Source organism: Rhea pennata, chromosome 15 (assembly GCF_028389875.1).
Source record: "Rhea pennata isolate bPtePen1 chromosome 15, bPtePen1.pri, whole genome shotgun sequence".
In the NCBI taxonomy this organism is placed as follows: Eukaryota; Metazoa; Chordata; class Aves; order Rheiformes; family Rheidae; genus Rhea; species Rhea pennata.
This window is the reverse complement of record NC_084677.1, coordinates 4,049,648-4,193,826: the sequence shown is the minus strand read 5'-3', so window position 1 is coordinate 4,193,826 and position 144,179 is coordinate 4,049,648. Positions and strand designations below refer to the sequence as shown.

Here is a 144,179-nt window from a genome sequence, read left to right as displayed (position 1 = left end):
TAACGCAAGTGTCTGACAGGACACAGGAGGATACTTTTATTAGGCATCAAAATCAGCTTCTGTTTTCCCTCGTGTCATATTCCAGAGCCGAGTTCAATGTTTTGGGGCTGATTTTACCTCTGAGAAGTAGAACTGTCATGTCTGGAGTAGATGTCATGTTAGAATTATGCACACACATAGGCAAAGGAATTCCTCTCTGCCAGCAGACTTCATCTAACAGACTAATTGAATATTTCTCTCTGGATAAAAGGGAATTACATGCCATGATGTACTGAAAAAAAGTAGTTTTGTTTAATCGGTCTGATATTTTTAAAACTCATTACTTTTTTGCAATCCAGTGAGCAAATCTATTTGCATAACTAGGTTTTGCATGCAAATCAGATAAGGAATTTTACTAAGTAGATGATTTGTACAGTATAGCCCCTAGGTCTCTTGCAGAACCGCTTTGATGAGGGAATGTTTCTTTAATTATGTTGAAGGCCGATTAGCCCATTACAGCTACATTGTTTTGTGGATTGCATATAATTTTGCTGTTTCTAAAAGCTTCCCTGCCATAATTCTGAAGAAAATGCAAACAGCAAGCAGACACTTGAGACACATTAGGCAAGAGATGAAGATGCTTTAGCAAATTCAATTTAGGCTGCAACATTAAAGTTATTTTGTTGAATAAAACATAATGCAATAATGAGCCTGTGTATGTCAACTCTGTGGAGAAGATAATAGCTGGAGAGCTAGCTTTCCTTTCCTCTTTTCTAGGCCCTTCTTTTCTTCGACTCATTAGAGTGAGAGATAATGCTACAGACAGAAGCCTTTTCCAGTATATGCTTTATTTCAGCTTAAGTATATTTCCTACAGTTGTATTTCACAACTGAATAAAGTATTAAAGGGATTAATTTATGTGAGCTTCACAGCACCACTAATGAGACATAACACACTGTACATTTTTTTACCTGTTTATGCCTGCTGCTAGGGATAGCATCGTATATAGCTCACTATAGATCACTTGGCAATATTTGCTATCTTTCTTAGAGAAGGAATATTTACAAAGTTATGCAATTAAAAGGAAAATGAAGTCTCACAATTGCACTCTGCACAGTTTCTCTCACCGCAGCTTCTAGCGCCCTTCTACTCCCCTAAAGCCAGGCACCCCAAACGCAACAATGTCAGGAGCATGTGTCCCAGGAAAGGATTTGACATGACTTGGAATTTGGAGTCTGGTTTCTTCCCTCCTTTTGGAGGGGTTCACATCTAAATTACATATAAATAGATCTTTTGTGTCTGCACGAATAATCATTGTTACCAGAAACGAGAGAAAGATGAAAAGTTAGGTTTTTATAAAGAAAACTAGCAAGGCTATTTATTGTTGCAGCTGTCATCAGAACTGGTTTAACTTCCTTACAGAGTTAACATAGAACTTCAGCCATCAGCTTTTCTTCCTTTAAGAGGTATCAGAACATCTATAATATGATGTTTTTAAGTAGACAAGTGACTTCTAACACTAGTGTCTGCACTGCTTTCTGGTTATTTCTGTCTTTGGACTTTGATAGACTTAACTGGTGCACAAAGAATAACCATCTGCTCTGATGAGCAAAACCCTCAGCTTCCCAAAACTCACTGGATTCTGTGATTGCAGTATACTAGCAGCATTTCAGCTTAAGGAAAATGCTTTCATTTATTCCTGGAGCCATCATTTTCTATGGAAAAGAAAAGTAATTAATCAAAATCTCAGCCATTCATCATGTAGGGCTGCCACAACTTGCAAAGTCAAGTTTTAATGGTTTGGCACCATTTTATTTATATTTCATTGAATGAAGAATAGCTAAGAAGAACAGCCAAGCTTATACATCACTATGTATGTGAAGCAAAGGAAAAAACAAGAATGAAGTGTTTCATAATGACAAAGCAGCAACAGGAGCTAAAAAGCATTGCTTAGGGGAAAGAAAACGAGGGAGACGAGGAACCTTTTTTGCTTGAACTTAGAAGTCCAGAAATCCTGTGCCTTTGAAAAAATAAAAGCCCCTGCATCTGCAGGATAACAACAGTTCAGTCTGAAAGATGGTGGGCACACCAGGGGCCTCCAGGCTCCCTGTTCATGGCAAAGTTGAGCATCCTTTCAACTTTATGGGGAAAGCTGGTGAACCTGGTTGTACTGATGATACGGACAGTATTTTTTTTTTTTTTTTTTTTTTTTTGACAAACAGTAGGATCGTCAAACATTCAGACATATCTCCACACTCTTGTAAAAGGTGTCCAGAGACTCCAGGGAAGCAGCAATTACAGCAGGGCTCTGGATCTAATCACGGCTGTCCTCACAGCCTTGGTTGTTCTCATCTCTAGTTCTCCTGGTCTCCTTCCAAGCTTCATTTCCTTATCATTGTAGTCTGCAGAGTTTAACTTAGAGAAAGATTGGAATCATGCAAAATCCAGGTTACTAAGAGCAGCTTTATAAAACCTTGGTGGGGTATTAGGAAAGGGATGATTATCACTGTCTGAGAACAACCCTGGACTTCTTTTAATTAAAAGAATGAAGATAAAGCACAAGGAACCATTTGTACTAGTGAGCAAATGTTGTAGGAATTACAAATAATAGCATACATATCACTGGTAAAGAAATAAGTGAATCTACATTCTCTCTCTGTCCCTTACTGCTCAGTCCATAATGAAAAGCAGATCTTGCTAGATTGTAGAGATGGACAGAAAGTATCCATTCTAAGACACTACATTTTCAAAGGGGGAAGAGAAGAGGGAAGAGTTTCAAGAACAGATGTTCCATCACAAGGAGGTTAAGTGTAGGTTAAGTGTACAACTACCGTGTATGTTATCAGCTGCACCATGCTCGTTACCTCAACTGGTAGCAGACATAGTTTAGCAACTGCATAATAAAGGAGGAGGTTCCAGGTATTGGCATTTTCCAATGTTTTTTTTTTCCTGCTTTCTGCCATTTTTCTTTCTCCAGCTCTTCCTTTGATTGACCTGTTCAGAAAATCCTCCTTGTCTTGTTGACATGCAGAACACCAAATCTGTGTCTTTGTTATGCACACAATGGCTACAACAGTCTTAAATTGCATTGGACATGAAGATGGCTCAGTAACTGCAGGACAGAGCATTCACACAATCCCTGATTATTCCTGTGTGACTTGTTAGTTGTGTCATGTCTAAACTCGCTTTATTGTTGTAGCCCCACATCAAGGATTATGGCTTGCCCTTTGGTGGCAAGTGCTATAGTGGAGAGATGCAACTTGCTTTCCAGATTTCACATGTTTTGTGAACCATTTAACGCAGATACAGAATACATACCTAGACTGTGCAAAGGATTGCAGGGAATGTTATATGCATTTCATACACTTGCTATATTGTTCCTTCAGTAATAGTGTACAACTCCATCCTTTCACTTTCTATGGACGTTTTAAAGAAGCAGAAACTATACTTCTGGGTGGAAAAGCCAGAATAAGCAGCCAAATTGTGTGCACAGGTCATATCTGCTATACACAGCATCACAGGTTAAGGAGCAACTCCAACTAGTTTGCCTGCCTTTTATGAACTGTGATTTAAGCCAAGTGTTCACCATTAAGTTCCACTAAAATCTAAGCTGCGATTTATTAAACATCAGAGCTAGCTCTGATTCAATGAACTTCAGTTTTAGATCATTAGCATAAAAGAAAAGAACCACTTATGCAATATAGCCAGAAATCTAACTGAAGTGGGACTTATAGTCTAAAATCTGCTAAAGTACGTTCAAAATTACCCTGTTCACATCCAAGTGATTAAGAGTTTCATTCTAGGCTTAAGTTATGACCACACTGGCTCTTAGAAGTTATATAGAAGTAAAAAATAGGAACAAAGCGTACCAACCACACTGAGTAAGGCTGGATGGAACACCTTGATCATTTATAGGCCCACTACAAGATGTGGAAAGTTAAACAGTGGCAATAACATGGTCTTCTATGGTCCAGTAGTAACCACCTCTGCTATCAGTATTAACAAACTCATAGCGCAGGAAAAGTGTGCTCCTACAAGAGGCAACTTCAGAGTAATTATTCCTAATTCTCCCATGTAAACTAGTTCTCAGAAGCCCTTGATCCACAATTGAACTTAGGCACCTAGATCCCTTTTATATGCCCAATTTCCCATGGAAAATAATCCTCAGATGTATTAACAAATTCACACACTAACAGTAAATGGAAATAGGTAAACACATAATGCACAATATAAATTCATAATCTACCACAGAAGCACAGAGGTGTCCCCCTGTTCCTGTCATTGTTTCCATTGCAGCAGCTCCCCACCAACAAGCAGCTGGGGGAACTGCTTTTGCTGATGCTTCCTGCTGCTACACAAGCTGTTGTTAGCAAATGATTAGCCCAAATAGCATATTTAAACACAATGTGAGCATAATTCCAACACCACATCTTCACTCCCATCCCATCCCACACCTGCACTGCTCAGCAAGAAGCTCATACACTAATCCCTACAACTTCCCATCGGTTCTTTTCATATCTGCAATTTCATCCCTCTACACAAGATATCTGTATTGTAGCTAAACAAAAATGGCTATGGGTTGGCACAGTTTCTCACTCCTTTGGGACTGGAGGAGCATCCCAGAGAGATGCAGGCAGCTGATCATTCCTCAATCATTACAGCAACACTACTGAGGTGCAGTACCCTGCTAAACACCAACACGCCTGAGCATTCCAGTCAGGACTTCAGTCAGCTAAATCTTTTTTCCCCCCTAGTATGAGCTGAAGTAATTAAGGTTATAATAATTACTCTTTAAGAACAGGCCTATGAGCTTTGCCAGCCCCAATACCTAGAGAGCCATCTAAAGAGCCTCAGATCTGCTCACTCCTGCACCCAGGTGAGTCCCACTGATAGCCAAATTCTGTGTAGAATATATAACGTAGAGGTTTTGCTCCTTAGCATACATCACACGCATTTACAGCCCACAAAATCTGTAGATCTGCAAACAGAACTAAAATCTGCTACAGATTGATGGACTAGATATATTTAATATTGACCTACTTTTAATACTGACCCAAGAAACTCTGCTGGGCAAGTATTTAATTCTATTGCCGAGATCAATCCCTTTCTTAAGGATTAACAGGAAATTGGACAAGAAACTCAGGATGCAATCCAACACTCAGTAATAGAAATCAGTGAGTGTCTTTCCAATAGCTTTGATAGGAAATGGTTCAGTCCTTAAATATGTCCCACCCCCAGAGGGAATAAACATAGTTTCCATGAAACTGTTTTTATTAATAAAAGATAATCGGGACAGTGTTACAAATCACAAAAGGGCATAGATTATGTTTTTATGATAAATAATGCAATTCCTCAATCTCATTTTTTCCTGTTTTCCTGTTCTGGGAATTGTCTACAAACTTGTTTGCAGAGCTCTTCAATTTAAAGTACTTACACATTCTTTCATTGCTCATTTCTTGCTCTCAAGTTGATTGAAAATGCAGCAATTACAATGAAGCATACGATTTGTAATACCCATCTCTAAGCATATGCAAATAACTTGTGTAATTTATCAATTAGCTGATACCTCTTATACAATTAAAGAGCTCAGCAAGAATTCTGAATAGCATACTCAGCTGTAATAGCCACAATTGGCCCTGTGATGAATTGTTATTTCATTTGTTCCATCAGGGAAAAGGAACAATACAGAAGATACAACTTGTGCATTGCACACTGCATAGGTAAGTAAGTCAGAGCTGTAGCGCTGGAAGATGTGCAGACTGGAAATAATTTCCTGAAGTCCACTGTTGCACATCAGACAGTGCACAGCGCTGAACCTAGACCTCTCACATCCTAAGTGACCACAAACTTCCATCTCTTGCCCCAAGAAAGTTTTTGACGTAGAAGTTCACCAGAAACGTGCTTTTCTCATGAAAACATTCATCTTTCACGCATCACCATTCTCCTCCCCCCAAAAAACTGATCAGTAAAATCTCTAGCTACAGTTCCCAGCCAGCTCACTGCAAAAGCTGCCTGGCAGCTAGCAAGATCCACTTTCACATACTTGCAGACTGCTGTTATAATCCATCTTGTTCTTCTAAAGATCACTTCTTTCAGTATTCCTTCAACGACCACATTTTGTAGATCACCAGTTATTCTTCAGTGCTCTGCTTAGGAGGCTCTCCAATTAGTCCAATCCTTTTGTGGAAGTGAGGTAACCAAAACTGAATGAGTAATTTCTCAAGCTTACTATTGCTGAGTAAAATGCAACTGCAGGAGACCTCCATTTTTGCACCCTGGGATGCAAAAAAAAAAAATATTTTTTTGCAATAACATTATACTGCTAATTTGTGCTGAGCTTGTGGCTGCTTGCAATCTTTCTGACAAACAGCCAAGTAATCAATTGTTCTCCAACCTCTAACTGTGCAGCTGATTATTGCTATCAAACAGTGCCTTTTATCTTATACTGGTCCTTGCTTCATTTTATCCCTTTTTCAAACCATTTTACCAGTACTCAAGATAGTTTTGAGTTCCAGTTCTGCTCTCCAAAGCCTTTGCAACTGTACTCATCTTGTCCGGGCCCTGGGTTCCAACATTTAGACCAGGCATAGAACTAGTACTGAAGCAAGGCTGTTTGAGTGCCCATCCTTCTGATGAAAGAAATACAGGCTGGAATCTGCACTAATAAGACCAACATACTGGGATACTTTTTTCATAACCCTCACAAATTCACCTTCTCTTTTCCTTAATGAATTCTCTCAACTGAAAATGCATCTTTTAAGCAGTGGCATCACCATGGGTCATTAATTCAAGCCAGTGTATACTTCACTGTTTCCACCCCCAACACACAATATATTTCAAGTTCTCTAGTTTTTGACAGTAGCAAGAGACTTAAATTCGTGTAAGATTTACATATCTAATATTTGAATACAAAAAAAAAAAAACCAAAACAAACCAGCAAGCAAAAAAACCTTGCGCTCAGAAGGAATCAATCACTTTTATGAAAGTTGAAAATGGCCTGCAATTGGGCAAATAGTATTAAACAGCAACGGTTTTTGTACGAAGGAAACCTTCAAACTAGAGGGATCTGGTGGTTGTTAGTATTCTATGGTGATGTGCAGGACTTGGCAGAATATAAAGAATTTTTGAAGACTGATTATGCATTCTTTTTATTGGTGCCATGTTTGTAATATTTGTTTGTCCCCAGCTGGTGCCACAGTAGGCAATATAAAAAGATGTATGAATAATTTATAAAAGAACTCAGTAGTCAAAGAACATTGCTCTGATGATGTAGTGTGCATGAAGGCTTTGGATAATGGATTACAGTGGAAGACATTAAAAGCATACATTTTGGTTTGTGTTTTTATCTACATTTCTCGAAGTCTGGACACTTCAGACTGCTAAAGCTGCAAAGAGGATTTCTCTTTTCCAAATGGAAGCATCTTTAAAAAAAAATCTGTAGAATCTCCAAGTCTTTAGAGCAATGAACCTTATAAGTAAAGATTTTATAATATATTGCCTTAGCAGGTTCACTTGTATATCACCTGAGGCCTTATGCTACTTTCATAAAGATGATATGAATTTTGTTTGTAAGTCAATATAATCTGTAGATTGATGATAATTCATAATGCAGCAGGATGGAGTCTCTTCATCTTTCTCTCAGCCTCTCACAGGCTATCCAACTGATTTTAAGAGGGATAAGATATCATGATGGTTTCAGTTCTGCATCTTCACATGGAGTTTCACAGAACCAAGTGCTGCTGCCACTCTAAATAGTAGAAATAAGGGATTTCTCTTTTGGACCATTGACTGCAATGGAACTACTATTTGAGCTGAAAAATTCAGCAGCATATTAAAAGAATGTTTTATTGCAGTAAACTGGATCAAAGTTTCCACACTGCTTCAAGCCTGCTCTCATTTGCCCACACACCAAAGCCCCTACATGAACTCAGCTGGGTGCCCTACTGAAGGCCCAAATCCAGGAGAATATTTCCTGCTCAAATTGCTAGTAGCCTGAGGGGTGGGAAGGGGAAAACATAGCATAATTTAGCAGTGGGGATTGCATTTTAAGAACACACCTCATTTCCCATAACTGAAGAACATGCATTTAAAAAAGTAAATGGCAATATGACACCTGTTATTTGGCACTCATCTATCACTAATATTGTACAGAAACACTATGTGAATGCAGTTTCTAAAAATATAGCAGCATACAAACTACTAGTTAAGTACCTGACACTATGCTGTTTCCTTTCAGTATGGGCCTGATATGCAAAGCAGTCCAAGTCTCTCAATTGCAGATCAGGCAGGGTGAATTGTTGTTGCACCACTGAGAGTTTTCCTCACCTCTTTAGATCTCTTCCTAGCATTCAATTCCTGACATGAAGCAACTATTGTATCTTCTCATGCAAATACTGAATGCTTGAAACAACTATTCCCCCTCCCCCCAACTAACATGGAGCAAAATCATCCATGCAATTTCAGTCCACACATCCCCTGTTTCAATGGGGATTGTCATTTCCAGTGCAGGGGATCCTCTCAAAATAAAAATCACAAAATGATGCCAGAGAAAATTGAGACAGTTTGATTTCCACTAGCAGTAAATAAATATAACTTTGAAGTCTTTCCTTTGCAGGGACCATGCTCCAAGCCCTCCAGTTCTACATGAAACGCTCACATCCTCCAGAGGAACTGGATTTTTGTTCAACCACTGCTAGGTAATTTTGTTTCAGCACTCTCCTTTTATTTCCATTCACTGGATCAGAACCATCAGGTACTCTCAAAGAGCTACCATTGCTTGCAAGAGCATGCTTTGCCACCATTTACCTCCCCCTCCCACATCCCATAGTTATCTTTTTAGCTCATATCCCATGCTTAACACAGAGGAAGCTTTCTATATTGTTCTAAGATATCTTGATTTAGTATTTGCAAATGATTGCCCTCCTTCCTAGAGAGAAACATATGGAAAGTAACAAATCTGTGAAACACTAATTCCTAGGGAATGTACTCACCCTTCTCCTAAATGAAGGGTCCAGCCATTCTGGAAAGATGCCAACATCTGCTTTCCCCTGCTCCAGACCCACCAGTCACAAGTTTACTTATTGTATGGAATGATATCCATTTCTGTTATTTCACATGCCAAATATGTAGATGTAGAGAGAACTTATACAAAAAGTACTGTTTTCAACGCACTGAAGAAATTATTTAACATTGGCTCGTGCATCCAGAAGTTGAGCTCCTACAGCGCTCCACTATATCTAAGCCAGAGATAGATCACATATTATGAATCTGCCCCTAGGCAGCTTCAGTATATTTGGTATGTATTTCTTCCAAGATTTCAAGTGGATCTTGAAGATTATACCCTAAGCATTTTTATATTGGGACTCCTTCTCATCTTCCATGTGTGCTCAAGCTTAGAATAAAGACTATACGCTAATTTGCCTATATTTCCATCACTTCCTTCCTCTAAATAGGACAGCGTCTGATCTACTGTTGTTGCTACTGCCAGCCAGCAGGCAAGAAGCCCCTTTTCCATTTCAAACAGTAAGAGCTGCAGGCCTTCTGAGATACATTAAGATGACCAGACAAATCTTAAAAATTTAGACTTTTTATCCAGTCCAAATTTATTGCAGAGGATGTCAAAAGATTTCTGTGCCAGCACTGTCTTTTACCCTCACAGGAGAAAATATGATCCTTTCATTAATGATTCAAAGTGGTTAAGGTTATTTTGAAATAGATCAATGATCTGTGAAAACTGATACTTTGGCCCTTAAAAATCTAAGCTTTGCTCAAAGTTAAGTTAAGGTTGCTTAACTTTTCTTCCATTCAAATATTAGGGAAATTAGCAGGCTCCTTGAACAGGAGCATGAGACAGAACTATATTTTAAGTTTTATTAAGGTCAGTTCCACTAACTTGAAGATAATAATTCAATATATATTGCCTACGCTCATTCGCTTTCTCTTGCACATTTGTAATAATGAGAAATCATGAAGTTTATGCTAATGGTATATTAGCTGTTTCCAAAGTCTAAGCTTGTAGCATAGTGATCTAACAGAGGTGAGCCACCTCATCCACAGCAGTAGCTTACCTCAAAACTATTTGTGCTGCTTCCACCTTATCCTCCCTCTTTCACTTCTCTGCCCATCTCTAATACCTGTGTGGTGTCTTGCCCTAAGCAAGGACTGTGGACAGATGTTACCGGACAGCAGAGAGCCAACATAATTGGAACAGAAGCTTACCCAGGAGACCTGCTGTGTACTGGCAAGGACAGGAGGCATCAGAGCACTGAGCTGAACTCCAGCTACCATCATATGGCAGATAGCTTGGACAAAGCTATTTACTCAGGCAGAGGTCAGAGAAGCTACACAATCTTCTCAAGCTTCACCTCAAGTCTAGCAAAATGCCATCCTCGGAATCACAGAGCCCTAGTAGCTGAAGTCAAAGAACAGCAACAGCAGAGAATCCAAGCCAATATTTTTTGATTGATACTATTAACTAGAGACTAGGGAGCCATTTTAAAGGGAGGATTTGGCAGGATCTTCAGCAGCAGCACCACATTCTGGAACAGAAACCTCTCATAAGGGAAACACTTCATGAGCTCAATAGCCTGTACATTGCAATGACCAAAAGAGAAGTATATGAACCTATGTAACAGTCTAAAATATGAAATGTATATCTGAGCTGATCTGGTAGAATTAATGGACTTACTTGTATCTTTTTAAAACTGCATAGAATACAATTTTTGAATACTGGCAGCATCCTTTAATGGTCTAAATAACTATACTTCTTATATAATTATTTATCCTTATTATGTATATTTTTATAAAAGTACTTTGATTACATTTTTATAAATGGATTTTGAATTATAAAGAAAAGACTTTCATTTTTATTGGATTTTCAGATTCAGCATTTCCTTACCTCTTGGGCTATAAATAAAAATATTGAAGAAACAAGAGTACACTTCAAACAAAAGTTATTTGAAGGTTTCCTTATTAACTTTATATCAATGATATCCCCTCCCTTTGTTAAAACTACAATATAGAGACCATCCTTTCTACAATATTGAAATTATTGTGGAATACTTTAGTAAGGTCAAAATAGAAGGGTGTTCTCTCTATGTGTTTAGATACTGAAGTGCAAGCACTGTTGCTGAGTTCATTTCCTAAGCATCTGTGAGCAGCTTCAAGAAGTAGGGAGCCTATTTTGTCATAGAAGGAAGTTGTAAACATTTACAAAACAAGGATGGATTCCAGACTGTGGATTTTAATACATAGTTCTTATTTTCCTAAGATCAGTCTAGAGTAATGCAACATTCAGAGCCAAAACAGCAGTTTTACACACGCAGTTAGAAACTGCTCTGTAGCTTGCTGATCGATATGGAGGGATTTGCGGCCAGTTTCTTTGAGATTCTCCCTCACTTCATTTGGTGCTTTTCTGCCACCTTCCTCTCCAATTCTTTGTCTTTCTGCACCCTTCTCTGCCCAAAGTTTCAGGAGACTGAAGATACTCACTACATCACCAACCATGATTCATCCTTTCCTGGGAGGTCCAAAATAGCACTTCTTTTGAAACCTGAACAAAGAATCTCACTTGCACCCCAGACTGTGCAATCAGTGAAAAGGCGAGAAAAGAGAGGATGTTCTAAATACAAGTGTTCTAGTAAGCAAGACTTTTTCCAGCCAGTAGAGAAAATTTATGGCCATCCTCACAACTACTGCTGTACAGAAGGCAGGAGACAAGGGAAGTTTGATACAGTAGTGTTACAGATGCTGCAGAGGCTGTGGACAATGCTGCTTCAGTTAAGCCTCAAATTGAGGCAGGCTCCCAAAGCTAACTTACTCTAAGAACTCTTGCCCCTAGAACTTTCCAGGGGCAGGAACGGGAAGAACAAAGCATACTTGAAAGACACTTGAACTTCTTTCTCTGTGTTAGGGCTATCTCATCCCAGAGCATCAGGCAACTCTCAGCAGGCCCATGACGTGCCACAGTATCCAAAGCAGCACACAAGCCTAGAAGCACATGATGAATCTTTCTGCCAGAAAGGGAGGCCTTTTTAAAGTAGTTTAGGGCACCAATTCTTATTTTGCACTTAGCTCTGCATCACACCAGTCAGAATTCTTCCAGACAGCATTATCCTACACACAACTCTACACAAACTGCTAGAATCATCCAAAAATCCATGGTGATGCTTCATCTTGGTCTTTTGTGCCTCTTCTGTGGACAAAGAACAGTCCTTCTGCCATTCTGCCTGACATTGATGTATAAACAGCTCTATTTCAGCTGAAGCTGAGGGCTGATGTTGACAGATACTTGAAAGCAGTTTCAAACACTGGACTCATTTGGGCACAAAAGGCATGAAACTTTTACAGCTGCTTACAACCATTGCCATGCATTTCTCATAAATGCATAAGCTTATTAGATTTGATGCTAGGCAGATCTTTACTCATCCTTGCCAGTTTACATTCTCCTTAAGCCATTAGCCCAACTAATTTTTCAATATATAAATCTATTCAACAGTAACTTAGGATTCTGACTACTCTGCTTGTAGTTGGCTTGATGTTTTCGTTCTCTACCTTCAAAAAAACAGTATTAGTCGAAGAGTAGTCCTCGTGGCTTGCAGAGGTTACCAATCTCCCCTCCAAACAGGACATTCTGTGAGTGCTATCACAGTGACAAAGAAGATGCATGCAGCAAAGAAAATACACGAGAAGAAAGCCATTTTTACTAGACTCAGAGTCAATACAGATATTTCAGGTGTGAGTGCCAGTCAATGATTTCTATGACTATTTTTTCCAAAGTGCTTCATGGTTACTGTTTTTAGAGCACTTTATAGTCATAAATCAAATGTCTTGATACTATTTGCTAAATCAGTCAATGAACAGCAGGGATTACCTGCATTCAGTTTGTATTTATTTGAAATTCAAGTTCCATTGCTCAATTTGAGTGGATGCACAGCAGCTGGGGAAGACAGGGGACAAGAATGTCTTGCTCTTAGATTCAGCATTTCCATGAATGTGAGCCCTCAAGCTTGCCAAATAGAATATAGCCAAGTGACATGAATGTAAATCATTATCTCTTAATACCTTCAAAAAATTAGACCAATATTCACATGGAATTGATGTCAGTATTCACCATCTTACACTTTCAATTGATAGACATTCATGTAGGTCCATATCTATCCCCTGCAACTTTTCACACCATATTCCTTTATGCATTGTAAATCAGGGGAGAACATCTGGATATTATATAGCATTTGATTTATTTTAATCCAAGGGAAAAGACTGATGGAACCTACTAAATAAGATTCATCTTCCTAGCAACCCGCAGCATATACAACTGTAGGTTCCTAAAGGATGTTTTACCTTACTACTTGCATACAGCTTTCAAGTCTTGAACATCTGTGTCACCCCAGTCTATGGAAGCTGCAGAGGTGATCAGCAATATTCAAGAACAGAACACAAACGAAGTAAATATTCAACATATTCTTCCATATGAAGAGAATGAAAGTTATGCCAGATAGCACAATTGTGACCAATGGTAAATATTTCCTTTTCCCCTCACTTTTCTATCTTAAATGCAAATACAATTCTATTCTAGAAAAAATTCTTATGTTCTCATTCCTTAGTCTTGGTGACAGGCTAAACCACAAGCATTTTCAGGATTTGCTTCCATACTCTTCTGCCAACATCTGACCCTTAAACAAGAATTTAGACAGCAATAATAGATGGCATCTTAGAGACCTACAAGCATTAATAAAAAAAAAAAAAAAAAAGAGAGAGAGAGAGAGAGAGACGGACATCCATATGCATACTCCTGCATCTGCCCAGAGTATTCAGTATGAGTGATCTTATGCTCTTGCACAGGCACTCTTTATTCTTAATCTACTGTATAAAATTTCAATCTGATTCTCTACCTCCAAAGTCCTCACCTATGTAGTCTCAGTATACAGTATATATTGTGCATCATCTCTAAGTGTATATCATCTTTCAGCATCTCACAATTAGAGAAACAAACCTATCTTCATGAGCATGCTTTGCCACTGTATAAGGCATTCAAGTACTATAGCATTATGCACACTGAAAGACTTGAAAAGTTATAATTAGGGATCTCTATTTCTTCAGTTACAAACTAATCTCACATGCAAAAAAAAGTTCTCCCTAGATCAACTCCACTGCAACTCCAGTGAATTTGCCCTAGTATAAAGAAAGAGAGGAGGCAAGGTCATGTTTTAGAAAACTACAGTAATTGGAAGAGGAGATTAACTTCAGAGAAATAAGCATGTCATCCCCTTGTTAATGTCCTGAGAAATAATCAGATTCAAAAAGGAGACAAGTAAGAAGAGAAACTTAAGAGTTGTCCCTTAGCTGAATGCTTTTCTGTATCTTCTGAGCATCAGGAGGCTTTTAATACTGCAACCTGGCTCTTACACCTGCATAAATACTTCAAAATACTTTTACTTAAGTCCCATTAACTCAATTTCTTAAAAATCCTTCTTGATTCCATTCCTTCAAGTCAATATTTTCTTTCCTTATTTCCTTACTGCTGTAAAATCCGTAAGGATGGATTCATGAAAGGCAACCACTGTATACACACCACAAAACTCAAGCTTCTGCTCACACCAGGGAAAGCTAGCACCTTCTGCATTAACTGTAGCTCTGCTTTGTCTTTTGTAAGACTTGTTCACTGTGCTTGGGGTTCTTGGAGCAGTTTGAATGGTTTAAACATTCATCTGACCCAAATATCTTCCCCCCCCCCAACAGGAGAGTATTTACTATCACTAGAATAGATTAGGCTTGTGCCCTGTTGATCTAAACTTCCTTTTTGGTAAGCACCATTCTATTCCTGGAGCTTTGGAGGCCTGCCAAGCTACCAGTCTTAAAATTAGTAACTTACCTGTATTTCTACAATAAAACAATGATGGTATGAAGTCTATCAGAACTCACTGCTATTTATCTTATGCAGAGGCTGTAATATGACCCCAGTCTCACTGTAATGTGAAAGAGAATGATCTGTAATGGAACAAATAGAAATGCTGGCAGTGTCTTTACCCAAAGATGATACTTCAGATGTAAACTATGATAAAATTCTCTCTTCAAGCTCAATTAGTAATTAAATGGTTTGCTTGCAGTGCCCCTTTAGTCTTCTAGAATGGGATGTGGAAGCGAAGAGCTATTTCTATGCTGGCTCCAATCCTAGAGCATAAACCTCCTGTGTCGACTTCCATACAAGAAGTTCTACGCAAGAACAGAAGAGCTGCCAGTGAAGCTCTCTGGGCTTTGTTTTTAACAATTGACCAAACGGCCTTATGTCAGTAGTAAATGCTGACACTTAAGTATGCTAACTAGCCTGTTCCTGCCAGACTTATAATCACAATTGAAGTAGATCTCAGAGTACTCTCAGTATAAAGTATACTTGTTATAGACAGAGACCAGCACTGGGGAGCTGTCATCACATCACATGCACCACAAAGAAACCACAGGTTCTAGGAAGTTTTTAGGTAGCAAGTGTATTGCTGAGATTAAAAAAAAATAATTGTACCTTGAATTCAGCTATTAGTAGATGCAGCATCCCAGCACAAGCAAGGCGTGTATGATACTGACTCACTTGTGGCTGCAGGGGAGGCAGTAATCCTACTGTGTGAAGGTCCTGGCTCTTCCCCAGGACACCAGGACTCCTCAGCCCCCACGGGCAGCCCAGTGGAAGTTGCTCCCCTGGTGAACCGGAGGCAAGGCTTCCCATTCACAGCACTAGATGGGATGAAGGTGCCTCATTAAAGTCTCTTGCAGCTGCCTGCAACAATCCCGGTACCTTATAAAAATCATTTGGGGAACCTTTACATTAAAAGGCAACAATAATTCTTTCAGAAAGAGAGGAACAGGGAAACATATTTAGACATTGCCAACACCTGTAACATGGATATCTTTATATTGGCTACATAAAGATAACTTACATCTTTATTATAGCTTTTCTGTCCTGGAAACCTCCTTCCCTCCAACCAACAAAAAAGCATTCTGTTGACACAGCTTTGGGCTGATTTTGCCTTACTGGAAGCTAACCTCCAAGAGTTACTTATGAGGGAAGTCAAGCTAGGAACCAGTTGCAGCTGGGTTAAATCCAGGGCTTTGTAGAAAGCCTTGTTAGCTATTAAAGCATTGCAACACATTTTTACTGTTTAAGCACAAACACAGGTTATCAGTTGCCAAAACCTAAAAATCAGTTACTGTGTTGTGTTACTAAATTCCGCAGTGCTTATTTAAATTCACTGTTTACTGAAAATAACAACAATTGATGCATTGGGGGACCACCTGGTAAATTTTAAATACTTTACATAAGTAATAGTGTTACTCATTATAATGCCAACACATTATTCAACAACTGATTAGTAATTTACTTGCAATCTATTATATTTAAAACAGATTACTTTTATCATGCAGCAGAATCCAGAGACTAGAAGTTTAAGGTTCCTCAGGTTGTTTCCCTACTCTGTCATGGATTCATCACACTAACTGAAGTCTGCAGTCAGCACTGCTTCTCATGCTACCAAATCATTCAGTTTATTCTGTCCTCTGTTTCCCCATACAGAGTATGTGCTTTCATTTATCTGCTCCACAAGGAGACCTCATGCTGGTTTATGAAGCACTTCATGGTCTTTAAGACCAACACACATGAAAAAATCTTGTTATATCAGAACAGAAAAATAGTGATAAACTGAGTTTCTAAAGGTTAGTTTTCTTTTGTAAAAAGAACCCTCTTCAGCTGAGAAACTCTGACCCAGTACTGAGGAATGGGACTTTTCCTGTCAATGTATACACTACCCTGCACCATCTGTACTTTAAATACCTGCTCTGCCAACAAAGAATGGATGTAAAATACCTAAAAACTATCACAGAAGCACAGAAATTGCTAAAATAGTTGTCAGTCTAAGCCTGTGTTATGATCCAACACTTCAACACCAGTGGCTTCAGACAAAAGTGCAATAAGCTACTCTTCAGGAAAGTTTCTTTCCAAAAAAATTGTTCTTTTAGATCTGGCTTAGGCTCTGGGACAGATATTTCTTCTATGGCTGTCTCAAGATCTTGAGCATAAATCTGAAAAGTATTCTCTTTCAAATAATCACTATCATTGAGTGAAGAACCACCTATTTCAACACACAGGTCCACGCTTAGTGCTATGTGACATTCTCTGTACTGTGTACTCTATATCTATGACTTTCTCAAATTAAAAAAAAAAAACCCAACAACTCTAGTACAGCCTTTCTTTAAGTGTAAGATACCCCTCCGTGATCTTTTTCACCTCTGTCGCAGGCTATAGTCACTGGTCCATCATCAGTAAGAGCAATGAACATTTTAGTAATAAAAACTGAGATAGCAAAGTGATTGAACAACAGTAAGGATAAGTTATGCCATGATACTAAGAAAATCCTGTCAAGGAAATGATGTGTGAATGGAAAGTTCAGATGTAGTAGCATATATTTTCTCCCCCCAATGAATCAAGTAGAAATAAGAAGCTATCACCACAGAGTTTTGGACAAAAGCTATCAAAAGTATCAAGCCTGATATTATCATTTTGTCAATTACAATTTTCAAGATTTAGCTGAATAGGCAAGACCATAGAGGTGAAAAGGAGAGCACTGCTGCATATTAGCAGGCAACAGCAAGAAACAGCATGCCTAGCCTTCTACTTAACCTCAGTATGAAGTTTTCTGCTTTATATAAATGAGGTACTGATTAGCACCTCAAACATTTTTTCCCTTTTAGTAGCCTGAAATAAAGTGGTCTCTCTCATAATCCACAAACATGCACAACTCTTCGGGGAATATCTGTGCTAGAGGACGATTTGGCTAGCAGGGTCTCTGAAACATCTCTCTGTTCACGTAATTGATCTCTAGCTTCTAGGACAGGCACCTGTAGGATAGGTATTATTAGCAGATCAGCTTCTCAGCCCCTTCAGTTCATCACTTCCCCTCTTCCCCCCACCCTCTTTTACTTGCAGGTATCACTATGGTTATGGAGGGCTGTGTAGTGTGAGAAGCTGTTCCCACATCTGAACCTGCTAGTTACACATAGGTTACTAGATGAGCTTTGGATGGTAGTACCATGCAAGTACCCAGAAAATGCTACTTCCTTCCCAGATACCAGTAGTTGATGTGGGCTGTCATGTTAAATCTTTTCCAGAAGCTCTGCTTCAGCACAAAAATGGAGGGAAGTAACATCTGAGAAGAGGCTTTGCAAAATGGAAGGCATCTACTCAAATACAACTGTATTTCAAGCATTACAGATGAATAAATTGCTTTTTCTAGACTCAGATTGAAGTGGAAAGCTTCCATTATCCAAATGGAAAAGTGATTGAGGATAATGGAACTTTTCCACTAACGGCATTGGGCTCAAGATCAGACTCCTCTCGACTATTGTCCCACTGAAGTGCTTCCTATTATCTGTCTCACCCTCTTAAAGCCTGTCCTCACATGCTGTTCCAGTGGGCTTTTAGCTGTTCTTGAAGCATAACCACACTGTTTCGGCTGTTGTGTCACAAGTTAGTCTTTGAAAAGTTGCATATTAATAATGAACACTACTGTGCTGTAGTAACAGCTACCACCACCAATACAAAGTCATAAAATAGCTCTGAAAGGCTTCATTATTTGTTTTGAGAAAAGGTTTAGAGATAAGCACAATCAATAGAGTTTGTGCTAGAAAAATACTCCCCAAAAAATCAATTCTATTGACGCACTGAAGCAAAAATACTTTTTCCTTCATTGAGTTGGTCCAAATGTTGAAGAGGTTTGAAATATCAACAAAACTGCAGACAGAAAAATGAAAGAATTGGGTTTTGTTAGTATCTGCACTGAATCAGTCAGTTTGCTGATTTTGAAACAACTATACCATCAACTAGTAGTTTGCTTGATTTGACTCATTCTTCTGTTCCTGTAAATGCAATTTTTTTTTTTTTTTTTTTTTTTTTAACACCAACTTCCTCTGCTGGAGCAGATGTACTACCATAGCACACAAGCTCAGTCACAGAAAAGCCCCATTAAGTAGTCAGGATATAGGTAGTTTTATTACAGTAGCTGGAGTGAAAGTTGTCATGGTCCAGGAATCACTTTTCCAATCTGCTGCGCTTTGCAGAATAATTGATTTGAACATCAGGCAATTTCTACTTTAATTTTCTTAGACTTCTAATGCAGTAGGCAAAATGCTTTAACTGCTTTTGACATCAGCAAAGTTATGCTGGGATGATGCTTAGCCAACTTATTTTGTTGTTGCATTGTCAGAAATGCAGAACACAGGGACTGGCATGCTGAGATCCAAGGTAGTTCAAACCCAGCCGCTATCACTAGAAACCTCCAAAGAGGTGCGAGACCCCAAAAGCATATCTGCAGGTCGGTGTGCTCTGCCTATATGGTTCTACCTATACATCTATTGTTCAAGAGACAGAAGAGACACTTATCATTTACAAGCCTCGTTCATACCCCTGGAATCAGTCACCAGACTTGCTTTGTTACTAACTAATTTTAGGTGAGTAACATCAAGTGTGTTAATGGGCAGCAGACCACTCTCACCCCTTGGGCCCTCTTGGAAAGTTTCATCTGTTTAGACACTTCTCAGGCCCTTAAGAAGTTTCTCTCCACAGACAATTGTTTAAGCAGCTTGGAAATGCCCCAAACCACCTGCTAAACACTGAGCAAGTATCAGCTAGGAGCCAGCTAGCTCCAAATTCAGTCAGCTCTGTTCAAGCAAACAACAGAGCACTTTCAGGCACCAGAATGACCAAGCCAGCACACTCTGCAAGTCATGGAAGAAGGGTTGAATTTTTTTTTTTTTTTTGGGGGGGGGGGAAGAAAATAAAACAGCTACCAAGAAAGAACCATGACACTGCTCCTAGCAAATCTAGTTAAAGCTGCAGCAGATGGTTCTTATGAACCTAGCTAGACATGGAGAGGAGGGAGGGAAAAAACCGTCAATTACACTCTTCCAAAAGCAGCTCATTGTTATAGAAAAATCCTGGAAGTTAATCAGGATCAAAAAATTGGCAAGGGAAGAGTGCAATGAAAAGTGTGGTATCACTGGCAAATGGAAAAACAAAAAATACTGGCATCTCATTTCTCACAACATATGCCCTATTCAAATGAAACTGTAGAAAACCAATAAAGTTGCATCTTTGAGCAGCAGATAATAAAAAAGAATAATTTTTTTGAAAAGAAAAAGGAAATCTGGCCCAGTTTTTCTCTTTTAAATCTTAGAGCCACATGGATGTATAAGCAGTTACAAGCAAGCATGACTCCCTGAAAACTCATCCGCTGGTAGCACAAGGTAAGGACTGTTAACAGGACAGGTCAAACAATTTATGCAGAGCACACACATGAACTTTGCTCTTCGTGCCACTGGCACAGTCACTAATAACCCCTGGACAGTGACAGCTAATGAACAATTAATGCATAAGCAAACCTGAGCTGCCTAGGACTAGCATGAGCCAATAGTATGCAATTCATATGTTCCATCAGCATAGCTGTGCACAGATAAAACCCACACATACCAATTTCGCAGAGGTGCTGAGAGGTGCTTACAGGAGTAGAAAGATACAATTTTGAAAACAAAATCATTCCATTTTTGAAAACCCAGAGATTTGCTGTTCAAGCCCCTCAGCAACAAGTAAATAGGATTATCTTTGTTTTTGCCACCATGGCAGCTCAGACTGAAAGAAAACAAGCAGCCAACGACAAGAAATCAGTCACAGACTTCAAATGCTGGAACACTGTCAAGGAACCTGCTTTGAGTCCTCGGCATTTCATAGCATCGCTTTGAATGCGATGAAGAGCAAAGGTGGGTCTCTGGCATTTTAAAATTTACCAACAATTTGTTAATCACCCACACGTTCTCACAGTTAAAATTAATAGTAGAATCAAGAATCAAGCTTCCAAATAGGAAAAGCTTATCTGACACAGACTGGAGTACAACTGTCCCACCTTCCACTTGCCCAAGGCTACTGACACACACTAGGGAATTTTTCTGAGCATGCCATCCTCTGGCAAGAGTTGAAGGCTCGCTTACACACAAGCAGAGGACACAACCTACGCTATTTTTCATGTGGTCCAAAGGACAGTTCTTCAGCAAAACACTGCTAGGCTAACCTTTTGCTGTCTACCAACTGATTAACCTACTGGTTCATACCAATATGCTCCTGTTGGCATTTTTGCCACAGATAGTTCCCCATGGCTCTAGACACAGTAAGAGAGGTAAGAGAGCAAGATATGATAATGCAACTCAAGCCTGGGTTTTGCTGATGTCAAATAATCTGAAAACCAGTGTTCACAAAACTAGCTGTGGCTATTCCACTCTTTTGTAATATCCTGCTCACTACAAACGAGTCTAGAGTGGATGGTTTTTATCCCCGTTACAGAGAGTCCGTAGATTTTGTAAGGCACAGTATTTGTTTCAGAAGTCACCCACTCTTTTGTCTTCAGCCATTAATTTTTAATGATTTGTCTGCCCTTTTAGATGATTGGGTTCTCACTTATATGCTTCGTGCTACGATTCAAGCTTCCTTGGCTCTGCCGCTTTGACTATACTCTTTCTAAGAGAAGAGGCTTGTTGCCCACAGATCATCGTATCCCAGCACTGTGAAAGGCTGAAGGAAAACAGTGGAACATACTATTGATTCTTCATAACTGACTTGATGCTCTGGACTGGTTCAGATGGTTGAAATATTCTCATTTACAATGAGGATGAAATGAGTGACCAGCGGTGTCTGTTGATTTGAGATTGTGAGTTACCAAGTCCCACACCCCAGAGGAATCCACAGTGGCTGAATGTTCATATAGCAAGAGACCTCCAATGCCTCGCTCCTGTGCGAGAGCTTCACTTTAACAAAGTTATATAAGCTTAGGCTGTTTTACACTATCAGAGTAAGGATGCATTTCTACCGCTCCATCTGCGGAATATATTTCATTTAGCTTGAAATAAGTCATACAAATTTCCTGCAGTACACCTTAGTGCTATTTCCCTTTTAATAAGGGTAAATCCCTTCTAAGCAAGATAATGACAACAGTGAAAAGCTTTTCCCTTGTATGAACAGTATTTCTCAGATCTTTACATTTTAACCATTATTTCAAGAATGCAAAGCTCATACTGACAGCTGCATCATATATCCTAAAACCTATGAAAATGGAGGGCTTAAAGAGGCACTTGACAGCTTATCAAATCAGCCCTCCACCTGTGAAATTGGTCCAACTCAGAGATAACCTATTTTCATATGCACTATGGAAAGTCGGGCTACTGCTTTTCTTTATTCCCCCTCTTTTCTCCCCTGTTAAAAGAACCATTTGGTAGGAGAAGACATCTCCAGGTTTCTGTTAACATGCAGAATTATACAGGCAAATGGGTTTTGGCAGGTGTCTGATATAATTACCCAAAGATAGGTGACACCAGATGCCCACCATATATTTTCAAGACAGCAGACTAATTTGTAAGAAAATGAAAATATTTCAGCCTGACAGTTTTGAGACACTGGGACAGCAAACTCTCAGTTACTTTTAAGTTCAGGATGCCCAAATGAAGCCAGAATACTTAAAAGGGTTGTCGTTGATTTATGATTCAGCTAGCTTATTCTTTGAGCCACCCTACCCACTAAGAGCAGAAACTTATGCTTTGTACTCTTACATCTCTTCCTAATATCTACACCCCTTTCAGAGCAAGGCTATTTAGAGATAAGATACACGTATTCTCTAGTTTTTGTGACCCATTCTATTCAGCACTAAAGCAACACTTCTTACTTCATATACATGAAGGTCATTGTTAACATACCTTGCATCCCACTCCTTAATGAGTTTTACTGATTATGCAAACAACATACAGGGGGCATAATTTTTCCTACCTCACTTGAAACATGGTGAACTCTAAGGTGAAACATAGCAGTTATCTAGCAGAATGTAAAACAGGTGAGGCTAAAGACTGAGGGGAAGTGCCTTATCAGCCTGTAAACCACAGGTGAAGATTAGATTAACAGGCATAAATGCAAAAATAAATACATTATAGGAAATCAACAGAAACCCAGAAATTCAGGCTATGCAAAAAAAAAAAAAAAAATAAAAAAGGAACAGGTACAAGTTCATACCAAACCTGAAACATCCCCCAGTGGTCCAAAATGCCTGAATAGCCACATCACAAGCAGCTTTGACACCACTGCAGCATGAGTCTCCTCAATATTAGACCTTTATGTCATTGTTCTCTGCTGTGCCTGAAAAAGAGGGATCAAGCATGTATTATTGTTCCCATTTTTCCAGCTCTTCTGCTTTTTGGGTAGGCGGTTCTCTGTGCTTTGGTGCTAAATCCTCTTGTGAAGCCCTGTTGTACAACCAGGATTATCACAAAGCAATATATTCACAGTGTGTTTTTATTCTCTTGTTCATTTTTTTTTCCTTTCTCTTGAGAATATAAACTCTTTTGGACTCTCACATTCTCCCTCCCACGCGCCCTAACTGGCGCATAGTCAGGCAAGGAAGGCTTTTGGTCTAAATTTGCAAGTGTTGCAGGCCTCCCCAGGGCAGAACAGGCACTCTTGAAAGACCCCATCAACTCCACTATTTATGTTTCATCGCACATCTGTGCCAGGCCTTCTTGGAAGACTTGGGGCCTAAAGTCAGAGCATCTGACAGTCTACTGTGCTGAGCTACTTGCCAGGCTACAATGCTAATTGTTTCATAATCATATCTGTCTGGCTTGCAGTGTTTTAAGGCAATAGTGGTCATCTTCATAAAGCACATGCTTTAGTTCAACCAGAAATTACAGTCTATGTGCAAGAGTTATTGGATGGAATAATTGGCTTGTGTCATGCAGCATGGTGGACTAGAAAATACAAATGTTCTCCTCCAGTCAGGAAATCAATAGATATTTTGCAAAGGCTAAAAACAGCAGGCCTCAGATTTCTGTCAGAGGCTGAAGACATAGTTCATTGAAAAACAGAAGGGTGTAGCATCTGTAAAAGCGTGAAGAAATGGCCTTGTCAAACTAAGTCATCTTTGCAAGTACTTGTTAACATTTACCCTTAACATTCCTGCTTGATGGGCCTGCAGGGTGACCACAGCCCACACTGGGCTATCTAAATTCTTGCTTTAGGATACTTACACAACTTGCACATATTCCAACGGAAAAAAAAAAAAAAAAAAAAGAAAAAAAAAGAAAAAAAAAGAACAGCTATCTTCCCTATTTATTTCCTATGCTGCATCATGAAAGGATGATCATAGCCTAAAGTACTGGGTCCCAGCTGAAGCCTTTGAGCCAAATCCACCCCTGATTTACAGCCTCCTCTGTTTATAATTATGGAAATTGATAGCTGAGAATCAGGGATGAACTTATGTCAGAATTCATTAATTCAGAAGCTTAAGACAGAGCTTGTTTCATATGCTTTTTCACTCAACATCATTGCTTTACTGCAACAAATAGTTAAGAGGAAACACCTTTCTAATATCTCCTGGGAATTTATGCTTTCAGTAGGAGATCTTAGAATTAATCTGGGCTGTTGAGTCCCTACTGCATTACTCAGAAGCACCGGACATTTAGGTAAACTTGCTCTCTGCCATTCATAGGTAGCATGAAATTCACACTATATCCTGACAGCTACTAATTAGGTCATTAAGTTTCACAAATTCATGGCAAACAGATCTGTAGCTCACTAAGTTTTTGAGGAAAGCTCATCTGGAGATGTGCTCCTTGTGCAGCAGCTCTTCATGGAAGAGTCCTTACTGAGCGTAAGTCACAGATCTGATGCAGTATCAGACTTTAGATCAGCAAATACATTTTAAAATAACAAAAAATGACAAAAAGGAATACTTTAAGTCTAATGATTTTTCATTCATTCACTACTTCTGTAGTATTGTCAAGAATCCAGAAGTAAAATGGCCAAAAAGAACATTTTCTATGACTGTAACTCAATGTTTAACTAACCTAAACAAATACATTTTGTTTTAGTTCAATAAAACCAATATGCTTCAACTTGTGTCAGTCTGGCCTCACCAAATCTATTTGAGAATTTGGAGGAAACAAGCTATCACATACAAAATACAAACATGGACAAAAATGGACAGGAGCTACATTTTCCTCTTGCAATGTTCCAGCAAAAACATCCCAACAAGTTCTGACATACACCAATCATTTTTTTATTATTATTTTTTTAAAAAACTTCAGTAAACAAATCATGGTATGACCACAAAGCTAACACAAGAATAACTCATTTGAAAGTGTTTAATCTTCATAACATGTTGATGGGATGACACTATTTTCATTAAGACAGGTAAATTGAGGATATACTTGCACATCAAAATGAAATCTACCATAAGAGACTTCCTTAGCTAGCTTGTATCACTGGAGCAAGCAGGAGTAATGATGGAATCAAGACAACAGAATCAGTGTTTTGGGAATCTGTGAGTCATTCGAGTATACCTCCAAATCCTGAGTACAGATTACTAGCATATGACCTGTCTTTTGTCACTGCTCTAGTTGTCTCTGTTAAACAAGATAAATGACACTAGCACAGCTAATGCATGCTATGATTACACCTTCCTCTTGCTATAGTCAAACCTGGAGACACAAAGTGACTTCTACAAGGTTATACAGTAGATCAGCAGAAATAAAAGTTAACAGTTATCACTTAGTTTTACTTTTTCTCCCCAACCCAAGACTATATTCCCTTCAAGAAAGAGTTCTTGTATCCAATGAGTATTTCCACAAAACAGCACTATATTGTGATGCTACATAATTCAGTGCAGCTCTGGAATAGGTTCAGCTCAGCTGGTTAGAGCGTGGTGCTGCTAATGCCAAGGTCACGGGTTCAATCCCCGTATGGGCTATGCTGAGGGTTGGACTAAATGACCTCCACGGGTCCCTTCCAACCCTACCATTCTATAGAGAAAGACAAATGGATTTTACATGCTATAACATACAAATATCTACACACATGGAGTGGCTAGGCAAAGCATGAAATCACTATCTGAAGCAGGGCAAATTCTATAATTGCTTTCATTCACCTGATGTTGCCAAAGCCTCTCACATATAAAGCTAACCTTAATACTCTGCCATCCATATTGCCATTCAGTGAAAATCATATGATTGTCAGCTTTCACAGGCTGATAAGCATCATAAACCGTACACAAATACTAAAGGCAAGAGAGTAGGTCACAAGGACATAGCTCAGTTTCATTACCATAGCAAATTAAAATTTCATTACCAGGTGAATTAGAACTAACTCTGACATGTAGAACTACCATCTAATCCAAACTGAGATTACACAGATAAATAACCTTCTGGATCTCTTCCTCCACATGTTTTCCCTACTGTTTGGATGAAGATGAAGACCACTCAGAAGGGGCCTGTGGTAAAACAGCCAAATTGTCCAAATAAATTGAAAGCAGTTGCTTGATTTGATCTGCCTCTAAGACAAATCCAGTTGCTACTCACATTGATTTGAAGCTCTTACAATATTCGTGGGATTTTGCCCTTTAGAATTCAAGCCGTTCTGCATCATCTTCCTTGAAGCTATTTGTCAAGGTATCCTGGAAAGCCATTTTCATTCTGGACAGTCTCTATTTGCCTAATCTCTAGAGCTACTTACGCAGAAAACCATCAGCAAGTCCACACCATCTCAACTTTCCACAGTATCAGAACCACATGACATTTTAATTTCTTTGCTTTCAGAAACATCCTTGAAGTTACCTGCTGTCTTGAAACTCTCTGCTCTCCGGGTCACTGGATTAGAGATCATGGAACAATTCATAATATGGTGTTTCACCCAGAAACCCTGAGGAAGCATTCCTACACTGTGACCCAAAACAAGACTGAGTGGTGGGACAGTGGAGTATTGCCATTATGGATCACAGCTCAGATTCAAGTAGCACAGCAAGACCTAAAACCACCTCCGCTTACATCACCATATAAATAGCTTAATCACTTTGCTATAGCACAACAGACACAATCTGCATTTGGTATAATAAGCAAACTGTCACACTTGCTAATCAAAAAGCTGTATCAGTGATTTACTGATAGCTCAATGAGTGCATCAGAATATCAATAGTATTTCAAAGCAATACATAATGAGCCTGATCACAAACACAGATACTGAATAAGTAGATGCTGTTAGAGAGCCACAAGAGCAGGCTGCTCTGCAAGGCAGAGGAGCCCAGATCAGAGAGTAACAGCAAGGCAGGCAGGGGCAGCAACTGCCCTGACAGCAAACAGGGTCCCACAGTACCTGAAGGGGAGCAGATCAGGTCCAGTAACAGCTACGTACATCAGCCAACAGCCTCCACCACCAGACAGGTCCATAGTGAAGAGGCAGCTCTAAGGTCAGCAAGGTACCTGGCCAGGTACAAGAACCCCCTGCAGCAAAGCTCAGACAAGCATGAGGACCTCAGCCTAAAAACACCTCCTGCCCTCACTCTGCTCTTATCACAGCAGCCTGGCCCAGATTGCACAGCTGCTCCGCATCAGAGTTAGCCTTGAACACAGACAACTAAACCTGTTTTCCCCTGGAGGGAAAGGGGTTACAGAGCCTCATGCTGCACTCAGGACCCAGGCAGGTGTTTGCACTTGTCACAAAAGGTTTAACAGCTTAGCGTTTCATATGCCTCTTGATGGCCACTTGGGTCACACTGTGAATTACCCATGTGACTACGAACAGCTTAATCTCACATTTGGGTCATAGTATATATGCCCTACTCTTTTTAATATTGGTGTGATTCTTTGCAGTTTTTAACTCTTATTTAAATTTTTATCTGTGAGGATTCTCCCAACCGTCACTCAGAATCTGAACATTTTTTCTCTCTTTCTTCTCCTACTCAATTTGCACGGGATTATGCAGCAAGCATGTTTAATGCAAAACACTGCAGGCTTCAGAACTGATGACTCATCACTCATTTGGCAGATAAATGTCAAATTGCCACATCCAGGTCTTGATAATTCCACAGCATTCTTATGCAAACTAAAGGACCACGGCTTATTCATCAGGAAGCTTTTAGCTGAGGGTCAGCTAACTCAGAGTAAGAATTCCATACTTCAGCATTTTACTTACACGAAGAGGTCAGCATTTTCAAGCAATTTTTTGATGGGGCTCCTTTGGACATGGATTTACTTGGTAATCATCAGCAAGAAATCCACTGCATCCTCTGTTTATTTCTGTGGAGACCAATGCATTAACCTTTAGTAAAACTGAGATGTTTTCCTTTAATGGAAACAATATTGCCAGCATTCCATCAAAATGCAGAAGAATTGTTATGCCTCCAGCAGCTGAGGCTGAAAGGATGACTGAATCAACCCAAGCTCCTTCTCGGAGAAAGAGAGAGTCCTATTATTCAGGCATTTATCCTGTTATAACAGCTCAGAAAATGCCATGATAGCCCTAAAGAGAAAGGCTACCAAAAGATCTATTAATTCCGATGCAGGAATATATTCCAAACACAGATTTACTTATTCCTGGATGTAGTATGTCGTAACTCATTCCTGCTAAACTCAGTCTTGTCCATTCAAATGTAAGCCTCTTACCTACACTTTCAAGGTGTTTTCAACTCTCACTCTCTACTTGTTATCTCTCGTATCTCATGTGTCAATGACACTGGCTGTACTGAAGCAGTGTAAAGATAGCTGATCCTGTCCTATATTAGTAGCATACACTAGGTGATCTCTTGAGGTCTTTTCCAGCCTAATGTTTTGCATTTACATATACACTTAACATTAAAAACAGATGTGAGAACCTTACTGTGTAGCATTAGCATGGAATCTTAATGAAGAGGCTGAGAATTAAGATGAGAAAGGTGCATCAGAAAAGAGGAAGAGGAACCTCGCTACTTTGATACCAAGTTAGCTAAGAGCCTCTCTTTTTCCTACCTTCAGTCACCAATCTATAGCTGTTTGCAGTGTTTAAAAGTCCGCTGCCTGCCAGGGGAAGTTTTCTGCCTGGAAGAACCTCAGCTTCAGAGTTTGTTCCCTCTTGTACTCCTGGTGAGCTTCAAGGCACAGCTTGCATTTGGCAGGTCCTCGCAATCAGTTGTTTTTATTGATGTCAAGATCGGTAGATGCCTTGGCAAAGGGAGATCCAATATAAATTTCAAAGCAAATTAAAATCAAACATTGCTCTTCCTTTTTGTTATTTTACTGTTTCTAACAGAAACTGAATGAGCTCGTTCAGGACCCTGTCTTAGGGAATACTTGCCTGCCTCCTCCTGCCTTAATACTGCAGCTTACAGCCCCACTTTTGTGGACTGAGGTTTATACAGAACAGGAACACTCTCCAAGGACCCTGTAGATCTATAATTGACTTCCCCTGCTTTGAGCCAAAGTAGTTTAGAGTGGGTGATTTTTAGGATTTATTGTTTTCTAAATGTGAAGTTAGGGATAAAGATGGGAATGTTACAGACCAGGAGGGATACTAACTGTTCAAAAGAGAAGCTGAGAGTAAAATTTAATTTGCCTAGCTTCACGTTTGAAGCTTACTGAGAATGAAGTAAATATAGTTTTCATATTGGTACTCCAATACAGAAAGCTCATCTAAAATGCACAGACAGGTGCTCTTTCTCATAGCGTGTAAAGGTGATTAAAGAAAAGTCTATCAGCTGGATGCAATTTTGCTCCTCCACTGTGCCAGACACTCCAGCTGGTAGGATCAATTTTAGGCATATAAGGACTAGTCAGTCCTCAAGGCTGCTTTAGTCCTTGACTCCTGCTACAAATGGTACTTCAGACCATTGAATCGTCACAGAGGAGACGTGCAAAAGAGATAAAAGGCATACCATTGCTGCTCCCAATTTGAGCTGAATTTGATCTTTTAACCTTGAAGCACTGGAGAACATTAGGAACAGGGTAGAAGAACAAGCTGGGTTGGAGGAGTAGATGAGTGACCTCCAGAAGTCCCTGCTAAGCCTGTGACTCTACCATTCATACTTTTTTCATGCTTCAGTGTTTCCATCTGTTAGAAGCATGTGCTGATACTCACCTGCTTACAGACACTTTTGGAATCTTATTTCTTTAGTGTTCACAGAGCTTTTTTCAGACTTCCAGATGGCAATCACAAAAGCCATGATTCAGCAAACTATAGCACTTGCCTAAAAAGAAAGTCTGTTTTAGCCTACCTCTACTATAAACATTTACAAATGCAAATATTGCTATTATTACAGACTACTAAATTTTAAAAGTGCTTGAATTACCCATGTATATCTGGTCTGACTGTAATTAAAATATATGTTGTCAAATGTCAACTCATAAATACTAGACTTTAAAGTAATAAACAGGATTTTAAAATGTATACATCGATTCACTGGAAGAGAACCTTAAAGAAAAATTTCAAGAAAGACTCATTCACTCCAGATATGTTGAAAACAATGGAATAATAATTTAAAAAAATCAATAGAACGGCAGAGTAGGTAGTTGAAGCATTACATATATTGTTGAGGGAGACTGAAATTCTACAATGTCCTTGCAAACCTTATACAAATAAAATTGCTTCAAATATTTCTGTTCCAGTAATTCTATTTCCTCTTAACTATGGGAAATGTATCATCTTGTTTGTTCATAAAGAAGTCAGGAAAAGAACTGACATTAATTTGAATGACATGTGGAACAGAAATAAAATTCAACTGCAAAAATGTTTAAATAAAGGTTCAATTCAATGGATTTTGAACATGAAGGAGACTGCTGCAAAGTAGTTCAAACTCCAAAAAGCATTTTACCAAAGAAACAAAGTCAAGAAAGTTAGTGTGTAGTATGCACAAGCATTTTCAAGAATAAAAAACATAACAGTTACAACTGTAATCAGTGCAATAAAGGAATACTGCAATAACAAGAAATAATGATCCCAATGAAACTGGCAATATTGCAATTTTATTGCAGGTAATAAAGTTGATTATGTTAATAAAATGGGGGAAGGAACAGTAAATACCCACTCATTTGTACATGATTAAGTTTTCATTTTTTTTATCAAATTGTTTGTTGAAATAAGAGATGCAAGAAATCCTTCCTACCACATTTGTTCTAAACAAAAATTCAACCTTTACATTGGTGAGAAGCACCAGATTTAACAGTTGAAACAAGTGCATGAATCACATTTGATTATTGCCTCTTCCAAAGCAAGCCAGGAAGCCATACTGGTCTAGTGCAGTATGGTTTAATCTGCGAGTTGCATGCACAGACGGTAGATCATAAAGACTTTTCAGAGACACATGAGGCTTTCACAATGTGTTACAAATGGCATCAGATAAAATCTCATTCTTCTGCCCTCCTTGTATGTTAATCTTCAAGGTTGCGCATCTTCGCTCAAATTTTCACATCACGCACAAACTGATTAGGTTGGCGTGACATTATGGTATTTTTTTCTCAAGACTCACAGAACAGTTGAAGTTGGAAGGGATCCCTTGAAACTGCCTAGTCCAATCCTCCTGCTTAAAGCAGGGTCAGGTGAAGCAGGTTGCCCAGGACTGTATCCAGCTGGGTTTTGAGGATCTCCAAGGATAAGGACTCCACAATCTCTCCAAGCAATCTGTAAGAACTGTCTTCTTACATTCAGATGGAATTTCCTGTTTCAGTCAGTCCCCATTGCCTCTTGTCTGCTCCCTGCATATCACTGGGAAGAGTCTGGCTCTGTTTTTCTTTACACCCTCCCATCAGGTATTTATACACGGTGATAAGAACCCCTTCGAATCTTCTCTTCTCTAGGCTGAAGAGTCTCAGCTCTCTCAGCCTCTCCTTTTACACCATATGCTCCAGTCTCTTGCTCATGTCTGTCACCTTCTTTTTCTCTTACTTTTACAGTTAATACTGTGTTGTGAAGCTTTTTTTCTTCCTTAAAACAATAAGTCACAAACTTGGAAAGGCAAAGAAACATGATAAAAAAAATTGGTGGATAATAATAATGCTATTATTATATTAATATATTATTATTGGTCCCTTGAACCACCTAGCTCCCTATTAAAAAAACAGTTCTAATCAGTGTCAGTGATGAACAAAATATCCTAGTGATTAGAAGAGAGGACCAAGAATCTGCCTTTCCGAGCTGCATTCCCCTTTCTGCTCTGATTGCGTGTGGCTTCAGGCAAGGCTGACATCGAGGTTTCTGTGGAGGAAGAGGTAAGCCAACAGAAGGACCTTAACAACAGTGTGGTGGCAAGCGCGCAAATGGCCCCTTCTCCAGGAAGCAAATACAGTCTGAATGCTTCAAACCACAAACAGGGCACACAGCAAACACATGCCAGTAAAACATTTTGGGTGATGATGGTTGTTATGTCAAGTTCTGGTGCCATGAAGCACCTGTTTTAGCTGATGCCTCTAGACACTAAAGTTAGGTAACATAAGTGGAGAAGGGACCAGCAAGTGAGAGAGAACTATTCATGTTGCTAACTTAAAATACCTAATTTAGTGCTTACAATTAGCTAACTAATATCCTTGAGAGTGATATTCAGAGCTGGGCTTATCTCTTGACATTGCCTTGGAGCCATGGGGATCACAGTCCCCAAATACAGGTATCTATCATCCCATAAGAACATCAAAGTCTTCAAGTCAGCATGAACAGCCTGAAGACTCATTGCTGCCTCGATCAATTTTTCCTTTGGTTCTAAGATAGGATTAGAGTCTCTTGTAATTTGACTTAGTAGCTGGTGTCATCCTGAATCACCCTTTCTTCTATTACTTCTGTAATTCCCTTTCATTAGAATTAGAACTAAGTAGGATGTGTCTTTTGCTTTACATGAAGTTTCTCTTTGTAAAATTAACTTCTTAAGTAATTTTTGACCTTTCCAAAATCCTAAATGATGTAGGAAATGTCACAGGAAACATTTTTTTCCAGACTTATGAGCCTCAGGTTAACAATCCATAATTAAAGTCAGTGGAGAAAAAAATAAGTGCTGAAAATTGCTATTTTAAAAGTCATTTAATTAAATCAAAATACTATAAATTATTTATGGGGGTGGGATTATTATTTTTATTACAGTGAGTTGGTCAAGGTGACCCAGTGAATTAGTGACACAGCTAGGGAGAGAAGCCAGGAATCCTGACTGCCAGCTCCTACTGCAACTGGTATGCAGGATCCCCCTCTCCCCTACCCACACTGTGTTTGAATCCAGTCTTCTGTCCTAGTCAGGCAACGATTCTGTTTTATCACTACGCTCACCCTTTTTTCTTGCTCCCTGGTCTAGTCCAAAAAATCCTGATGTTAGGAGGGTTGATTCCTGAAGATAGCTGAGACTGCTTGGTGGAGGCTTAGATAAAGTGTTGTTCTCTATCATACTTTGAGATGTGCAAAGACTCACTTCCCAGGGCCCAGCTTTTATTGTCTATCCTGGCAGAGGTTACCTTGCTTATTCTGCCTTCCTGTTAGGATGCTCACTGCAATTGCTCACACCATACATACATAAGGAAAACAGTGGTGAGCCAGAAAGTTCCAGGAGGAAGGATGAATGAATTCTTTTGGAAAGAAACCATGTCTGACATAATGAAAATATGTGACCTTGCTTTTGTCTTGGTTCCACACTCAGTTTCAATTACACAAACCTGACACAATGCTACTAAATTTAATAATACAGCACAGTTGCTTAGGATTTACCAGAATATAGAGAAGAGTAGAAGATTTTTTAAAAGAAGACGACGACGAACATTTAAAGGATAAGGCTGTCCTTTAAATTCTGCTTCTGTTTGGCCTACAGCCTTCTTTTGATTCTTCACCTACACTTAAGCCATTATACCTGAGAATACAATGTGAAGCAGAGTTCTTCCCTAAAACACACACATACACATATACATCATGATAGCACTTGCATGGCATGCTGTGAATCACAAAAAATTGCATTACTCACTGATACAATAAACAGCAGGGAAAAGATGTTCTTCTTATGCAGGGACTCCAATGCCTGGAAACTCTTTAATACAGCAAACAAGATCCAAGGAGGGAAGGTGAAGTCAGCACATTTCTAAGTTGAAATAATAGTTGTCAGAACTTTTCCGATGAGTGCACTTAATCACCAGGATAGCTCCCAATGGTATACAATGGTTCCATCATTTTTAGTGTCCCTGAATGGATCTCTTTCTAAACTATGTGCTGTAGTTCAACCACAAAAACAGATTCTCTGGAATGACTGCAGGAGACACTGACTGAAGCTCTGTTGCCTGGAGATCAGAAGAAATTATCACAGTGAGATCATCTGGCAATGAAATCTATTAACTCCAGATCCATGGTCCATGAAAAACAAGGGACAACTTTTCATTTACTTCAATGAGACTTGAATGAGATCCAGACTGATACTTACTACCTATCCATGGCCAGAAGCTTTCTTCAACTTCTAATTAAAAAAAAAAAAAAAAAAAAAAAAAGTTCTTTTTAAGTCTGAATTTTAAATACAGCTTTCTTTCAGTTTACTGAGGATTAAATTTTATGCTAATCTGATTCTAATATGAGCTACTCACACTTATTGCAAAGTCACCTTAAAACAGCTGTGTTTCATAAAAAATCACAACATATATCACATCAAAATCAAAATGGTGCAGAAGAGAAAGATATTTTCCATAATACACAGAAAGATGCTTGAAATTTATCCAGGGAGTTGCCAGGGTAATGGAGATCTGCAGCAAGAAAACCCGGAATGCAGTGTTCTGTGACAAATCGATTGTAGACAACAAAGATCTTTAATTATATAACAATGAAAATATATTTTATGTACCTTGTACATATAAAAGTAAAATCAGAACCCTTTGGCAATACAGTTTCCATAAGCCAGTCATTTAAAAAATGTTCTCACTTCATTTGTCTTTCTTTCCCTGCATAATCAGTCTATCTTAGGTCACAAAAAATCAAAATCCAGCTCCTCTACCCTCGCCTCTGACTTTTGGAATCTTAATGTACTTAGGGCCATCTCAGGTTTCATAAAAATCTAAGACCCTCTTTCACCAGCATGACTATATCCACTTTTAAAGTACTGAATGGTTGACACCAAGAGAATTACACTGCCTCATTTGTTTTTGATAAAGAGAGTGCAAGTTACAGACAAAACTGCTAGAAGCCATGAGTTTTTTAGAGTCTTCTTTCCCTAAAAGAGGTCAGTGGCTGACTTGTGAGCACAGTACCAAAGGTCCTTGATTCTTGGAGAGTCTCTAAACAGCCTAAAAGACTGATTATTGGAAAGGATCATGCAAAGTGCCTCCAACAGTTGCTCATGACTTCCCTACCAAACAGACATTTTGATCAGCAGAACTTTTGATTCATAGGATTTGTAAGAAGGTGTTGACAAAACATGACAAATTTGGAGAGGCAACCAAAAATCAGCCTGTGTATGCTGGCTACCTAACAGCACACCTCTAGTTCTTAATAAAATAAAATAAAATAAAATAAGAAGGAGCCAGGTTTATTCCTAGGTACGTGAAATCCTTTCATCATCCTAGCAGGTGGGAAAAGAAACAGGTTGTGAATTGGAGCAACCATATAGCTTAAGAGGTAAAAACAGACAGTGGACTAACCAAACATAAAAGCAAGATGGTCTCGCATTCTGCTCTCTGCTTATGAAAATGGTTTTGATGTTTTGACTTCTGTGACACAAGATAGCACTCACTGACTGACTTCCTAGAGACTTCTAGGTGATTAATTCATCTTCGTCAACACTTTTATAAGCAGCACTTTATGGACATAGACAAAACTACATTTTGACTGACTGGTTCTCTGTTTTCCATGAAGCCTCCAGCTACCTTCAGCACTAAAATGTGGGAAATAAATGTAATAGTCAATTGTACAAATTCTACCACAAATAGTGAAACTATATCGTGGAACAGGCCTGTGACATGGTGAAGTGGCATATTTCCAAGCATCTTGCCACTTTTTCCTCCTAATCTTCCATTCCTCTCCTCATTGCTTCTCTCTAGCCTTCCTCAAATCTGCCATGCTGAAGCCCAAAGGATTTCAGCAGCATGCAGTGAGGATTCCCTTCTCACAACTCCCACTTCTCCTTTTCATACAAATTCAGTTGCTTTCTCCTCCTGTGAAGGGTTGCATTAATGTGGTCATGTTTACCATTGCAATTTTATTGTACTCCATGTACAAACGTGCTCATAAAGTGTTCTCAGGTACTTTATGACCTTTTAAGCTTATTTCATGCCATAATTTAATCATTAAAGAATTGCTATATGGCTCCAATGGCCACTATCCTGTTGTCTTTTCTGATGCAACTCTTTTGCTTTTCTCTATCTGTAATCCGCCTGTTTACTTTACAGTCTCTTTGGGAAAGCCTGTCTTCTCCCATTAACAACAGCGCCCACAAGATAAATGAAAATGACACAGTGCAGCTAGAGAGGGTAACGAATCCAAATCAGAGCTCTCTAGTTTTAAGGAAGATTGAGTCTCAAAATGTTCTACCATCTCACCCAAGTTTATCATGTATCTCAAGTTATTTGATGGATTTTTTCCTTAAAGTTTTGCCCCAGATACCATGTTATTTTATGAGAATCTTGATTTTAACTATAAATTCAATTTCTAACTTTCCTGGCTGCAGAGGAAATCCGGAACACCTGAACAGTCAGATTCAAATTTTATGGCAAAGAAAAAGAATCTAACTTCTTACTTTTTTCTTTTTTTTTTAGCTTCCATGCTTTCTAAGCCAAAACTAGAAATCTCTAATAATATCTACCCTCTAATGACTTTTTGCTGCAGGCAGCTATAGGTAGAGCAAGGGAGAAGAGAGAGAGAGAGAAAGAGAAAATAGTTCATTTTCCATTTTCATTCAGAACCTGCCCTTTCCATAGAACAACTATCACCAAGCTATCAATAATATCTTCTGCAGGGGCACGGAGAGCATGGCACAATAGATTACTAGGAAGAAATGAAAGAGGATACATCTAATACATCTAATCATCCCACTATGCATTCCTTAAATAAACCAAGACCTCAGATTTATTTCGTATTAGCTGTCAAGAGGAATAAACAGTCATTTCTAATATATTGGGGTTTTTTATTAGACCTGCAAGTTTCCTTCCCCCTGTATTTTGCGGGAATTTTCTGCACAGATCACATAGATCTGTTTAATATGCAACTGTCAGAAATAATTGACGTTACAGATTTTTGTCTTGTTGCTAACACAGTATGAATATCACCTTCCATCTTCTCAAATTTTCAGTGGAAAAAAACAGCCTCATTCCATTATCCCAATGATGGTGCTACTTATACGGGGCAGGCACTTGACAGAAGCCTTGTGGTGTCATTTGATCCTCCTGACAGCAATGAGACAGGGATTAGACAATACTGGCACAGTCAGAAGCTGCTTCGCTAAAAAGGATTTTGATTTTGTCACATTTTACTATGAAGAACCTGTTAACATAGGTGAATGGGGTCCAGAAACAGCTCAGAAAAAGATCAACAGAGAGACAGAACTATGGGTTACGTACTAGAAGCTATTGAAAGACATAGCTTGAAGATAAACCCAAAGTCGCAATTTCTTCAATGCCACCATTACATTTGATCACAGTATGACTATAGTAAAGAACAAATTTGTACAGATACTCTTGTCCAGCTACATCATTCTGGATTATGGGGGTTTTTTGAACAATATTGCTGAAACCAGGAAAAAAAAAAAGAGAGAATTACGAAGAACTGAAGAATCCTCATCCTCACCCAGAAGTGTACAGAACAGAAGAATTTCTTGCACAACTTCACTATGCTAAACTTAACTGTTTATGGTGATTCCACCTACAAAATTAATTGGGTAAGTTCATTACAGAGGTCCTCTGTCCCTAACCCTACCTCCTAACTCCATTTTGGTGTGAGCCATTCCAGCAAATCCTGTAGTATCCCAGTGTCCAAGCAGCATCATGGCCTAGAAATGTTTTCTCTGTAGTGTATTTTGATTCCCTCGTTCCCATCTACTCCACTTCTTCTGCTTCTACTTCTGCACTTAATTTTCCTCTACAAATTTTAAGTGATGTGGTATACTGTTGCAGGAATTTTACTTTGTTCATCTTTTTAATTTGATCCACTTCTCATTCCTTGCATCCTGTCTTGAGGAATGGAATCCTGCTAAACCTAAATCATCCCATTATAAATCCCTTAGGGATGAAGGTATGCTTGAGAAATGAATGAGCAAATAAAAAAGGAAAAATGAACTGGACTCATAAACATTCCATCAACAAAAGGTTTGCTTTTTTGTTTTAAACTGAAAATTATGCAGAATAGTTATGAGCAGGCTTTCTAGTGATTTAAGCAAAAGTTCCCAAAATCAGAACTCCCAGATCATGTTTTTGGCACTAAGTTGCTAGATGCATCTCTTGGAAATCCGCATAATACATCCTTCTCTCAGTTCTTTACTCACATGACATGCCTTATTTTGCTTCTTTTCACTTTGGCTGAATTTTGAGAAAATTCTTTGTTAACACACTATGAGGTTATGGTTCTAGAAAGCATACCAGAAACCCAGTGTTTTTAAGAAAAAAAATAAATGTAGTGAGGTTTTGGGGGACTTTTTTCTTTTTTGGAATCTGTGGATAGCTCTAACAAAGTGCTCTTTTTCCAGTTTTTTAAAAATATTTTTTTTTCTTTGTTGAATGGTTGGTGATAGGTCTTATCCAAAAGTAACAGAAATACAGAAGCACATATTATAGCTTCCAAGGGTTTTTTGTCTTCAGAAGCTAAGGTCAAGTTATCTTTGACAAAATAATGTACCTACAGCCATTTTGTGGAGCAACAGTGACATACAGTGGCCACTGAAGCAATTCCTAAATCCTGCTGACCCTTTATGATTGCCCTTTAAACCTGGGAAGATCAGGCTGGCAGCACTTAGCATATACTGCCACTGTTTCTAAGCATCACAATTCTTTCCTGCTTCCCTCTGTCTCCCTCCTCTTGTATGTTGCAATGTAATATTTGTGAAGGGGAGAAGAGCTATTTTCTATAATAGATTATCACAGGAATATTAACAGTACCTTTTTTTTTTTTGCTTTGAAGGTCTTCCTTGAAAGTCAGCTGTTATGCATATCACAATAAAAAATATAGTTAAATAGATTCCAGCTGCATTAGCATTATTCCAAGGCAGTGCACCCTACAAATCAAACTCCAAGGATTTAGTATGGAAGTCATCGAGGACTGTTCATTTTGTTAATATTTCATTCAGAGTTATCTCAGCGTTCTGGTCTTAAGCTCAGTTCATTCATCTGTGGTTTTGCCTTGAACGCAAGAGGCAGTTGCTGCTTAGGAGGATTTCAAAGTCCCTGTTTCCTACTTCCCTTCATAAGAAGTCCCTTTCCCCCAATCTATGCACCCCTATAATACAATTTCAAAGTACAACAGCACTGGGACATTGGGAGAGGAGCAAAGCTGAAGCTGCGCTGGCTGAATCACTGCAGCGCTGCAAGCAACTCCCTCCCTGCGCAGGAGCCACGTGTTCGCAGCAGCCGGCCCAGGACCACAGGCTATCGCTCGCTTGCTTACTCCACGGCACAGTCCAAGTCACAACCTGTCTGCAGCGCACGTTGAACCATCAAGTCCAGCAGCCACTAGCAGAGCTCAGACTTATTCTTTCTGGCTGTTTTAAACCTAGGTTCATTTTGGTGTAGGTGTTAGGAAAACAGTGTACCATACACTGCCTTTAAGGAAGAAGGAATAAATGAATACCTACGTAACTGGAAATCTATTGAAAAGACAGAGATGAGAGAACTGGGTGGATGAAACAGAAAGTTTTGCTATTTGACTAATTAGGGAACAACAGCATGTAACTCAATCATCCTTAGCACATCCATTTCACTGAGCACCCAATTCCTTGTTTTCCCACTCAACACAATATTTGCAATTAGTGTCCTAGTTTGGCGAAAACCTCAACATTATTACTCACATGCCCAAGCCCATAAGCACCTGTGAAATCACAGCATTGCAGTTTTTCCAGCCATTTACTGAAGTTATCCTTCAGGATTCCTGAATTTAAAGGGCTATTTCAGGGATGTATGATCTGTCCTGACCAACCTTCCTCCCTGTAAAGAGCTGTGAAAATGTTTTATAGATTTAACCACAGCCAGGAGTTTCTTTCAGGTAGTGCTGTAATTTCTCTTTGAAGAACTTAAGACTGTGCTCTAATATAATACTGCCCTCTCCAGCCGTTTATTTTCTTCTGTCAGCCCTGTTCCCAAGTCATAAACAACAGCACTGGTGGGGACGCCTGCACGGCAGACGGACGTCTAGCCTAAATCGGGCCATCTCAGCGCAGCTCATTTACCAGCAGCAGGTTAGCCACAGCGCCGGGGACCCGCTCTGCTGCTGCTTTCTCCTGATTTTCAGCCATCAGCAGCCATTTTTCAGCCACACTAAACTTTGCATTGCTAAATAAATTGCCGCAGGATCAGAATTATTTTATTCACTGTCAGCTCAGCTAACTCTTCAGCTACCATTCAACAGCAGTGTAGACACACTTTGAACCATCAGAAAGTTGGAATAACAGCAGTCACTAGAAATATTTTCAATTCTGAGAATGACAGTCACACTCGCTTGCCAAAGCAAGTTTTTCCTCTCCCTCCTACCTCATGTAATAGTTTCGCAGTGTTGGTAAGCTCTTAAATCCCCTGCAATAACAACAAAGTCCTACGATGCTGCAAGTTGGTCTGTTCTGCAAGGCTTCCCATATTGTCCCTCATCGACTGGGTCTAGATAAATTACCTCTTTCTAAATTACTCCCATTTATTTAGGTTCCACTGCAGATTGGCAGCTTAAGCCTATTACAGGATGTTTGGAAAGAAATCAGTTATTCAAATGTTTTAGAGTTCAGCAGGGTATCATCTAAGTATAACAACGAGGTGGTGATAGGCAGCTACATAAAACCCTGTCCACTTGCTTTACAGATGTGCTCTCTTTGTAAGACATCAGCTGGGTCTTCTCTTTCCTGTTCTTTGAATCCAATTTCCTTGCAAATTCCCACTTTGAATTACATGTGAACAACCCAGACTGAACTAGGTATGGCTTCCATCTTATCATTTATATATGATAAGTCATGAGAGTCATAATTCATTTCATTTTCTATACTATAGTTCACATGAGAATTAGCGCTGCCTTTCTTTTTTTTTTTTTCTTTTTTTTTTTTTCTGCCCCTAAATCTATGGATGAGGTCTCAGGACAAGGCTGCCAATTCAGTTGCACATTCCTCACGTATTTTCTCAGTTATCTGTCAGATCTCTTCTCTCTTTTTTGCTGATAAATGGTGAGGTGGCTACTTAACAAGCTCTTTTCCTCCAATATCAGTGATTTACTCTGTCAGCGCAGCGCAACCCATCCTCTTCAAAACTCGAGCAGAACCGATTCGTAGCCAGACCACCCTGCTTTCTGGCATTTCAGTAGCTTCAGGGCAAGCAAAGAGAGCACCTCCACCACCCTTGCTTTAGACAAGTTTTGAGCAATATTGTTTTTCAAAATACTAGCAAATAATGGAATTGCTTCCCTCAGCTTTTGCATTATTGCCAATTATTTCCTCTGTTTTACAGACTGAATTATCACTTTTGCTAGTATCTTTCAGAAACGTCATGGTCTGCATTAGAATTCCTCTTTTCCATCGCATGTATAGGAAACACAGCTACACTTCCATGCCCTAGGGCAGTCCATTTCTCCTTTTTTCCATTGGGGCAGCTTTTTTTCCTCATGGGCTGCTGCAAGAAATTACTCAAATGCTATAGCAAATTCCATGATTTCTTGGTATGTCCTTGCCTTGCTTTCTGCTGATCTTTACCAGCAAAGCTGAGCCTGCTGGAGTATCAGAGAATCAGTACCTTGCCAATTTATCTTAGGAGTCATCATCTATATCAAACATATCAAAAGTTCAAATCTCCACACATACTCTGCCAATCTCCTTTCTATTTAGCTCTTACCTACTCCCTGGCAAGCTGAGTTACTGGCTGACTTCAAACAGAATACCAAGAGCTGTACAGTCTCTTTTTTCTGGACATCAATTTTGAGCATGATCAAAGTTGTTTTAGAGGAATTTGCTGCAAGAGAATCCCCTCTCTGTCCATCTTCTGAAGCACTGATTTGTACGCTGATGCTGAACTGTGCTAAACTGACCATTCAAGTAACTTTGCAACATTTTGCTTTGATTTGTACAAGCAAAATAATACAGAATACCAAATGCCAAAGTAGGCAATGGTTGGAAATTACGAACCGTTTCTCACTGGTTCAATTCTAGTTCTGGCTTCTAATCTGATTTGTGAACCGTGAATTTTTCTCAGTGTGATTTCTTAGCTCCTTAAGTTTGTGTTGTAAATTTTAACTAAGTCCAGTGTTGAAAAATCAAGTTGCTTATCCAAGACCACAAAAGAAATTTGCAATAGAGAAAATAACTGAATCAAGTCTCTACGTCCAGACTTAGCAGCCTAACCACTGTATTAGTTTGAATACAGGGTAAGAGTTGATTTGTTAGATGCTTATCTTTGGAAATGCATGCTTAAAAAAGGAAAAAGAAACATCACAGAAATATCAATGTAGCTATAATTATGAAGGAAAATTATCAAAACATTTTTTCAGCAAGGTCAAAATGAATTGTGAAACTGATACAATTCTAAAAGCAAAACAGTAAAATCAAGAGTATTTCTAGCCTTTCAAGCCAAGTATTTATATACAGCTCTTTTGTCATTTCAAAAATTATATCTTCTGATATTTTCCCTTTATGGAAGATCCCAGATCTTTTCCACTCTTATTCCACTGTTAAAGAATCAGCAGGATCCCTGCTATCCCAGGGCCTCCCTTTGGGGCACTTTTCACCACTGTATATGCGCTTCTGCCTTGAGTTTTCTTAAGATACTCCTCAACCCAATCTCTGTGTTTACATAATGCCTAGGTTACTATACTACTGTAAGCAGCCTTACACCCCTCCCTCTAGGAGCCTAGTAACAGTTGCCATAAGCTTGCTTCCCATCATCATGAAGAAAATACAGTAAATTTTTTCTTTTAGAACCTTGTAGATGACTCAGGACAGTTGCAATCCCTATTAATCAGACAGACTCATCCCACTTCTCATTTATTGCTGATAACTGATTAACTCCAAAATGGAGCTAAACTATTTTTTCCTACCTTGGGAAGGGGGCTGACTTGCTCACTGCAGTGCAAAATCTTTGGAGAGTAAAACTTCCAGCTATTCACCTGAACCCAACAAATTTCTTACAAACTCTGTGCAAACTCTTTTTTGGAACATCTGTTTAAGTAAAAAAGAGAATAGCATGAGGCAGAACTCATTACAGATCATGTAAGTTTTGAGATATTTCCATGAAAAATTATCAGCACCTGTGCAGACTGAGATAGACCAGTGCTCCTTATCTCCTAATCTCGAATGAAGTGCATGCCAGAAAGTCTAACCTTTTGTCTCGGAATGAGGGTGTACGTATCCACACAGTTACGGCTCCAGGAGATACGACACAGTGGTGAGTCAGATTTGCTGTCCAAGCCCAGCTGAATCTCCCAGATGAATCCCTGAGCTTTTCATCACTGATTAAATAATATTTATCTATGCTAAAGAAAGGAATAAAATGTTGTTACAATTGAAAAAGTATCAGTAAATATGTGATTTATCTCAGTAGGTAGTAAGTTGTTCATAGCAAATTATATTTTATTCACTGCATTAAAGTATACAAGACTCCAAAATTGCATTTCCATTCTTTAAGTTCTCAATAAAACATTGGTTCAGTCATCTTCCAGCCATCATTTAGTCATGTTTCACACACACATTGATTATTCTGGATGAAATATAAAAGTGAACATTATTACATTCAGTGAAAACATTCTAGTAAACAGCATGTAGCTATAAAACACTTCATTATAAAGGATTCTATCAGCTAGCAGTTATGAGGATCATTTTTCTTCTAACATTATAAAAATTGTCATGGAATTCCAATTCTGTTTTATATTAGTTTAGGTCTTCAGAGGGACTTTAATAGAACTAGCTGTAGCAGAAGGGGTGTAGTTCAGGGCAAGTTCATGGAAAAAAAGCCGTTGATTTCACTGTAATATATTAGACTCTGGTAGAAAAGTAAAAAAAAAAAAAAAAAAAAAGTCACAGGAACTTTAGTCCTCAGAAGTAGGGCTGCTCCCATGTCCCAGTTTTTTGACAAATTCAACTTTCTGGATGAGTAATTACAGACAGACTTTGAGCCGGGCCGAGAACATACAGCTGCAGCTGGAGACAGATGAAGATGGAAAGGAGAGGGAAGGGAGGAGCCCCTGGAAATCACGCTCTTTCCTTTAACGCCTTGAATTTGTGCGAAGCCTCTGCACTCCGACCGCGAGACCTCGCGGCGAGGCACGCGCAAAGCTCGCCGTTGCCAGCAGGGAACTCTCCAGGCCTCGTGCTGCCACGCGAGGACCCTGCCTCAGCGCGCGGACGGGCTCACAGCGTGACAGCAAAGTGTTACGGTCGGGAACAGAGAACAGTAAAATGGTGATATAACAGACTTGTCCAGATATTATTGCAACTACTACTCTTGTGCAATGGGACAAATATAACCCTGCTACAGTCTTAACAATAAAGAGACCAAAATCAAATTGGACAATAAAATACTTGATATTTGTTCTGGGGCAGCATACCCAACTTGAGAAAGGCAGACTGTGAAGTTAATCATTTTTTTTAGGTCAGTCCTTTTTCTAGTGAGAGGCTGACGGTGTTCTTATCAAACTCCTACTTTAGGATAAGACGACAATTAATAATTTACTATTTTAATGCAAACTTTTAGTAGAATGTATTGTTTACTCTACCAAGTGCTACATAATTTTAAACAAGCTAAAGAAGATTTCCAGTTACTGTCCAAGTAGGAAAGCACATTGCTACTGATCACTTTTTTATTTTTATAGAAAAATATGGTATCCTGTCATGAACCACATTCCTCACTGCCACATACATATTATCTTATATACCACCATCTGTCTCTGGGTACATGCATCTAGAAATGGCTTCAATAATCTATTACAAACCACTGGTGAAAATACCTGATTGAGAAAACAGCTTCCAAAGCTCTCCTTTTGGTGGGAGCGTCTCTTTGCCTTTGGTTTTGTAGAGCGTGAGATGTAACATCCTCAGACTATGAAGGACCTTGTCGGCCATTTGTGACATTAAACTTGAGCAACAAGCAAGATTCAGAGCTATATGTCACCACAAGAAATTGACACCAACAGAAATGAGAACTTTGCTTAACAGGATTCTTCCAGCACTAGTCTATGCAAAATATCTTGAAATCTGAGGTTCTGGGTGGCGTGGATTGCAGTATAAAAAAAAACGTATTTCCACCTTTTGCAGAAAGAGGACTCAACATGTGGATGAACAGGCTGCCTGCCTATTTAGAGCCTGTGGATTGTGGCTTTCAAGTGTGTGTGTTTCTCTAGTATCACTCCTGCCACCACCTGATTTAGTCTCTTATAAGCGAGTCCCAACTGGGGGGATCCTACATGCGCTTAGGCAAAATGAGCACTGGCAGATCCAAACCACCATCGCTCCTGCTGGGTTTCTAAACTGCTTCTAAATGCATAGATTATACCTGCTTTAGGACAGTGAGACTGATACTTAATTGCCTTAGACCCCCGCAGCGTAGGTCTCAGACCTCTTGTTCCTTGTACATAATCCCTCCCATCTCCATCATGCTGGAAGCATCCTCTACTTCTCTTTTAACTACCTCAGGGACCCTACAGCTGACAAGCAAGAAATACAGGCTTAGCAACAGAGTTTCTGATACAGTCACTTTTGCATTCGCAAGCATTGCAGAGGTACAGATTTTTGAAAAGGAACAATTTCAGAAACAAAAAGTCCTGAATACTGATACTCTGCATCTGAATTACATGTCATTTCTCGTGAGTTCTGAATTCATCAGTGTCTTTAGGCTCAGCTATTCCTTCTGCCTTCTCCCTTCCTCGGTCCTTTCACGCCTGTCTCCTTATTTTCATAACCATCCCTTCTTCAGAACATAACCTCTCTGTTTTTACTCTCCTATCCTTCAGATAAAAGTTGTTTCAGACTGAAACCAATCCAAGCTGGTTTCTGTCATCACGAACTGTTCTCCCAGGAGGGGCAGTCCATTCAGCAGTTCTCTCAAGGGCACAGAATTTTACTTAAAAAAATAAATAAACAAACAAAGATTGAAAAATCAGGCCAAATTATTCTTTCTGTTTATCTCCCTGAGTTTCCACAGCCATTCCATACTAGCGGGAAGTAAAAACTGTCCTATTCCACTGGATACTTCATGGAAATGTGAGTGCAGAAAGGTTAAGCAACTTCCTGAAATTAATGCAGGAAATCTAGGCAAAGCAAAAAGTCAAACTCAACTCAGAGCCTATAACAATAACCACTGGACTATTCTTCCTCTTTAATTCCCCCTTGTTAGCCTATTCTGTTATTCTATTGCTTGGATTCTGTTTTTAAACTGCAGGATATTTTAGAGTTTGCCTGAGAGTTGAAAGGTTTATAGCAGCACATCAATTTGATCAAAATATTCAACAGGCCTGCAGTCACAGCAGACAGGCATGACAACTCAGTAGATTTCACAAGACAAGAAATACTGTGTTTGAACAGCCTGAGCTCTCCAAAGAAAAACTCCTGAGTTACACAGGAAGTAATCATGATGAGTTAGCAACTGACACTGAGTTAAATCAAATTCAGCTGTTCTACAGTCATTGATGCAGTTGGAGCTATTGTCTTTCAGACATTACACAAAGCCTCTGGAATGAAGTATATACTCCACACTTTTTTTGGCAGTAGAAAGACTTCAAAGTCTCACATACTCAACCCATTTTTTCACCTGTTCATTAAATTCTGTCTTTCTTCTGCAAAAATGTATTTTGCTTCCAATCTAAAGAGTTATGTCTCATTGCTACATTCTGTTTAAACACAGCCACATTTTTCTCTTGAAGTTGCATGCACTTCACTGCAATAATGAAGTCTCTCACTGGAAGACCCACCTTTTGGTTCTGAATGCAAAGAGCATTCAGATAGCAAGAGGCTGTGATAACGACTAGCAGGAAAATAGAAGTTTAGCTGAAAAGCTATAAAACATTTTATGAAGATGCTCTGCCAAGGAAGGAAAATATTCCCTGTGTGCCCCAAACAGGAAAACATTCCAGCACCAGATTCCAGACTGAGTTAGGCAACTACACAAGGAACCCTACTCTTATTTGTAAAAACAGTAACATTCAGAGCAGTCTTCCTAGTTCCATAGGGAAGTTTGAGCACTTGACCAAAGCATATGCTAAAGCCTCAGATACTCAATATTCACTATTGAAAACAATCTAATTTTTAAGCCAATCACATGTTTAGGATTGACCAGTAATTTTCAGAGGTTTGGGATTGGCAGTCTTGGTATCAAGGAGAAAAAACAAGGAAAAGAAATAAAACTTCCCAGCCATACTATAAGGCTGTGGCATTTCCAGCTCTATGTCACACAGGCTGGGCTTTGATTGCCTTCTAGATTTTATTCCTCTCCACTGGCCAGTCAAGAGCAAATTGATGATTACTTAAAAGACTCATTTGTTTGCATCAGAAAGACCCTGAGGTAAACCTGGAATAACTCATTTCCATAGAGGGAATTTAAAAACTGTGAAATAACAGAAAACTAATAAAATGCCAGGCACTGATGACTCCAGTATGATAACATTTTTATAAACACACAAGAAAAAGATCTCCTTTTATTGCAAGGATAGTCTAGCAACGTAAACACCGACCTGCTCCTAAAACTTCATTCTGAAGTATTATTACCTTTATAAAGAAAAGGAAAGAAAACTATTTCTCTACTCAATAACAGTGTAAAGCTAAGAGATGTCTGTGGTACAGTATCAAAATAGAAAGCAAATTGCCTAAAGATCTCTCAAGCAACACTGGGCAATCTAATGAAACCCTCTTCCTCTTCAAATGAAAAACTAAACCAATCAAGTTTTAGGTGTATTTCAGGAGGTTTAAAAATATAACTTTTATCTCCATTTTAGCCACAAATTGAGGCATTTAAGAAAAAAGTAATGGTCTGAAACGCCTTTTTTATGCAGAAAGAAGGAAACTTTGAGCAAATTGATGTAATTTCGCTGATGGCAAATTATTCTCAACTTCTTATGCTTCTTGATAAAAGCCCAATAAAATTGCTAGTGCCATGTACAGAATTAAATGTATCCGTCTGGGATTAATTTCTGTGAATTTTCAAATAGCTTTCCCAGATCTTCACTGGTATTATCCAGCAGCTTGCCAAAAGCAGTTTCCATGACAAGGACCCAAACAGTCTCAGTGTAATGTGCTATGGGAGACCATGCTTACTGCTTTTGCAGGACAGGAGTGAACTACATCAGCTTATTCTAGGATTTATAACAAAATTCCCTATTCATACAGTCTGTGGAACTATCTCCATACACCTACATACTCATATGCGCACTTAGCACCACTGTCCACATTGTTTGCATGTGAGTTTCATGATTGTTTCCTTTAAGTGAAGTACTGGACTAAGAGCAAAACCACTGTCTTCCCCCCCAAAAAAATCTGAAAAAAAAATACAGACGGAGGGAAAGCAGAAGGAATCAATGAGTCTACTAGCAAGTAGGATGAGGGGCAGGTTCTTCCCCCTTGCTGCTGCTGTTGTCAAATTTTCTAGCCATTCCAGCAGAGAAATTTCAAGCAGGGAGTTGAAGAATAGCCCATCCCATATTAGACTGCTCAAATTTCCACAGTTAATTAGAAATGAATAGCTAAACCAAATCCTCTTAATGTTCAGGAGCAAAACATATTTTGACCTTGCCTTTTCTAATTCAAACCACACAAATACAAAATGTATCCCTGTGTGCATATGCTATATCAAACATTACGCTTTATCTATGATTTTTAACTCTGGTAAGATAAAGAAGCATCCACATATAATCTGCGGTCTGTTTTATTCTTTAACGTGCCATTGGAAGGCATTCAGATTCAACAGTAATAAAGGTAGAAGAACTGAATTTTCATTTTACAGATGAAATAAGTAACCTACACAATGTCGTAGAGCAAGTTGGTACTGAAGATGTCGCAGCTACTTGCACATCATCCTTTTTCTTAACAAGCACCTGATATTTTTATGCTGTCTGTATTCGAAATAATCAATGTAGAACAGAAAATGAAAATAATAAGGGATGGAAAATCTACACCATGCAAACAGCATAAGGTCCTCAACATGATTTCACACACCTTGCAGCTTAACTCATTGTTAACATTATTCCTAGATAACGCTAAAGTTAAGGTCTGGCCTACCAAAGCTGTCAAAAAAGCTTATTTTCCTGCACTGCTAAACCATTTTTTTAAACTGTTGACTACTAGGCCTATCTCCCCTTTCTTTTGAATTCTTTAATTTTATTAAATAAGTAGATATTATTTCAGAGCAGTCATATATCAGCATATGAATGAAGCAGATATATCTGATAATTTAAAAAGTATCAGACCAATCAAAGAACTGCAGAAAGAGAGCTTTTTGTTAATATGCATGAGGAAGAAGGTAGAAAGAATATAAGAGAAATATTCAATACTCTAGAATCTTGGCAAGTTAGAACATGGATAAGGAGGAGTCATATTTAGCACTATGAGCCTACTTATAAAAATATATTTATATACATAATAAAATACTAGCAGAATTTAATTCTTGAGTCAAAATTCTTGTTTAGTGCAATTCAAGCTATTCAGGTACCAGTTGAGCATAAGATTTGAAGAGCAAAGAATCCTATTATCTTGTGACCCATTTTGTAGATCCAATTTTGATTAGTTTTTCTACATTTTTTTTCCAAAGGATATGAAGATTCTTTATGAAGGATATTAAATCTTCTTTATTCAAAAGTATACTAAGAATATGAGATCAGTCCTAAGAGACAATACAGGTATGTGGCCTGGGGATAATGCATTGCAATATTGGAACAGAGATAGCAACGTTCAGTGCAGAAAGGTAATTCGCATTGACTGCTAAACGGATACTGTGCAATGATCAGGATTTGGCAAAGACAAAGGAGACAATCAAAGGATGGAGTGAAAAACTGAAAACAAATGCAAAGAGATGATGAGTAAAGGAGAAAGCATAGCAAAGAAAGAAATACATAGAATACTGATGTGAAAGAACCAAAATTAGCAGTTTCTGTTAATAACATCATCTTTATCTCAAAATAAGCTTCTGTGCTAATTGGTGCAAGAACTTCCTCCTGCTGCTTTCCTTCAATCTGCCTATGAATGCATCTTTCTACAAGTACCATCATTTCCTCCCTTTCTCGAGCTCTGCTTCCAGTTTCATTGTTACATACTACACATAATAACAATATGTAATCTTCTAAATATATTCTTTATATTACCATTCTCTTCCTCTGTTAACAAAACATACCAGTAAAAGTCTCAGCAGCCTTTCAATTTCCAGGAAAAACCCTACAAAAATGCAAATTTCCAGCTTCCATTCAAAACAACAAAGGGTTGAATCCTGACAGAAGAGCAGCTTGCTATGATACAAACCCCAAATTGCAAAGTGATTATTTTCCTTTTACCTTTAAAGCTGAATCAATACCAAAAAAAAAAAAAAGTGAGAGAGAGAGAAACAAAACCAAAAAACCCAACAACAAAAGATATGAATCGGAAGTGGAACGTGCGATTTTAAAGTTCTTTCTGCGCGGGCACATAGTAACCCAGGACAACGATAACGGTGCTGAAGTATGTTTTACTTTCGAAGCTGGTAACGACCATCAGAATTGCTGCAGGCCAAGAGCCGTGCACGAACTGCAGAGAGGTCTCCAGGAGGACCCGGGACACCGAGGACGGAAGCTGCTTCGCCCAGCCATCCCTTATCCCCCCAGCACAGGTTTGGAACTGGTGCAGTGTGTCGGTAGGAAGTGCTGGGCCTGAGTCAGGCAGGAAGACAGCTGCTTTTTTTTTTTTTTTTTTTTCCGCTTTCCTTCTGCAGGCCTGACATGAACACTGTGCAATAAATGCTCCAAGCCGATTTTGTCCGGCGGGTGGGGCCGCGGCGGCCGCCCGGGGGCGGTGACCACGCGGGGCCGGGCCGGGCCCCGCCGCCGCCATGGCGGCCGCCGCGGAGGAGCTGGCGCTCGGCTTCCAGCGCCGCTTCCTGGCGGCGCGGCCGCTGCGCTCCCTGCCCTGGCCGGTGAGTCGGGCCGGCGCGGCCGCTGCGCTCCCTGCCCTGGCCGGTGAGTCGGGCCGGCGCGAGCGGCGGGGCTCGGCGCGGCGGCGGCGCCCTGCGGGCCGCTGCCCGGGGCTGCAGTGGGGGCAGTCACGTAAGCGACTCAGGAGAGTGGCCTGCCTTGCTGCGGAGAATGTAACATGCATATATTTCTGTATATAGAAATAGCAGATGTGGGGACGGGATTTTGATTCACAGCAGTGAGTGTGATAAACTGATGTGCAATTCAGCATCTTTGGTCACAGACGGAGCCCAAAGTTTGCAGCCTCTAGAACGAGGTACTCGGCTCTGCTCCTAGAGCAGCAATTTATGGCTTCACTGGGGCGAGAGGCTTCGCTCGTCAGTGCAGGAAAATGCAGAGTTTCGTCCCCGGATTTTCACCTTTGACTTGTACTGCTTTCCTTATGAATTAGTAAAGATCTATTTTTAATGCATAATAGGCTATGTTACCGTCATCCTCCGCAGCTTCTTTGTTTCCTACTGTGCAGAATATGGGTGACTTTTATTTTCTAATTAGCGCTTATCATGCTTGAATTGTAGCGTATCAAATAGGATGAAGAAAATTCTCTCCTTCCCCCCTCCCCCCCCCCACCTATTTTAGGAGCTTGAACAAGAACTAAAGACTTCATCGGATTCCTCACTGCTGTTAGATATACTGCACAAGGTAATGTGGACTAACTTAATGTCAGGACATTTACAGATGTACTATAGAGCATGCTAAAACTGTTCTGACCATATGGTGCCCCGTAACGTAAGCAAAAAAAAAAAAAAAAAAAAAATGCTGCCTTGCACTGTTTTTTGATAATTAGATGGATGGTGAACTCATACCTGTTTTTCTTTGGGCCCAACAAAACAGGAAGTTTTCTTTTATTCATGTTATTTGGCTGTTCATCATTAGCACCAAAATTACAGACACTGTGCCTATCTGAGTACAGTTGTCTTTAATGCCATGCACAAGTCAAACAAGCTGATCTCATCAAAATGGTGCTCTAATTATTAAGAAAATCGGTGATCTAAATCACCATTAGCAGCATTCATAAACATTTATTGTGTTCAAACACACAAATAAGGCCAAAAAAAAGGGGGGAGAGAGGAGAGAGCTAATTGGGCTCTTTTGTCCACTCAATTTTCTATTTACTTTTTGAGAAGCGCAGAATGTATTTGCTTCCTCAGATCTCCCCTGCCAAAGTTATCAGAAATCACCAAATTTAGTTTTCTAGCTCAGTATCACTTCTTTTAACTACAGATTGAATCACTATGCATTTCATGGTGCAAACAGGCTCTCTTGTCTTTCTCTGGCCGTTTACCACCTTTCATAAAATCTTCACTTGGCAATTGATTTCATTGCAGTTGTTGGTTTATTGTTTCAGACTGTTCTCCACCCCTTGTGTGTAAAATATCCCTCTTCCATCAAGTACCGAAGAAGCTTTTTAACTGAACTCATTAAAAAGGTAGTGTTTACTTTTCATATGGCTTGGAACCCCCTTGGAGCCCTCCCCCTTTTTTAAAAAAATCTTGGGATGGGTCGTCTTGTTAGATGGATTCTTACAAATCACTTGAAAATACGACATTTTTACATTATGGGTCAAGCTGAATTCTCTATAATAACAAAAAATAGCATTCAGTGTAAAATGTTATAGCAAAGGTGTATTGAAATGTATTCGATGTGTGTATAGTTTCTGTTTCGAGAATAATAAAATTAAAACTGAAATTCTGTACTATTCTCTTTCACACAGCATGAATCCACAACAGCTGAACCCTTGGATGAATTGTATGATACACTAGCAGATATTTTAAATAAAGAAGAATCTACACATTGTTACAAAAACTACTTACTGGTAAAAACACTATTGCATTATTATAAATCACTTTTAATCATCTAAACAAAGCAGTAATTGGCTTAAAAAGTAACCCCCAGAAACCCACAGCGCTTCCTACCTTTCTCCAGGTGCTAGTACTGACTTTAAACTGTAAAATATGTTGTCTGTGTTGATGCATTTTTCTCTTCCTGCATGTGTCTTCCAGCCCACAGGAGAATCTATTACCCTTTCTGAGAATGTGGCAATCATCTCACAAGGAACCACAGGTCTTGTCACATGGGATGCTGCTGTTCATCTTGCTGAATGGGCAATACAGAATTCTACAGTTTTCAGTAACAGGTAACAATCACATCACGGCTAAAAGATAGGGAATGGTGGTAAGGTGTTTTCATCCATATCACAAATGAGCTATGCAACTATAACTTGATTAATACATATTATTTACCCCATCAAATAACGGAAATTTAAAATAATGCATAACTTTTAAATGTGAGCAAGGTACTGGTAAGTCTTAGCGAGTCCTAATTTCCCTTCCTTAAGCACTCTTCCATCATTAGGAAATTAAAGAATCATACAGTACTCTTGTAATTTCATCTCAAGATCTCAGAGCACATCACAGATACTACTGAGAAACAGTGCCTCTATATTTTCCTAGATAGTAATGGCATGGCACAAAGAAGCTGGCTGACTTGTTCCTGACAGTGTAAGCCTCAGGGCCTAGTGACTACAGCCTTTCCCCACTGGCTAACTGCTGCTCTTGTCAGTGCTGTTCTGCAACAGCTGAGCTTTAATTCAGCAGAGGACTTCAGAGTTTCTTTGAGACAGGTATTAAGAACAAAACCATTACACCATGCAGTCTGACCTCCTCTGTTCTGTAGGCTATTAAATTTCAGCTACCCCACTGTCAAACCAATAACTTTAATTAGCACACTCAGCTCCACGATGGGAATCATTTTACTTAACTTCAGATGATTGCAGTGCAGATGTCTACATCTCATCTCATTATCTAAACTCTGTTTATAACCAGTGGAGAAGAACAAATACTTCTAGGGAAAGATTCAGATGACTTATTTTAAGTATCTACCTTACAAGTAAATGATTTGTGCTCTAGAAATCTCTTCATTTACTATGAAAAGAACTGGACAACCAGTTCAGGTGGAGACAACCATGCTGCAAACATCTGAAGTTCGGTGGAACATGTCTCACCTCAGGGATGAAAATGCTTTTTACTGTATGCAAAAGCAGGAGACTGAAGTTCCCTCATTTCTGCAGGCCCAGACAGAAAGAGAGAAGTAAGTGATTAAGAGAAGCACATCTAGATGATCCCATTGGCTGCTGTTTCTAACCCCCCCTCTTTCCTCAGAAAACATAAAGTATCTCTGCTAAGCAAGCTTGGCAGAAACTTTCTCAACCCAGCCCTGTAAACCAGTTTGACATTAAGCAAATTAGCAAGACAAATCAGCTGAAAAAGAGGTACTATCTTACAGACTGATCTTCTGCCTTTGTTTTAAAGTGATCTGAGATCTGATTTCCCTGTAGGATTATTTAGCTTCATGCAGCATACTACTTTTTTCTCCATGCAAGATGTCTGATCTGGAACATCCAAACGTTTTCTTGTGGAATTCAATTCAGGGCAGTTGAAGAAGGTTTATAAGAAGAATAGCATAATTTTGACTAAGATTATTTGGATCGCTATCGGGATTCACAGGAGTTGGATCTGCGGTCGATGTAGTGTCATACTTTAGTGATACGAGAATAGGAGCTTAAGTTTGGTTATAAGCCTTATCTTTGGGTAGCTGCATACTGTATCTCATGCAAGTCTTCTAGTTGCTCCAGGGGATGTTTTATACATATTTCAGTAACTAATTCTTATGCTTAAAAATTGCATCTTCATTATTTATATGTTCTGATTTCGTAATTCAGATTAGAGTCCTAATAAATACTTATTTTACTCCATTAACCTTCAGGACAGTCTTGGAATTAGGAAGTGGGATCGGCTTCACTGGAATTGCAATCTCTAAAATCTGTAACCCCAAGGCGTATATATTTAGTGATTACCATCACTCTGTTCTCAAACAGCTGACAGAAAACATTTGTTTGAATGGCTTTGTTTTGGAGCCTGAAACTGCTAATCATATCGAAATGCAGTCCCAAGGCCCAAAGCTTGAAGTGATGCATTACCAAAAACCAAAACTAACTGTTGCAGAACTTGACTGGGGCTCAGTTACAGAAAAACAACTGATGGATCTTCAACCTGATGTCATCATTGCAGCAGGTAACATACACTTCTGATTAGGCTTCCTTGTGTAATACCATGCAGCAGTAAGTTGGTAGTCTGGCAAAACTGGTGGTCTCATAGGGATAATGCATATTAAGAAAATGTTACTTTTTTGGAACTTACGTACAACTCTTGAGGGACTGCATAAACAATTGAAGATGTTAAATTTAGCAGTAGTAAAATTTCAGAGCTGCAGTTAAAAGCTTTTACTCCCTGATTTGGGGCTTTGCAAACCAAAAATTGCCTAAGAATTCAGGTGAAGTAATGGAAAAATATACCGTCTCTGTCATCAGAGGCATAACATTAGATAGATAGTGAATTCTATAAAATGAAGAAGTTGCTGCATGTTATTTAATCCCAACCATACTGTCACAGAATGCACAGAGTAGCCTGAGATTCATAAAGGCAAGGTAATTCAAAACTGAGGGTAAATTACAGATATTTATCATGTTCCATTACTAACTACTGCAGCACAGATTTTAATTGTGTTTCATCAAGAGTAACTGGTGCATCTGTCATTGGTACATGCATATGCCTTGATTCTTCTGTGTCATGAACAATCACCTCTTGAACCATCAGTTCTTAACAAGACTGACGGACTTCAGAATCACACTGCTAAACAGTAAGGCTGACATTTTGTAGCCCTTAATGGTCAGTTTTACATCTTTTCGTAAGTATTCCTTCTGTTAACAAATTACTCAAGATAGAAGCTGCTGCAGTTCAAATCAAGTGTTTTGTGATCGACCATTGAAATACAGATGCTAATGATTTAGTTTCATCCTGCTGAGAAGAGTCATAAATGAGAGTACCAATGCTTTTTTTTTTTTTTTTTTTTTTGATTTTAGACTGCATGAATTTAAACATAGTATTTGACAATCCATTTGCAAAATGGAGTGCTAATTTTTCATGGGTTTGGACTGTTATTACAGATGAGGCAACTTGACACAGCACATACAATAGGATAAATTTTCTAAAAGCTCTTGTCAAATTTTTAACCCCTCAATAAAAAAAACTCATTCTGCTTTAAAATAAATATTTTATCTTTTCATTTTGTAGTTTTCATTCTGCTTTTTTTCCCCATTTCTCAATAAATACTATGTACTTCCCTTTTTGTGCAGATGTGGTATATGATCCAGAGATAACTTTAGCCCTTATTGGTTTGCTACAAAAACTTTCCACTTTCAGAGCAGATGGAAAACCTCCCGAGGTCTACATTGCTTTCACAGTTCGCAATCCCGACACATATCATCAGTTCAAGACTGAACTTGGTAGGTGCCTTCTCATTAAGTGTATCAATAGTTTTGGCCTCTTTCCCAGTTCTTAATCTGTAGTAGAGCTGAACAGGAGCATTTTTTTTTTTTAGTGATAGCTATTTTCTGATAGTGAGATTCTTATGCTATAGCTGGATCCAGCAGAGGTCAGCCTAACAGCCATGACCTTCCCACATGGATTGATCAGAAGATTGGATCTCAGCTTTTTGTTACATCTTGTCTATTATAACTCAAATTTGTTATAGTGCCAGCTTGGGATGAATTGCAAACTTGGTAGTAATAGGAAAGATTATTAGAATTAAGATTAAAGGAGGAAAAACATCTGTGCTGCACTGTTGTAGTGATAACATTCCAGACACAGCCTAAAACTTTACCTTGACTAACTGATCTTTGAGGATTAAAAAAAATAAATAAATAAAATAAGGAGGAATGTTAGACTTTGCTTCACATACTCTTCAGAAGTCTGTCTTCTGCAGCCTACTGGCTATACAGCTGGCCTTGAGCAATTGGTTAATAATTGTTGACTGCATAGCACAAGCATACCTGTTAGTTTTAAAAACTACATACTCATAAGCATTTGCCTGTAGCTTGCTTCAACAGTATCCTGAAAGATCTCTTCTTATAGAACTCGGCACACAACTTTTGTTCTTTGTTTTTTTAAGCAGAAATGTAATTCCCAGTGTTTCTCTTCACAGATAAAACGGGGATTGGATGGCAGATTATTCCAGCTCACAGGAACAGTATTTTCCTCTACGATCTGCATTCAAATGTAACTATTCTACAACTATTGATATAGGTTTGGTAAATCCAATACAATTATAATTTTCAGATCAACAGGAGCTATTTCATAGTACAAGATTATCTTGAATTCCAGGAACAGATAAAAGGCAGTAGGGATACACCTGTAGGCACAAACTGTTGTCAAAAGTACATTACAGTTCCTCCTGTAATTGTCAGTGTGCATGTGAACAAGCTGTTGCCCGTTAGGAGCATCTATGGACTTCAAGTTGTAGGAAAAGAAAAAGCGCTAATCATACTGTGCTTTGATTCTGTACACAAGCAACAGAACTGAGCTATATAGTTTCAACTGTATTTGATTTGTAAATCATGGAGGCACATCTGCAACAGCACAGAATGAATATCTTACTGAAAAGGGAGCAGAACAATGTTTCACAATAATAAAGTTTTTAATATTGAAACCATTTGCAAATGGTCGTAAGCTTTTTAATAAGTTTATGTATACTTGTATACTTGCAATGTGAGTTATCTTAGAACAAAATGAGTAATACCTACAGTGAACACAGTAGACTGTGTCACGAATTTATATGATGCTGTAAAAGAAGGAAATTGATTCTGCTGTAAATTAGATGCATCTTTACTCTGCAGTAATGACAAAAATCAGAACTTGATTTACACTTCTTTCACGTAAGAACTGACACAAGTAGCTATCAGGAAGCCATCCTCTCAGGCTGGTCAGAAAACAAGAACCACCATATTCCACACCAGCATTCCTTTTTGTCTAGGTGTAGGTGTACTGCAAGAAGGAAAAGTTTATCTCACCTTTTCTGAAACTTCTGATAATCCATTAATCATTTTCCTGCTTGACAGTATTAATCTTGAAGCAAATAACCAAATGTGTTGCTTTCTCCTGTTTTGACTTCCACATCTGTACTTTGTTTTAAAAGCTACTTAAGAGAAAACAAATACTTAGTATCCTCCTCCCACAGCAATGAAGGGAAAGAGGTAGATGATAGATAACTTGAAACTTGAAGAGTTGTCTTATTCAAGTTGAACAATATCAGATATACAGAAGTAAACCCATTACATGTTTTTGTTTTAGCCACCTCTCCCCAAGAAGGGGAAGAATTCAAAAGGTATTATTTATGGAATGCATGCATGCTCACAGCTCAAACAGGAGCTCCTTTATCCTGCTTGTCACAAAATTCTTCATGTTGCTCGTAAGTTTTGTAAAGCTTTTTTTTCCAATCTTCATCTTCTGTGGCTTTTTTTTATCTAAAAAAATATTATTGTAGGAAAATGAAACCTATCTAAAGAGTTCAGCATTATCATTTACATTAGAGAAGTGCATAATTCACTTTCCTGTGCATATCATTAGCTAAAAGGGCCTTGATATACAATCAGACAGGGTTTTGTTGGAAAACAGTGAAAAGTCAGCAGTAAATCTTTATGGCTCATTCTCCAGTCAGTAGAGAAATGAAATTGCCAAACTCCTGCAGTAAGCAACTTGACCTTATATTTTCATGTTCCTACTAGTGGAACCAAATCCCTATCAACAATCACTTTATCAAAAGAAAGCGTGTACTGTAACACAGGACTAAAAGAGAAAGGGAACGCTAGCAAATGGCTATTCAGTTTGACAAAAGCAGATGCTAAACAATTACTGAGTAAGCTAGTTTAAAAACACTAGTGAAGAATTCATTGTAATGATCTACCACCACTGAATTAGGAGTGCTGAAAGGTGGGCCTGATAAGCCATCTAACATTTTTCTTTAGTTTATAAGCAAGACAAGCTTTAGTGAGCTGATCTTAATTGTACATTATCTAGATGACTTTCCGTAGGCTGGGACTAAGCGAGTGGGACAGCTGTTTAGACTGTCCAGCTAGTGCTGATTATTTTTCATATACATCTTAGTCTTAATGAAGTACTTTCCTGGGCTGGTACAAGGAATTAAAAATACTTTCATTTTCGTAACATATCTGATATGCCAAATTTAGAACAACAGTGACTTTTTTTTTTTTATATATATACACCCACATTTAAGCTGCAAGAAAAAAATACTACATCAACTCACTGTAGTATGGAAAAATAACTGAAAACATCTTTGCAATTTTTTTTTCTTATTTCAGCTAAATCAAAGGTTCATTATTAAGGTACAAACCTCTTTGAAAGTACAGTTCTTTATTTCTCAAGATCCTATTTAAGTTAGTTTTCAAGTTCTCAAATAGTTGTCATTACTCTACAGTGTTTACCAAGATGATCAGAGAGCACTTACTATGGGAAGTCACCAAGTGAATGTTTGTAGTGAACAACATTTTGTACTGCCCTAGCTCTTGACAGAGAATAACTAAGGGCAATTACTGAGGCATTACCAATTAAGAATCAGAACACACGTAGCACCTCCTATAAAATTCAGTAATATTTAATTCCAGCTAAGAAAAAAAAATGTTTAGGCACACTGCAAAAGTACAATTTTTAGAAAGCCAGCAGAAACTGTCATTCTCCAAAGACAGCTGAGAATGGCAAAATAAGCAGAGCAAAAGTGCAGCTCCAAGACAGACAAGATTTTGGGTAGCCTGCCCAGTTTCCTGAAACAGCCATTAATAAAGTAACTGAAACAAACAGAACTATTTTTTAATTGTCAGGGAAGAACATTTGTTAGTCTAGCAGAACTAGAAAATGAACAAAGCTAAACCATCATCCTATCTTTACTTGTCCAAGCAGCATCCATATGATAAAATCAAGCACATTTACTCTTTAAATGACTGGCATGTATTTTACAAAGAATCATAAAGATGATGTAATAAGCAGCCCTAAGTACTGGGTCTGCATACGAATACTAGCTATATAAGAAAACAAGGATATACCTGAGTGAGCATTCAGAAGGTGAAGTGCCTTTTTATTAGATAATACATACTTTAATCTTTTTTCCTCTTGTATTCATCTGTTCAAATAGGAATACATTTTATGGTATTTCTTGAGGTAAACGGGCACATTTACTTCAGTGTACAAGGACAACACTCATTGGAAGAGCTGTCTGAAGAACTTTGAAGCTAAATGGTCCTCCCTTCATAAAAAACATACAAAGAAGATATTCACTATTTGTCTAGGGAAGACTAGCCAAGAATATGAATTGTTAAAAGGAAAAATAGTAACCCCCAGCATGCTCAGTTCAAATAAAAAGCATCTCCCACTTAAGAGTGAAAAGAAATCTCAAATCACCTGAAGTGCTTACTGCAAAAGTTACAAGTAATATATACTGCATGTGCAGTAGGTATAATTGGTATACTTCATACACACATTCATTATCTACACCGAAGAGTAATCTTTAAAAAAGTAGTAGATTTTGAAGGTATGAGTAGTTCAACCCCTCTCCCACTTTCTAAAGGCCAATTCCAAGTTGTACGGAAAGGCAGTTCAGATGGCAAGGCTCAAGCTCTTTAGGGCAGAAACCATATCTTTCCTCAATACTTACATATTCAGCACATGATGATCTCAACTGCAACTTCAGTACTATTCTTACTTGCACAGAGACTCAAATTGTGAAGAATGAGGTATGTTGAAATGCTTATCCCTAGTTGAAATGATTAAAAACTGGAACAAAATCAAAATAAGATATTTATTCACCATTTATCACATCTATGCAAATCCAGGAAGTTTTTTTTTCCCCCCCACATTCTCCTTCTCCCGCAAGAAGTCATTTGTTTTGCCTAAACAGAGGAAGAACAGTCTGGTCCCAGCTCTCATCCCAGCGCAGCTGCTTGGATGCCTGAAGATTTTTTCTGAATTTGTTAAGCTTGCCTTCCAGTGTAGGAAATTCCAAGAAAAGCATCTGTAAATTGTTAAAAATAAAATAAAATGAAATAAAATGAGAGGGAGAGGGAAATGCTGTTACCTCTTAGACTCATTCTAGCCTTCCCATTTTTCATTTTTTACCCTAAACTATGGTGATACATAAGAAGGAAGCTCTTTGGTCTGATCTTCTAAATAATGTAAGATGACAGTATTTAAAATCTTATTGACACTTTCAGATTCATATACAAATAGAAATTTGGCCAATAAGCCACATTTTACCAGGCAAAAGAATATCCTCTGAGAACACAAAATACATAGATGATAATCAGATATGAAAAGATAGCTCACACGGTAATACCTTTCTAATTATAGACAACAAGAAAGAAAGAAAATCAGTCAAGCCCTTACCTTCAGCTGTTCAGCAAGCTCATTTGAATCTCTAAATATCAGACCATTTTCATTGTGTTTCACAAGTTCATGTAAACTGTGAACAAAAATCGTAGAAGAAAGCATGAGAGAAAAAGCAGCAAGTGGGACATACATGTTTAAAAAGTTACATAGCACTGCCTGCAGATACTGTATTATGATGAGTGTAACATTAAGATTCTGGATGTGTATGTATGAGCTTCATTCCTGACAAAATGGGATAGAGGAGCCAGGTAAATTTAAAGATTGTTCACCCTTCTACGTGTCAGCTTATCCAGGTCTACCATTACTGTAAAAAAGTGCCCTCTCTCTGTTTTTGTGCCATTCATTTCAACATACATTACAATTTAGGACAGTGATCCTCATGGGTTAATTTTAACCCACGAGGCAAGTCTGTCTATGGTCCAACTCTTGGGATTTTCATAAACTTCTGCCAGCACAAGAAAGGAAGGAAGAATGGTGGCAAGGGGTAGAAAGGAACGACTGGGGAAACCTCGCTAGGTGCAAAGATATTTACAAGGTTAAACTTGTCCTGCAGAAGAGGGTCAACTGAACTGTGCCAGTCTATCACAAACAACTTTAAGATTTTTTTTTTCTGGTAAGTAGTTTTTAAGTCATACAATCTTCCATTCTAAGAATCACATGAAAAGTATTATTTACTAGTCACAGCATTATCAAGACATCAACAGCACAAAGAATGTATTTTTCTTTATAAAAGCCCTTGTTTCCCCAAAGAACTGTGTATCGCATGGCTAACTACACACATGTCTATGCAGAAGGAAGCACTTTTTAATTAAGTATACGGAAACAAAGTATCAGATCCTCTTGAGATTACAGGCTGGTTATTCTTTATGGCAACTGGTTCCACTAAGTACTCTCCATTTTGTAGAATCTACTGTTAATATTTTAGATGTCCTTAAATAAAACAACGTTGATTTCTACCACTTATCTTACTGAATCAAAAAAAAATATGGCATAATACTGGAATCACATTTGATAGATGAAGAAGTTGCTGGTTGCTTTGTAAGAAAAAAAATACTTTTTTTTAAATCATCAACTTAAATTATATCAGAATAAGCACGCTCTTACCATTCAAAGTGTATTGCACATACAGGTAAACAGCAGCCAAACATATCTACCACTTTCATAGGTAAATCCAAACCACTGGATGATTTATGGAGACACACACCTAGATCTGCAGAGCCTGAAAAGCAAACAAAACCAACAGCTTAAATTCTCTGAATGCAACACTTTTAATCTTACTGTAAACTTTTTTATTTCTACGGTTGTCATGAGCCACTTTTCAACACCATCTGGATTGACTCAATTTCAGGTACTAAAAAAATATTATACAGCATTTTTTGTTACTAAAGTTAGCCAGGCTTTAGAAACATACTAGACAAGCTGATATTAAATTAAAGGGAATTTAAAAGCCTCACATATCTTAAGCAACCTTTCTGCCCCTTAATCTCCTAAAAATGGTAAGCGTACAGGAAAACTATCTGAATGCAGACAAGATGTGCTTCATGGCTCACTAGCAACTTCTTCCAATTCAAGTAACTTCAAAAAAAGAGAAATTACATTATCATTTTAGAGACACTATATTTATTATTCAGAAATCACCAAATTACCTAGGTTTTAAAGCCACATAAATGAGCAGTCTCTAAAAAAGTAGATCAAGTTGAATTTGTATTTTATTACGGGTATTAGGCTTGCTCACACCTTATGCTATTACAAGGAACATGCTGAGGGAACATTATTCCAAAGAAATGTTAATTTAGAATTTCAACCGCTTCTTGTTGCTCAGCCAAAAAAAAAATTATTTGTTTTGCTGAACTGGGCATATTGTATTTCAGCATACCTATACAAATGGAGGACTGCAAAGACCAGATTAAAGTGGCAATGCAGATACTAAGTCTGCTTCTCAAAATAGCTAAGAAATACTGTATAGTTACAGAAGCTCTGCAATTTTGCTGGCATGAGGAAGAAATACAAGCACTATACATCTCTCCTGTCATTAATGAGCAATTTCACTCACCTACTGTATACACTTGTGCAAAATCTGGATCAGCTATCTGCAACTTCACTAATTTGTTTTCATACATTCTCATGTCTATTTAGTAATCCACTATTTACCAAGCAAAAGAGGGTAGTCCTCAGCTTCAAGCCACGGTGTACAGATCTGGATATGTTTGAAGTGTAATTTATCAATCAGTTGGTTGTAGTACTCTTTTAGGGGTCCTTTGCCTATTTAAAACAGGGGAAAAAAACAGTGATTTTATTGGTATGTCTGAAAATAAGGTGTGCTCTGTCCATCATAGTGAAGAGCTGACAAAATCCCTATTGTCTCAGGAAAGTCAAAAAAGATACGCTCTGTGATGCCCCCAGAAGACACCTAAGAGACTAAGTTCCCTTGAAAGGGACATGAATCTAGACGTAATCTCTTAAAACAGTAATTAGAAAAGCTTGCCGTCAATATCTTCCAGTCTTGTCCTGCTTTTTGCCTACAGACATAAGATAACAACTAACGACAAGTTTCATCAGCACAATGGCCCTAGAATAAAAAATGAATTTACTATTAATGAGAAAGTTAACCAAACAGCATCCATTCCATCTACGTCACTTTTTTTCAAAAGTTGTTTGATGAGTGTATCTTCTTTTCCAGAACTAAATAAAAACCTTTCTGCTTAACATGTCAAACATCAGAATTTTGCATTTCTTTTGCTTGCGGTACCTCAATGTTCAAAATGCTAAGATTCAAGTATGCTGAAACTGAAGTAATACACAGCAGTACTAGATGGATGGGCTGAGAAGTTCTCCTGTTTACAAATATGACATGGATACTTTGTTTCAACAGTCCAAATTATTTATTACATTTATTTATAATCAGACATAAAGACAACAGTCTGTCTGTCCTATCTCTTCACCATCGGTAAAAGAGCTAGCACAGTGTGATGGTAGAAGTGGAGTCTTTTGTAAGCACTGAAAGAAAACTCTAAACCAAAGAAACCATTACCTGTTATCACACATACTAAAGATGGAAGCTTGATTCCCTCGTTGATATACCTTTCATAATCTAGATTAAAAAAAAAAAGTTCCAAGTTGATGAATATATGGACACTTCTTTGATTACAGAATCACCCCAGTTAACAAATCATTATTTCCTACTTCAGCTATTTCTTTAAAAAAAATACCTAGTAAGAGTTGCAAATTTAGCAAACAAACTTTTATAGAAATAAATAATGGTATGTTTGAAATGCACTATTCATAAATCATTTGTTCAACTTCCCCAGATCAGCTGTTTCAACATATTTAGAAACTGCAGCTGTGAAGTCTACCAAATAAATCAACACATTTCCATCTTTCTTATTTTCAAATGCTTATGGAAAGTACATACAATAGCTTATAAAGTAAAATTGCAATTTGCAAGATATTTAGAAATACACCCCCCCAACAACTGCTCTGACTGAATCCAGATGTTGCACCTATTTTAATTTCTACACTTAAACCACTGGCACTTCTTCAAATGCAATTGTTATTTTCACTTGAATTTAGAAGCATTGTTGTTTGTAGAAATCCTTCATAACTGATCAGAACACAGTCATATCCATTTGAATAGCTGAAATGAATTCCTTAAAACTTACCTTCTAAAGCTTTTAAAAGGACAGAAAAATCTTCATCCTCTGAAAGAGAGGGCTTTATTAGTGAGAGTCATATTACTATTATTTGTAATAACCTATTGTCTTAAAATAACAATCATTATTAGGTGAAGGTGAGAAAATCATGATTATTAAGCATGGAATATGCTTTTCCTATTGAAAATCTTCTGTAACTATTATTTTCATAGATAAAATTATACACCATACACAATGCTTATTTGCTCCTCTTATTGGCAACTTTTCAGATAAAGAAACCACAAATACTGCACATCCCCAAAAGACAGTTTATCAAGTTAATCATCTAACTTCAGAAACTAGAAATTTTTAAGTGTAGAAATTGCGCTGTTAGTTCAAAGTTCTCAACAATTCTGTGCATGGTTACTAGCAATAGATTTTTTTTTCCCGTTTCTCTTTTTTCATAGAGACAGAAAAAAAAAAGGTGAGAAAATGTATGTAATACACATACTTGTAAATAAAAGAGTTGGAAGTTATAATTTCTTAGGGTCATTTTACAGCACCATACAAGATCATGTTTATAGTGAGTTTTTTAAAAAAAAAAAAAAAAAAAAGGCAGAAAATCTCAGCATCTCATCTGTAACTCTTTAATAAAAAAATACATATTTTTAATTACTCATTGTTAGCCATTGAAGCATATTCTATACAATGAATCTTCAAATTCTTCCTACCAAATCAAAGAAAAATGCAGCTTTACCACTGATAATGCCTGTTTAGCATGACAAGCATCACATGTGGGGAAGCAGAAAACAGTCCTAGTTTTATTTTTTCTTAAACTGTGGTCAAATATTAAAAACAAATGATTTATTTCCAAACCTGTCCAGCTCGTACTGCTGATTAGAAGAGCTGGCCGTCCTCTAGTTTTTATCACGCCTCCATTTTTATGATCCATTTCTGTGAAGGCAGACCTCTCAGCACTCGATTTGACAGATTCTGTACTAAGTAAACACAATTTTATAGTTATATAGACTACACAAACAGCCAATAAACACAGAAGGAAATACTGCATTTAACTGGTAACAATTTCCAAATGCTTTATTTTGTATTTGTTGCTCAAATTCTCTGAAAACATATTTATTGTGGTACTGATCTGCAGAGAGACACCTGATCATAAAAGAGATCGTTTTTCAATTTTAGCATTCCTACTAAGAGCCTAGCAACACTACTGCTATAGGCATGATTCCATCCTCTAACAAATTATTTTCCTTAACAATTTGGTAAAGTAATCAGTCTGTCTTTCCATTTCTGTCTTAAATGTGTATTGATGGTGATGGTGGCCCGTAGTACATTTATGCATTCTGTGCTGGAAATTTTCAAAGAGAAACTGCCCTATGCTATGGCTTTCTCCTCCTTTAAAGGTTCTAGTTTGGAAAAGTAACATGAAGTTAAGCTATATACTATACCAGATACCCTACATATCTGCTATAGTAGATAGCTTATAGTAGATAGCCAGAGAGGAAAGCATAACACTTGCACAAAGATCTTGAAAACTCTCCACAGTAAACGAATGGAAGGGATACTACCAACGTAGCATCCAGTCAGTGTCATTCTAGATCAGCAGCAAACAGAACTGCTGCCTTTCACCGTTTAGATATTTCCTCAGTACTTAGGCCGATTTTTTAAAAATATATTTGTATTGTTTTACACATTAAGAATTGTGTTGTTGCTATTTAATGATTTCACTTATTCTAGCCACTCTCAGTGACAATTAAGGTAACTTGCACATCATCTCCTCCTGGCCAAGAACACATGAAGACCCCTCTGCCTGTTGATGTTCACTAACTTGTGACCCTGTACAAAAATATTTCTAGTAACTAACATTAGCCTTATGTCATTCAGTTAAGGACTGTAATTACTTTTTTTTTACTTACACATACTGTGCTTTAAAAGGTTCATAGACTTTGGCAAGCTTCATATATAATTGATGCTGAAGTTCTAAAGGTGTTTCCTTAAAATAAGAAGCTGGCTTGTCATACAAAGTTATCGCCCTGTAATGAAATAAATTCACAAGTTAAATAAAAAATAGTTTAACAAAATGCAAAAGGTAAAGAAAGAATGACAGGCTACAAGACTATAACACAGAAAAAATAATTAATAAAAAAAAATCATTTGATTCTTATGACTTCATATTCTTAAAGTTTTCTGAAATACTGAAAACTCGACATATTAGAGTGAACCTAGTAACAAAGGATCCCTTTTTAAGTGCATATTCAAGGGAGGTAACACAACCATAAAAACTGTAAACCTAATTATCCAAATTTTTTAAACTTACTTTCATAACTGTGCCTGAGAAGCCTTGATTTTAAAGTTCTATGATCACAAAAGGAAAATTTGTGGGACAGACTAAGTGTAAGTTAATGCAGAGATTAGTGACGTTCAGTCTGATTCTATAGGCAGCTTCATAACAAAGTTGCATAAAATCTAGATTCCCACCTCGTAGTCGATGAAGTGTTAATTATGAAAGCTAATGAAGATTCTTGAATGCCTACACTTCACTAGCTCATTAAAAACAGAACTAATGTGGTGATAGATGGAAAGTTCCTTTGTAAAATTTCTCTATATCCAGAATCATCAGGGCTATGTATTTTAACCTTACCGAAAGTATGCACATAATAGCATTAGAGGTACTTGACTTACTTTATATTGCACTTCTCCCATAGATCTTCTTTCATTGCGTTAGTGACACAGAAGTTGTAGTCTGACAAATGCCCAAAAAGCTTTTCATACCTGAAAAAAATTAAATCTCTGTTAGGAATCACAGACAGGTAATCTCAATAGCCAAATAGCAGCTGCTCAACAGTTGCAATGAAAAAAAAAAAATATATATATATATATATATAGAGAGAGAGAGAGAGAGAGAAACGAACCCCAAAACACACAGGTTTCTAAGACTTTAATTTCTTATTTAATTTCTTATTAATAGATAGCTCACATACTACAGGCATGCATCTACATTGTACTGGAATATCATATTTCACTTTTAGGTTTAAAATGAATAGGCCTTTTTAGAGCCTGGACTTCTTACAACGATGTGCATTCTTTACAGTTTGCATTGTGTGTACACACACATGTATCTGGAATAATATTCCTTAACCTTAAGGCTGAAAAGGAATCTTACAATACATACCAGAAAGACTGGTTTTCTTTTAGAAGCTGCTCACAAATTCCGTTAGAGATTAATATATTTCCTTCAGATTACATAAATTAGTTTATAGAACAACCTAGATTTATTTTTTAGCATGTTTTGCAGAAAGCCACCTACTATCACCTTCCTATACATTAACAGAGGCATTTTACAGAATTTGCTTTCTGAAAAGGAAACAAGTTCAAGACAGCAAAATTCAGAACTCTATAGAATTAGCCCTTTGCTAATTACACTCTGCTCTCCGCTCTCCATTCTTCTGAATATTGCAAAGATACATAATTTGTAAAGAGAAGAAGAATTACTATACAAACCATTTTGCAATTTGTACTAGCAGGTGATTTCTTCCATGAATTAGACTCATCACAGTATATCCATAGTTATGCCAATCAATTATCAGTTTGCTTCTCCATATAAGACACACTACCCAGGCAACAGCTATACTAGGTAGACCTGGAGGATTCTGTTTAATACATAAAACAAATAGTGTAAGACTATGGTCAATGGACAAACGCTTAGCAACTACTAGAAAAAGAAGAAAAAAAAAGACCAAAATTACATTGCTTTTAAGAATTGTAATGAACAATTCTGTATTCTCCAACTGTATAATTTCCATTTTGCTATGAATACTGATGGACATTTCAAATTTTCAAATTTTACTGTCAAATCTGGATCAAAGTTCCCCTCCAATAAACATACAAGCTTCTCCATCAAGATTTATTCTTCATAAGTGTCCATGCCAATAATGTCTGAAATCTCAAAAATTAACGGGAAAAACAAAGATAAGGTATCAACAGAAAAAGAAAATCAAAATTTAAAACCAAATATGTATTTTATAAAGAGGTTAATACTATTGAATAAGTCAGTTGCAGCGCTAAAATATTTAGAACAATGTCCCAGGCTGCTAAAAAAAAAAAAAACGCCCTGTAATGTAATACTATCTATTTTTTAATCAAAATTACACACACAAAACATACCTGAAGAAGAACATAGGACGGCTGGTCTATCTTCAACATTGTGTACAGTAACTGCGTTGCTTGGGCAATAATTTTTACAACATACTGGAAAATCTTAGGGCCAACTGCAAAAGTGACAAAAAAAGTTAGTAAGAATATTACTCCAGCCCTCCAAACAAAACCTTGCATTTCATATAAAACCAATAATCTTCTCAGGGAAAATTTTAAAGCAATAGCACTCTGTTAAAAAAAAATAGTTCTACGACTAAAAAGAAAAAACAAAGTACATACAAACACAGAAAGAAAAAATAAAATATTCGCCCCTTTTATTCCAACCTGATCAGAAGTGGATTAATGCGCTTCAAAATCACAGATGCGAGTACTCCCAATACGCAGAAATGCAGTAATTACCTGCAGCCTGTGCATACTGCTAGGATAAACCAGCACGTAATTCTGGAGCGGACTTATGCCTCCGCATGCCGAACTCCTGCTTGTTCGCCCACCGGGCCACCCCCTGAACGCCAGCAGCCACAGCAGCCTGCCTCGGACCAGAGCCCTCATAATTTACCTTCCAAAACAACCGTTCACGAGCGAGTTCAAAGCAGAACGGCCGCCGCCCGATTAAACTTACCTTGCAACGATTTAAGAGCCGAGATGGGCACGATCCGGATGTTTTCGTTGTCCAAAACGTCGCTGTGCGGCTTCGTCTCTGGAAGAGGATCACAGAGCTGCCGTGAGAGGCGCCGCCACAGCGGGGCCGCGCGCGCACGGCCGACCGTTAACGGCCGCGCCGCCGCCGCCGCCCCGCCCCGGAGCGGGGGAGGGGGGAGCGGGGGCCGCCGCGGCGCCCTCACCGAGGTAGCCCAGCAGCGTGACGCCGCGCCCGTGGCGGGCCAGCGAGAGCGCGTGGTACTGCATGCGCGGGCTGCGGCCCAGGTCGCCCAGCACGGCCACGCACACCCGCCCCGCGCCGCCCGCCGCCCGCCGCCGCCACCGCAGCCACAGCAGCGCCGCCGCCAGCGCGCCCAGCGCCGCCAGCACCGCGCCGCCCGCCGCCATCTTGGGGCGCGGCGCTGGAGCGACGGGCGCCCCCCGCGGCGGGGCGCGGCGCGGCGCCGCCCGCTCCCTCCCGGCCGGCGAGGCCGCTGCTCCGGAGCCGGGCGCTCCCCGCCGCGAGATCTGCCAACCGCGGGGGGGCCGAGTCCGTCTTTCCGCGTAGGTTACACGCTGCGGAGCCACGCAGCCGCTCCCTTAGGCCTCTCCAGCCGGGCAGCGTTGAGCCTGGGTACGGGAAGAAGGAATTCCCCGGGTGAAGGCCCCGCGCGCCGTAGCGTGCGGCGAAGCCCATCCTCTCCTTAGCCTTTCGTTTCCACACTCGCAACTCCCCCTTCTTCCGAGGACGCTGGCAAAGCCTGCCCCGCTCCCTGCACTGCTCCAGAGGCGGCCACGGCCGTGGTGGGCCAGACGCTTGGCCCCGGGGCGCGGAGCGGGATGAGGCCCGATTCGCGCTGTGAAGAGCGATCTGCCTTTACCAGTCCCCGCAGCACGTCCCCCACCTGCCCGTGGGTGCACCTGCACCGACACGGGCCCTCCTGGCTGCGCGGAGATGATTTCCCTTTCTTAGGCGCAGGCCGACAGATTCCTCCCAATGGATTGCTGCTGACAGATGCTGAACCCACGCTAAGGACAGAGGACTGGATTTGACCTGGCAAACCGAATCGCCAAGTGCTTCGGCTGATGTTAAAAGGAACAAGACACTCACCTAGCACTGAAGATAGCAGCCAGCTTTTCTGCGAGACCGCAGCGTACCTGTGCTTACGCAGGCAAGGGGAAGCATCCAGTCACGCAGAACAGGAGCTGCAGCAAGCAGCTGATGTTTGCAGCTTACACGAGCGTCTCTGGACAGAGTAGCCATGTCCTGCACTCTCCTCTTGCTGCTGCTCGCTCTCTCCAAGTCCAGCTTGTTGAAAAGTGAGCCTGATGTGAAGAGCCCTGTCATCTTCGCGCTTGAGAAGGCGACTCTCTTCATGGAGAGTCAGTATCAGGACATCAATTTAGATGCGGTGTTGGGATTTCATATTTTGCAAGGTACTGACACTCAGTTGCTTCAAAAAATGTCAGACTAAGCTGATACCAACCTTCTCACCTTTAAATTTGCTTTTTATATAAGTAGACCTGATTGCTAGTATCACGATGTATCCTGTAAGATTTCCAAATTCTTAGTTTTGAAGTCTTCACTCTTCTTTTTGAAAAAGAAAAAGAGAAGACTCTTCTTTTTGAAGAGTTAGCTCCTTAAATGTGACAACAGCAGCAGTGATCCAGCTGTTCTTTATATAAAATGTATGTCTTAGAAGAAACTTTGTTTTTTCTTATTTTTTTACAAGGCATCACTTGGGTTAATCTCTGGGTTGGGAGGAATGGAATGAGCTGCAAGAAGAATATTTCAAACTCTAATCTATTTGATAATGCTGCTTATTGTATCTTCCTGTATAACTCAACCTAACAATTGATACAAATTGCTTTTACAATTTTGGGGAGTAATGCAAGTCACAGTCAACTTATGCATGCTCCATACTACATTCAGCAGCAATGCTGCCATCTCCCAAGGGGCCATGGCTGAGGCTGGGATGAGAATTCAATGGCATTGTCCCCTAGCCCTTTTTCAGTACCTTCCTCACCCAAACTGTAGGTGCAGCAGAGAGAGCGGAAGCACTCTCTGAGCCCATCTACGCTCCTTCCAGTGTGCAGGAGATGCTCTTGAGTAGGAGATGGCCTATGTGGCTGCTTTGTGTGTGTGGATAAATTCCAGTCACCTCTATAAAGGGCCAAGATCTGATATTTGGGTGAGAATTTTTATTTTAAAAAAGAAACCGGTGTAGTTTGTATGAAGACAATAAAAGTAGTAATGTAACATCACTAACGTAAGCTTGGAATACAAACAGATCCACAACCAGTCAACAGTAGCATTTACCGCTGTTTATCATGTGTTGCATTTTTCTTTTTATACAGAAATTAAAGAACTAACAGAATGCACTGTGAGCATTTCCAACTCCCTATGAACAGCCTAAAGCCAGGTTCACAGGAGCACAAAGTACAGTATGCAAACATATAACAAGAGAAGTGATTATCAGCCATCTCACATCTGATTAATAAGTCCCTGGCTACAAAAGAAGCATGAGTGATCCCTTGGTCCATGTAGAGAACTTCATAGCATTTGATAAATCCTCTTCCCCCTTCCCCCCCCCCCCCCCCCCCGTATAGATGCTATCTGGCTGACTGAGCCTTGCTGAATTAGCAGCCATTGAAACTATACCATACTTTTTCCTCTTCTGGATGTGAAGTCAGCTTCATAAATAATGTGAAAACAGTGAAGAGCTGAGATCTGTCTCAACAACTGTCTCCTTAATTGCCTTCCCTGCAGAGAAGTCTGAGAGGCAGCCGAAAGCTGAAGCACGCTGTATAAGACCAGCTGGCAACCTCTTTCCTAGTATACCTAGTTTCAAGTGCTCAGAAAAAGTCAATCTAGTCCCAGAGTCATGAAAATTGCTTTCAAAAATCACTTGTGCATGTGTGACTATTTCAGAGATCATCTTTTTTTTTTATGTATTTTTGAAGTTATATAACCATGGAAGGCTAAACAAACACATATGATTTTGAAAGCTCATCATATTATATTTTTCCCACATAAAGCATTAGTTTTTTTTCTTCCAGGAAATGTTGCCTGGAATTTTCCAGATCAGTTTTTCAATGGAGAAGAAACCATTGATATGGACTATAGTACCTCCAAAGTAAGAGAACACAGTTTCTCCTGGAGTTGAGGTGAATCAGTGTGTACACAGCCACTTTCCTTCCTGGAACCTCTAATTCATGGTTTGCAAAAAAAGAATGGACTCCACACCAAGAGCCTGAAGCAGAGAACAAACTTTCAGACAGCTCATCTATGCAAAAGCCTGTATTTACAGAACAAACTCATCTGTTTTCCCAAGACTTAACATATATAAAAGAAAAAAAAAAGGAGGAATATAGAAGTACTTGATTTCCTCTGGAACATTATAACATGTCATCTTACAGAAATCAGCTTAACATATTGCCATGCTGTAGTTTCTTCCTTCTTTCTTCATATTACATCAAGAAATAGTTTGGCTTCTAGTTACAGTAGCATTCTGCTTGGCAGTAAGGTACTTGCTAAATCAAACAAAAGGAGATGCTCCTTAGATTAGCACAATAGTACATTGGATTGGATTGCTTAACATTCTCCAGGTTACACCTCACTTAAAAAGAATAAAAGTGTGTGTTGGGGGGGTGGCAGTCACTAGAGAGAGCTACAAAACTCTGTATTTTACAATTAAAAAAAATAAGGGATGGGCTGGGAGTTCATGCTCTTATGCAAAAATCTTTCTTTCTTTCTGCAGGTTATTTGAAAGGAATCCTAGAAAAATCATCATCAGCACATGAATCTCTTGCTCAGCATGCCCAAATTGAAAGCTTGCTGAGGAAGTTGTCTTCTTTGATTGAAAGAGCAACACATTTTCTAGCACAGAATGATCCCAAATATTTCAAAGGTAAAAGTAAGTTGTACTAATGGTGGTAAAGAAAAATAATTCTTGTTCAAGTTTGAGCTATTTGTATTACAATATTTCGCCTTTATGCAATGACTCTGAACAAAGATGCAAGTGAAGAAGCACAATTTACTTAGACTGAAGCCAATATTTGGTATACATCCTGGAAATGCTTAGAAAAGAAGGGCTAGTGAGAAGTTGGAATGTCAGCGCACAAGTTTGAGTTCTTGGGAGTTATGATCCTGCTGCTGATTTTTTGTGTGGCTTAAAGAAATTCACTGAGGGCAAGTCTGCATAGCAGGGATAGTTAGCTCTGAGTCACAGAGAGATTAGTTTCAAGCTTGCTCATCTTTGCATTATATGCCCAGTGCATTTTTTAAGTCACTAGAACTCAATCCATTGTCTATTTCACAACATCCCTGTTTGGTCTCTTCAATGCCCTGGTGGCTTGACAGTGGAGTAGCAGTGCCACTTAACCAATATATTTTGAAAAATAAGAGTTTTTTTTCTGGCATAGCGTTTTTCTAAATTACATACCTATCATTCTGTGGCGCTGCCATTTGTTTTTATAGGGTCCATTTTGCTTCTGTTGCTTTGGGCAGAAAGAAAGCACCTCACTCTATGGTCTGTCCACAAGATGGCTTTACCTCAGACACAGACTTTAAATGGATATTTCTGCAGAATAGCTAGTTACATGCATACGCATGCATGAGTACTCTTGGGTACAGACAGACATTTAAGAAATCAGGCAGGACCTGGCAACTCCCTCCACCACAACACTAATTATGGGACTTCTTTGATTTGCTTTCAGAATTTGAACCAATTTTAGGACCACATTTTTGGGTCTTTCCGCAGTCGTGGAACCAAACTGATTCCTTGCTGTCCTACACTGCATTTGGTAGTACTAAGTGTCTTACAGAGGAAATGAGTGACTCGTGCTTGACATATTTGCTGGGAACATGGTATGTTTTAAAAATACAGGCAGGTATTTTTTTACTGCCGCTGTTTTACGAGGTGTTTCTACCTTCTGCTAACGTTTACACTGACAAGCAGGGAATGAGATTTACAATCTTCTGCACATGTACAGGAAGCAGAACATGTCTTATCTGAGCAGTTCATATCAGACTCAGGAACTCTGTTGCTGTTCCTATACAGGAAAGAAAGTGGCAAGTCCTGCATTGTCACAAGCACCTGTAGGAATATAATGACAAAGCCTGGTTGTTCAGATTACTCCCTGTCCCATCAGCTTTTTTACTTCATGTTCGCTGATATGGTAAGTGACAAGTTTTATTATCCAAGATTTATCAATCATGGCAGCCAACAGGGAAACAAAGCAATATGACATGGTAGATTGTGCAGTAGGAAGTTAGAATCAACAAAGAGGAAGAGTAAAGTCTCACTAGAGATATTTACGTACTTAGGACTATCCAGGTGGTAATCCAATGTTTTGGAGTTCAGAAGCAAACAAAAAATTCAAAATCCATTTTTTACAGGAAAGCAGGTAAAAAAGAAAGAAGGCAGAAGAGGCAGTGCAATCATTTAGTTCTACACTGAAGAAAGACAATTTTTTATGATAATGTAAACAAAATGGTAGACATGAGTAAAGGAAAGAGATTCTTTCTAGAAGAGTTGATCTGAAAGATACAGGCGATTACAAGAGGTAAAGAGAAACTCTTGGTGAAGCTGGACCTAGAATTCTGTTAGGACTGGGTGAATACAGGGAGAGAGGAAAAAAAACAGTCTGCATCAGTGGTATGTCTAGAAAAAAACATGGGGGAGGAGAGGATAGATTACATAGTAACTAGCTTGTTGCACTTTGTTTAGGAGGTAACTACTGATTCATTGATTCATTTCAATGAATCAGAATACATCAAGAAAATGCCTAAATTATGGCAAGAGCAGCTCTGATGCTGCCAACTGTCTGTCAAAGGAGACAAGCATAAACCTAGAAATCATCTTTCCTGACAGAAGAAAGTCTGGAGTAGAAGAGAAAAAAAATAATAAAAAAAAAAAAAAAGCAAGCACTCTCAGTAACCAGTTCTATGATACTTGTACTTAACTAGTGCTTAGGCACAAAGCAACATATATATTTGTTGGGAGAACTATGTATTGACACACAAACAAGCTGTTTTAAAATATTATTTTATATACTGTTACAATCTTGACTTTGTTGATAGTCCCTGCTTCCTGTAGAGGGATCATATATCGATGTTCTTCTCAATTCCCCCTAGGTATGTTAAGAAGAAAAGTTATATTTATGGAGAGCATGAAAACGCTTCTTGCTAAAAATAGTGTTATTAGACTGAATGGTCACAGAATACTTGAATCAAGATAGGATTTTCAATTCTAAATAACAGCTTGCAGATCCAGTCTTCCCTACTGCAGACTAGGGGTAGGGGGGAAAGAAAAAGTCTAATAAAATGCAATATTTCAATTCTCCTCTTCATCTAGAAGGGCTGCTCAGATCCTGTGTTCCTGAGGGCCCAGTATTACAAGAACATTTTCTGTGCTAGCATGATGAAAATAAACCTGGCAATTGAAAGCAATGGATTCAAGTTTTCTTCTCGAGACCTCTTCATGGAAAATAGTACGTAACCTGTTCCCAGTTAATCACAATATGGCAGATGTTATTGTTAAATAATAAAAGTAAACCTTTCACTTCCGGGGCAGTGAATCATCAAACAAAAGCTTATAGAAGACATTTGCTGTGTAAAAGTAGTGAATTACACAGCATTAAGCAGAAATGCTGCTTAACCAATCTGATAGCCTTCTATGATGGAATGACTGTCTGGGTAGATGAGGGGAGAGCAGTGGACGTTGTGTACCTTGACTTCAGCAAGGCTTTTGACACTGTCTCCTCTAACATCCTCCTAGATAAGCTCAGGAAGTGTGGGCTAGGTGAGTGGACAGTGAGGTGGATTGAGAACTGGCTGAAAGGCAGAGCTCAGAGGGTCATCGTCAGTGGCGCGGAGTCCAGTTGGAGGCCTGTGGCTAGTGGAATTCCCCAGGGCTCAGTACTGGGTCCCATCCTGTTCAACTTATTCATCAACAACCTGGATGAGGGGACGGACTGCCTCCTCTGCAAGTTTGCTGATGATCCCAAGCTGGGAGGAGTGGCTCACACACCCCAAGGGCTGTGCGGCCATTCAGAGAGACCTGGACAGGCTGGAGAGCTGAGCGGAGAGGAACCTCGTGAGGTTCAACAAGGGCAAATGCAGGGTCTTGCACCTAGGGAGGAATAACCCCAGGCACCAGTACAGGTTGGGGACTGACCTGCTGGAGAGCAGCTCTGCAGAGAAGGACCTGGGAGTGCTGGTGGATGACAGGTTGACCGTGAGCCAGCAATGTGCCCTTGTGGCCAAGAAGGCCAATGGTCTCTTGGGGTGCCTTAGGAAGAGTGTTGCCAGCAGGACGAGGGAGGTGATCCTGCCCCTCTCCTCAGCCCTGGGGAGGCCTCATCTCAAGTATTGTGTCCAGTTTTGGGCTCCCCAGGACGAGAAAGACACGGAGCTACTGGAGAGAGTCCAGCGTAGGGCTACAAAGATGATCAGAGCGCTGGAGCACCTGCCCTGTGAGGAACGGCTGCGAGAGCTGGGCCTCTTCAGCCTGGGGAAGAGAAGGCTGAGGGGGGATCTGATCAATGTGTACAAGTACCTGAAGGGAGGGTGTCAAGGGGACGGGGACAAACTCTTTTCAGTTGCCCCGTGTGACAGGACAAGAGGCAATGGGCAGAAATTGAAGCACGGGAAGTTCCACCTGACCGTGAGGGGGAATTTCTTCCCTGTGAGAGTGAGGGAGCCCTGGCACAGGTCGCCCAGAGAGGCCGTGGAGTCTCCTTCTCTGGAGATATTCAAGCCCCGCCTGGATGCAACCCTGTCTAACATGGTCTAGGTGACCCTGCTTGAGCAGGGGGGTTGGACTAGATTATCTCCAGAGGTCCCTTCCAACTTTACTAATTCTATGATTTCAAACTTCAGCTTCAGATGCTTGAATTTTACAATCCGAAACTTTGTCCCAAATTAAGCAAACTGTATAAAATAAAGCTTATAATTTCATTACATGCATTATCTATACCAAAAAGGCCAACATTTGAGCCTGGAATTTATTTGCCTAAATCCAAAGAATAAAACAGATTGCCCGGATTAGATAACATAACATTGATTCTTTTGGTTAAGGTTTATGAGCATCTTTCTTACTGGAGATCAAATACATGAGGACACAAACATGACAAAAAAAGTTATGCTTTTCTGTCCCTTCCTCCCTCCCCCTGCAGTTATATTCTGTGGCATGTCTGGTTTCTCAGACTTCTACAAACTCCGATGGCTCAAGGCCATTCTCACTTGGCAGAAGCCTAAGGAAGGATGCTTTGGAAAGCCTGGTGAGTAAGCCTTAACCTACAGCAGTGATGTGTTATGATCCAAACATGTAAGATTTAGACTGCAAATCAAAGGGCTATGATACAGCATTTCTGTTGAGCCTTATTGAAAATACAGATTCAAGGAATGTTCTCCGTATCTCCGCTGGAAAGAAGAACAATCATTAATGTTTTTCATGCCCCAAACCTTTCACAAATGCTACACCAGCCTCAGTGCTAAAAAATATACCCACTTACATTGATTCCAATTCCCAGAACCCTAGCCCATTTGTAATATACTTCCTCCCTTGAAGTCCATCTTGTCAGCTGTAACATAAGGACACCTAATCTTTGAGAAAACTAACTTCAGAAAGAGAGGCATTAGCAAGAGGTGTCCTCATTGTGAAAGAAAGAGCCTTCCACATTGAGGGGTAATTATTTCTTCTTTTTCAGGTAAAGATTTTAAACAGACCTCTGCTGGAACAGACCAAAAGCACCTGCTAAGGAGAATTAAGAGAAGGGAGATGTTGTTCGCAGGTAAAAATGGTGGAAGTACTTAAAGGAGAGGGATTTTTGGAAAGCTTTGTTCCAGTTAGTACTGAACAATTGCTGCATAAACTTCTCACTAATATAAATCAAAACCATTGTTGCCAAGGTAATTCTAACTTCTTTTTCTTACATAAGTGTTTTTCTTTTCTCTGCACGAAAGTTTGCAGAAATAGAAAGTATCACAAATGCTTGTGTGATCCCGAAATAGTCTCCAACTTTTTTGCCAGGAAGGAATCTTTCTGATAAGTGATAGTAACTTGCAAGGGAAATCTCACAGCATGAGTGCAGAATGATAACTCAAATCTGTACCTGCGTTGAACAAATCAGCGAAGTCAGGCTGAAGTAGGATTGGAAAAAATAATCTGAGTAACAATGCCTGAGAGCAGCACGGGCCAGTTGTTTCCTAAGGGAAGGCAAGCCAAGGGTGACCGAGGGAGCAGCACAGGCCAGGTAATGATCTCACAAACACAGCACCATCCCACAGCTACCTGAGCCAGGACAGCAGAGCAGGGTGGCGACAGCAACAGGTCCTATCAGCAGGTCTGGTGATCATCAAGCAAAGCAAGATAACAAGTCCAAAGTCAATCCAGGAGAGCCAAACAACAATTCAGGAACAGGACTAGAAATAGGAATAGTCATGACATAGCTCAGGCAAGAACTGAAGAGCCAGCCAGGCCTGAGCTTACCTGAGGTGTACAGGCAAAGGGAGGGTGGGGGGAGGGAGTTGGTAAGGAGTGGGGTGGAAGTGCCAGGTGAAACCAGTCAGGGAAATTAAGGTCTGTTGGTGCACTCAGGGTCTTGACCAACAAGTATTTACAAACACCAGGTCCATTTGCAGTTAACTTGTTGACGTAAAAATTGGCTAAATTTCACATTTATCAGTTCAACTATATTATCATCTTACCATGTATCAATACAGTCTTACGAAAGAGAAAGTGCTTCTGAAAGACACTGTATACAGCATTTGTAGAATAGAACACTTGAACAAATGCTGCTTATGTTATGCAAAGCAGCCTGTTTAAAGTACTCAGAGAGCTAATGTTCATTATCATCCGTGAAATGAGTCTAATGTCTCCCTATCTGAGTTCTTAAGCAGGATGCTAGGGAAACTCAGAAATCCTAAAATTCTTTTATCTTCAGCTCATGTAGAAACTCAGATATTAATCTATCTGGCTGTCCCTGCTTCTGATCTTTGGAAATGCATGTGTCTTGCACTGAGGGATAGCAACTGAAGCTATTCTTATTGTGATAGATAGATTCATATTATGAAATAAAATTTTTTTTCGTTATATGAAGGGGAGATTTTTTTTTCTTCAGCAACTCTCAAAGTACTTTTTAAATATGTCTGTAGACTCTCAATGTTCCTGTTAGGTAGAAGAATCTTATCTCAATGGCCGGGTAAAGTAAAGCACGGAGAGTATTTTTTTCAAGGTCAAATGCTGAACCCAAGGTCACACAAATCTTGGGGCAAAGCTGAGTATAAAATCTAACTGGAGTTTTGACTCCCAGTTCAATTTTACCATTTGATCTCCCTAACTAAACTCTATCATAGCCTTAAGAATGCATATAGATTTAAAATTAGGAACACAGATCATCCGCTATGCAAGCCACGTAACAACATTCAATAACTTTCTCCACAGATGGATGTTCTGCTCATAACACAGCTGTTGCAGTAGGAGCGCTTGGGGGGTTCCTGTACTATTACTGCTGAGAATGTCGGTGCATTACGGACTGTCAACTGGGAATGCCACTTCCACACAGAGGTGATTGATTGGCTCTTGAATAATACCAGTGCTCACTCCAGAGTGAAATAACTTTACAGCGCAATCTTCTCCTGCAATACAAGGAGCAGCTTCACTTTGGGAGGCAGTTTTTAATTATAGCAATACTGGATACTCCTGCACAATGCTGTTTTTACTAACAAGTTTCAGAGTATCCCAGAGGGTCAGAGATTATTTCAGTGCAGCCCTATTACCACTGAATACATACAGTTTTCTCTAGCTCAAATTCTGCTATTTCCAAAGAGCTCTTCAACTTTATTGGAACTGGATTAATATCCTGGTTATTTCTGTGCATCTCTGAATTTGCTGCCTCCAGCCTTGATCCTGCCAGGTACTAAATATCTTCAACACCTGCATTCCACTGGGTTCTAGTATATACATGTAATAAGCAATTTTCAACTATTTTTCAGTTTGATACCTATTTTTCTAGTGGAAATGCCAATGAAATGGAAATGTCAAGAGCAAACAGAAGGCTCGTGATACAAACACTTACGTTATTACCTTGCCAACACCCTGTGGAAGTAATTGATGAACCCCAGGCTGAAACACTAAGTTAGAGCTTTTTCCAGGAGCTTGAAGCTCAGTTAGATACATTGACCATGAATGACACAAAATGTATCACACAGTGCAAAGAACAAATGGTATTTCTTCCCTATGGATAGACATGAATAAAGGATGCTCTTCCGCAGACCCTGATGGCCACCCACTCTGAATGTTGCCATCGTAGTACTCTGGCTATTTTGCAAAATTTTTATTTCTTTTACCAATATTACAAAAACAAATGTTAGATATTTAACTTCCACTAGAATTCAGTTCTCCATATTGCCTACCAGCAAATTTATAGCAACAGTAAAACCTCATACAGCATGCAGCTAATTAGATATGTGGGCATACTGGCTCAGCAAGATAGTAAAGCCTTGAATGTTTGCTCAAGGATCAGGTTTGGAATGAATCTTTTTTCTGATTAGAGAAATAAAGATTCAGGTCTTTTCAAAGGAAGAGCACTGTCCCAGATCCCTAAGCTACCTTTACACATACACCCCTGGTATTGCCAGACACATCATGCAAACCTGTAGGAGATTTATGCTTTGGGGATCTTTTGTTTCATTCTAACCTATTATCTGACAGCTACTTGCTTATGGTAGTGTATTCACATAATGCAAAAGGCAAACTGCTTTTTGTATTTACTTCCTTGAATAGAGTGCAAATATGACGTGCTGTCATGGAGTCAATGACTGATTTTTTCCTGGAGGCATAACGCTGCTAATTTCATTTATTTGTATGTTCTGTCAGTTTATTAAATTACTTAAAATTACTTAAATTATTAATAGCTTTATAGAAATACTGATGTGAGTTTATATAGTGTCTGTTAGTTCTTTTGGCCTATCTAGTCTTCAGAGCACTTGGCTGCAGAAAGAGAAATATGATATAATCATCACTTATATTTGAAGTTCTGAAAATAGGAATAGAGGAGTGAATGGATGGTGCATTTTGTGAGTGAACTAATTTTTGCATGTAAAATTCTTCATATTTGTTGAATAACAATCAAAAATTTTGGAAGGTTGATCCCCCCTTTTCTTCCTGTGCCATTTCAGGAAGTTTGGAAATGCTTTTTGCATTTTTTTTCTGGAAGCTCTCTATGGAAGCTCTGCAGGTCAAAGTCTAGCCCCAGCACCAGATCCCTAAGACTGTTTGGCTTAAACAGTCAGTTTGTGTGCATCCCAGCAATACTTGCTCTCAGGAGCAGCACTGAGTTAGCAGATTTCTCTTCCAAGTCACTTGGAGATACTTACTTCTGGAAAGAGCGATTTTCCTTTTAATTTCTTTGCAATCCATGTTAATGTCTCAGGATGTTTGCCAAAGCAGAACGACCGGTTAGCTGCTGTGCTAGCCACTAGGTTATACTGCAGAGCTCTTAAAAAACAAAGCTGCTACAAGCTTTCGAGTCATGTCTGTTCCTGTGACTATTATGAAACATGTTCTCCCTGACAGATAGACACTGCATGCTAATTTGTAGATCAATACAAGGATGTTGGGAGTGCAGGCACTTAGGATCCATCCCAGTCTTTCTCTCTTTGACAGATTGCTGTGGGTGCAATAAGTGGAGACATGGAAACCTAAATCCTTCTGATTAGTAAAAGTTCACTATTCCAGAAATCACTAGTGTCAAGTCTCAAGTTAACTACGCAAAAACCTGCAGCTACCATGGCTACTCTTACTGCCACATAAGAATATTTGTAGTAAAAACCTTTTCAAAATTTTTTACTTTTTTTTTTTTTTAAGTAAGTTGCTCAAAATGGAGTATCTTAATAACAGATATTTGAACCAACTATACCTGCAGTGCAGGGGTACAGATTAGCAGTAGTCATAAAAATGATATGATTTCAAAGGGTGCAGGCTACTGAGGCTCTCTGTATTTTAGTATAATAAATTATTGCCACTGTTTAACAGCAAGTGATTTGCTTCTTGTGTTTGTTCTCCTGTTTGTTCAGATTCTAAAGAACACTCCTGGATGCTGTGCTACAGGGGTGCTGAAGAGAGACAGTCCCAGAATAAGCTCTATCTGGAAGCAGTTCTAGGTAGCCTGAAATACTATTGAAGGCAGCCTAGCGCAGAGCCCACAGCCTGTGTTAATACTGCAGTCTTCTGTGCCTTGCTCAGTGCAGTGAACATGAAAGACTAGTCTTTCAAAGGTAGGACTCCCAGCCTCAAGCCAAATGTTCCCCTCTAGGCCACCAAGCTCTAAACTGTGAGATTCATTTTATTCTACTTAGTAGATGTGACACGTGATCCAAAATCAGTTGTTCTCTGCTTTATATTAAGATGACAGCTAGCAGTGGACAAAACAATAGCACTTATTTTTTTTGAGTTTTGCAACCTCAACCTTGCTTCTGGAAGGGAAATTAGGATGGGAAGCCCCTTTTAAAAATGCCCCTTTCTCCACCCATAGCATCCTCTACCACTCCAAACTCTACTTTTCTTTCAGTTACTGCCTTTTAATCTCACTAATTGCTTTGTATCAGCTTAATTCATTTTCTCTATAACCTGACCCAATAAGAAATCCCTAAGATGATTATAAAGGTAAAAAGAAGTGACATAGTTAGAGGAAGTTCTTAAGTGAGTACCTGAAGACAGTTTCTTCTGGCAGATTTGTGTTGGTTGGACGTATTTTCAGACAGGTAGATCTATATCCTAGATGCAGACAAGGAAGAAGGAGAGTGGTGAATCAGCAAGAGAAGAGCCAATATATCTGGCTTACGAGATTCTCCAAAAGTTCTTACAGACAAACTGTTTTCTTTCACTCTAGTTTGTATCAGGTTTCTGTTCCCTGTGGATTTCCCAAGGCAGCTTTGGGTCTGTAGCATTTGCACTTTACATTGCGATAATGGCCTCTCTTATAAGCTAAGCAAAAGACTGGGTGAGTTTGTAGTTGCATTGAAGCTTTCTTTGTTTAATTTGTCATTGTTTAATTGATTGTTTAATGGACTGCTTTGTGCTAAAGAAGTTGCCCAGTCTACTTCTAAAATAATAGTTTTCCACCAACCAGTACCTGAGAGAGCAGCATCCTTACCTGTTCCAGGTACACATATACTGGGAGAGCTGGAACATTAGCTGGTTAGCACTAGCCAAGGAAACGTAGGCGTCTGCCACTCAGGCATGTGGCTCTGCAACTCTGGTTTCCCCCATTCATATATGTGATACCTGGCCTTGTACAACATAATTTACAGGACCAAATACCTAAAAGTGAGGAAGCCACTAACTGAACTCGTCAGCAACATCACCCATCCTGAACAGACTAAACACACGTAAATACACCTCATCTCAGGCAAATGTAATGAGCCATTTTACAGTAAGAACGGGGGTTTCACAATGCTTTCTCCTTTGTCCAGCCCCTCCCAAACCCAGTCACTTAGTAGCTCAAAGAAAATGCAGACAAGACAACTCAGCAGTAGGCTTTCTTTGTTTTTTTCCAATGAAAATTTTAAACTTCTCTGTTTTAAGCAACTGGTTTGTATGCAGGGAATGAAGAGAAATAGGTTAGTCGCACCCCTCACGGGGAGCCCGTGGGAGCGGGTGCTGTGGGGCCGGCACCCTCCAGCCGGCCCTCTGCATCACGGATGTCACAAATCGGGGCGGCAGCCGGCCTGGCCTGCAGGGGGAACAGGGCTGCGGATCCATCCTCAGCGCCGTGAGCCAGCGAGCAGGCTGCACTCCGAAGAGATCCATTCATTTACAGCACGAAAAGTCCGGAAATTTTATTTCCGATGGAACGACCTGCTGGCAGGACTGCCCTCAGCGAGAGCACGGCTCAGAGCAGAGCAACGAAACGCTGCGCCGGTGTCCCGCAGAGAGCACTGACATCCCTTCGGAAAGGGGAGCCGGGGACCAAAGAGGGGCACCTGCCCCCGGGCCCGCCTCCCGCCGCCCCGGGCCGGCGGTAACGGCCGTAACGGCTGTAACGGCCGTAACGGCCGGCGGGTGGCGGCCCCGCGCCGCCGCCAGCGGGGGCGCTGCGCCGCGCCCGCGCGCCACGTGAGCGCCCGCCAAGATGGCGGCCTGCGCGGCGGCGGCGGCGTGGGGCGCGGCCGGGCGGCGGCGGGCGGCAGCGGCCCCGGCCCCGGCCCCGGCCCCGCGGGCGGTGGTGGCCGCCGCCCTGGCGGCGCTGGGCTGGCTGCAGGCGGCGCGCGGCGCCGGGTGAGTGCGGCGAGCCCGGCGGGGCTCCCCGGGAGCGGCGCCTCCGGCCTCCGCGGCGGCGGGGGAGGGCGGTGCCGCGGCCGCCCGGCGGGTGCCTCGGGCGCCTCCGAGCTGCCGCGCCGGGAAGCCGCGGGCGCTGGGCGGCCCCGCGGCCGGGCAAGCTGCGCTGCTCAGTGAGAGCTGGAAATAACTCGCCGGATCTTTTCCTTCCAGGGCGTCCCCAGGCGATGACTTGTTGCTGCCGTACTTCCCGGCCCGCCACGGCCCCCGGCACCACCACAGGTTCGTCAGAGACTGCCAGCCCCTCCGGCACGGCAACGTAACGTACGAATCCTGGCCCAGCGACGACAGCGCAGATGTCCCCGTGGCCACTACACGAACGTTTGTTTCTTACGTCCCCTCTGTGGGTGAGAATCGGAAAGTGGTCTACGGCCACTTCACTTTTGTGAGAAACCCCCTGAAAACCTTCTCTGTGTTAGAGCCCGGCGGCGCAGGAGGCTGCCAGGCTCACCGCAGAGCCCCTGTGGAAGAGACCGCAAAGCTTGGGAAGTGTCTGGTGGCCCAAAACGGCGGGTACTTTGACATGGGAACGGGGGAGTGTCTTGGGAACGTTGTGAGCAATGGAAGGCTGGTGAGAAACGCCAGAGGCCTGCAAAACGCTCAATTCGGCATCCGGAAGGATGGCACCATGGTGTTCGGGTAAGAACGTGGGTAGAGTTTTGACAGTGCTTTTCTCCCCCTCTGAGACTAGTAGCAATCTCTAGGGCACGAAGCACTGCCTGCTTGGCCACTCCTGATTAGAGCAGTAGGATGGCTTAATCTCTTAAATTAGTGATCTCCTACCTGTAACACATTGAGCTACTTCTGTGGCCTCTGGCTTTCTTTCTTGGGATGAAAATAAGATAGATAAATTACTCTGATCCTCTCTGAATACTTAGGCTCCTGGGTTTCCTTCCCCCCCGACTATGCTGTACCTACACTTGATTGTGATTGAAGGGGGGAGAGGCTCTGTCCTGTCCCACTGAGACAAGAGGCAGAGAAGGGGCTAAGCAGCTGCTGGGGCTACAGGCTACATTGGTCTGCCCTCTAATCCTAACCCATAGGGTCTCAGTTGGCTCATCTGTCCCACAGCAGAGCTCTGTGGGTTCCCAACTACTCCCTCATATAAAGGGCAGCCTCCATCCTTCCCAAAGAGCCTGGATCCATCTATTGCAGCAGCCCAGTTGTATGAGCTATCCTACCACAACTCTGCAGTCCTCTGGGTTGTAGCTCTGCAAATGCACAGGCCTTTAATTCATGCTGTTTGCTGCCTGTGCTGTGTGTGTTACTGTACAGGCACTTCAGATAAGCACTTGCTCATGCTGATTTCCCAGGAAAAGGATGAGAGCTTCCCCCGTAAGTCCTCTCAGCACTCCTTATTTAGTTTGTATGCTTGAGGCAGCCCCCTTCCGCCCACTTTCTTTTTTGGAGGGCGTGTGGGAAGCAAGCAGATTTCAAGGTCTCTTGTCAACATCACCCTGCAGCCTTTGCTCACCAACCCAGTCTACCACTTCCATGTTTGCCTGTAGGACATCATCTCCCTACCCTGTCATTCCAAGTTTAGAGCTGCCCTCACCAGGTTGGCCAACCTGTTTGCGAAGGTACTTTTGCCTTACTTAAGTCAAGTGGATGCCATCTCTCCTCATTAGCCCTCAATCCTCAGGAAGGGTCCCATGGTTGCAAAAGTCAAATTTCTGTTGTCAACATCGGCTGCGCAAGCAGGTATTGACCTGCAGGATCCACCCGGTATTCCTCAAGCCCTTCCTCCTCACCAGCAGGATTGAGGAAGAAATCTGTCTGGGTCACTGTGCCCTTGCCTATTGCCCCCAGAGCCATGTAGTCAGTCTTGATAGGCTCCAGGTCTCTCTTGGCAGTATTGTTGGTATTCACATGGAGAAGCAGCAGGGGGTAACAGCCTGAGGTCTGGAAAAACTTCAGCAGTTTCTCTGCAGCATCCTCAATCTGAGCCCCCAGCAAGTTGCAGACCTGCCTACACAGGTTAGCAGATGGGAGCCTCTGTCCCTCACAGCAGGGAGTCTCCACAATCACTCACCACTTCCTCTGGTGCTGCTGCATGGTTCAGGCAAAGCTGGTGCAGATGCTTCCTTTGACAGAGCTTCCAGCCCCTTGCAGGCTACCACAGCACTGAACCTACTCTAGGTGCAGATCTTCATGTGAAGGAGGTGCTGCTCTTCTGGTACCAGAACTCACAATCTCCCAGCCTTCATCAGCAAGGAACTTCCATGTGTCACCCCAGTGAAGAGAGGTTGTGGTGGCTCCTCCTGGTTGAGGTTCAGGCTCTTGTTTCTGCAGGGTATCAGAAGAAACCTGTCAATCTCTTTCTCATCATCACTGCTACTGTACAGTCCACTGAGCTCTTCCAGTAGCTTCCTATCTGGAAAAATAACTCCTTAACCAATGCACAAAAGGACACCATTTTTCTTGACCCTAGCCTTAGTGAGAGGCACGTCAGGTATGTCTGCAGCCTAAGGACTGAAGAACTGCATCCTCCCTCTGGAGCTTGGTCCGAGTCAAAGCCAGGAATAGTTGCTCTATCAGTGTTGGAGACTGCACCCAGTAGCATGTCAGCACCACTGCTGATCTCATGGACACATACTGTCCTCAGCAGAGTTTCTGACTCCCTGCTGTAGAAGCTGCAGCATGTATTGACTGCCTCCGAGAGCTGTGCTCTGGCAGTTATACAGGCCTCTCCCTAACACTAGCTGAAAGGATGCTTCACACTTCCTGAATTAGGAGGCAGCTGGAACCAAAAGTTCAAGGCACACTTTGATCAGGATTAGCTGACAGAGCTTGTTAGAGATTGCTAGAAGTAAAAGCTTCCTTTAGCTGTCCTTTCCCTGAAGCTCATAGAAGGGTTCCTAGAAGTCCTCTGATGCTCCCATATCTTGTTTGCAGATTTAGAAGCAGGGTTGGGAAACAGCTGTGCAAACTGCGGTGTCTGTTGGCTGCTCCTATTAGCTGCATTCTTTCTGCTTCTGTTAGTCGGTTCCCACCTGCCTTCAGACCTCAGCAGGGTCCAGGGAAACATCTCGGTAGAGCCAAACTGACTGTTAGAGCAGAGGCTTTAGCAGGCAGCTGTCCCCGGCAGCCCTGAGCACCACTTCTTTAACTTACTTGGTAGAGGGACTACTACTAGCAGAGTTGGTGACATTTCCACCTTAGTGAGGAGGCTTTGCATCAGGGACCAACAGCAAGCCCAAGGTCACTGCTGAGTCTTTAATCCCAGCCTCTTCCCTGACTCCCTCCTGCTTGACATTGCCTGTGTGGGTTGTTGTCAGCTCCAGGTCATTGTGGCTTCTGAAACATGACAACAAAAATAGTTTTGGTGTAAATAACTGAGATTGCCAGGACAGCTGAGAAAGTGGTGCACGCTTGAGTCTTTCACTATATATAATGATAAGCACAACAGCGTACAAGAGCACATTATTACCTGAAGCTTAGGAAAGACACTACCCCTGCCACCTGGATTGGGAATAAATAGTTGAGAATTTCAAAGCTGACAGTCTCAAACTGTCCATTCTCAAACTCAAACTATTGTGCCATTTAATGTTTTCAGCTGTGTTCATTTTGTCTTTGTGGTCCCATCTAATGGTTGCAGGGGTTTCTTTTTCCATGTTTTCTATTCATGTGTTTTCAATTATGTTTCTGTACAAAGTGGTTTTATTTGTTCAACTGCACTCACATATATTAAAAAACTAAAAGTTGACCTTCCAATCCCACAAGATATGTGATGCATGTAGAGTAATCAATTTTATACAACAAAAAATAAACATTTGCAGAGCTCACAGTGGAAGCACAGCTGTCCAGCCCCAACCTTTGCTGCTGTCCTCATCTGTCTGTTGCAAACATTACTTAGCATCTGGCTATAATGAGGCAGGTGTTGCTTAGCACCCTAATTCCTGAGATAAGAATATCCCAAGCAAAACATCCCACAGTGACATGACTCTCATCATGGAGATGGTAGCTCAACAATCCTTCCCTACTGTCTAGCAGTCTTACAGTAAAATAGAGAGGAGTGGCAGATAACTCTTTCCTGGACAGAGGGGAACAGCATCTGGCATTGTCTTCCCCTCGGTGAAGTTTTGGGGCCTCTGGCTGCTATTACTGAAAACCCTGTCAAAAACACTTTGGTGTCATTGTTTTGAAGAATTTAAGGCAACTTACAGCAAGATGTGGAAGCTGCTTCCACAGGTCCCTGTGCATTTAGCAATGGCTCTGCCCTCACGTTTTGCCAAGTGCTTTTTGCCCTTAACATCTTGGCTCAGGTCCACTGGCAGCATCAGTGTCAGGAGCTGTTTATGCATAGTGGTCTGGGACAGTCATGAACAGTGGTCTGGGTCAGACTTGCTGGGAGCAGAGTCCAGTCTGTCTGCTGAAGCGATGTCCTGCATTACTTGACCTGTATTTTTGGATGTTGCTAGCATTCATTCAGCTGTCTTTTCTCCTCTCCCCACTTCTAGAGTCTCTTGGCAGCAGAAGAGGCTTTAACATGACATTGCTGTGGATGTGGGTAATCCCTCCTACTCTCTCTTTCCCTAGTTACCTGTCTGAGGAAGATGTCTTGGATCAAGTGAACCCTTTTGTGCAGCTTGTGAGCGGGGTAGTTTGGCTCTTGAGAGATAGGGAAGTGTACATCAATCAGAGTCGAATGGCTGAGTGTGGTGAAACTCAAACCACAGGTAAATATTGCAAAGCCCAGCTTCCACGTTGGTATAGATTTTCCTTGTGGTGAGGCGGTTGGTAGGCAGAGGGAGCTTTAAAAACTACGGTGTCTTGTTGCAGTGCTTGTGCTCACTTAACAGGTCCAGATTTCTTCTGTGCTACTTCATTATCCTGAGTCAATGGCAAGTGCAGTACAAGCAGTGGGTTGCCTGCTCTTGCAGGCACTTGCCTGTTGAGCATCATTGAAGAGAATTGCTAACAGCTGTAAGAAGTCTTAGCATAACTGGTGTTAGTGCTCACCCTGAGAAACTCAAACCTATTGCAAAGGTTTAGAGCTGAAGGCTCCTTTCTCCCTGTACCAGCCAAAATTTTAACAAGACTGCTTCTGGAGACCTTACTCCTAAATGGGCTTGGATGGGCAAGAGAAAGCTGGGCTCCATTCTCATTTTATTTCAGTTTAGCTCAACCTCTTGCTGGGAGCTGTTTTACATGCAGATGTGTTTAACAAGCCAGTTCTCTCCCCCAGCTGGTGTGACTTATTCCCTCTCATACGCAGGAACCTTTGACAAGTTCATCAATGTGATATCAGCCAGAACTGCGGTTGGACATGACAGTCAGGGACAGCTGGTGTTGGTTCACGTGGATGGACAGACAGAATCCAGAGGGTAAGGCCGGAGTTGAGGTATGGCCTCGGGCATACAAGACCAGTCTTTGAGTTCTGTCATTGGAACTGAAGGGACTCTGCTGCTGCCAGTAATGAGCTCGGGGAGTCTCTGTCTTAGAATGCAAAAGACAAACTGAAGGTACTGCTTCACAGTTTGTGGTGCTAGAAGGACACAGCCAGAAGAGCCTAGGCAGCCTCCAGGGAGTCTTCCAGAGGGTGGGTTCGCCTGTCTGGGATGGCATTGAGGGAGGGGGACCAAGCTTCTAATACAGCAGTTTCACTGAAGTCAAAAAGCACAAATGCAAGTCTGTGCAATCAACAACTGCTTGCTTTTGCAGGCTTAACCTCTGGGAAATGGCTGACTTTTTGAGACAGCAAGGAATCATCAATGCTATCAACCTGGATGGTGGAGGCTCTGCAACACTGGTCTTAAATGGGACCCTTGCAAGCTACCCATCAGAGCACTGGTAGGTGCTGGCTGCACATTTCCAGGGCTGCACAAGTACCTATGCAGCTCTGTTAGCATGCAGAGCTCAGTCCTACTCCTCTGGTCCCCAGGGGAATCAGTCCTCCTTGCTAAGAGCATGCAACATACAAGCAAGTAACCATTTTCAGAGCAAATGGCTCTGAAGTTTATAGTGATTTAGCAACTACCTGTTTTTTTTTTTTTTCATTTAGTAATCCAGTATTAAGTTTAGCTGTTTTCAAACATGCAGCAGATCTGTTCAGCATGACTGAGCAGCCTGATGTAGGACTCAGATACCAAAGTAGCAGCTCTTATACTGGAAGATTCAGGTGCACATTTGCAGGAATTGGTTAAGACCTCTTGACAGTTTATTCACAGAAGAGAAACACTGACTTACAGACCCTGCCCTGGCTAGCCCAACTGCCCTTTTCTCACTCATGCCATAGTCAGGATAGCTAAAAATTACTTAATTTGAAATTTAGGTTTCTAGTTGTTTCTGACAGTAAAGTGATTTTAAAATTCAGTTTGCAATCTGACAGTTGAAAGTTAAATGTTGCTGTAAGCTTGATGAAGTCACTTACATCAAAGCAAAGAGTAGCTGAGTGAAGGTACGTTAAATGCCACGGTTAGAGGAGGACAGTAGCAGGCCCTGCTTTAACAGAGATTTCACCTTCACGTTGCTTTCAGGAATTTTGTATCTGAAATGACTTGTATCCAGTAGGACTCAAACTTTGTTGAGGATGGAAAAACATAAACGTAAAACTAGATTTGAGTCAGCGTTCCGGTTTTCTTATTTGACAATTTCAATTCAAGTGAAAGTTTGTGGATTATATTAACTAGTTTCATGTAGGGCTGGGAGCAGCAGAGTGCTGGCACACCTTATGGTACCCATCTTGTGTCCCCAGCTCCTTTGACAATATGTGGCGTTGCCCTCGGAGCATCTCAACAGTTATGTGTATTCATGAGCCAGCCTGCAAGCCTGCAGACTGCAACGGTCACGGAGACTGCGTGCAAGGGAGATGCAGCTGTTTTGGGGACTTCTGGAGAGGCCCTGCCTGCGACATCTTGGATTGCGGCCCTTCCAACTGCAGCCTGCACGGCACGTGCACTGACTGTAAGTCACCAGTGTAGAAAGAAGGCCTCTGGCTAGGAGACTTGTGTGTAGCCCTAAGAGAATCATAAGCATGGACCTGAGGGGTACATACCTGGGAGTATATTGCTTACCTTATCAGAGCAGTCAGACCTGTTGTTGAGCTTTACTCGCTACCCCAAGCCTGCTCACTGAGGCATCATAGCAGGACCTTACCAGTGCATCTCAGTCCACAGAAGCAGCAACTTGTGTCCAGGAAGTCCTTTCCCACCCTCCTTTGAAGGATTGTAGCTACTGCTTCTCTCGGACAGGAGTTAGCCCCAGCAGTAGCTGCTTCCCTCACTGCAGGAAGCCATATTTGCTGCTCAGTTCTTTAGAGCCACAGGTGCTGATGCTCCAGCTAACCCAGGTCCTGACTCCACAGACCAGGTGAGGCTGCTTGCCTCCATCACGGTCTTACCTTGTGGGTTTATGGAGGTATGCTCCCCCTTTGCTCTGCCATCTGAGGCACCTGTGGAGGTTATCAGAACATGGTGCCTTTAGGAGATGGCGGCAGTGCTAGGCTGGGGCTCAGATCTGGAATCTAGACCTTTAACGGGACTTCACTTCAAACCTTGTTTCTCAGTTTCCCTTTCTGTCTGCAGGGTTGTACGCCTGGTTTTCTTTGTAAATCTGCTGATAACAAGGGCAGTGTGTTACCCTGTGTAACAAATACAGCAGCTGAGTTCTGCCCCCTGCCCTTACAGCTTCTTCTCTTCTGCATTCAGCTATGCTGCTTCGCTGCATCATGATTTTTACAAGTGTGTGATTACTGTTCTGTAAACTTGTCTTGCATCTAGTGGCTGCTTTGATACACTATCTCCAGCTTCCGCTCTTTGTGTCGCTGCTCAGTCTTGCTTTTCTGTATCTTTGCTGCCTGCCTGATTCAGCTCTCACAGGTTTGCACCAGTGACAGGACTAGGCAGAGCTTGGTGGGATGCAGGTATTGCTAATAGTTGATTCAGAATGAATGTCTTTGACTCCATTTAGCAGGAACTGTCACAAACTGGTGAGTATTTGCATCCAAACTGTTTGTGAGTTCAGGATTCCTCTTACGTGGGTTCCCTGGCAGAGGCAGCCTGATCTCAAGTGAAGAGGGCACCCCCAGGAAGCTTCCAGTTTTAAGTTCCTGCTGTCTCTAAACCTTTCACGCTTGTTAATATCTGTTTGTGTGTATTTGCACAGCTGGATGCCTGTGTGATGCTGGCTGGACTGGCAGCAACTGCAGTGAAGGTAATGCTGACTTCCACTCTACTCTGATTCTTCATAGCTGCAAGGAGGATAGTCTGAACCACTCTGTGAGCTGGCCGCCTGCAACGGTGGGAACGTGCCGCTAATCTCCCAGGAGGGAGCAGTGAAGGGAAAGGCTGCGCAGGGTGCTGTTCTTTTTTTTCGGAGGGAATTTAATTGCACCCTGAGAGTCTCAGAGTTGTCTTTGTGCTAAGCACTTTAATTTAAGCCCTTTGAAAACTGCCCTTTTTTTGCCACATAGAATCATGGTCCCCAGGTGAGACATGTTGCTCCTCACTCAAGGCATAGGCTGCTGCTTTTCTCTGAGCAACCACTCAACACTCTGTGGCAGCAAATACTCAGAGGGTAATAGTGTGGGGCAAGACTGCTTGTGTTTGTACAAGGCAACTGTACAGGGGCCCGGATGAGACCTGTGCTTGTCTCTTGCAGTTTGTGCTAGTGGTTTCTATGGGGATGCTTGCACCCAAAAATGCCTGTGCCAGAATGGTGGCCTGTGCGACCCTGTGCATGGCGCCTGCTCTTGCCCAGCTGGGTACTACGGAATCAGCTGCGAACAAGGTAAAGACAACTCTGAATAACAGAGGAGAGGCTTTTGTGTCATGTTTGAGCCACCTTATTTAGGCAAAGGAAACATGAGGTCTACCTAACAGACTCAGGCCTGGACTCTGCAGCTGTAGCATAACCTGCTGATTCTCATCTCTTAAGCACTTGCCTGTCCTACCCAAATCAGCTAAAAAGAAAAGAAGGCAGCAGAGAGAACGTTTCTTCGTTATTGGAAAACTCTGGACCTCTGTTTAGTCTCTGGCCAGAACAGCTGAATTGCTTTCATGAACGAAAGAACGTGAATGCTCCAATCCCCATCTGTAGCCCAGACTTAAGGTGGTCTAAATCGGTGACTGTAAAAGGCTTTGGAGGGCCATTTTGGCTTGCGCTTTACAAGTCCTAGAAGCAGTAGCGCCAGTAGTGTTTCATCTGCATAACCACTTCAGTTTTGAAGTACTTCAGGTTCCTGTGAATCTGACTGAACAGCCTGCTCTAGTGACAGCATGAGTTAAGTACAGTGTGAGTGTAAATTCTTTCCACATAAGGTTAATTCAGTGATACTTTGTCCTCAGCCTAGGAAAGCTCAGCTAATCTAATCCCTCATGTTACAAAATCTTCTCTGTGAAGCAAATGAAATGACAACAAATAACTTAGTTTGGTGCTGTCGGAACTGAAGGAGAAAGCTGTATGGAGAGGCAGAATGCCTCAAGGCTGTGGTAAACCTGGGGCTTGGAGAATGGAAAGCTGACTGCTCAGCACATCTGACAAGTCCACTGGATGCTCTTACTAAACCCAAGTACCTGTTTCCCTCTAGGAATCAGCTGATGCACAAAAGGCCCGGGCCTTTTGCCTGAGCCAAACAGCAACACCATAGATCAGATGTGCTGGGAGATAAATGCACTGGATGCAACAAGGCCAGACGCTGCTGTAAAGATAGAAGCAATCTAAATACCTCAGATCTACATGAAGTTTGAGCCTCTCCTAAAGCTCTGAGCGTGCCTGTCTTTCCTGGCACTTTGATGCAGTTGATAAAACAGGCATGGTTGAGCTGGGAACAGGGGAAGGTCTGGAGTGACAAAGATTAGGTAGATTCAAAGTACATGGAGCTTTGAAAATGATTGATTTGTGTTTTTAATCAATTCTCCAGCATGCCCCATGGGCTGGTATGGGCCAAACTGCCAGAAACTATGTGCATGCGAACACATGTGTCCCTGTGACCGAGAGACAGGCAGCTGTAACATCACCTATGAATTGGCAATTCAGGACCAGTTAAACAAAGGTACCACTGATTACCTTGGCTGTTCTTTTTTCCTATTTGTTTTGTTTTTAAAGATACTTGGAAGAGCAGCTTTACTGCATCATGTTTTGTTTAGTTATCAGCTTTGGGTTGCTGTTACCTTACCTAAAAAAGTTGTTCTGTTTCAGTGAAATTTTACCTCCTCCACCTTTTTCTTCCCTCACTTGTTTTCCAGCTGGGCGATGTCTGGCTTCCCGAAGCAAAGAAAAATTCTCTCTGTCAGAGTAAGTGTGTAATACTGGTCAGATGATATGACCAGTATGTATGTATGTATATATCCCTCACCATGCCCTCACTTGTTCACACCATAGCACCTGTGTTCTGATTTCGTTATGTGATGGAAAGGGGGAGGATACAGAAGGCAAAGCCTATTTGTAAGACAGGTGCTCAGCTGAAGCCACTATCAGTGACTATCAGTTCACACACTGAGTCTAGCACTCAACAGTTTTACTGCACTTAAACAAGAGCCACCTTTCCCCTTCAACTGATGTACAGCACAGCCAGCCAGCAAGGGACAGGGTGCTTGAGGAAAGTAACTGGAGGCTTGCACCCTAGCACAGCTCCAGAGCATCTGTAGAACTGGCAGAGCTGCAGCTTCCCTGCAGGCACAGCTGTTCACTTGCTATGGTGATGAAGAGCTAAACATCCATTTGAAACAAACAGAACCCCTTCAAAGCATGTTCTCATATGCCTGAGAGCAGAAGGACAAGCTTGTAATGAGAAGGAGTACAAACCTTGAGAAATTGTTTGCTCTGCTTTCAGATGTTCCCAATTTGCAATGTTACTTACTTTTTTTTTTTTTTTGGCTGACAGAAGAACCTGGATTGCCATCACTGTCATCTTGGCTCTGCTTCTTGCAGTTAGTGCTCTGGGAAACATAGGCCTTTTGCTCAAAGCAAGATCAGAGAGGCAACAGGAAAGTGGGGACTACCTCTACCACCCCCTGAGGGAGATGAACGGAGAAGCCAGTTATACTTCTGCCTGTGAGACAGAAGATGCTCAGGACCAAAGTCAGGCACTCCTTTAAGGTCGTGGCTGCAAAGAAACATAAGGTATTTTCTCTGCCCTGTGTATTGCCTCTGAGGCTACTTAGATCTAGAGTGCAAAACTGCTGCCAAACACAAGAGCAGCAGCAAGATACTAGTTCAAACAACTTCCTTCTTGCCCTGCCCCACTCAATGTAGTTGGCTTCCCTCCCTCCCTCCACTGCTCTGGTTGGGCTGTGCAAGGGTGTAGTGCCATGCAGCTGCTTCCACACACACAGGGCCTGGTGTTACCCACTGCCCCTGTGGATGGGAAGTCCACAGATGCAGCAGGAAAGGAAACAGGCTGCTTCCCTGCAATATTTGAGGAGGAGAGATGATAAATGTAAGGTCCTTTCTCACTTGAAAAATGGTGATTTTTAAAGATTTTGACAAAAAACCTGCATGTTGCCCTAGCATAAACAAGATAAAGAAGCTGGTTTAAGATTTTGCAGTCTACAGCTGGCTGTCCTTCCCCAATAAGCTAAGATTTTTGTCATCAAAAAGAACTGATAAAGTAGTTTTAAAAACATGTTGAAACAGGTGAAGCAGCACACAGTGAAGCCACCTCATTCAGGCCGCAGCAGGCTCAAAGGCTGACACGCAGCATTGTGGCTTTGTTGCACTTCACTTTTTTCACCCACTCTGTGTTGACTGCAGGGCAAGAGTGTTTTCTTACTGCATTCCTTGTCCTAGTATTAATCTAACAAGTGTTTCATGAGCCCTGTATCTTTGGGGGGGGGGTTCCTGTTGTGTGCAAACTCAAAGAATTAATTGTACTCTTACTCATTTCAGAAGCCTGTGTGCTCTGCTTAGCTGTGTGACCTGCCCCTGAAGGACCAGAACCCATGTTGTCCCCATCTGGAGAATGGGAGAGTGCAACAGCCCAGTGTGGCAGGCACAACACAGCCTAGCAGCAGGCCTGGACTCAGCTCCATCCCAGTCTGATCAACGTGTGCTTTACCACCACTGGGCTGTCCTCAAACAGCACAGTCTTCATAGCAATGAGCAACAGCCGCTGTAAGAACTGCCCCTACCTCCCTCCTCAGAGAGGATGGCTGACACTGGGGAGCTGAGACCATGTTCAGTAAGTATTTCAAGCAGTCCAAGGTACGGAACATCTCAGCTGGGAATCAGCCATTTTGCTAGAATACATCCTTGCACAATACATTCAAGAGTACATATTTAAGTTTGCTTCCGTGAGAAGAAAACTAGCCTTTAATATGCTACTTTAGTACTGCAAATTAGGTTTTTTAAAGCCTATCTGAGCCTGAATATTAAAATGTTGTATGCACTCTATTTTTATCTCTTCAAGCAAAGGATATGTAATTTTTATGCCACAGTTGGCATCAAATCAACCTGTACACTGAAGATTCTATTTTTTTATTATTTACAAAGGACTATTTGAAACTTGAATAAACTCTATTGGTATTAACTGCCTGACAATGGGATTTTTAATAAATACTAATTTGGGCAGGATGAAATAATCCTTTCCCAGTTAAGCCCAGTTGGCCATCTGAATCCACCAATCCCTTTCATTTCAAATAACCAGCTGTGTTGCAGAATGTGTACCAGCCTACTTGGTGGTGTAAAAATAAACAAAGAATGCTGGTTCTACAGGAAAATAACAATTAAAGTCCTTGTTTTTTAAGGGCAGAAATAACTGGATACAAACAAGACTTACCTCAGTTTCCTTGGGTACTTAAATAGACCAGCACAAATGTTTTGGCTTTTCAAAATTCACCACAAATTTGAACAATTCAGTTGCATCAAACAATTGGACATGTTCTTTAGAGATGCTTTATTTCCAAGATACAGAGATGTACAGCTCCTACTAGAACCTACAAATACTGTAACTAAGTACATTTTTAGCATCAGATTTGTTGTCAAGTAACATATTACAAAGCACTTTGCATTTTCCTAGTGTGCTCTTAAAGAAGGTTTGGTTTTTTTGGCTGAGAAAAATCAAGGCTTTGATATATAAAAATAACAACAGCTGCAAAGTAGAGAAATACAGTGCTTGCTAAAAATTTAATGCCCATTTAATTTATATGTACTAATAGCTTGGGAGTGGATGTTAATGTTATAAAAGCCAATGCATGTCACATGATACCAATTTAGCCTTCCAAAAGATAATTAGGAATAGGAATTATCACAAACATGCACTAGAAGAATATTAAAGCTAATAGCATGCAGGTATCTTTGACAAGTGCCCCTCAATTTTAGTCCTTGGAGTCTGATAGTTCTTTTTAGCTCACAGTATAAACATTTTGAATATTAAAGATGCATGAGCTAGTAAAATGCATTTTGAAAGGGATTCCTCTGACTCTAGTATGGCTGGAGTTAGCTCCTGTGTCAATACATAACACCTTAACACCTGAGTTGAGCAGACAGTTAAGCTCATTTCCCACTGACAATTGCAACAAATGTTACAGATTAGGATGATCTGGATTATGGCATCAAGCTCTTTTGATAAGCCAAGCAAGTCTTCAAAAATAATTCAGACCCTCTCATAGTGCTCAAACAGATCTAGAGGGTTGTACCATTATTATGCAGAGCTGACCAAAGAATGCAAAACTCCACACTATTTCAGCTATTTAATTAAAACAGGGTTTATAAAATCTTAAAGGATGTTTTTTCCTAAGACTGTTACCCAAAGGGAATTGACACGACTAAAGTGGCCAAGGCTGAAACGAGCAAGGCAGCCTCTGAGACTACGCAGTGAATGCATCTGTGCTGCCAGACTGCAGTAGTTAGAGCCTTCCCGTGTAATGATACTGCAACCAGGATTGCGCTTCCCTCACAACAGCAATTACACTGGAAGCCTGAAACAAGAAGGACCTGTATTCTTAAGCATCTCCCTGTTGACAGTGCAAGAGGGCTTCAGAGTGCATTTTTCAACTTAACCCTTGGCACCTGGAGAGCAGTAAAGAAACCAGCAGTGCTCATTTTCTGAACTAGTTTCCCTCAGCCCTTGCACAAGGCTAAGTTATTCTGTCTAAAAACCATTTAAAAGGAAGCTCTTTTCAAACCTAAAAACCACTGTCATGTTTAGCCAAAATTACTCAGTTACAGCATTCCCAGCTTTGCCCTGAATGACTGAAGCCTAGTCTGGCATCCTTTTTCAATGCTTATCTCATTTCTGAAGTGCTCTGTGTTGATCTTTCCCATTCCTGCTGTTACAGAGGCTAGTAAACTGGGGGGGGGGGGGGGGAGGGGAACATATCCATAGAAATTGCTAAGAATAAAAGATTTCACATATGGCCATATTTAATTGTAAACAATGTCATAACCCCTCATACCTACAACAGTGTCTTTTCTCTTAAGATCTCATATCACCTAAGAAATGTTAAACATGGCAACAGCTCTTTGAGGTAGGTATTACGTTTTACATATGGAATATTTGAAATTGGGAAAAGCCCTAATTTACTGAGTAGCTAATTTTTTAAGTACCCAGCTAGTACCTGAACATAACCAGAGCTCACTGACCTTATTTGAAACAACAGATGCTGGGATACTTCTAAGAAGCGGGGAGGGCCTCATTGCATCGCTAATACAGCACCCAAAGCTAAATCTGTTCTTGAAGGTGCTGGCTTATGAGATTTACAGGGAATCACTGTGAATAGAATCAACAGAATCCAGAACTACTTCCAGTCTAACTCTCAACTCACAAGAGGTTGCTGTTAAGAAAATAAGCCATACTGTTATTTTCTTAAAGTATGCTAATACCATTTTGCAAGGAGAGGGTAAGTAAGTGTTTTAGAAGAATTGTGCTTTTCTTTCATCTGCAGTTCACAAAGCCAGGTTTAAAATGGACAGTACAGCACCACCCATAACATCCAGGCTGTTATTCCCTTTATCCTGTTACATTAGCATTCAGAAAAAAAAATGGGGGGGGGGGGAATCCAAATTAAATTGGTAGATAAATTAATCTAAGTAATTTTGCCTAAAATTGATTTGGGAGAGATCACATGAATGGCTCCACAAATAGATTTGGGCAGCAGTCTCTTGTGGGGCTGAAGAGTGATATTTATCATTCATCAGCACAGCTAGGTACAAAAAAATGAAAGTTGTCTTTTGCCCCAGAGAACAAGAGGGAAAGGCCCGCTATTGTTAGCCTACTTCCAACTTCAACCATCTGCAATATCCCAGGAGTCACCAAGATGGAACTCTTCATAGGACTAAGCCCTTCACTGCTGTTTTTCCCTAGCTAATTCAGAAATATAGGAGAGTTACAAGTTCAGATACCTCACTGACAGAGTTAAACACTCAAAACATTTAGTAATGGGAAGAATGTGCCATATGCCACATTTTTAAATGAAAGAGAGAGAGAGAGAGCGAGAGAGAGAGAGAGAAAAGATACATAACCAGAGTAAACTGAGGGCAAAGCAGAAAACAGGAAAATTACCATTATGAAATACTTGAACTAAAAAGCAAGCCACAAAAAGCTGGAATTCTGAAACAGCACAGAGGGGGGCCTGGTTTTGCTGTTGAGGTGTTGAAAATCAGTTTGAAACTGTGTATTTCTAGAAAGAGTTAATTATGGCTAAAGGCATAACATGCACAATCAGTTCCAGAGCAACTCTCGATTTTTCATGGCAAAGGTAATAGTTTTCCTTTTCCTTGTGTCAAGACTGCGATTACACTGAAATAGCAGAGACAGAAGTTTAATTCATCTGAGAGCAATGATAAAGATGAAAGGACTATGGGGAATTCCCCCGCCCCCCCCCCCCAACACACACTTTCCTCCTTCCTGGGGGGGGGGGGGGGGCTGTATAACTAAGTTAATGGTTCATCTTTCATTGTGAAAGATGTCAAGCTGCAAGATTAACTTTGACTCTGTTTCTTAAACAAAACACAGAAACAACTTAAACAACATTCTTCATCTCCTGTTGCTGCGGTTATTAGAGCACTTTTTGTTCCTTTGTCAATGCTTAGTGCTTCAAAATAACTAAAATAAACAGGATTAGAAAGAAGTACTTCACATGTATGTTCTCCTTACCTGCACAAATTCCATCACCCTTAGTAAGACTCAGTGAGAGGGGGAAAAAAAACCAACTCTTTACTGAGAAGTATAGGCATGGATACATGAATTGCTCTGCTGGATGAAGCAACTACAATTCCACCATCACCTCTGCTGTTTCCCCATGGGCTCCTTCAACCCAGAGCCATTTGTACTCTTCCACAGCTCTAATACAAGGGATTGGAAACAACTCATTCTAGACTAGGTTAGCCATGAGGTCACAGCCACATGGGGCACTGCCCTCATACTCCCTTCTGTTGGCAGATTTCTGCAGAGTTAATGATGTCCAGCTGGTGGAGATGAGATCTTCACAAAGCACAGCTAGATCCTGAAGCAGACATCTGTCCATATCACAAGTCTTACAAGTCTGCTAATTGCAAATAATGCCTAAGAGCAGTTCAATATTTGACATCCATTTTTCTCATTTTGTTGTCTCCTAGAAAACAATACATACTTCTTTGCTATCTGAAGTGATAAATGGATCACTAGCACCTTTGCTACACATCTATTCTCTGACATCATCAGTGGAGATTACGGACAAACATGATGCACGTAGTGCATCTTCAAGATGCACTTATAACTCCTGAACTAATTTGTTGCTTCTTAATATTAGGAAGCATCCCTTTAGAGTCCAAAAAGCTCTCCCAGCAAGGAACTGTCCTGCATTACCTTGCATGAGAACATGACACACAGCCCTATCCCCTATGTCATGTATGATACAGCCCTTTACTTAACATCCAGCAATCAAAAAGATTAGAACTGAAATAGAAATGTTCTTGGATTGAAGACAATCAGTTACTCCTTTCTAAAACAAAAGTTCATCCCTTTAAAAAAGGTAATTGGATTCAATAAATAGTCATATTTGTCAAATTATAAATAAGTTAAAAATTAAAATTAGTATTTGAATAAATGTTTCAGTAAGTGCTTAAATACACGCTTTGTTTAAAAAAAAGATTTCAAGTTAGCTCATGTTTTAAAGAAACAAATTCTATAATACTGCCATAAAATTTTGTGCCTTCAGGAAATAAAATATTGCTTTTCTTAGCCCTTTATAATTTGAATCAGTTCCCATCCACTTGAATAAGATGGGTCAGATCTACTCATTATTGCTTGTAAACCTGAGGAGAAAGGAAAAATAGTCTAAGAAAGATTCTACTTACTGGAGGCAAGTTCTCTGCTTGTATTTTCTAGAAAACAGTTTTTATATTTTTGTGTCCCACTGGGTTAAAAAAAAAAACAAGTTTCCTAATAGCATCCAGTTAGATCAGAAGAGGTTGTGTGTTTGACCTGGAATTGATTTTTGAAACATGCTATATCTGTATTAAGGTATTTACAGTTTGCTTTAAGTCCCTGCTGCTGAAATGCCCACTTTACTTTCTGATGTGTAATTGGTACCCTGGGCACCCAGAAAACTAGATTAGTTTTGCTACACATTAATAATCTAGTCCTACAGATCATAACAGATAAGGCAACATCAGTCTGCTCTACCATGTGTAGGAAAAGGACTGATTGGAAAGAGCCCTTTAAACTTCAGTAATACATAAATTCATGCAAACTGATACCCATCCAAAACCTAATTTTTGAAAAAGATAACTAATAAATAACTGCCATATAAAAATTCTAAGTCTGCCATTTGAATTCTAAGTTCTTTGTTGAAAACATTTCCCAGAAGGCCTTCTGTGTCCAAATGGCTACTACCTGTGGTCACATAAAAGGCTGCCTCAAGGCTCAGCCCCTGCAGGCTCTTTGGTCTGGTGCACAGAGCAGCTCGAGGGGCAGCCAGGAAGCCCAGAGCAATGTTTCCCCGTCAGCACAGTCTTGATCCTGCTATCTAGAAAGGTGGGAGCTGCTCTGGGACTGGCTAGAAGATGTTGTGGCTCCACTGAGCTGGGAAAAGCCACTGTTGCAAGATTCCAGGCTTGACATGGATCCCCTGGGATGGGATGAAAAAGATGCATTAGTTAGGCAGCTATTTACAGATAACTGGATACATCAACTTACTTTGTAATGCTTCGAAAAGGTTTTTTTTTTTTTTTTTTTTTGTCCCATCATTTTCAATTTGGTCTCTAAGAATCTCAGGATTCCTCTGTGTCACAATGAAAAAAATTGTCACAGACATCTTTTTGCTAGCTACAGGTACTATAAATTGTCTCTTACAGTTATTCTAGGAGTGGGACACAGCTGGAACTCTGGGGCTGTATATACAGCCCCTGAACAGAAATGTACAACTAAAGAGCCCTCCAGATGCTGCATAACTTAGTGAATGTGGTCAGAATAACTGCCACAGTTAATGATCCTGCCCCTCTACTCAGCCCTGGGGAGGCCTCATCTCGAGTACTGTGTCCAGTTTTGGGCTCCCCAGGACGAGAGAGACATGGAGCTACTGGAGAGAGTCCAGCACAGGGCTACGAAGATGATCAGAGCGCTGGAGCACCTGCCCTGTGAGGAACGGCTGCGAGAGCTGGGCCTCTTCAGCCTGGGGAAGAGAAGGCTGAGGGGGGATCTGATCAATGTGTACAAGTACCTGAAGGGAGGGTGTCAAGGGGACGGGGACAAACTCTTTTCAGTTGCCCCGTGTGACAGGACAAGAGGCAATGGGCAGAAATTGAAGCACGGGAAGTTCTGCCTGAACGTGAGGGGGAATTTCTTCCCTGTGAGAGTGAGGGAGCCCTGGCACAGGTCGCCCAGAGAGGTTGTGGAGTCTCCTTCTCTGGAGATGTTCAAGGCCCGCCTGGATGCAACCCTGTCTAACATGCTGTAGGTAACCCTGCTGAGCGGGGAGGTTGGGCTAGATGATCTCCAGAGGTCCCTTCCAACCTTACTGATTCTATGAATGTGAGAACTCTGGTGTGTGAGCACAAGAGTCCCACCTCCAGCTTGTCCGGCCATAGTCTTCAGTTCCTTCCTGCTCCTGGCAAACTGGATTTGGTCTAGCTGCAACGCATTTTACACAAGCAGAGCAACAGGAAATAGGTTTGAATGATTAGAGTGAGGAATTCACTGCTGCTCTGACTCAACAGGATCTGGGCAAGTCACATCATTATTCTCCAGGTCAGCACCTGTCCATCTGCAAGTCTGGTCTACCTAACACTTCTTCGAGCTCTTAGTAAAAGGTCTGCAAGTACTTGCGAAGTATTCAGACCTCCCAATGGTTGATATGAGAAATATACTTTTCACATTAAAGAGAGTTAGACAAATCCTGCAGAGGTTGAAATTTTTGTCTATTCAGAAAGCACTCTAAGCCACATGACTGACATCATTCCCAAATGCCAAACCAGTTTACGAAACAGACCAGCTGACTTTTGTAAGTTACTCCAAAAGTAACTTCTCAAATGTTCCCAACTAAGATCAAACCTCTCATCAGCCAAACCCCTCACCACTTTAGGTATCTGTAAGCAGGAACTGAAGCAGCAGTTCCACTGGTGAATAATACAGCCAAGGTATACCTGCTACAAAGTGAAAACCTTATTACCTACACCACTAAGAGGAGTTTTTCTGCTATCACCAAGCTTGCGTCAATCCAATTTATTATCAATGAAACATGCACACTATGGAGGTGACAGACATCTGGATGTTTTAATCTCTCAGTCCTTTCAAATGGCTTCTCTCTTGCAAGACACAATAAACCCCCCCCAGTAAGTCTCCTACCTGAAATCCTTGGATGCAAGCACCTCATAGTAGTATATGATCTTGCACTTGTGACTGGAAACTTGCAAAGAGGCAAGGACATCATCCACACGAGGGAGGCTAGTGCCAGAACAGGGCAGAGGGCCATGCATTTTCCACTGGAGAATGTAAAAGCCAGGCCAGCGAGTCACATGGGATCCCTGGAAGGAAAAAAAACCAAGAGTGCCATCAGGTGACTACCAGAAGTCTTAAGAAATAGCTGAATGATTTCACAGAAGTCAAAAGAAACTACTGAACTGAATACTTTGGGGAACATAGGTTGTTCAATTTTATTTTATATGTGTGAACCAAAACCTCGTAACGCTAGTAAAAAGAACTCCACTAATTTCAATTAGCTTTTTATCATGGATTATGGTATCACTTTCCAATAGCTCTGTATAAACTAGAACTGCAGTAGTAGTCACTTTACTAGGGAATCCAGAGAATATTCATCAACAATACATGATTCCTCATCCCCTCTGTTCCTTCTCCACTTCCCTCCATTTTGGATTTTGCTAGGATTGTAAGATCAATACAGGGACCCAAACACATCTGACCTGGATGCTCTCTCCTTCCCGACAAACCAGCGGAGATTCCATACGGCTGTAATCCACCCCAAGGACCCATGTCTTATCAATTAGCTGCATGTTGTCCCCCGCAATAGAGGTACTTGGTAACGTGGCTTCTTTGCGACTTGTTTCAGGAGCTCGTTTGGAGTGAAAGAGGCTGAACACCACATCTCCCTTCAGGATGTCAAAGTCCCAAGTGATCACAGATTCCCCTTCCAAAATCTCTACAAGTATCTGAGAAGGAGACCAAACAAGCACATTTTAAGTAGTCAGCTCTTCAGATGACAGCCAGCATCTTCCTCCAGCCGATACAAAGATGCTTTTCTCTATAGTCTTTTAGCTAAAGTATTTGTGTTTATTCCTAAGGAGGATACAGATTGATTCCCAGTCCCAACCTTCCACACCAGTAGATCTGCTCGTTTTTACACATTTTTCCCCTGTGTCAGAGTTGCTTGTAAATTATTTGCTAGTTCTGGGAAAGCCTCAATGGAACTGAAGCAACGCATTCAGGGCCACAGCAAAGAGCAGCTTAAGAGTGGCTAAGTACTCCAGAAGCCACTTCTGTTTTGTAAGAAGTCCAAACAGGCCGATCAGAGGTACTCATCATTAGTGAAGCTAGTGGACTGTATGAGGTTAAAGTGGTCCTTAAACGCCTTTAAGACATACTCAGATTACCAAAGTCAGCTTATGTACTCCCTTTTATCACCACCTTATATGCATCTCAGAGAATGGAAGCAGTACTATCACAGAAGAGGAACTGAGGGAGCCTTTATTTCCTCACAAAAAGGAGGAAGAGACTGCATCTTGCAGAAGAACTGCTCACACTAGAGATAAGAGGCACTGCTTCGTAAGTGACCATTCTTAACTTCCACACCCGTAGCTACTAGCTAGCCTATCTTAGCCTTCCCAAGACAGGAAGGCTATGGCTGAAACATCTAGCACTTGCATTTTGGGAGCCACTCATTGTTCTAGTCAGCTGGTATCAGCAATGTGTTCTGCTTGTTAAGGCTAAGCTCCTCCTTTAGCTATACAAAGTTCTGGTTTGTACCTCATGTGGAGCTCCTCTGAGAACATTCGCAGAATGATAGATTGTTTCTGTCCATAACCGGATGTGATCCGAGTTCTCTGGCTCTTCATCTGTTTGATAGAGTGACTTGGGAACAAGCCCACCTTCTGGGACATTACACTGGAAGAGTCATGCACAAATATGAGGAATCATACTAATGTAGTGGTAAAGTATTAAGTTAGCTATACCATGATACTGTAGGTAGATATCCTTGGTTAGTATAAGATTTCACAGCTGGCCTAAATTTACATGAACTGCAATGATTATCTTGACTTCTAACCCCCTTCCTTTTCCAGGGCAGCATCATCACTTCAAGGCAAAACCATCAGTGGTACAAACTGTCCGTTTGTAGGCACTCAGAGCAGTGGTATCCCAGCCACAGCAGAGATGTAACTGCCTTTCAGAAGGGACTGAAAGGCCAGAAGCTCTGAAAAGGACTCTAGGGAATTTGTACACTGCAGATTCCGCCCGCACTACAGGAAGGAAGACTCACCACACAATCTCCTCCTAGGAAGTCTGGGATCACATCTTTGTCCACGTAGTCTACTAGCCCTCCTGGACCCTGGTAGTTATTCCCACTGTAAATCAGGAACTTCTGCCTTGTGTTCTCATTGATAAAAGGACTAACCTGAAAAAAAAAAGGCGGGGGAGGAACGTTGCTACGCCATCAGGTGAAATTAGAGACAGCGTTGATACCATCTTCCAGGGATGCTGCAGACCCTAGACTGAAAGGCCTTGTCAGCAGAAACACAGATCAGCAATCGTATCAAGCTTTGTGACTGTGACTGCTTGTTTCCCCAAAGCAAGAGGTAACATTATACTATATCCTCTCACCTCACCACACAGAAGCTTCCCAAGAAATCTGTCAAGTGTGTTTTTACATTGCCAGAACAACATTTAGCAGACAGTACCATATATGTAACTTCTCTCTTCAGCGCCCTTTAGCATGAGACTTAACACTTTTGTCTTTTCCCATCAACATGAAAACCTATCATGGTTGGGCTACTTCTGAAGATTTACAGTGTAGATCCTACATTTTGTCCTGCTGTGGTGGAATGACAGTGATGAAAATCAAACACATTATTCTATAGCAGTGCTACAGCCCTTCAGGAGTTCAGCCATGTATTACCAGGAAGTCCCGTCCCCCTCCAAGTCTTCAAATAAGCAGAACATACAATGACTGGGTGGTTTTAGCTATTCGTACAAATGCAAGTGCTTATGATCCCTGCAGTCCAAATTTCACCCACCAGTGTCCAGAGTACAGGAAAAACCCTGGGGGCTCGCACTATCAGTAGTCTCCCCAGGGTTTCAGGGTAGTTGTCCTCAACAACCTCGATTATCCGAAGCAGGGCCTTAACTCCAGGACGCCAGAGGTGCCGCATATTCAAGCCTTCCAAGTCCACTAGACATGTCCAGGATCTAAAACACCGAAAAGCTACTTGTCAGAACTTCATTGCGAAGTGAAAGCTTGGTTTATCATCCATGAAACGCTCATTTCAGTAAAACCACAAATTGCACAAGAATCTAATTCAATGAGGTAAACCAGCAGTTTCTATACAATAGAAGTAGATCTTCACTCAGGCAGCAAACTTTTGGTAGACTGGATCCAAAAGCATAAAACAGACAAGAGAAAACGTCATCAGTGTGAAAGAGGATGAAGATATGCAGGCACATTGCTAAAAATAACTAAAAAGTGCATTTTGAAGACTGCATTTTAAGATGGAAGTGGAGTCTGGCAGACAGTTCTCTGTATAAAAAAAAGAATTTTAAGGACTTGGATTAAAATCACCAGAGAAACAAGGTTAAATCCCCTTGGAGGGGGGCTGGAAAAGATGTATAATGTAGGGAAGAGCCAATATTGGTTGCATATGAAGCTGTCAAATTAACTTGCATTTAATTTCACAATATACAGTACCCCAAGCTCAGGCTGGAACAGTCCATAAGAAGCATGCGCCACACTGCTGTCTGGAGTTTAAGAATATCTTTAAAGCCTTCATGGAAACATTATTCCCGTCGTTCCAGTTATATTCTGTAACAATACAAGAAAAACTAACTATACTAACGTGATGGGGCGGCCAAAGAGGTTGGTATTTTCCTCGCATCTCTTTTGTCCTTCTTCATTAATTGACAGAACCTGAAATTAAAGACAGTATAGGCTGAGATTAACCTGAGTATGACTGAGAAACCAGGAGGACCTAGAAACCTTCTTTCAGAGAACAGAGAACCCAGAAATATACCAATTTGAGAACTTGCAGTATACAAAACAGAAAAAGATTCTATGCAAAAAAGGCTGCTCTATTGAAAAATAAGTTCTGCAGAACATGCAAGGTACAGACATTGAAAATAAAAAATGAAATATAAGTCTCAAGCCAAGTGTTATTAGTTAAGCTGTAGGCAAGAGCCATGGAAAGTTCATAGTTGAGCTGCAAATTATCAGAAAACATCCTTCTGTTCCATTTATACCATTATAACATCTCACTTCAAATTCTGTCTCTGCAGGAAGGCAAGGAAGTTATGCCATGCCAAAGGCACTAAGCCAAAGCTACAACTTAGAGTTGCCAGCAATGAAAGCCAGGAATTATTTCTTTGTGCATCAGGCAGATAGATTCCTGCTGTACTATAACAGGTACTTCTATTTTCCCTAGTACTTCTAGTTTCACAAGTTTCCCAAGGCAAGTATAGTTCCTCAGCTGAGAAATGAAAGTAGATCTTACATGTCGCAGTAGAGATTCTTCTCCCAGGGCTTTCACCAAACCTTTTGTGTCCATCTGGCCAAGACGAAGTATATAGAGCGGTCGCCCATCTTTAAAACAAAAATAAGGGTTTAAAAGTAAAATAACTGAACTTAGAATGCCCAAATATTGGGTATTTATTTGTATTTATTACAAATAAATAATTCAAATTCATCAGCTCTTTGGTGAATTTGAAACTGAGACTGTAGAGAAGAGGTATGCAGATGGACTACCATAAGCTCAGTTTCGTGTGACTGACAACATGCCGTATACTTGTGAAAGATGTAGTTTAGAAGAATAACTGTAGAGGGTTGCTGACTCTCTGACTGTTGCCTAGTCAGAGAGTGTCCCAAGTGATAAGACATTGTTTGCTCTTTGGTAGTCTCAATTAGTGAGGCCAAGGTAAGAGCAACATAAGCAGATTGTCTGGAGATAGAATCTGTCCTTAAACTTTAGGAGTAGCTAAAGAAGTAGGCATAGTAGGAGAAGCTTCTACTACAAATATAGGCAAGTATTGTAGTCTCCCAGGCTACTCTATTACCCTTTAAAAATGCCACATTAAATATCTGAAAAGGATAAAAATGGTGTTCAAAGGCCATTCAATCAAAGAAGTGCTTTACACTAGATCTAGTCTGCTAGATCTCTGCAGAGAAAATAACGAAGCTTCAGCAAAACAGTCCAGCTATTTGTAGGTGTTAAAATTGACCCACAATAGCATTTTGTTCTGTTTTTATTTAAAAAGTTTCAGCACAGCTTTCTTCAAAAGCCACAGGTTACTTATGAGGTCTTACAGTACAGACTATGTTGTAGTGTCAATGCAAGAGGCAGCTTCTAACCTCTGTCTTGATAATGCCATCCTCCAGTGTAGTACTCATCCAGGAGGGCTGGAGGCCTCCACGACTGTAGGATGTAATCCACCTGATATTGCTTTCGCCAAGTGAGTGACTGACAGAGCATTTCTCGAGCTTTGTCAATGTTGAAGTCACGAGCCCTCAGAAATCGAAGGATATGTTCATCTTTGGGGATCTGAGAGAAGAAAGTCCAGGGATCAGTACTGGTATGTTACTTGTACCACCGTTCCATAAAACCTGCAGGGAAACCTGCAGAGAATGCAGCAGTTTTTAAACTCTTCAACAATGACAACAAAGATTAAATTTACCATCTTTATTTCTCCCTCCCTGCCTAGCTAATCCCATTCATTGCAGCAGATGGTGCTAGCCACAAGAAAGCAACCAATCCACATCTCTTCTACAGATACAGGCTTGATGTTTATCCGAGGAGGAATTAAACATGCATATGCACAGCCTTTGAGAAGGCACTGCACTGAGCAAATGGCCAGAAAGCCCAGCAAGCAAACTGTGTGTGCTGGCTAAAGTTTCCCTCAGCTGGCTATCCACAATGGCAAGCAACAAAATCCTAGATGAAAGTAATAGGGCTGCAAGATTTTATCTCTGTAAATCAAACTAGCAAAAGATGAAAAGCATCCTCAGGCAACACATTAACCAAGTTAACCTGCACTATTTGGCAAAGGATCATAACTGTACAGTTTTCATAGTGTTTTACTTCAGCTTCTGTGCAGGCCCCTCTTCTGCTTTTGCTGGCCTCTGAACACAAGATTAAGTTCTTCTACAGGCTCTCCTTTGCCTCAACCACACTATACTCCAGCTCTTATTAAAAAGAAAACACACACCACAATATACCCTCACTCTATTACTCATTCCAACACTTTTGGTTACTAATTCCAACATCACAGGCACAAAAGCCTTTCCAAACTGAGTCTGTAAAATGGCTTATTTCAACTTCCTTCTAAATCTCCCAAAGCCCCCTTTTTAGTGAAAACCAAAAAAAAAGCTACCACCTATTATTAGGCAGCAGGGATTAACAATAACCCTGGCAGATCCCAGAGAAGTGCCAAATTTTACTAAAAGCATGCCAGCTGTGAAAACTGGATTATTAGCTGCACATGCTCTTGATTGCTCTTCTCAGTCACTTCACATCAGTTCCCCCAAAATGTGTTTGACCTCATTGGCTGCATCAGGTTTCCATTAAAAATGCAAATTGTTTAGAGCTGGAATAGTCTCCTCCAGACTATTTGTACTGTTTAGCACAATGCAAGCAATCTGAGCTCGACTGTAATACAGGGAAAAAAAAAAAAGCCTGTGTTCAGGAGTCAAAGCTCTTTTGTTTGTTCTCTGACATGCTGATGAAAATAGAAAGCAAGGAAGAAAGCAAAGCCACCAGTAGTGTCAGGCTGAGAACAGTCTCAGTTTCACAAGCTGATGTGAAGCTGCAAGAGATAGTAAGAATCAATTCCATGGGAAGAAAAGAGTGGAGGTCAGACAGCCTGAAGCTTTTGCAAATACTGTATTTGTATGGTAAACAGGGAAAGAACGACCTTCCCAAATCAGATCTCAGGGGTATTTAGAAGAATGCCCAAAACATTTTTCTGCATTGTAGTTACTATTAAAGACTTCTTATCAGATGACTTACATTTTCATTTTTGCTGCTCAAAGGAAGTCATTATTCACAAGACAGCAGACAAAATCCACAAATATCTACAACAACCCTTGGATCTCCTGCTAACAGGAGGGAGAGGGGACAGCTGTTACCCAAGGTTTTGCTACTTCTAATGGTTTTCAGACCTACACTGTACATAGAAAGTAGCATCTTACCAGTAGCTATGTGAGACAAAGTTCACATCACTGCAATATCTAGAAACTGTAGACCTGGGAAAATCCAACACTTGTTTTTGGATCAAAGGCAGAGAGCTCTGAGTAGACTTGGAAACTCTCTCAACTATCTTGGTCCAACCAAAGCATTAAATTGCCATATGCAAGAAAATAAAGTTTTAATTCTAGCTGGTGGAACCACATACACTCTTCTACATGGTAGAAAACTGTTGACTAGCAGCTTGAAATTTCAATTTATTCAAATACACAGATTTTTAAAACAATGACAAATCCAATTATAAAGAGCACTGTGTTTTGAAAGGAGAAGAGAACAGACAGTGAAACAGGAAAACAGAAAAGGATAAAAATAAGATGGCAAATTTCCAAGAAACAAGAAATCTACAAATATACACACACACATATATATTTTCCACAGAGCAATAAAAATATTCCTGCTTTGAATTAAAAGAGCAGAAAGTCATAGCAAGATGACAACCTCTCCAGAAAAAAATGAAGTCATATAGGAAACGTTTCTGATTTTGTATAATTCTGATGGGCAATCTGCATTTCAAGAGAAGCAAGCAAGTTTAGGATAAAGTCTGGTGCCATCCTACTTGCTTATGCCTTATCACAAAGCCTACTCAGGGAGTACGATGCTGCTCCCAGCTCTCCCCAAGAGCAGTCAGCCATACCCTGTCAAGGCAGCTAACTCCACAGGTGTCTCTGAGGAATAGCAAGCTTGTGCACTTACAGAGCTCTAAGCACCCCAGCGGGCAGTTGTTTCACACTGCTCACATGCTCTCCGTTTTACCTTTTCCAGCTTCCATTCCCCAGACTCTGACTAAGGGCAGCAAGGGGGGAAGGGAACATGGAAGAACAGACTGTGCTTCTTCAAAAATTGGGACCCTTGCAGGTCACAAGCATGGATAAAATTGTACCCTCACCTAAGGCTGGCTTTCAACAGGATACCCAATAGCTAAGGGATCTCCTTCCAGTCAGAGAAGTCCACACTATTTTGCCAGACAGATCACAGTAGGCTTGAAAAAACAAGTACTATATTTCAGAGCATAACTGTCCAGGGCTTGTCTTCTCTGCTAAGTTTTAAGTTCAAGGAAGTCAGCCTGCATCAGCAGTCCTTAGAGAAGTTTAGTTAGCACTGAGTTAAATTTGCTGAATTCAGCCCTATATACTTTTACCTAGGATTGATCCCTGCCCTTTGTTCCCTGTTTTCTTTCGATTCCCTTTTCCCTGACAGAGGATCTAATCAGGGGAGACACAGATCACAACCAATATTTATTAGAGGACCTTTTATTAGTTAAGCTGTTATTAGTAGCAGATAACTATCCACACAGTTCACTCAAATGCACTCAGTTACCTTGGTTGGGAGGCCAACCCCAGCTATTAACTCAGAGGCATAACATCATACTGACATGTTGGTGGCTTGCAGGTAGGTGTTCAGAAAGTCCCTCACAGGATCCTTTTTTCATCAGGTGTTATATCTAATCCTGCAGTCCCTGCCTATAGCAGCAACTGGCATCTTGGATACAGCCTATTGTTGATACTAGTATATGCCGGTGGCCCTGGATAGATTTGGCAGACACCTGGCGTTCTGAATTTATCAGCTCTTGCAGATTCAACAGCACAACTGGTCTCCAGAGTGCATCAGTTTGTCGGAGACTTTTACACACTATCTCTCAGCACATTTTTCCTCTCTTCAACCTGCTATTCTCTGCTGTTTCTCCATCAATAGGTACCTATAGAATCCACACACCCACCCACGCAGAAGGGAACTTAATAACATGCTGAGCTTATGAGTTCACAAACAGCAGAACTACAACACTAAGTCTTTGCTACATTTTTTATTTCTGAGTAAGTGATATACATTAGTTTTCCTAAGGAAAAACAGGTCTTTAAAACTGTTTGAACCCTTTATATGCCTTCCCTCAGCTGTGAGCAAGACAGAGCAATGCATGCAGAAAGTACTGCAATGCTCCTTGCAAATAACATTTCTGAAGAGGCCGGTTAACCAAAAAAAAAAAAGAAAAAAACCTTTAAAAAGCCATGAAAGCTGGGTGGCTCCTAGACCATTCTGCATGACTGTAAGCAGTACCTTCTATGCCAGAAAACTATTACTATTGAAACCTTATCTAGCTGTGCCCTGTTTTCAACTACCTTTTTCCTGTTTTCCCTTCTTCCTAAGCATTCACCATCCACCCAGTCCATCCAAATACTCTTCTCTTCCTTCCCATGCAACCTTTTTGCATCAGAGAATTTGAGAGTTAGACTCCCCTCTAAAGATATTCAAGATTTTCCAGGCTTTTCTTTTCCCAGCCACATACCACTTATCCTCTTGGTCTTACACAGAGACTACCCTTAGACAAGGAGGAGCCCGGGGAGCTAATGAATGTTACAGCAGAAGGGTTGCTGTTGGCCTGAAGTTCCCATTCTGCTTTTCAGAGAAACACATTTCCACCTACGCTAGCTGGCCAGCTCCAGCTGTATGTGCCCCAAACTAGTGTCCTCAGCTCCTCTATTTTTGAAACTTACTCAATGTATCTCAAACCAGGAGGTAAGACAGTCTCCTCTTTTTGAGCTCTGTGTGGTTTTGACATTAAAAAAAAAATCGATAAGAGATTAAAACAAGATCAGGATTAATTCTTCTAAAAGAAATCAGCATTTGACTGCACAGCCTTACACAATCTGCCTGGTATAAGACACACACAACATACAGCTGACATGCACTAGCTGAGAGATAGGTGCTATTCACTGCCTCTCTAATGAACAGCATCTGTCAAGAGACAGGAGATGCACCACCAGGAGACAGGAGATGCACCACCAGTGCCCCTACAGATCGTGGGAAACAACCCATCCAGACATGCTGTTCTGGATAAAGTACTGATCAAGTCTACTCTACATGTACTGCAAAAGCTCTAGGACCACAGTGCAGCCTTTTCAGTACTGACAGGACTGTACTGGGCCATGCAGGTGCAGTCAGTGATACCGCTGGATACTGCTGCAACATCATGTAGGCAGTTTCCATGGCTGGCCATCACCTAACCTTGCCCAAACAGGTAAGTCTTCACAAATTGTTTGTGATCCTCTGCTTTAAAGGGGAAACTGAAGGCATGCAAGCTACGAGAATAACTCCAATCAGATTTGCAAAGAGGTGCGCTATGCCTCATCTACACACCTTGCCTTTGTGCGTTTCTTGAAGCCACTGGCGAAGGCGGATCAAGCAGCTCTCCTGCATTGGAGTCAGTTGGCCCAGATATCGCTCAATGTAATCAGCATCCAATTTGTCAGCTGGAGAAAGAACAGAACAATTCAGAGGAGGATTGGCAAAGCCACAGGGGAGAACTTGGGACATGCAGTTATTTCCATGCGAGGTTATTTATGATTTACACTGGAAGACCACAGAAACCCTCATTTTAGCTGCCTCTCCTGAAGGGAGAGAGCGAGTGACATTCTTATGGCAATTAGGGCATGAAGACAAAAACAGTGTATACGTTATCAAAGCAAGATCACTCAGTTTATCCCCAGGAACTGTAATATTTAATTCAGCCCTGAACTGTCCTAGTAGGAGCTTTCAAAGAAATACCATGAGCTCTGGCACTCACATCTATCATTAACAGTTCCAGATTCTGGGCACTTAAATCTCCTGGTGTCCAAAAGAAAAAAAAAAAAAAGAAAGAAAAAAAAAAAAGAAAGAAAGAAAGAAAAGAAAAAAAAATCATTACTCCCTATTCCAATGGCAAGAGGCTAAAAAAGCAACCACCTGAAAATTGAAACATTATCCTACTTTCCTACTTATGAACAGAGGAGAAGGGTGAATAACATTAGCAATTCAGACAGCAAGAGAGATTTTTGTCATGAGAAAGTCCTGTGTGTACCAGCAGCTCAAGGTCCCTCCAGATCAGAGACAAAGGACAAGGGGTTTGAGTCTGCCAGCATTCAGAGATAGAAGCAGATGTGCTGTCAAACGCCAGTGAAGAGAATGTGGTACCAACAGAGGAGCAGTGCAAGCCCATAGCTATGTTGGAGGCATACAGGCACACAAAAAGGAAGGCTGAGAGGAGAACCTCTGAGCTAGCTCTGCATCCCACAGGGTATTCTCTTCAGTATATACCATTAGCTATAGAATAAGGACTGGACACCCACAGGACACGCTGTTGTTGACTGATAATACAGAAGTTATATTTGATAAGCTCTATGTCCCCACAGAATCTACAGAGTTAACAAGCTGAGAAGCAAACCCAGGGAAGTTTATCTGTTTATAAGCATAAGTAGAACAAGAGCTGCTGCTCTCCTATTCTGCTAGATGGAATCTGTCACTCTTAAATTAACTTTAATCTGAAGATTTCAAAACATGTGAACACTTCTTATACTCACAGTTCCTCTGTGGATTTGAATCCTTTTTACAGACTGTTTCCCGTACAGAGAAGCTACCAGAGAAGGTCTAGTGAGATCAGAAATAGTAAGAATCCAAAATTCCAGGCTTTTGCACGAGGTACAGTCTGCACCTCTACTCCCAATATCACAGCTCTCACTCCACTAAGATGACCCCCTACTTCTTTTTCTGAGAAAAGAATCTTCTTTTGTCTAGAAGGTATTCTCAGATCAACACTCAGAAGGATAAAACCTTATTTATGTATTTTGAGTGAGAAATGCATTAGGCCCAAATCCAAAAACATTAGTTTTGAAAGAGTCAAAATGTTTTTATTATATGTCAATTATTTTGTACTTTAGGTTTCTTTAATTTAAAATATAAAGCGAAGATCAGATAAATGTTTTTTCTCAGATCAAACAAAAACATAAAATCTACTTTTCCTCTCTTTTCAAGGCTGCTCTTTCTTGACTTTTCTGTTTGGGGGGGGGGGGGCAGGTGTTTGTGTTTTTGTTCGGAAAAAAAAAAGATTATTTCTTCTCCTCCTTGCCCACAGTACAGAAGAAAAAAAAACTCATGCCAAAAGAAATAAAAATAAACCCATTAGTCACACAGTACTACTCAAAGCATTTAGATTGCCATTTGCTGCTACTGCGACATCACATACCATCAGGGCTGACTGCCTCCGTCGGCGGGCAGGAGTTGCCAGCTTGTTCTTTGGTAGTTCCACGAGCCCCACACTCCACCAGTGCATCATCGGCATCATGTCCAACAGCCAGGGTTTGCTCATCCTTCTGTCCACTCTCTGAAGGTGGTGTCCATCGGGGGATGAATGTGATACCTTGGGAGATCAGCTCCTTCAGATAGTGTTCAATCACTTCCTTACCCTGGAGGGGAAAACTCATATTAGTAAAAAAACACAGCCCCACCCCATGAAAACCAGCAAGGTGTAGAAGGAGTTTCCTTCAGGAGAGGTGACTAGAGCTGTTAAACAGTGCTTTTACACTCAAAAATGGCAAAATACAACATTGATCAGGCAAATTTCAAAGCTGTGGATTCAGCTACCTTTATAATACTTTTATCCTGGTCTTCTACTCCCAAATATCAGTTTGCTGCATTGTTCCTCTGCAACCCAGGGGAAGAAGCCACCAAAAGAAACCGCCTCTCCTTGAAGCTACTGGAGAGGCAAGGTGCTTATATTTACCCAGAACTTTTGCTTCTTATATGAGAACAGTGTCCTCTGTGCCTGAGGAACCTGGCACCACAGCATCCACCGCAGCCCTCTGCTTGTACAGCCTGCTCCCTCCTCTACACAGAAACATTCCAGTGAGCAGATTGTTTTTGCTCATTGCACACTGGCTTTGGGTTTTTTTTTTTTTTTCTCCTTCATTTGTCCTACTGAGCAATTTCAGAGAGACAAGCAACAAAAAGAAGTATAAAACTATACTGGGTCTATTTTACAGAAAATAAAACCAAGGCACATGGACAGCAGGTGTTTGCTTTCATTTTGTGGCACAAGGGGTAGCCCATCTTACCCGTTTGATGTTTGAAGTGTATTGCTTCATGGCAATTTTTTCCACTGTGCTTTCAAAACCAAAAAATGACTTGATGTCAAGAGATGCAGACTGTTCAAAGCAAGTCCACTCCTCATTCTCAGGGTGTACCTAAGTCCAAAGACATACATACAGTTGGATGGTAGCAGATAACTTGGATTATGGCAGGGCCCTCGCTGCTGGTACCCACTCAACTGCTTTTTCTCTAAAGCTACAGACTGAGGATTCAGAAGAGGCTTTCTATGAGGTACTGACAGACATACATTCAGCAGACAGACTACTTCTCCCAGAGTAATAGAAGCACATAAGGAACTACACATATGAACATCTGTGGTTAAAACAGCATTCTTCCCACACAAGAAAGTTGAGATTAAACCCCATCTTTGCCTTGCATATCAAAACAGTAATACAGCGGCAGGAGTTGCACTAAAATAGTAGTGAGGCTGCCATCTTCAAACACCATCATGCCAATGCTTCTTATTGAAAGATAGGAGGCATGGCCTCACATCATCTGCAGTTAAAAACCTCCATAACTGAAGCAAAGGAAGACGAACATAAAACAATTTTTCTTCTAGGTTTGGACAAAAAACTCAGCCACTGAATGTTGGTCTTCCCAGCAGAACACTGGAAATACATGGCAGACCGGGGAGTGATCCCCCATTATCAGTTCAAAGGACATTTTTTTCTACCCATTTTCCCTCAGTTACTCTACATACAGTAAAAAACTAATAACTTTTTCCTGTTCTAAACTCAACTCTTTTGAGGGACTCTGCCTTTTCTCTGTAGGTGCTGCTATTCACAAACTGGCATGAAAGGGAAAAAAAAAAAAAAAAGATTCAGCTTCTACCCCTTACCCTGCCAAAAGATATAGCGAGTACTATCAGAGACACAAATACACCCAGGGGAAATATGAAGCAGTTGTAAGAAAAGGATGATATTTCTCCACCAGGTTGCTTCAGAGAACATTACAGAAGTAGAAAGATGAGAATAAATCTGTTTCTGGCGCATTCTGGCAAGGAAAAGGAAACTGGTAAAAATAGACCAGGGAACCATCTTGAGGATGCAGACAGCTAGCTCCTGCTCTGTTCCAGGAAGAGTCCTCCCCTCAAAAGCCCAGCTGTTGACGTTTCCTTCCGAGGAACACAAGCCAGAGGCAATACAGCCAAAACCAGCAAGTGCAAAGCCTGAGCAATTGCAGAGTTGACCTGGCAATATATCAGAACTGTCAGCACCCTTCATAATGATGGAAGTTTGATCTACTGTAATTTTTTAGGAAGCTCCATGTACACAGCCAGTGATCCCTGGCTCAGGAGCTCCTCGTCACCTTTCAAAAAGCTAATAGCTTTTCAACTATGTGTTTTTCTTGAAACAGAAGCTACTTAGTTTGCTCACTTCTTAGAAGCTGAGCTGTTGTCCAGTTACCAAAAGGGCAGGTAAGTAACAGGATCTGGACTTTTGTTTAGGAAACAAAAAGCAGTATCTGATTGCTTCCAGAAACAGATGAAGCTATTTAATGGTGACTGCGCCCTAATAGCCCAGATACAGTGAAATGGCACACTGCTGCCTAACATACAGCCACTAAGTGAAACATCCCAGGCCACAAATAAGGCTCAAGATTTTTATCCAAATATTTAAGACAAGAATAGCATCTCAACATCTTAAAACTTGCACTTATTTGTAGACAAAAAGGAAAGTTAATTGCCAGACCTCATCATATCTCCCATTATAATAAATACTATGGGTTTCCTTCTAAATGTCCACATTAAATACTATGCCCAAGCTCTAGAGTTTATTAACTGGAATTCCAACCATTTTTTTCTACTCTCATTCTCGACCTAACACTCCAATCAATCAGAAAAGATTGGAAAAGGCTTGTTCCCTAAGACTCAGCCTTCCAGTCCAAGAGTTTCCAACTGTAGTATGCTACAGTCCAGTGTTCAAACTCATTCAAGCAACTTCACCCTGTATGTTAACAAATGACTTTCAATACTTCCTTCACAGACAAGTAGAAAAAGGCACTTACTGAGTAACTACATGTCTCAAGGACAACAACACGGTTGGCAAAAGTCTCATTGTGTGCTTCAATGCGGAGAGTTCGCTCTTTCCAGTTCACTGTGTTTTTCTGTATGAAGAAAACATACTCTACCCCTGCAATCTGAAAAGGATGAAGAAACAAACAAACAAACACGGAAAGAGTAGGGAGAAATCAGAAATCAACCCTTTGCAAGCTTAGGAGCAAAACTCCCATGGCTACAGCCTTAGAGCTTTTACTAATCTGTGCCAACCAATAAAACCTAAGACTGTGCCCCTAGATTCCACTCACCTTCTTTAGCAGCCTAGGAGCATCCACATTCAGTTTGCAGCTCCGTTCAATGATATGTATAGCTCCATCATCACTTTTGGATTCATGCAGGATTTCGCTCCCCAGGAAGACTGGAATCTCTGGACATGTGGGAAAGCGCTTTTCATATGCCTGGAAGTGAAAACAGAGCAAGTTTCGGCTTCTCGATAGATCCATCTTAACTCGTTCTGAATTTATGAATTGCCTTACAGCAAGAGTCAAACAGGGAGATCTGCTGATCATCTCCACTTCTGAGGAAAGGGGAGCTAACCCGGGGTGGGGGGTGGGGGTGTTAAAGCAAAGTAGTCATGAACAGAGCTGGCTTTAGCTCCTGTCAGTCATCAAGCTAAGTATGCCTTAGTGTATCTTTTCTTTCACACACAAAACAGAAACAAAAGCTTGTTATTAAAGAATATTAGATAGGGAATCAAGAACTTGAATGTCACAAGCCAGGTCTTCAGCTAGCATAATGTCTGCTAGTTTAAGACTAGACTCAGAACAAAATTTAAGTCAGACATATTGCCTGGATGAAGAAGCTATTTTAACAAATTATATACTACCCCTATACCTTAAAAATGGGATATGCTCAATAGTCACTCCAGACTATCTAGGATAAGAATACCAGTTACTGACCATTTGCTTTGATTCACCTATTTCTACAACAATTCCGTCCTGAATCCGAAACCTTTATTTTAATTGACTGACATCCCTTTGAAAGCTCTTTTTTTTTGCAAAGCTTCTTCACCAGCTCTACCAAAAATCCACTTTTCCATGACACTTGCAGCAAATGAAGTTAAATTGCATAAATGTTACCTACTGTTGCTTCCCCCCCTCAACTTCTCCCTACTTGTCAGTATCTCATTATATTGCAAGATCTTTAGAGGATGAAGCATTTTTCTTGAATTTCTGAAAAAAAAGTCTTGCATATGAGGATGCTATTATGAGTACGTAATTGAAGCAACACCAGCATACACTGCATAAGCAGTCAGGGATTCAACTACAGCTGTCACTAGAGAACCTGTGCACTCTCTCAGAGAGAGTTAGACCACTTTGGTCATAAGATTTTTCTGCTATCGTTCTGTGTGCTTAACCTCTATGAGCTACTGCAATCTTTTCATCTTCTGAGACACACAAGCATCTTACACAGCACGTAATTCTCTCAAGAGCATTTACACTTTTACCTACCACAAAAAAGGAGTTAATGTGATCATGACTGAGATCAGCTGTACTGGTAACACATGCACAATGCTATGGGCATGCTCAAGGAGGGCTGCATTACCTATTATCACAGCAGTTTGAAAGACTGGTTGCCCCAGTACATACTTACGTACCCTGATGCTGGGAATAATACCTGCTCTTAAAATAGCTCAGGCACTTAAGGATACATGCCCTATCTCTTCTTCCTAGATCTCCCAATGGAACATAAGTTATTTCAGGTTACTCTATTGCTCTAGTATCCAAAGGAGAGTGCAAGCCGTGACCACCAACTGAAATTCTGGCCATAAACAAAGTACATAAGTATTTAAATCATCCTCCCCTTCTAAGTAACCTTCTACCCACTTTGCTACCTTTGTTGGACAACTTTCGCTGTGCCTGCAAGGCATCTTTCAGAAAGCCTAAAACATGTTTTAGATAAATACAAAAATTCCCGTGGCAAACGACTATTTCCAACACCTGGGTGCATATGACCAAAAAAAAAAAAAAAAAAAAAAAAAAATCAAACTCATTGCTTTAAGAAGCTTAACTTGTCATGATAGAAATTCATGGAAGGATATCAGACACTGCTGAAGGATGCTCCCAGCTACCCACTTCCTAGTAAACCACACTTTTCTCAAGGGTCACACAGCAAAAGTTAATAACTTGCCTTCTGAGGTCTACAGCTATCAGCATGCTAACTTTCTCAGGGCAAAATTAGTACTTCTTACCTGTTCTTCCACCTGCCCTCTCCCAATCCTCTATACTCCAAATTACCATCTTTTGCTGTCTCAGGGTACTCTTTTCTTCCTTGATAATCTTTTCTCTTCTAGCATATATAAGCAAAAGTCTCTTCAGGCCATCCAGACTATCCATTTTTAGCTACTAGAGCAAAAAACTTAACCAGAAACCCTATCCCAAAAGAACACTGCCCCCAGTTAATCCCATGACTTCAGAAAACAGCAGTTAGCATAGAGGCTAGAAAACACCTTGAATGCCAGCAGGTTCGTAGAAGAACGGCACTAGGACTGTGCAGACACCTAACAAATTATGCTTGTCTAAATATCCCTGTTTTTTTTCCCCCTCACGCTTCAGTCTTTCTAGGAGTGGTAAGCCCTCCTCACCCTCAGCTATGCTGCACCATATCTCTTGCTGGCTGCACTCATGCAAGGTACTCCCCTACTTCAGCTCTCAGCTCCATGCAAGTGGACAACACATTAGGTTCCAGGACTCCAAGATTACAATGAGCAAGGACTAACTATATGAAAACAAAGGCTGGCCCAAGTCCACCTAATTCTCCCAGCAGCTAGGCTGGAAGAAAGGCCCAAGTATAGTGATCTCACTTCTCTTCTTCTACTTCTTGTGCCACAAACATTTGGAAGGGAATTGACAGAGAAACAAGATCTTTTCTTCCAGAACACTGAATGATCAGAGCACAGGGATCATCTCCAAAAGCCTCACTTCAACACTTTTACCAGAAGTACTGAGTTTTAAGAGCCTCCTTTCCACTGAAAGACCACTTTGCAAATGAAGTCCCATACAACTCTACTGAATATAACATAGGTATGTCTGACCCTGATTTGAAGAAAAACTGCTGATTCTCAAAACACAGTTGCTTTCTCCGCTATGTAAACATCTGACTTACGCAGAGATAGGCTTCTCAAAAAAAATTGTCATTAAATATAGCAAAAACAAGACTAGGACAACTATTAAAACAGCACAGTCACACAGTTACTGCTTCAGAGAGTTAACAACATCTGGAGAAAGAACAAAGTCATGTCAATGCACCGCCCTAGTGATAACAGTGATAACAACCAAAACCTATCACTTAAATAGGCAGAGCGTTTCCATATTTGAAAAAGAATTCCTTTCACACAGCAATGTTAAGTCCTTTGCTAATCTTCCTTGCTCAACCACTCTAAAAATATAGCAGGTCAAAAATGGCTGAGACATATGAAGGACAGCTGAAATGCCATGCTTCAGGCACAATAAAATTATACTGTTAACATGCCTGATCTTAAACCACTGAAGAGACTGAGCTATCAGGGGACTACTCCATCTCTTGCACCCAGTATCCTCTTATCAAAATCAGTATCTAAACACAACAGTACATTTCTGCTTCAGAGAAATTGTTGGAAGTTAAAGACAGAAAAGTGTCTTAGAAGTTGTCAGCCATTGCAAAAACTGGCCATTTTCTTCTCCTCTATGATTCTGCAGAGTGAATGACAGAACATCCGAGTCAAATGAAAGGCTTAGTATTAGCTTGTTTTAATACATCAGCAGCTAATCTGCCTGCATTTGCCCTTTCATCTCCTTGCTGCAGTAACTCTGCACTGACTAGTGTACAGGAACCAGGATTTGTCTCTCCCTTCTCTGACTCCTCCATCTCCTCTCCACAAACAAGTACAGTAGTATCAGGTCACCTCTTTTTCCTAAGACCATGCCCACAAGATTTCTTAAAACTAACAACCTTGATGACTGAAGTTTTGAACAGAATCAAATTGGGGGGGGGGGGGGGGGGAAAGGGGAGAAGAAAAGAAAGGTTTGGTGAAGCCACTTCCTCCCCTCTTCTAAACCCTACTGGTATTAACATATGCAGGCAAAACTAGCTAACACTGTGCTCACCTGCAGATCCTCCAGCCCAAACAAGCCAACACTTCACACTGAATCCCAGGCTTGGGCTGCATTTTCCAGCAGTCTTCTGATCTGACATGAAGTCAGTGCTGACTAAAGAAAATCTCCAAGGAAATCAACAGCTGTTGCAGGAGCTGTTTAGGCAACCCAGGGCACTGCACACACCTGATTAACCAAGCAAACTATTTTAACAGCCCAGTTTACAATAATTCTTTTCTTAAACATTCACAGTAGCGTGCTTCTTAAGAGACCACTTCACCCCCAATACAACTGTTTCACAAGAGCTGGTTGACTCAGGCTCAGGCCCACAAGTGACTTTCTTTACATTAAGCTTTTGTCCTAGATTTGTCACAAAAATATTGTTGCAGAAACCAGAGCAACTGCTTTTCATATTAGATTGCATACATCATCTGACCAACATACAAATGTCATTTAAAACTTCATACAAATCTCCCTCAGATTGAAATTACACATCATTAAAGTTCTAAGTTTACGGTAGAGCTCAGTGAAGACAGAGGAATTTCAGATTGTTTCAACTCTTCTAGGTATTTTGCGTGGAATTATCAACCTTCATTCTTTGGTGCATTTAAAATATAAAAAAATTCTGGAGTAGAAAACAAATGAAAATTTCTGGTGTGAAATGATGTTTTACTTTAAATCATGCAGGAAAAAAATCGTATCAGATACTGAGTTTCAATAGTGCCAAAATTTCATTTTATACTGAAGGGAAAACAAGAGGGGAAATCTGTGCAAAGGCTAGTGACATCTTCATACAAACATAGACATTGGCTTGACCTTCACAGCTATTCTAAATCACCTTAGCATGCGTGCTGAGGGAACCCACGTGGCCAAATAGCGGTAGGACGACTGCCACTGCCTGGGGTGCTGGGGAAGGGGAACATCCAATTTTATTACGTAAGCATGATTAGAGATGGCACGGACAGGGTATTTCAGACTGCTTACAAGATGACCTCTACATCTCAGTCCAAGACGAATTAGTGCCACAGGAGCTGACAGATGATTAACCACACTGAGCCACAATTAACCAGCTGTGATATGCCTGACTATAAAATCAGTAAAGAGTTTTGATGGAGTTTTTGCCAGGCAGTAACAAGGTTTGGCCAGCAATCTGCTGAGAAATGTGTCTGCAGAGGGCAATTTTACCTATGCTGGCCAATGAGATTATGGGACAACACTGTGATAGCCAAAATCACCTAAATAGTTTGTTTTCCCCGATAATAGAGCCTTTGTGGGCAACACAAGGAAGCCATACTTAAAAGTATTCTAAATTGCTGATCAAATACACAACAAACAGTTTTTTAAAAATGCATCTGTGATAACAGATTGCTCTGAAGGTCAACTGGATGCCAAAAGAGAACATGTCATACAAGCATATGAGTGTCAAAAACAAAAAATGACATTCTTAAGCCTCACAACCACAGAGAAAAGTGAAGATTACCCTGCTCTACACCCTGTCCACCACATGCCTGCTTGTCCACCTTGCTCCAGAGCACAGCAGTCCTCCCTTGAGTTCTTCATCTTCGTAGTACCTAGGCATTACACATATCAACAGTACAAGAATGTTCCTGCTCCCCTCTCCAATTTCATCTCCAGTAGATAGATAATGACTGCAACATTCTTGCTTCATATATGATCCAGAGAACTACAGCACAGTGTCAGAGGTTTAGATCTTTGTAACAGCTACTCCCCTTTCTTCTCTGTGGGTTTCAACAACCTTTCCAGCAAGTGACCTTGCAATCAATTATACAACAGAGGCCTCAGGAATTCAAAATAACAAGGAAGTCCAAGTACTGAATTACTGCATGAAACAAGACACCTTGAAAACTGAACTTTCCTGCAAATATACAGACTCCTGACACTTTATTCCAGTCCACTGCTTGCTAAGTCCTGAGTGGTCCAATGTGCTCCAGCAAGACATAGCTCTCAAGTTAAATTATCTAGTTTCATATCATAATATCCTGGAGGAAATGTTACCCTCTTTGTTCATGAAAGAAAACTGAAGTGGAAAATACAGGAAGCAGCACAGGTTGCATACTGATTCCCAGAGCAGCAGTTCTGGCTTTCTCACCCCACCAGTCATCTTTCTAAGATAGGCTCTTTAAGCTTTCCAGTAATATAGAGCAAAAAGGCACCTGGCTTGGATCTTCCCTATCAGCATGCAGATCCTTTAGCAGATTCAACATAAAGAACCTGCATGCTAAATACTGCTGTCCACAGAAACACCAAGCTATTTTGAAATAGCAGCTAGCAGGAAAACATCCACCTTCTATTTGAAGAATGATGCTCTGAAGTGGGCTGCATGGGCTTGCCTTTTATGTATATATATATATATATATATATATATATATATATATATATATATATATATATTACACATATATGTGTGTGTGTGTATATATAGAGATCCTTAGAGATGGCAGCATAGAAATCAGCTTTCAGATGCAGGCAAGAGCACAGAAATGGTAAAAAAACAACAACAACAACAAAAAAAATCTATGGACTGACTCCTGTATGCTAAGCTGAACTCAGAGGGGGATCTTCAAGCATGTAAAAGCTCGGTTACTGTGAAAAATGACATTATAAAAGACACATGAAGGAACTAAGCTATTATTCACCTGATGTAGACAGAGACTGCCATGGTTAACACTATATGAATAGTTTACGAGTAGAAGACTTCGCCCTTAGGCTAGGAGCAGAGAACTTTCACGACTAAACAAAGTTTAAATTTGTATTAACTAACAAGATTCCTCATGGTCATGTTACAGCCATGTGCAATTTCCCAGAATAAAGGGAGAATATGTACATCTGTATTCAGGGGAAAGGAGAAAGAGGAGGAGATTATACCAAGTTTTAAGCTAAAGATGCCCAGATCATCATCCCTTTGAAAAGAGATGACTAAAGAGCAGGATGAGACTCCTTATCATTGCTAGGTAGAAGTGGATGGATTTTGACCAGCTCTAATAACGCATAAATCACTCTCCCCAGATTCAGGTGTTTTCAGAATGTGGCCTTCCAAGAAGCAACCATTTTACCCAGCACTCCCTTCCACTACTTAGTCTAAGCGCTGAAGAGAACCACAGGTCTGCATACATATTCACAAGATGTAATAATCTATTTACTCCATAATGGCTAGAACAGAGACCTATTTCTTGCTACCTACAGACAGCACAAAACAAAGTACACACAGAAGAATTGGTGGGGGGGGAGCGATCAAACAGACATTTGGCATACAAAATGCAGTGAAGTCAGTGGAAAGGTTACACCTTTTTAAGGAGATACAAAGCAGCTGCAAAAGAGCAAAATTCTTCGGAGCCTGAGCAAAAATATCTTTGCTAGGAAACAGAAGATCTGCACAGTCAGAAGCCCATTGGACCTCAGAACTGTAGATATAAACATTGACCTAGTGTTGTCTCTCCTTGGACTACAGCCAATAATCTACCTCATTTCTTCAGATCTGATGAAAGAAACAATTCAGAGAGCAGCAGCTGGTTATTACAATACAAGCAAAACTGAGTGACACAGCAAACCTACTAAAACCTGGACATGCACTGCAGCTGTACACAGCTAACTCAGGAAATCACCAGTGTGTCCGATCTCCTGCCTGAGAAAAAATAACATCCTATTTAAGCTACTCTGCTACAGCATTTTCATTTGCCTATTAAGAGGAGAAACTTAGGGCGCAGTTCAAGTCACAAACAGCACAGAATGCACCGGCCCTTACAAATACCTATGAAAGTCATGCCTTATTCAGGAATTATTGCTAGTTAGTTGCACATATTTGCATAGCCCATTGTGGGTAGAGACAGATGCACTGAACAGGTACATCTCAGGTGACTACAGCCTTGAAGAGCAAAACACAACAAGCGCTATGTCAAACACATACTGCCCAATGAACCACTCCAAATCAAAAAGGTTGACTCACAAAGTAGTCCCTGGTAGTTAGCAGGACAATCTGTCATTGCCAGAAGCTGCTGGACTATGCTTAAGAGTTAAAAAAACAAAAACCAAACTCCAAAACCCATCTGTACACTGGCTGAGATTTTACAATTGCTGATGGTTCCAAATTTTCCCACCTCTTTTCAATAATAAACTGCTGATCATGGTTTATCTTTTGCATTCATACATTCTGTAGAATAGAGAAGGGGTTTTTAGGCTCTACTGAAATACAAGGCATTGGTGACACCTGAAGCTACATTGTCTCTCCTTGCACTATGCAGGAATGCCATTAAATGGCAGCTTTGGAACTCTTCCATTCTAGCATTATACTGCACTGGTCAGGTTAAGCTTGAGATGCCACTCATCCTACTTTAATGCAGTAAGCCTCCATCTTGCAGCTGGAGAAGACGATCAAAGAGAACTGGGAAGACCCTACGCAGATTCCTTGAATGACGGAATTGCTCAGATCTCATCTCCAAATCTACATATTGTGCAAGCCCTAACCTCTCCTAAACATTCTTTCCAAGTAAACAAAGTCTTAGAACTTGCAAAGCAAAACTATTAAAGAAGAGATTTGCATGATGACAACAGTATACACTAAGCAGGCCAGAGGGGACAAATGTTGTCAGGAGGTGTTTGCCAGAACCCTGAATGAATAAACAGCTCTTCTATTTGCTCCTAGTAGAGCAAATTTACCAAACACTTTCTTCTCACTGGAGGGGAAATACCCCACACCATAAGCTCAAGAGAAATGTCAGCTGTTTGCACAGCCTGATTAATGCTCACTCATTTTGCTTAATATTGAAAGGAGGAGGTGGCAGGACTGAATGAGTGAGTACAGCTGTAGGAAATCTTCCCAGCTGACATGGGGATCATTACTTTCAGACTTTTGTTGCCAAATGTTTCTCAGCAGTAAGATGTTGTGATGTTTAAACTGCATCTTGACTGTGCGGTCTCAAAACCATCAAGTCACACTGAAGCAGCATATCTTGAGCCGACAGTAGATCTTGCATGTAAAATGTTAACCCAGTAACTTGAGATAGTCGCAACAAATATTTTCAAAACACAGCAGAAAAAGAGGAGACAAGGGAAGCTGCCTTCCTTTAAAATACCTTGCACCACATATGACTGAAGACAGCATCCAAATCCAAAGATCATTTGTCTGCATTCAGGAGGTAAAAGTTCTATATATCTAACAATCACGTTAAAGTGAGTAGATAACTCTTTCATGTATACTGTGTTTGACAAGGATTGAACACCAAAGAATAACTACTTAAAAATATATTTCCCCCTGCATCTCGGTTCTTCAATTCTAGCATAACCTCAACCAGAAACTCCATTTCAGACAGGATCTGAAAACTGTGTCATTTATGTACGTAATAGTAGCTCTAAAGGAGCTAAATGAACACAGGGCATGTAGGCCCACATACTGCCAAACACTACTGCATGCCATTTGCAGAAATCCAAAGATACTGTGGGTAGCAAGCTACTGCAGGCACCTCCTCTCTGTCATTCCCACAGATGCTGCACTTGGAGCTCCACACAGTCCCTTCAGCTGCTCTGCACAGCCACATCATCATTACTGCTTCAGAGAGATTCCAGCTGCCAGAACTGCTCAGTTTTCCATGCAGCAAGGTGCTCCTTTTTACCTGGGCCCAACCTTGAAAGCAGAGGCTATGAACCAGTATCAAATATTTCTTCTAAGACTCCACTTTTCTTTATATAAAAATCAGTCTGGGATATCACTTAGAATAATGACAATAACTTGTAATTTCATTCTGGGATATTCCACTCTGTAATTACCATTAAGTATGTAGAAACTCCAAAAATATATATTGTGATACATTTGTGCTATAAGCACTGTAAAATATTGAACTGTAGTTGACCTAAACAGCCAATCTGCAAATCTTATGTAGCAAGATAGCAGTCTTGGTATCTGGATGTGCATGCATATTGCATATGCATATTGCCACATGCATACTGAACTTGTCATTCTAAACAAACCCACAGAACTAATATGATTCTTACTAGCTATCATTCTGCTTGTGCATTATACTCCTTTCACCCACCATTTTGCCTGCTGCTGATGCATACTGCAAGCTGTTTGAACTAAGCTTTCTATGGTGTCTATATTACCTGGCACAAGAGGGCTCAGAGGCTCTACTGCCAAACAGTCATTGCCTCAATCAGTGAAACACTGAATCCTTTAAAACACCACAGCATTAGAGAGCAGAGCATGCACAATATATCAGGATTTAAACAATCTCTTTATACTATCAACGTGCTAGATGTGACAGGAAGAAGTCATCAAATAAAGCTACTTAAAAATCTAACATCTGTAACATGATACATGCTGATGCTGAAAAGGTTTAAATAAAAATCATTCTGAAAAGGTAAACAGAAGGAAGTCTAATTGTCAGGACCTGAACCTCAGTGTTCAGTTATTCCTCCTACAGCTAATCTTGACAGCTAGCATAGCAAGAAGCTGCTTTCAACCAGATTGCATATGCAAACTCTCTATCACTTTCGGCACAAAAGAGCGCAGGCAAGACAGTGAAATAAGATGCATTTTGATTTGAATTGTACTGGATGTTTAACTGCAACACGTACTGTGGGCCAGATCCTCAATGGGTGTGAACAAGCAAAGCTTCACTGACTTCAAAGCATGTTTGCCAATTTGCAAATAGCCAGTGTAATCAAGGCTGGTGTCCTGGCTGATTATTTTCAGGCAAGCGCAAGGATGCTTGACAAATCCAGTAAATACCAGTAAGACTGCTTTGGTATGGTTGGGCACATGGGGGGAAGAAGGAGGGAAACAACAAAAAAACATCTCACAAGAGATCATGGAGTATTGCTTTTGATAGGCTATGAGCCTGGGATACAGGATATGAGTTAAGAAGGTGGAGAGGAATATTTTCTACCACTAGTTCCATGTAAAGTAGTTTGAGTCTAGATAAAACCGCAATATCACAGTCTGAACTAAATTTGCCACCCAGCTTGTTAGTTACCACAGCATTCAAGCCCTATTTAAAAACAGAAGCATACACCATCCCTGGTTCCACTAATTTCCTACTTTATCTTATCTGGAAAAAAAAAATCAAGAACTCTAGATCAATTAAATGCAAAGAACAGTTAATTGCTACCAAAGCTAGAAGAGAATCAGAGTTATTTGGACATTGAGGGATGTATGAGACACAAAAAGGCTGCAAGCTGCAGATGTGCTCACAGAACAACATCCCGTCCCAAACTAGCACTGCATGCAACTTTGCTGGAGACCATAGCAGAAGCACCTTAGACTAAACAGTACCACTTGAACAAGGAGGGAGAAATATATGTCACTGCTGTCTATGTGTGGATTTTATACCTTTAACCAAAACGTACAAGTACAGGGTTCCCTTTTCAGGATCTGTGTCTTATGCTATTCCTCCATTGGCACCATACTGCACAGAAAGACCACTCACACTCAATAGAAACGGAAATTCCCAGTAGTAGGAATAACAGCTAAACACAAAGTGCCTTGCTTGGTCCTCTCAACACACTTAAAACAAACAGAAGTACAGTCAAGAAGTTCCTCATTTACAATACTACTGAAGCAGTTCAAACTGCATGCTAAGTACAGAAGACAATGTAAGAGTTCCTAAGGAGGGTGTTTCAGATTCCGTAATGTTAAGAAGAGTCCTAAGAAAAATTAGGGTACACTATAAAGTATGTCCAAATGGCAGATAATGTCAATTGCAAGTGTAAAGGGCTGACAGTACTTTTAAAATTAATGGGAACAAAGCTACCAAATTTAAGCCTCAGTTTGAAACCATTTTATCTGACCTAATATTTTGTTGCAACAAATAATATCAAAAATGCAAGCTTAGCTCCATTTCCTATATGACTACGCATTTTGGACTTGCTAACCCAAATCAAATGCCTTATCTTGCTGTGTCAGAGAGGGCTCACAATAATTTGCATCATTCAGAAAAAGTTATCGCTCACGAGCTATTTGGCAGAAATATCCCTCCTTCCGGATTTGCCTCTCTTTATAACATTTTTAGCATAAAACTTAAGCTTTAAAACTGCAACACAGATACTACATAAAAAAAAAAAAAAAAAAGACTGTTTCCATTTGGGGATTTCTTGGCTCTCAAGTAAAATCAGGAGAGGTGTGCAATCTTAAACTTGCTGATCTAATTGAAGAGAACATAAGATCAGGTCCTGGGAGGCATGAACTTGGCAGGAGAACCTGTTCGAGAACAGCTCCAATTAAAAGGAGAAACAAAGAAGAAAAAAAGAAAAAAGAAAATCAAATAGAAACATGAGAAGATAAAGCAAAAGAAAAGTCAAAATTCTTTTCAAGTATATGGGATAAAGATGTCAGGGAGTGGTTTTAATTTGAAGAGCATAATATTTGCAGTCCTTTAGTGTGAATGCAGATTAGAAACAAAGCATGTGAAAATGACCACTGTGAATTTGGACAGGTTTGGAAAAATCATCTTTTGTTTAAAAAGAAAAGGGGCAGAACAAGAGAAAAAAAAATCAAAACTTCTAAATGGCCTAAAGAGACTTGCTAAGTTGATTCCTTGTTACTTCCTCAGATGCACAGGGAAGAGACCAAGAGTGGATGTGTGTTATGAAACACAAAAGATCTGTTAAATCTACGGCCTGCGAAAGTTAGAATATGAGCTGCAGAACTATTAGTAATCAGCAGAGTGTAAATTCATAGACAATTATGCAGAGACCCACTATAACAAACATATTGTCAGTAAAAGTACTGGCTCATCTGTTAAGCAGCTGTCTAGTGGGTGAGTTGCAAACATGCATTTTTGAGAAGCCTGTAAAATAAATCATGTTTCTGATGGTAGGGCTGAATGAAAGGCATGGGAAACACTACATGCTTTAATAAGCTCAGGATGCAATGGCTCATTTGACTAAGACAATCCTGTTTCTCAGACCTTCATAACTGAATGAGATGCACACTACTTACTACAGTGGGACCCAAACACCAGAGGTACTAGATGAAAATACTTTTTCTAACATACACTTCATGACACACAGCCTGAACAGACCACAGAAAACACGATGATCCTCTCCACCATATAGATGAGGAATCAAGCACAGGAATATCGTGCTGAAGGGGACATAGGGACCTGTAAAATGAGGAGGTGTCTTGAGATCACCCACATGACCTTTGGGTTCCTCTCATAAGCCAGGGTATGAGATCATGGCATTCCAAAGGTTTGCACAAAGCATTTGAGGAGAAAAGATGAAAGCAGCTGAATACAAGGTTCCCAGTACAGAGGAAGCTGCTGTCAGATTTACGTTGAAGCAGATTAACAGCAATACCACGTGCTCAAGAGCAAAACAGCCTCACTGTACGCCTACGCTCCATGTGAAACTTCCAGCAACTGACAGCTAGCACTTGACAGCTCCGAGAAATTTGTACTGCCTCCACACAAATGGAAGACTCCCTCTAAACATACCAAATACAATAAAGAAGCCTGCATTCAACTCTGCCTGCATGAACTGCCACTAGATTTGAACACCACCGTCTTCAGAGGATTTACAACATTGGTATTCATGATTTTAAAAAAATCCTGCTGTGAACACATTTTCCACAGGACAGAGTAGGATCAAAGGGTCTATATTCAGTTCTTTAATGCATACACAGTCCTTTGGGTGACCTTGGACAAGTAACAATCTACATAAGAAAGAATTAATACTTTTGCTAAGATAATAGGAGTTTGAGTTTGCTCGACACCAAAAAGATGACATTTACAATCCTAGTCTTGAAACTCCAGGGAACTGTAAGTTCTATCATGTCAAAAAGTCAAAATTGAAAGTAAATAAACTGAAATCAAATAAAATTAAGCAACTTGAAAAATAAACCCATCAAACTCTGGCCTTTAGGTATTCTGCTAACAAGCTTACAAAGGATTTGTCTAGAGGCAACCCACACTCCTGTATTAGCAGCCAATCTATTGTTGGGCATCTGGTGTTAGGGTTATCCTACTAATATAGACAGTAGAAAAGAGGAACACTATGTATACAGCAAAGTACTGGTTTCCTCATAAAAAAACATTGCTATCTTATTCCAAGACCGGCTACACTAAGATAGCAAAGAACATAGCCAGAGAAGTTTCACCACCACAAGCAGCCTTAGGCTGCATCCGTACCTACAGAAAGCCACTGGCTTAGCTGTGAAACAACCACCGCAAACTCAGAGAAGACTGGAAAGGCGGGGGGGGGGAAGTGGGGGGGAACCCAAGCATAAAAAAGAAAGTGTTTATTTTGATAATCAGAAAGTATGAAGGTGAATGACAACTGTTCTTAGCTGAGGAAGTACTGCTGCCTTTGGGGTACACACATACTTAGGCACAAAGAATCTCTCATCCAGTTTTAACTACCAAAATAGAAAACTGGAGATTGTTTTGGATAAGCAAATCTTATGGCACTGATTTCCCAAAAATTTGAAAGAGGCGCTATTGTCAAGAGAGACACAAAACACAAATCAGGGTCTCCCTTCTACTCATGGGGATGATTTCAACTATCTGTAGGCTATAGCTTTTCATCTTCATTCCTGATCCCTAACAGACCAAAGCAAATTAATGTCCATGTTCAATAAGGAACACAGATAATAGAAAAAGCAGCAGACTAAGAAAGCCTCAAGCACCAACCCCTCAGAGAATCCTCGAGTGGACTGAAATGCGCAGACATTACTGCAAAGAATCTGTACGCAAATCTCCGAGATATACCCAAATGCTCAGTGCTTCCCTTGAAATACAAGGAGCAAGCTCTTCAGAAGAAGACTTGGCATATACCTTGAAAAATAGTAGCAAAATTCAGAATACCACATATGCCCCTCAACTGTACCTGTCCAAGAAGTCACTGTAGCCACATTAACTTTCCGCATCACCAGCGAAAGAATTTCAATCACAGCCCTGAACACTCTTTGGGAAATTACAAAATTTAGAGAGAGATTTCCCAGCATTTCAATCATCAGGTGAATGGGGAAGATTAATATGGAAGACTTTTTTGGAAATTTCAAATTTTTAAAATTTCAAAATTCAAACGTTGTAAATGACAAATTTTTGAAATTTGTGATTGAGAATTAAGTTCTAGATACAGATATCCTAACAAACTGATTTGGATGAGAAAAACTGAGTATCCAAAAATATTCAGGCTGAAGCTATCTTAATACCACTTTTCAGTCATTTTTGCTCAAATCAATAGATTCTAGCCAGAATGGGTTTTTCTGTGCAAATGCAAAGACTGTCCGACCACAAACTGTCTAACCCCATTCACCCAAATGTTACATTTTTTCCTTCTTTGTGCTATTACTCTTACACGTTATGGAAGTTTTTTCTTCTTTTCCTCTACTAATTATCTAGTTTAATCTGATTTTTCACAAAGAACTGAATAAAGGATGAAAGATAAGAATTAAACCTCTATTCCTACAATGTACCTATAAGACTGGCAAAAAGACATACTAGCCAAAACTGCGGTTTCCCACCTCCCACTGCCTTAAGTCAAATAAGACAGAGTTTACAGCCCTTAGTCGCAAGAGAAGTGCTGAGTGTTACTCACTGCCATGACGAGCTCAAAAGGATATTTGTAGACTCGAACAGGGGACTGATACTTCTGCACCATTTTTACTACACACCTGTAACAGAAGGAAAACAGCAAATTTTAGATCCTTTATACAAAACATAACTCTACTGTAACATGTCCTAGCAATTTTCACCTACAGATCTTACTAGAAGCCTTAAGTCTTTTCCATAGACAGGGAGGAGGAGACGTATTAGGGAAAATATCTTGCCCTGTGTCACTTAGCAAGACAGCAGCAGAAACAGAATGAAACACAGCCTGCAATCCCAATCTAGCATCTAGTAAACAATACTGTCCTTTGCTGCTTCCCAACACCATTGCAGTAAATTCCACTTAGAGCTTAAACAAAACTCATGATAAAGCACAGAACAGAGATGTAAGGTCAGAATCAACTGACTGTACGCTGGAGAAGGAAACCGCTCAGCGGGCTTGCAAAACTTAAATGGTGACACTTTTTTTTCCAATAGGATACTCCTTTTGGCACTATGTTTGATACCACCTCGCAAAATCCCTTATGTTGCAACTGTTTCCAGCACTAAGGGTTGGCTTCCTGTATGGTAGGATTTTAAATACTTTCGTGCACACAGTAGCATCCAGCTGTTTTAACCCCACCAAAAAATAAGGAAACAGCATGCTTAGAGAACATGCCTGATGCATAGCTAGCAATCACATCCCACTGACTGGATGCTCACTGCTTCCAGCTGAACTAGGAAAATAACTGCATGTAATGGTAACAATTCAGTTCTCAGCATTTCATTTCTCCTATCCACCTCTCACTGTTCTCATCAGGATTCCTCCCTCAGATTCTTTTGCTGGGGTTTTAACCCTCAAGCATGCACCAATAATCAGCATCTGAAGGAAGAATGTAAAACATCTAAAATGTTTGTAAGCTGCTTTCTGCAAGTCCTTTAGGATGTGGCCCCTATTAATACCATCTGCAAACATCAGAAACACAAAAGACTGGACTGCTGGTCCAAGACACTATGCTGATTCCACCCCACTCAAATTCTTCTGTTAAGCAGACACAGCCCTTGGCGACATGATGCAGCATAGCACTGAACTCGAAGCACAAGACAACTTATCCCTGACAATTTAAGCCAAAAATTGGACCTGAAGTATGAATTCAAAGACAAAACCAGTGATATATTTTCCTCCAGGAAGAGTGCTGCAAAACACTGTTTTGAGGAAAATCTAAACATTAAGCAAAGGAAAGGAAAAAAAATAAAGCTTTAAGAGGTTTGGTACCTGAGAATGGGGGATGTTTGTAGATGAGTCTCACAATCAGATGGTCAAACCTTGCTGGATCTCAGAGAGCCTCATGGGTACTAAAAGCCAGTTCACGCAGAACAAGTAAACAGAGAAGAGAATGCATCAGTAAAGCATTCAGCTCAAACTGAAGTGAACAGAACGGGGGCAAGCAAGCACCCAGGAAGCCCAGGCTGCTATCAGGTAACAGATATTTGAGCCAAGAGAAGCAAGGGGCACCTTGTAACGCAACGCTGTAATATGATTATGTAACCGCAATACCTTGGCCACGCAGGAACCTTCTGAGTAAGTGCAAATATAGCAAGAGAGGCTAGTCAAACAGTTTGCTGTGATCTTGCTACCAGTTATGAGTTTGCCTTCTAATTGGGAGCTGCAACATCAGATTTTTCACAGCTTTATTGCTTCCTACTTCCCTAACTGACAGAAGTTAGGGAAAAAGGGCCAGAGACTATTGTGGCCCCAGGAGCTGTGGAAGACAGATAGCTGTTAATGCAAACATGCCCTAGAAAGCATTCATACTTTTGAGAAAGTGCAGTGGCTGACCTGTTATGTCCTCTTCTCAGAAGGAGACTGTGAGAAAGTCATTCTGCTTATCAAAGCAAGAGGGACTCCAGCTAGAACCTCTGGGGAAAAAAAAACAAAAACAAATAAACAAACAAAAGACAGTGAAGCAGTTCTGTGCACAGATACACATACATGATTAGCAATGATAATATTTCAGGTTCTACCATTAGCCAGCTAAGCCCTGTTAGCTAACCACATGCATCTCTCCAGAGCTTTAGAACTACAAAGTCAGACATGTTATAAAAATCATTTCATGTACTCCACTCAAATTACAAACAGATGTGTTCAACCACATTGTAAAGAAAGTCAGAAGGAAGCTACACATCTATAGAACATGTCTTCTGCTCAACTAGCCATCACACCACTCCAATCTCTAAAGTGGCTCAGCCTACCTCCTCTACTTTGTATTTGCATCTGGCTTAAAGCACATGCTAGCAAACAGTTCAGCTAAAGAGTAGTGATTCACTAAACTGCAGCTTGATCACTTATAACCATCAATCTGTATCAAGAGGAAGACCTATAACCATTCACTGGGAAAGCTGGGGAAGACCATGATCTCAGCTGGCCAAGCTCAGTTCAGTTTAAAAAAAAATCAGAGAGGTTAGAGCAGCTAATGCATTGAAGCAACATTTCCAGCTCATCATTTCAGTACCTCAGTTAGACATTGGAAGTATTGCACACCCGAATGTATACAGCAGCTACCACATTTCAAGCACCCAGTAAAACTTCAACTGCAACACCAATTGCACAGAGAGTCTACAGTCTGAAGCTCCCTGCAGAGTCCAGCTGGCCTATGAACCCCTTTTGCTACAATCCACACAGCAATTCACAAACTAACCGAACCCTAGAAGGCAGCAAAATAATTACAAGCCTGGCAGGATACTGGGGGAAGGAGCGCAGGCTTACTTTAATATGGAAGTATATGAACCCCTGGCCACATATATATTTGCTGGCTGTAACTTTGGTAGCATTTCAGAAGAAAAGGTGAGGTTTCTAATGAGAAGTAATGTAAATGCAGCATGCAGAGCTACTGTTACATATTAGCTGGAGCCTGAAGAGAGTGAGGGCTCCCAAAAGGAATACTATGTACACATCACTACGCATACAGCAAGGGGAACAGAAGCAGTAATATTAACTGCATGTTTCCATTTTATTTAGAATCATCCATTAGGTACCTGAGGGATTTTCCATATGTTTTAACTTTTATTCTATTATTGTTTGTAGGAGGGACATATTTGACAGAGTACAGACAGTTGGGTGGAAATAAAAAGTTGTTTTTTATATATAAATGTACTATAAAAACAAAAGCCCTGAACCAAAACGCCCTCACCCTTGCTTCTCAGTCATCCTACCATGAGGTCAGTCACCTCTTTCTACATTAATACTGCTTGCTGTATGGTGAAACTCAGCATCTAATGACTTCAGTAACTTCTCCCACTTGTGGTAGCTTCTCTTCAGCTGGAAGAGGAGAGAGCAGTGTTGGGGTTTTTGTTTTTCTCTTAGAGTTTGGGCAGGAGGAACACAGCACTATTGAAATATTGAAGTTTCAGACTTCCTCAAGTTCTACTGCATTAAGACAAGTGAAAGCCAGCTACAACACCCGGTGGAGCTGGTATTTGCAGCTACAAAAGGGAGGCTCTTCAGGCATTGTGGTCCTCTCTCTCCCCCTTATAAAGCAATAATGTAGACAACATGGAGAGAAAGAAGAGCTATGTGGTTATATTTTCTCTGCCTTAAACACCTTCCACGCTGGCAGATGTTGAAATAGTAGCTGATGCTTTGCACATGTAATAGCAAGATGGTACCAAGCAGTAGGATATTTATTAGAGCTCCTTCACATAAGTCAAGAACTTGTTCAAGTCTTCCATACTGAAATAGTGCAGGTAGAAGCTTTTAGTATCTTTCAGAAGTAGACATAGTCTTCTCAGGCAAAAAGATTTTATATTCCTTTTCATCTTACTCCTAAGAGATGTCTCTGGTGTGCGGAGAAAGGGAGTATGAAGAGTTTTAAGGCAGCACACTGTATTATGGAGTCTGGCCTCCTCTTCTTACACCTTGCACAGATGCCTGGAGTCCTGTTGCTGATTACAACCAAAAGACGGGCAACACAAATTCAAACAATAATACTCACATGTTCTTTACAAGACAATAAGGAACAGGTTTTCTGACTGAGAGGGGAAGAAAAAAAGGAAGAGCATGCAGCAGTCTGCTCTTGAAGCTGTGGGAAGTTAGCCATGTCCTTCATCTGTGTGGCAAAATAAGCATCATGCCCAATACTTTCACATCATCTCATACTATTAAATGGACTTTCTTGCCCGAAAAAGCATTATTGTCCTTTTACACTACCACATACTAAATGCTAACTGAAATTTAGCAATCTGCAGCAGTAGACAATCTTTCTTGAAGGAAACAGTCTCATTCCTCTCTCACACCAGTCTCAAAGAAACATCTTTTTCCTTGCCTTTCCACAGGGAGTGATGACATATGCCTTTTTAACCATCAACATGGCAGCATGCATGTAACAGTCATTAAATTCAGCTTAAGAATGAAAACCTGCTCTGGTTCATCTTAATGCATAGAACAACAGTAGGTCCAATTGTCAAGTCCCTTCACATCACTGCAGAGTGACAGCACAGAACAGTTTCAGCTCACTCTATGCAAAGTTCACAGGCAGATTTCCTCTGAACACGAGTACACTGCACATCGGTGCACTTGCTAGCCTCAGCCAGACACCAGTGGTGCTGTTGGCACAATCCTCTTCTCACACAGCCTGCAAGCTGATTTTGCTACTTAGAGGAGTTAAACAAAGTCACCCAGAGTACAAGAGCCCATGCTTGGTTTAACCCTACCCTAAAGCCAATTGAGATTTACATAGAAGCTGACCCAAATACATCAGCACATTTGCAGTGACTTACCAGGGTCAGCCTTCAAGTTCAGAAATACTGGCGGGTCGGCCAGGTTATTTCAGCAGAGTTGAGCAGCTAGTTTCCAGGACCAACTGGGGCCGCGCACTGTTAGCCCGAAGGAAGGATCGGCTTCTAGGGAGGGCTGGCATTGCCCCCTCTGCAACCCACGCCGAGTTCAGCCAGTGGAGCTCCTACAAGTGCTCGCAGCCACCGGGCCACCTCGCTGGCACTCCCAAGTCCTCCAGAGCTTTCGCGGGGGGACAGTGAACGGATAAGCCTAATATGCAGCAAGCTGTCATCAAGCTTTAATGAGAAGAACTGGAGAACAAGAGATTAAACGTTCTCCAACTTTCCCTAAGTAGGACAGAAACCAGCAAAACTTTAAAGTCGGTTTTTAAAATAAACGAAGTGATTCACAGCCCGACTGCTCGGGGTTTAGGTCTGTCACTCACCACCACTCAATTTTTTACCGGCTCTCTCTAATCCCCTAAGGATTATGACTAAATTTCCCTTTCAGCTTTTTGGAGCTGCAGGAACAGCGGCTCCCGGCACCGCCGCCCTTCCGCCCCCGGCCCCAAGCGTCGCCCCCGGCGCCACACGGAGGTGCCGGGGGAGCCAGGGCACACGGCGGGGCGCCGCCGCCCCCGGCGAGCCCCGCGCACGGCAGCCGCGGTGGGGGAACCGACCGCCGCCGCCCCCCCAGCCCGCCTCGGGCCGCCCCCCGCGCCCCCCTCACCGCTCAGCACGGCGGAGCCCGGCCGGGCCCATGCCGAGCGCGGCGGCCCCGACCCGCTGCGCTGCCCCCAACGGCCGCCGCCGGCTCCACGCGCTGCCTTCAACCGCCGCGCGCGCGCGCCGCCCCCGCCGCCCGGCCCGGCCCCGCCCCGCGCGGCAGCGCGCGGCGCCGCAGAGCGCTGTCCATTGTGCTGCGGCCCCGCCCCGCCCCGCCCGGGCACGTGCGCCCTCCCCCTTCCCCGCCGCCGCCGCCATTTTGCCGCGCGGCGCTGAGGGGAGGGTGCGTGGGGTGGAGTAGGGCGGCCGCGGGTCCGGTTCGGCTTGGCTCGGCGCCCAGCTCAGCCATAAAAATTCAGGCGTTTTAGAAGGCTTCAGCGTGTATCAGTTACCTACCTTAAAAGATAAGATGCCCTCGGAGCTGCCACCTCCCCGTCACCTGTCAGGAGGTTCAAAACCTGGCACCTGCCCCTGTGAGGAATGAGCAGGTTTAAGCACTAAATGGATGGAGGCAGAGTTACGGTCCTCAAAGAAAGGCCTCACCCTGTTCATCACAGCTGGATTTAGGGCTTCATGAGCTGTCCCACTAGTGTATTGCCATATATTTACTCATTTCTTTTCCTAAGTTTTCTCAGTGCGTACCACAGAGTGTTGGTTTATCACATGGAGTATGATTACCCAGAGGGGTACACACTCACATTTGAGGGCCCTCTCACTGCTCAGCTTTTTTTTTCTGTAATCTCTGAGAATGAACCCCAGGGAAGTGCCGCCCGCCCCGTGCTGTGGAGCTCATGATGAGAGCTCAGCCAGCCGGCCGCACACTGGGGAAAGGTGCCGCGGCAGAGAGCTGTCGCCGGGAGGAGACAGCGTCTGGTGAGACCTTCTTGCAAGCACGGCTCCCCCGCCGCCGCCTCTCGCGTGCCAGGCTCAGTTGCCGTGCGGGCAGGAGGCGATGGGACGGGCACGTGGCATGCCAGAGCAGGAGCAGTGTGTGGCTCCGTGCTGCTCCTGTGGTGCAGGAGAGGGAGGTGGGAGACCAGCCTGGGAACGTTTTGCACCTCTGAAGTCTGCTTTTAAAACCTCCCAAGGGACCAGCTGGCACTTGGGGAGATGTTACTGAAAACATTGTGCTCACATTTACTGTTGCTTTTTCTTTTCCCACCTCCTTATCACATCCAGCTGTTGAATGTCCCGTTATCTGAGCAGGCGTTTCAGGAAGCTGTGCTCTTATTTCTGATCGGCAATATTTCCTGAAGTGTTCTGCTATCTCGGAGAGGAGGCCAGTGTGACAGCGTTCTGTAAACAGAGGATCCACAGAGCTGTCAAATCGCAAAACAGTCTGAAAGCTCCCGCCTGCAGTCACAGCAGCTGGCATTTCCTAGAGGCCTTCGTACAACTGCCAGGCATTGAGAACCACAACACTATCCAAGCCCCAGAACAGCCACATTTACTGTATGAATACATGTTGTCTTTTCCCATCCAGAACATCACTTTTTCAGAGAAATACCTCTATCACTGTTAAATTTCCAGGAAGAATAAGTGAAATAAAATACAACTTTTACCCCATTATCACAAATCCTGCACCAACCCATTAGTTTTGTGATCTAATAGCGGTAATTTTACTTCTGTTCTAATCATAAAAGCCTGCCAAGATTGCAGAGGGGACCATCCCATCCTTTCCCTGGTAAGCAGTCCTGCTCTGACATTTGTGTTTTCCAGCATCCACCCTCTCCTGCTGCCAGAAGGCCACCTTAGCATTTTACACTTTCAATATGTGACTTCTTTGTCTGTCAGAGAGGCAGTTCTCTCCTGGCATTGCCAAGTGTCACGAAGTCTCTTCATTTCATCTTGCTATCCTTTCACCTCCAAGAGAAACCCCTTGCTATGTGCAGTGCGCAAGCCCTCCTTTCCTTATGCTTGAAGGGGAAGAATACGCTGTTAAGAGTACCAGCAAAGATGTGCACCCAATTTTTCTGTCAGCAGACCCCAGACTGGATGCTTGCCTCAAGGCATGGTGTTCAGTACTCGGTATTTCTCATGGGAGCTGTTCAAAAAGGAGTTATTAGTCTAGAGCAGCCCACCACAGGAGTTATCGTTAGACTAGTTAAAAATTAGAGCATTCATCAGGAACAGTGTCTGGCCAGTGGTTACCGTTCACCTCCACTTCCCCAGAACTGAAGGCCTTTCACCACAAACTCTCTTCCTCTCCAGCTTTCTTCCCTGATCTGTGGGGGTGAGTTTGAAAAACTTGGCAGAAAAATCCAGTGCATCATGTGCTGAAAAGAAGAAATTGTAGGGTTGGTTCATGGTATTGTTATTTGTACTTTATGGCAGGTGGAGAGAAGTGTGGGAGTGGTTTGCCCTACACTATTGCACGTGCGTGAATGCTTGTTATCGAAGCGGCTGTCCTCTGAAAAAGCTGCAAAGGAGGTTTGTCGCAGTGCTGCAGTCAGTGAGGCCAGCAAACTCACAAGTCTGGCCTGGAAGTGCTGAGCTAGCCTCAGCCCTGTGCAAGAGAAAGACCACTGTGTCACAGAAAAGTAGCATCACGCAGACAGCCCAGTCCTATCTGCATTGTCACACTTAAGTCACTTTCCAGTCCCCTTTCACATGTGTTTAACAACCTTAGAAAATCAGCATTGTTTAAACATTAAAGAATCTCTTTAAAAATTCAACAGCAAAGTTCACCTGGTTTTTAGATCCATATTTAAAGCAGGGTGGAAGTGTTATTTCCACTCTCTAGGCCTAGGCTTTCGTCCAGACAGTGTCAGTGAATGGGGCTGAGAGAAAAAGGAGGCTCTGCAGCTTCCATCACTGGGAACAGAAACACCAGTCTACTCCACAGCAATGTTCAGGGTTAATTTTCACCTCTGCTTTGAGAAACTTATCTCTCTAGAGAATCTTTTTAGCACTTAACTTAGCTCTGGTTTATAAAACTAAGTAAAAGTTCCGCCTACTGTTTAAGAGTCAGAAAAAGCAAAGATTTTTTGAGGATTTCTTCACTGAAACACAGAACAGCAATAGATCATTCCACACCATTTTCCAGATCCATTTGTACTGGAAAGTGGTCCCCTAAAGATTTGCCTTCCCCATATCACTTAGAGATAAGCTGGCACTGTCTGTCCCAT

At 40.9% G+C, this 144,179-nt stretch overlaps 5 protein-coding genes across 7 annotated transcripts; 3 read left to right on the top strand and 2 right to left on the bottom strand.

Annotated features, from left to right (window-relative positions):
• Positions 1 to 50,934: 50,934 nt before the first annotated feature.
• On the top strand, positions 50,935 to 57,648 carry EEF2KMT (eukaryotic elongation factor 2 lysine methyltransferase). Of its 2 annotated transcripts, none has more exons than XM_062588297.1 (8): positions 50,935 to 51,033; positions 51,671 to 51,733; positions 52,440 to 52,520; positions 52,806 to 52,907; positions 53,095 to 53,228; positions 54,857 to 55,164; positions 56,353 to 56,435; positions 57,134 to 57,648. In XM_062588297.1, exons 1-8 carry the CDS (start codon positions 50,950 to 50,952, stop codon positions 57,209 to 57,211), a joined length of 933 nt encoding a protein of 310 aa, XP_062444281.1. In that variant the 5' UTR covers positions 50,935 to 50,949; the 3' UTR covers positions 57,212 to 57,648. The 2 variants fall into 2 exon arrangements, with proteins under 2 accessions (XP_062444281.1, XP_062444280.1); XM_062588296.1 differs by having other exon boundaries at positions 56,286 to 56,435.
• Positions 57,649 to 57,672: 24 nt separating this feature from the next.
• On the bottom strand, positions 57,673 to 70,229 carry ALG1 (ALG1 chitobiosyldiphosphodolichol beta-mannosyltransferase). 2 transcript variants are annotated; one of them, XR_009959984.1, is made up of 15 exons: positions 70,025 to 70,229; positions 69,802 to 69,879; positions 69,192 to 69,295; positions 68,529 to 68,677; positions 67,710 to 67,799; positions 66,944 to 67,060; positions 65,889 to 66,010; positions 65,043 to 65,081; positions 64,415 to 64,474; positions 63,535 to 63,645; positions 62,488 to 62,602; positions 61,381 to 61,456; positions 60,653 to 60,771; positions 60,045 to 60,244; positions 57,673 to 58,451 (listed from the first exon to the last, which is right to left on the bottom strand). XR_009959984.1 is itself a non-coding variant. In XM_062588295.1 (13 exons), the coding sequence occupies exons 1-13, from the start codon at positions 70,227 to 70,229 to the stop codon at positions 60,875 to 60,877; spliced, it is 1,401 nt and encodes a 466-aa protein (XP_062444279.1). In that variant the 3' UTR covers positions 60,779 to 60,874. The 2 variants fall into 2 exon arrangements, 1 of the variants encoding a protein (XP_062444279.1); XM_062588295.1 differs by lacking the exons at positions 57,673 to 58,451; positions 60,045 to 60,244; positions 60,653 to 60,771 and adding an exon at positions 60,779 to 61,009.
• A 353-nt stretch (positions 70,230 to 70,582) lies between these two features.
• C15H16orf89 (chromosome 15 C16orf89 homolog) lies at positions 70,583 to 80,494 on the top strand. Its single transcript, XM_062588502.1, has 8 exons — positions 70,583 to 71,258; positions 73,583 to 73,732; positions 74,541 to 74,691; positions 74,885 to 75,002; positions 76,181 to 76,316; positions 78,003 to 78,107; positions 78,537 to 78,620; positions 80,273 to 80,494. Exons 1-8 carry the CDS (start codon positions 71,084 to 71,086, stop codon positions 80,341 to 80,343), a joined length of 990 nt encoding a protein of 329 aa, XP_062444486.1. The 5' UTR covers positions 70,583 to 71,083; the 3' UTR covers positions 80,344 to 80,494.
• Positions 80,495 to 84,962: 4,468 nt separating this feature from the next.
• On the top strand, positions 84,963 to 98,429 carry NAGPA (N-acetylglucosamine-1-phosphodiester alpha-N-acetylglucosaminidase). The gene is made up of 12 exons (XM_062588596.1): positions 84,963 to 84,988; positions 85,322 to 85,807; positions 89,708 to 89,847; positions 90,387 to 90,495; positions 90,833 to 90,961; positions 91,866 to 92,074; positions 93,275 to 93,322; positions 93,770 to 93,898; positions 95,031 to 95,162; positions 95,356 to 95,404; positions 95,994 to 96,232; positions 96,998 to 98,429. Exons 1-11 carry the CDS (start codon positions 84,963 to 84,965, stop codon positions 96,205 to 96,207), a joined length of 1,671 nt encoding a protein of 556 aa, XP_062444580.1. The 3' UTR covers positions 96,208 to 96,232; positions 96,998 to 98,429.
• A 4,610-nt stretch (positions 98,430 to 103,039) lies between these two features.
• On the bottom strand, positions 103,040 to 135,634 carry SEC14L5 (SEC14 like lipid binding 5). The gene is made up of 15 exons (XM_062588302.1): positions 135,563 to 135,634; positions 120,188 to 120,337; positions 119,888 to 120,019; positions 117,847 to 117,975; positions 116,979 to 117,198; positions 115,118 to 115,230; positions 110,095 to 110,284; positions 109,241 to 109,329; positions 108,590 to 108,660; positions 107,774 to 107,945; positions 107,020 to 107,154; positions 106,509 to 106,646; positions 105,449 to 105,694; positions 104,874 to 105,052; positions 103,040 to 103,158 (listed from the first exon to the last, which is right to left on the bottom strand). Exons 1-15 carry the CDS (start codon positions 135,623 to 135,625, stop codon positions 103,053 to 103,055), a joined length of 2,133 nt encoding a protein of 710 aa, XP_062444286.1. The 5' UTR covers positions 135,626 to 135,634; the 3' UTR covers positions 103,040 to 103,052.
• Between the last annotated feature and the right edge of the window lie 8,545 nt (positions 135,635 to 144,179).

Coding starts and splice junctions, on each gene's coding strand:
- C15H16orf89 (XM_062588502.1), top strand. CDS start 71,084: ATGTCCTGCACTCTCCTCTTGCTGCTGCTCGCTCTCTCCAAGTCCAGC. Junction 74,692..74,884: donor ACATATTTGCTGGGAACATG/GTATGTTTTAAA, acceptor GTTCCTATACAG/GAAAGAAAGTGGCAAGTCCT. Junction 78,108..78,536: donor AGGATGCTTTGGAAAGCCTG/GTGAGTAAGCCT, acceptor CTTCTTTTTCAG/GTAAAGATTTTAAACAGACC.
- EEF2KMT (XM_062588296.1), top strand. CDS start 50,950: ATGGCGGCCGCCGCGGAGGAGCTGGCGCTCGGCTTCCAGCGCCGCTTC. Junction 52,908..53,094: donor GTTACAAAAACTACTTACTG/GTAAAAACACTA, acceptor TGTGTCTTCCAG/CCCACAGGAGAATCTATTAC. Junction 55,165..56,285: donor TGATGTCATCATTGCAGCAG/GTAACATACACT, acceptor CTTTTTGTGCAG/ATGTGGTATATGATCCAGAG.
- NAGPA (XM_062588596.1), top strand. CDS start 84,963: ATGGCGGCCTGCGCGGCGGCGGCGGC. Junction 93,899..95,030: donor CGGAATCAGCTGCGAACAAG/GTAAAGACAACT, acceptor TCAATTCTCCAG/CATGCCCCATGGGCTGGTAT. Junction 95,405..95,993: donor GAAAAATTCTCTCTGTCAGA/GTAAGTGTGTAA, acceptor TTTGGCTGACAG/AAGAACCTGGATTGCCATCA.
- SEC14L5 (XM_062588302.1), bottom strand. CDS start 135,625: ATGGTGCAGAAGTATCAGTCCCCTGTTCGAGTCTACAAATATCCTTTT. Junction 110,285..115,117: donor AAGAAACGCACAAAGGCAAG/GTGTGTAGATGA, acceptor TTCTTCTCTCAG/ATCCCCAAAGATGAACATAT. Junction 105,695..106,508: donor TCAGAGGAGCTCCACATGAG/GTACAAACCAGA, acceptor TCTCCTTCTCAG/ATACTTGTAGAGATTTTGGA.
- ALG1 (XM_062588295.1), bottom strand. CDS start 70,229: ATGGCGGCGGGCGGCGCGGTGCTGGCGGCGCTGGGCGCGCTGGCGGCG. Junction 69,880..70,024: donor CACGCTGCTGGGCTACCTCG/GTGAGGGCGCCG, acceptor ATCCTCTTCCAG/AGACGAAGCCGCACAGCGAC. Junction 67,061..67,709: donor TGGGAGAAGTGCAATATAAA/GTAAGTCAAGTA, acceptor ATTTCATTACAG/GGCGATAACTTTGTATGACA.